Consider the following 113,096-nt stretch of genomic DNA (forward strand, 5'->3'; position numbering starts at 1 on the left):
ATTTACTCTTGATCAGCCTTGATATGGTTTGCAAAGCTGTACTGAATTATTAACAATACTCCTTGAGAACAAGGACTACAACAGAGAAATGCCAAGGGGACAAAAATCTTGAATTTAACGGTGCCAAATGCTGAGAAGGAAATAGTTCCACCAGGGCCTCATCCCAAGGTTATACACAAAGATAAGAGGGTTCAGGCAAACACAGAAGCAAAAGGCCTAGCTGTTCCCAGAACACAGATAAACATTTGTGGAACTAATATATTTTATTATAACATTTAACATAAAATAATTATAACAAGAAGGAAAATAATAAACACTGTAATTAAAAAACAATTCAGTAGACTATAAGTCTACACAATGCAGATGAAATTTTATATTCTACTACCTCCTCTGGCCTTTATCCAAGAACATTTTAAAAAAGGAGAGAAGAAAGAAGGAAATGCAGTAAAATGGCGTGATGGGCTTTTAAGTGAAAATAAAATAGCCGTTTCTTAGTCTATGAGGATGCAGGGCTATACTCTCAGTTAAACTGCTTTCTGGGATAGCTACCACGGCCTCTTTCATTCTGGGCCTCACGATTCTCTCCGGAACCAGAAATATAAGAAGGTTTGGGTTTTCTTGTCACTACAGCACCGAGTACTGCCTTCCCCAATTACTCACACTTTGGACCCCATGGAAGAGCCAGGAGGACTGGGGAACAGGAATTGGTTGGCCACACTTTACTCCTAATTGATAACAGGTCTAGCTTGAGGCTTGGTTTTATATGGGGTGGGTTTGGGGTTTTTTGTTGTTGTTTGATTTGGTTTGCTTTGGTTTTTGTTGTTTGGTTTGGCTTGGTTTGGTTTTTTGTTTGTTCGTTTGTTTTTGACCGTCTCGCTGTTTAGTTCAGGCAGGCCTGGAACAAACGAGCCTCCTGCTTCTGCTTTGCGAGTAGTCGGGACCTTAGATTCGCTCCACCGCGGTAGGCTAGAAATGTATTTAAGTCAAGTCTAGCAGGGTTCCGGCAACTGGAACTTCACTTTTACTGAAACAGAGAGCCTTTTGCCTCGACTTGGTGTCCCAATGGACTCTTCCACCAGGAGGCACCTGTAGTGTCTCCTCGCCGCGCTGAACCTTAGGCACTGAGAGAACATAGTTCAGGTTTTGGGCAGAAGATGGCAGTATATACTGCTCGATTTCAAACGCCTGGGGTTCATGAATGAAGAGAATGAAGGGGGCGGGGGTGGGGGTGCGTTGTAAGGGAGTTGGACTGAATAGAAATTTGAGTTTTAGACAAAAACTGAATAATGTGGATTTTTTAAAAAAAATTCCCAAGAATCAATAATTGCTCAGTCTTCCACGATCAACATATTCTAAGTTCCCAGTCACCCTAAAAGCCGTCCTGCTTGATCAGCTCGCGCGTCCCTGAAGCTCACGTCGACAGCAGGGGCTTGAACCCAGGGCACCAGAGTGACCCCTATATGTGCCCTCTTGCTATACCTCCGCTCGAGGTTTATTCTCCCAGATCCCTCCGCCGCCATTACGGGACGCATCACTCCTCTCTGACTGTGCGTGCGGGCGGCTGTGCAGAAGTCTCTGCGAGAGCGAAGGCGACAGATCACCTGAAGCAGCAGGTAGGGGGGCTCGGAAAAGCGGGAGAACAAGTTTGGGGGGTTAAAAATCCCAGGAAAGATGAGTGAGGAGAAAGAGGGAGTGCTGACATGGGGGGCGAAGAGGGGGGAGACGTGGAAATAAAATGAAGGAAATAAGAGGGGAGGGGGGTCGAAGCAGGATCAGAGGAAAAGAGAGGGGCAGCCAGAAATAAGAGGGGCGAAAAGAAATACGAGAAAGGGGAAGGGGAAATGGGGAGAGAAATGGAAGAATCGGGTAAAGAAACTTGAGGAGACGTTAAATGACAGACATAGCGGAAAGAGCGGGAGAAGAAACGGGCGAGTTGAGCGGCAGCGGCGGCGGTGAGGGAGCAGGGAAGGCCCCGGGGAAGCCCGCGGCCGGCGCGACAGCGGGACCTAGGGGAGATGGCGTCGAGTGGGGCGCGGGCGGCGGGACGGAGCACCGGAGGGGGTGCCGAGTGAGGTGAGACGGGCACCGAGAGCCCGGGCGTGTTTTTGGCGAGTTTGGAGTCGGGGCATTTGCTTAGGCACTCGTGCTGTTTTTCTGGAACTTTCCGGAGTCGCTCGCCGAGGAGACCGGGGCTCTTAGCTCTCCCTCAGCACTTCTCCTCAGCCGGGCGGAGCGGCGCAGCGCGGCGGCGGCCGTTTAAAGGCCGTGTCACCTCAGGCCTTGAGCGCCTCTGGCCGTCCTGTCGGGGGAGCCCCGGCCAGCGGCGGGACGGGCACCATTGGCCTTCCCGGCGAGCGGGAGACCTGTGCGGCCGGGGCGGTTCGCTCCCCCCACCCCCCATCTCTCCCTCTCTCGCGGGGGAGAGCGGCGCGCGCGCGCTCCTGGAGGTCTGGACGTTTAAGGCGCTGAGCGCCGAACCACCCAGCGACAAGCGGCTGAGGCAACATTGAAGCGGGCTCCTCCACAGGAGCGCGGGCGGGCGATGGTGCGAGCGACCGCGTGGGCGTTAAGGGGACGGGGGATGGGGAGCGACTCAGTGCGTCGGGGGGATGGGGGTCGGCCCCCTCAAGGCGACGGCGTGGGCAGACTGTCCTCCGCCTGCCCCTCGGGGCTCATTTACGTGCTGTCACGGCCCGGTGCGGACGCCCGGGCTCTGGCGGCTCGCTCGCCCACTCGCACTGGGCTCCTGCCGCCACCGCCGCCGCTCGGTCAGCGGAGCCCGCGAGCCTGAGGCCGGAGGCTGGGAGGGTGCGCCGTGGCTCACCCGTTTTGCCCGCCCTTCCTGCCCGCGGCAGGTCCGCCTAGAGCCATGCTCGCACTTGGGAAACTTAGGACTGCGCCGGGGGGCCCGCCTGTGGCACCTCCGGGGCAGGAGGGTAGAGGTGGCGGCGGGGGGCGGGGTAGGGGGGTAAGAGCTGGGGGAGCGGCCCTGGCTTCCAGACCAAGGGGAGGAGGAGGAGGAGGAGGAAGTGAGCCCAAGGGATCTGCTGGGGAGCTGTTTGTCCAGCTGTTTCTCTTCGCACCCTGAGCGCTCCAGCCAGAAGGGGGCCCGCGCCGAAGGTGGCCCGGCTTTTTTTAGGCGCTAATTTCCAACTCTCCTCTCAGCTTGTCATTCCCAGGCACCCTGGAGTCCCAAAAGGCCAGCTCGGCGGGCGCGCACCTGCCAGCCGCCCCTGACCTCGCCGCCGAGCAGGCAACCCCCAAGCCTGAGAAGAAGATGGCCCAGTCCAAGCTCGACTGCCGCTCACCTGTCGGTCTCGACTGCTGCAACTGCTGCCTGGACCTGGCCAACCGGAGCGATGTCCAGAGCGGCAACCTCGGGGACAAGAACCCGGGCAGCCCCACCGTGAGCAACTTTCGGCAGCTGCAGGAGAAGCTGATCTTCGAGAACCTCAACGCGGACAAGCTCGACAGCATAATGCGGCAGGATTCCCTGGAGCCGGTGCTGCGGGACCCCTGCTACCTGATCAACGAGGGCATCTGCAACCGCAACATCGACCAGACCATGCTCTCCATTCTGCTCTTCTTCCACAGGTGGGTAGCCGGCCTGAACGCCTGGAAACACGATCCTGCTGACACCGGCCAACCAGGAAGTTCCCGAGGGGCTCTGGGTGGGTTGGGGGAGCGGCAGACTCGTGGGCGACCATGCTGATCCTTTTGGCTAGCTTAGAGTCCCGCGGAGCTCAGGGAATTTTAGCAGGTGCAAGTACATTTTGTTTTATTATTATTATTATTATTATTTTTATTTTTAATTAAAATTTCCACCTGTCCCCGTTTCCCATTTCCCTCCCCCTCCTCCCAAATATTGCCCCCTCCCCCCACTCCCCTTTCCCTTTCCCCAAAGCCAGTTGGACTGGGACTGAATAAGCATGGGTTGAAACTGGACTCTCTGAACATGGCGGACAATGAAGGCTGATGAGAAGCCAAGGACAATGGCACTAGGTTTCGATCCTAATACATGAACTGGCTTTGTGGGAGCTTAGCCTGTTTGGACGCTCACCTTCCTGGACCTAGAGAGAAGTGGGAGGACCTTGGTCTTCCTGCAGGGCAGGGAATTTGTACTGCAAGTACATTTTGAACGGTGCCTGGAAAGGCTTGCAAATTCTAGGGCCCGGAAGATGGGGTGACACCATATGGGTTGGAAGTAGTTGTAGATGCCTCCTCTTGGAATTTCTGTAGTCCTTCAGACAATTCTGCCTTGAGGTTCTCTTGGAATTTGAGTTCCACCCTACTCAATGGAACTGAAACTGGGCGGCATTGACAGTGACGACAAGCGGAACATCATGAACAAATTAGGCTTCTGATGGGGGAAGACCAAGGATGAGGGATGGGAAAAATAGAAACCTGTGAGAACTTTTGAGATTCGGGATGGGGAGTACTGGCCCACTCTGTACTGGCCTTCCATTTTGAATGCAAGTGAAAAGCAACCCCAGAAAAAGTGGTTTAGGATTATTACTTTAAGAACTTCAAGACACCTGTATGGCAGGAGGATGGATGATCCACATCCATGTAGACGTGTTGTCTGAGTGTGTATCAGATTTTTCTAGAAAGCCTGAAGGAAAGAATGGGAGAAGGGAAGAGATAAACACAATGGGAATGCCCAGGGCATCTGCTATGACCAACAACGAGATACTTTGGTATTAATAACTTAAGACTCAGATAATTTAGAGGTGGGAACTTCAGGAAACCCTTCTATAGGTGTAGTGTTCTTAGAGATATTGTGTGTATATGTGTGTGTTTATGTGTGTGTGCATGCACACGTGCATTGTGTGTATGTGTGTCTGTGCACACTGGGGTGGATTTTATTGTTGCTCAATGACACAGGTTATGTAAGAGTGACATTCCCTGCTGGGGGAGACCTAGGTGGTAGTACAAGTTATGCTTCTATCTTTTTGTATGAGCCTGAGCAAGTTCTCTTACCTCCCTGCTCTCTGTATGGCACTTTCTATCTTTGGGCAAATGGTGTGCCCAAAGTGATGAAATGCCCAAAGAAATGCTGAATACTCATGCATTACTTGCAAGGTAGTAAAACTCAAATGGGATATCTTAAAAGCTACCAAGAAATTCAGGAGGCACTCCTGTCGACCGCTAAGAATGTGTTTACCTCCTTTGTCCCAATACACATCCACTCTAGCCACAGTGGTTCCTGGCTGGGATAAGCAAGGCTGCTTGTCTTAATGTTGTTAAATCAAGTTGTTTCTCTGAGGCATTTTCAATAATTTTTTTACTTATTTCACATTTGGCATCACATTATTTCATGGTCTAAAATAAAGCCAAGCTATAGACAGAATAGATTTCAAGAGAATCTTCATTTCTCATGAAATACTACTACAAGTGTATTTAGCCCACAGATACTGAAATCCTGTAGAACACAATGCTTAACTGGCTCGTCATGGTGGTAATGATCTGCTTGCTGGCATAGCTCAGTTAGGGAGTTGGGGAGAAACCTGAAGACAGCACTTGCATTTGCTTCGACTGGCAAAGCAAGGGCTCTTCTAGGTCTTTGGTGAAGTGAGAGGTTGCTTTCTGTTTAGAAAAAAGAGAGGCCTTAGGAGAGTCTGACCTGGGTGAGTGAAGTGTGAGGCTGACATTTGCTGAGATTTGCAGAGTTTTTGTGTCACACTTCTGTAGTGTCCCGATTCCCTGGGTTTCTTGAAAGACCTCCTTTGTCACCCACTAACAACAGTTTTTGGTACTTAGTTCTTGGCAAAACCTGAAAATGCTACTGAAGAGGAATATTAAAGGCACTGTATAAGAGAAAAGAACAAAGTAGGGGGATATGCACCTGACCACAATGCCTTCGGGACCAGAGCAACTCAGTCAGTGTTCTATGCTGCTATCTCAGAAAAAGCCAGAAGGCTACCAGGCCTTTTTGAAGCTCAGTAGTGAGTGACAGAATCCTTTGGTAAGAACCTAATAATTATGGCAGGATAAATCACTCTCTTTCTTTAATGAGTGGTATTGGAGATCCAGATCCTAGATTCAGTCGAGGTTTTGCACAGAATGGCATGTTCTTTGCAAACTAGAAGAACATTGTTGCTGGTTATGGGTCTTCTCCAATGTCTAGGCTGAACAGTCTTCTATATGAATATTTCCTTTCTTGATTCATTTGATTCCCTGGGTTTCTTTTTTTCTTTTTTCTTTTTTTGGTTTTTCGAGACAGGGTTTCTCTATAGCTTTGGAGCCTGTCCTGGAACTAGCTCTGTAGACCAGGCTGGCCTTGAACTCACAGGAGATCCGCCTGCCTCTGCCTCCCAAGTGCTGGGATTAAAGGCGTGCGCCACCACTGCCCGGTTGATTCCCTGGGTTTCTACCTGCATAATCCAGCCACAATTTTTACTCCTGTTCCAGTTCACAATAAGACATTTCAGATCTCTGTTTGAGTGTGTTTTCCACTATCATTTTTCAAGGCAACAACTCCTACCGGAGATTCTGCCTCTTACCTTGTAGCCTATTCTGCTATTTCAAGGCCTCCAACATTCTTCGGAAGAAGACTTGGCACATTTTTGATTTATATCTGGTTTATTGGTATTGGTCTGTCCTAGTTCCCAGTTTAGGACTGGATTTTCTTGGAACAAAGAGTGTAAGCAATTTGAGGGTAGGGCTGCGTTTTACTTGCTTGGTTTCTCCTTATGCAGCCAGTATTCATTAAAGGTGTTTCTGTTTTGTTCTGTTCTGGTGATTATGAATAACTACTTAATTGTTGGTGTACTCTGAGGTAAAGGTTTCACAACTTTAACCTTTTTAAAAGAAGGTTTTTAAAATTTTTATTGATGATGTGTTTGTGTGTGTGTGCAGGTACCCATGGAAGCCAAAAGAGAGTATCAGAATCCCTGAAGCTGGAGTTACAGGTGGTTGTGAACTACCTAATGTGGGTGTTAGGAACCAAACTCATTTCCTCTGCAAGAGCACCAAGCACTCCTAACCACTGAACTATCTCTCCAGCCCCACAACTAATCTTGTGCTAGAAAATCCTTATTAGTGTTTAAATGTGGATTTTTCTTTTTTAGTTTTAATCACATGTGATAGCTAATAGTTTGGTAGAAGTTCTGCTGGAGTGTTTGTACTTACAGAAATCAGTTCGGATGTGTATGCAGCCTTTTGGTATATAAATGGTGCCTCTAGACTATTAGGGAGAAGAAATGTATTTTAAACACCACCACCCCTTAAATATTTTGTAATGTAATTAATAACTAGAAAGGATTAATAGCTAACAATTATTGTTCATTTATAATACATACCAAGAATAGCATCTGCATAATCTCATTTAGTACTTATACCAACCCAACAAAACTGATATTATTAGCACTGATTTTCACTTTTATAAGAAGGAAACTGATGCTTGGAAATTTTAAGTTGCTCTGTCTCACAATGAAGAGCAATACCAAAACTCCAACTGATATCATGGATTCTGGAGTCTACTGAATGTCTAAAAAATCTAACTAGCTAACTAACACGAAAGAGGTGCTTACAACACTTAAATTGTTTCTATGAAGCAAAGAAAAAATGTTATTCCAGAAATTTTCTAAGTGATCAAAATGTCCAACTATTCTACTCCTACATGGGACACAGGACTCTGATGATCAAACTTGGACAGCCTCAGGGAAAGTGTGATGGTTGGTCACTATTATTAGACTTCATTTTATCATTTGTCTATACTTCTGAATACTAGAAAGTTATGCAAAAAACAGCGTACACTGGACAATTAGCTGAATTTTCCAGTTTATATGCAGTATTTAAAACAAACAGACAGACATAAACCTTCTTAAATGAAAATTTTGAATGAATTTAATTACCAAACTTGCAAGGTAACTGACATGGTAACTGGGAATATTCTGTTCTATGGTTGCTGTTTTTATAACCACAGATTTATTTCTAAGATTTTTTTTTTTTTTTTTGGTTTTTCGAGACAGGGTTTCTCTGTAGCTTTGGAGCCTGTCCTGGAACTAGCTCTTGTAGACCAGGCTGGCCTCGAACTCCCAGAGATCCACCTGCCTCTGCCTCCCGAGTGCTGGGATTAAAGGCATGCGCCGCCACCACCTGGCTAAGATTTTTTTTTTGACATAGAGTCTCACACTACAGCCCAAGATGGCTTGGAATTCATAATGATCTTGGCTGTCCTGGAACTCAGCATAGCCCAGGTTTGTCTTGAACTCAATACAATCCTTCTGACTTTGCCTCTCAAGTGCTGGGATTATAGGTATGAGCCACCACACCCATCCAAAATCAACCATATATTGCCCTTGGTCCCAGAGCATACCTGCTCTGTGTCATCCCAAATACCTAAATCTTAATTCCCTTCAGCTCCAAAATTTTTAGGATTCTATCTATAAGCTGACCTGCTACCAACGGGTTCTAATACACAAATCTCAGGAAATAATATTAAATATTTCTGATTGCTTGATGTATGCTAATTCATTTAATATTCTTTGTTGAGCTGTTTGTTAGGTACTAGCATGAAGGAAGAGTTAGATATAGACATCAGTTTTTTTTTTCAAGAAATATTTCATACTATTTAAGATTCAAGTCTGTCCTTGAATCTGAACCATCTGTAACTCCTCTTCTATAGCATCAGTGGTATGTAGACCACACCGTGAGAAATCCTGAACTAGAGATTGCAACCCTTTGTCAATTAATTTACCATTTGATTTCAAGGACGGGATTCTTTGTCATAGAGAGGTTTTCAGTTTCTATGTGGTTAAGCCTGTCATTCTTTGCTTTTGTGATTTTTGCTTTTGGTATCAGGCTTCGAAAGTCCTTCCTTGGCCTAAAGTAATTTAACATAACTATTTCCCAAGTGTCTAGTAGTCTGACACAAAATAGGCACTCTAGGATTAAGGGACATCCTCCATTAAAAACACAAATGCATTTGCAAACTTAACATTAAGGGTTTGGATACCTTATGAGAACCCTACCATATAAGAAATTGTCATTTTGCCAAGGCACAGATGTGAATTGCATGTACTGGCAGGCTGGTACATGGAAGCTAGTCCATATGCTGAGAAAGCTCAGTGCCCTACTACCACCATTACATGAGTATCTCTGTGCCATATATATTGTGTGCATACACATATATTTTATGTGTTTAGTGCTCCAATATTTGCAATGTAAATTTTGCCATTTTCACCACTTTACTCACTAAGTAGTAACATATTCAGTCTCTCCTCTCCCCCATCCCCAATAACCTGGCACTTTCTGTTTCTATAGATTTGCTTGTTTTTCTTATTCCATATAAGTGGAAGTGTGCAGTTTATGATCCTTTGTGTATGGCTTCTTTCACTCTCATGGTGTTTTCAAGATTTATCCATGTTGTAACATGTAACAGTACTTCACTTCTTTTCATGACTGAATAATATACCATTTTATTACTATAACACATTTTGTTTATGCATTCATCTGTCAACAGACATGAATTGTTTCTACTTTGTGTGGCCATTATAAGTAATTTTGCTATTAATACTATACAAGTACATGCTACAGTATTTGCAGTTGTTGGGGATATATACCTGGGAATGTCATTGTTCACTGATTTTCATTAAAAATTTTGACCATGCCGGGCGGTGGTGGCGCACGCCTTTAATCCCAGCACTCGGGAGGCAGAGGCAGGCGGATCTCTGTGAGTTCGAGGCCACCCTGGTCTACAAGAGCTAGTTCCGGAACAGGAACCAAAAACTACGGAGAAGCCCTGTCTCGAAAAATCAAAAAAAAAAAAATTTTTTTTTTTGACTATGTATTCATAGTCATTACCTGTCGTTTACTTCTTTGCATCATGATGGAGAAAGGTCATTGGCTAATAAAGAAACTGCCTTGGCCCATTTGATTGGCCAGCCTTTAGGTGGGTGGAGTAAACAGAATAGAATGCTGGGAGGAAGAGGAAGTGAGCTCAGATGCAGGGCAGCTCCTCTGAGAGACAGATGCCATGCTCCCCTCTCCCTGGCAGACGCGATGAAGCTCTGATCCACGATGGACATAGGCTAGAATCTTCCCAGTAAGCGCACCTTGGGGTGCTACACACATGAACAGAAATGGATCAAGCAGTGTTTAAAAGAATACAGTTTCCGTGTAATTATTTCGGGGCATAAGCTAGCTAGGCAGCCATGAGCCGGGCTGTGGGAAGAGGCCCACAGCTCCTACTACAGCATCATCTCTGAGAAAAGGGTGACAGCTCATAGGAAGTAGATTTTAATGTGAATGAGATATGGAAAAGCCAAGTTTAGAAAATAGAAGTGGATAGAGGGTACAGGATTCATGGAAGGCCAGGCTGGGTAGGCTGTTAGTGTGGAGCACTGAGAAACAAGAGAGCACAAGAAGTCTGCCTAGAAGGTTCAGCTCTTAAAGAGGGTCAGAATGAGGCATTAATTTTATCTTCTTGTCAGTTTAGCCCAGAGAGCACCTATGTGAGTCCATACCTTAGGAAATAACTCTTTCCAGGGTGACCTTATTTTCCCTCTCTAAGTGAAGTTATCACCCTTGCTTATATTTGTACTTCCAGATAAACTGACAGGCTCTCAATTCCAGGTAGTGTTGGCTTCTTTCCAGACTCACTCCTGAAGGCCAAGACATCTAGATAAATGGAGGGAGATTTGTCTGGCCAAGGTTTCCGGGGTCTCTGGGCTCCCTTAATGATGGAGCACCACAGAATACTAGCCCCCAGCCATTTCTTGAGAGGAATGAGGTTGGCTGTGTCTGTACATGATGGTAGCCACTGCACTGTGTTTGCTCATCATTAGCCTGCTCCTACCTGAACTTTCTCCTCTTATGTAAGGCATCCCTCAAGATAACTGCAAAGCTGTAATCTGCCATGGCTGACTGAGTTTACATAACAAATTGGTTGGTGTCATGCAATAGTCTTTTGAGCCCTTGAGAAACCAGTGTGCTGAAAGAGGCCAAAGCTTGGGCTCATTTGTAGGGGTACTTTGTGTGCTCAGTGTACTCAAGGGAGAGCATTCCATGGCCACAAGGGTCAGAAAGATGAAATTTCCTTTTCAGATGAAGAGAGTAATGATGACTCAGGACATACTGTGCTGTCCCAATGTCTGCAATAATGGGGCAAGGGTAAGGGCTTCATTTTATGCCAGAACTTTGGCAGACAAGGCCGTCCAGGGAATTGCCTAGGTTAGTGGGGGACCTCTGTAGGACTAAAGGCGAAACCCCACCTTCAGCAAACTTCACCCAGTGAGGGTTCAGCCAGGGAAAAAAATGGCTTCTGGAAGTTACTGTCTTCCATGCTGAAATCCAGCTTAATCGAGGAGTTGGAATAGAGATAAAACTAGGAGCAGAAAGCAAGCTTTTTCAAATGCTGTGCTAGGAAGAAGATGATTTTATCAGCAAGCAAGGTAAGTTCATTTGTACCTTCTGGCTAGGAATCTTCCCCAAAGTAGGTACTGAACTTTTAGAAACATTGTAAGAGGTGTAAGGTCCCAACCAACACAAGAGATGGAATGAGAAGGTTCCCAATGTGCAGACACTAGTCCAAGAGAAAACTAAGACTGCAGGCTGGTTCAGTCAGTGATGACCAAGGCATGTTATTGCCTTCCTTTCTTGAGAGTAACATTTCTTAGATAGACCAAGCCTGAAATCAGTCCCCTGCCTATGGATGTATCACAGTGACCTTTCTCAAAGGAAGAATTTACTCACAAAATAGCCTTGAGTATTCAACCTACTCTCTTGTAAGCAGCTGCTTACAATGCAGGGATCTGATAGGGATTCCTATTTCTCTGAGCTGTGTACTTCTCTGAGTTGTGTCCACCAAAAATTGGCTCCAACTATCCCCAAGGAAAAGAGTGAGAAGTGAGAGGAGAGAAGTGGATCCAGTGGCTGCATTCTAGCTTAGCCGCTTTGCACCTCTCCTACACTACTGTTTAGCCTCACTTTCCAAACTAGGCTGGGCCTCTGCTAGCCTCAGGGCCCTGACTCATATCTCATGCAGTGCCTTATGTAATAGTGCCAGGTTACTGAGCCATCAAGCTTCTGCTTGCTCAGTGGTGGGCTTCCCTCAAGGCTAGTCACTCAGAAGCCTGCTTCAGGTTTAAATGGAGCTCATACTTTCCAAGGAAAAGCTTGCTATTTCCTATGTGAGGCAAACAGCTGTCTCAGAAGTAAATGTCAGACTTCAAGGTGTGAGTCGCTTTAGTCCTACACTTAGAAGTAGATGTAAGCAGACAGGCAAGCTGGAAGGATTTGGTGTGACTGAAGTCATTTGCAGGGGTACCACTACTTTTTCCCAACAGTGCACTACTAAAGGAATGATGTGTGAAGGGGCTTCAGAACAGGTCTCAGAAATTCCCTTTCCTTTTTTATCTGATTATCAGGTCAGGAGCGTTTCTGGATCCCTAATTTGATAGACATTTGGCAGAAAGGTGTACCTGAAGCTAAAAGAACCATGTAAAGAAATGCACTTCACATGCCAATTCCCAGTCCATTTCCCATGAAGTCTCATAGTTCTCAGGTCTCCCTAAATTCACCATGATTTTTCGGTTGGTTCATCTTGTTTTGTTTGGGGGTTTTCTTTTTGCCTATTTAGAAAATTACATTACCAGCTTAGTACAACTGAGCCCTAGTAAAATTAGGGTTGCTAGATTCTGACATTCTTTAATAAACAACTCAATATACAATACACATATTCCCTATCAATCTAATATTCTGTTGACTCCAAGTTTGTGACTAAGTCAGTAGCTCTTCTCCTCCCTTGTGTTTGCCCCAGCCTGTTCCACTATGTTGCCACCAGGTAAATGGCTTGCAGGCTGAGGTTAATTGAGGAGACTGACTGCTCTCTAGTCCAAGAAAAAGAGAGAAAAGCAGGGAAACAAGTTTTTAAAAAGTGACTTGAAAATTACTAACAGGCATAATCTGAGTCCAGAGATCGTACTCATGAGTTCTTGAACAAGCCCATGGCCATTATCTCAGGACTCAAGAGATCTGGGCATTCCAAGTTCTGAAGACACATTACAGCCAGAATCAAGGAAAACTGTAAACCTCTACCATGATATTTGCACTTGTCATTTCTCCCTCTCCCCTGCTTCGTAGTCGTAGAGGAAAAAGAAAAGGGATGAAAAAGAAAAAGGGAAGCATAAGAACTACTCAATTTTAAGAGTACTTAATCTGCCTACTCCAGTGCACAGAGAAATGAATAATGGCAGCATCTCATTCAACCTTATACTGAGCCACCAAACACTTCAATTAATCAATCCATCATTTATTGACCAAAGGTCTGATACTTATTGAGCTCTGACTGTGGATTTATTAAATGCCTACCTTTCCTGCAAGGCCCTGTAAAGGACACAGGGCTGCCAGACTCCAAGGCCAGTGTCTGAAAAGTTGAAGGTGTGGCCCTGGGGAGTAGAGCAGTTGCCACCAAGGACTGGGGACAAAGAAGTGTTGCAGGCTGCGGGCTTTTTAAAAACTGAGTTGAGGTTATGCTCCTTGAGAGAAAGGTCTTACGCTTAGTGGAGCTTGGCTTGTGCCAAAGCAAACTAGGAAGGGAGAGTCTCTTTATGGCGGCAGCTTCCAGCAGAGCCTTAACGAATGGGTTGGCTTTGGCAGGTGTTTAGTAGCTGGCTGGCTGTCTGCAAGACTTTCTGGTTGGGAGAGGAGAGGAGAAGCTTGCCAGCCCCGCAGGGATCCTGGTAGGAAGGGGCTGGCCTGGAGTGACAACACTTTTTATTCTTCCTGGACTGGAACCCAGAGTTACCAAGCTTTAGGAACAGGAGAGAAAGGCTTACTTTAGCACTGTCCCTCGTTGTTCCTTTTTGACTCAGAACAAGCTGGACTCTGATATCCTTTACTAGGGACTTTGGACTCTCCCTCCATAGAGGGAGGCATCTAGAGAATGGGAGCAGGAAGATACCTCTGTCTTATGACTGACTATTGGAACCAAGAAGGTTGAACGTAGCTATACAGTAGAGGGTAAGCCCCTGAAGAACCTGAGGTGTGGCTTCATATCTGGATCTTAGCTTCTATCTCTACAAGGACCCTTTAGAAGAAATAAAAGCAGAAGCAGAGTAGTATCAGGGTGCTACCGTGTGTGTGTGTGTGTGTGTGTGTGTGTGTGTGTAAAATTTGCTCATGTCTTTCTTGGAAAAAGACTGGTAGCCCTCTAGGGTGTCATTTTAGGCTTGTTTACACCACAGAAAACTCTTTCTTAGCCGGGTGGTGGTGGTGACACACGCCTTTAATACCAGTACTCGGGAGGCACAGGCAGGTGGATCTCTGTGAGTTCGAGGCCAGCCTGGTCTACAAGAGCTAGTTCCAGGACAGGCTCCAAAGCTACAGAGAAACCCTGTCTCGAAAAACCAAAAGAAAAAAAAAACATCTTTCTTAGATGCTCTCTAAATGAAGGCCTTTAGGTAGGATTGAGAAAGGTGGGAAGCCTCAAGTTGGCAGGAAGGGAGAGGGAGCTAGAGTAGCAAAAGAACCGGCCTCAGGTCAACTGATCAAGGAAGGTATTGCTCAAGGTCAGTATTCCGTCTTTATTTTCTAGTGCTCTCTACCCCAGTCAATGTCCTGGACACCTGTGCCCACCATCCTTTCTTACAAGTGATCTGAAGAATTCACACTTAAGTTCATGAACTGATTCACTCAACAGGAAGTGTTCAGTACACATTTTTCATATTCTAGGTTCAATGTCACTGAGGGTACAATAAGAAATGCACAAAAGGCATGCATGATCTTATCTCAGAGAGTCAGGCAGAAACCAGATGGTGATGGTAATGAATATATGAATTCTGAACTACCAAGAGAGAAGAACATAGCAAAGAGACTTCCTAAGGAATAGCAGGTGTGCTAAAGAAATGAATATTCAATATTGAAGTTCTAATTATCAGCTGGGCGGTGGTGAGACACACCTTTAATCCCAACAGTCTGGAGGCAGAGGCAGGCAGATCTCTGTGAGTTCAAGGCCAGCCTGGTCTACAGAGCAAGTTCCAAGGACAGACTTCAAAACTACACAGAGAAACCCTGTCTCAAAAAAAGCAAAAAAAAAAAAAAAAAAAAGAGAGAGAGAGAGAAAGAAATTCTAATTATCAGACACAGGTCAAAGGAAGACATGTCCAGAAAAGAAAAAAAAAAGGATTTCTTGGAACCCTTCAAGTAATACCATGAAGATAGTTTTCACACCCCTAGACATATATCTAGGCCATGAGTAGGCAGCAGGTCCAAAGCAGAAGGAATAACAAAATTCTGACAAGTGGAAGAGATAAGTTTGAAGCCCGTAAGGCAACTAGTATTTAATGTCATCCTTTGCTAAAAATAGTCCCTGACAGTATGGAAATGTGTAAAGGCTAGTCCCGGGGACCATGATAAAGTGGGTATAGCCTGTTGAGAGGAAAATTTGGTTTTGTAAATTATTTACTGAACAGCAGCAACAGAAACAAACAAAAAACAGACAAAAACACAATTGATGGGATGCTTTTTGTTTTTCTCCTTTGAGATCCTTCTTCTGAACTATGAATGATTCTTATTTTAGGACACAACTGGGCACAGCATTGCAGGTCTAAACTCCTTTCTAGGGCCCATGGTAATGTCAGATATTTGTCTAGGCTGAAAAAGATAAGCTGGATATAGAAGAGAAGAGTACTATACTACTGAGGTGGGCACGGAAATTGATCAAAGGTCCCCACGTAGCTTTCCTTTGAGAGACATGACTTCATCACAAAGAAAAAGCAGGTGACAGTTGAAAGCTAAATGGGATCAAAGGAAAACTGAATTGTGAAGGGTCAGGATTGGGCTATAAGACTTTTAGAGCCAACAAGAGGTAAACCTAGGACTGGAGGTACCTGATTATCAAAACTAAGGAACTAAGATCACTGGTTTAAAGAGGAGTTTAAGTGTGAGAAAGTGGTAATCAAGAGACAGAAGGTTTTCAAATAAAAGAAAAGTGACAGCTCAGCTATATTGACTAGCTGTTTCCCAACCACATTAGGGACAGAATAAGAGAAAACATGCCTATACTATAGCATAAATAACTGAGATTAGATAGCAAAGATAACTTCCTGGCTATAGGCATCCAAAGAAGCTAGACAGAATTACCAAAAAGTATTATTTATGACTTTAAGGTATGGGACAGGTGTAATGCTATCAATAGCTGGATAAAAGAGTGAGAATGTTGATTTAATAAAGGCCATGGCAGAAGGGGATAAACGGTTGGGGAAAGCAAATAGGTAAGGAACAAGAACATATAAAAAAATGAAAGCACATGATGCAAGATAAAAATGTGTGACAATTTTATAATAAGAATGCTATTGTGGGGCTGGAGTGATGGTTTGGCCATTAAACACTTGTACTACTGCCTGGGGTGGTGCCGCACTCACTCGGGAGGCAGAGGCAGGCGAATCTCTGTGAGTTCGAGGCCAGCCTGGTCTACAAGAGCTAGTTCCAGGACAGGCTCCAAAGCTACAGAGAAACTGTCTCAAAACAACAACAACAACAAAAAAAAAGTTTGTCCTGCTTTTGTTCTCACTCAATTCAGTTCCCAGAACCATGTCCCATGTTGGATAGCTTACAATGTCCTGTATCTCCAGTTTCAGGGGGATATGACACCTCTGGGCTCCACAGGCCCCAGCACTCACACACATAATTAAAAGTAGTAAACATAGATCTTTGAAAGATTATCAATTAAATTTCCATTAGAGGCGAATCATTACAGCTAGCATATGTTCTTGTATGACAGAGTGGTGTGTGGAAATGAACTGTATGAGGAACTGTTAAGACTCCTTCCAGAATCCTCCAACTTTCTTGTCTCTTAGCTAAATTAGAATCAATGGGGTGCTCTCATCCCTTACACTTAACGATTTGGGAGTTCACTCTATTCTGGAGACAGTGGAATAAGATTGCCTATCCCAGGTGCTTATGGAAAGAAGGACTTGGTCCTCATGCACATGACAAAGATTAGATGCAGAGGACAGAGCAAACCATGACAGATTTCCTGCCCCAGGAAGCTTAAAATTTAGTAGTATTGACAGATATAAAATCATAATTACACAAATGAAAATACTGATTCATTTATCACAGAAAAACCAGGAAGCTGGTGAGCACAGCATAAGAGGGGCTTCACTTGGGACTAGAGAGTCTGCAAAAGAAAATCCCTTCTTAAGACCTTAGGAATTGCCAGTGACTCACAGTGAATATATCTTGCCCAAAATCAATAGCAAGAAAATTTTAAAAATGAACCTAATCACCATTAATGCCCTCAAAAGTGGATGTTGAATCTCCTGCAACTCACTGAAGTCTTGTCAAACAAAAGCAACCCACCCCAAGTAAATTTTCTCACTCCCGAGATCACGTAGCCTTAATTAAGGGAGAGTGATTCTCTGTGTGTCACGGTGGTCTATCAATTAAAAAAATCTGTGTCTTGAAGACTTTGAAGAGATCATTACCTGCCAGATGAACAGGATGGACGTCAATGAATTGAATAAAGGACTAATATGAGAAAGTTATACCAAAGAGCTGCTCATGGTGGCACATGCCTATAATCCCAGCACTTGGGAGGTGGAGACCTGAAGATCAGGAGTTCAAGGTCATGCTCCTCTACCTGTGTAGCAAATTCAAGGCCAGCTTGGATTACATGTCTCAAAAAAAAAAAAAAAAAAAAGGAAAGGAAATTTATTTGAAACTACTCTCCAGTACACACACTAGAAATAATCACATCTCCAAAAATGCCCTCATTTTACTCTTTAAATGTGAAAAGATTTGCTAAGATTACCTTGTTTGGGCTACAGGTTAGGTTCAGTGCTGAAGAACAAGTAGCTTGGTTCTGGGAATCTAACGTTACAGAGAGATAATACCCTATTTCACTGTTCCTTTATCTCTTTTCTCGGGAAACTGATTGGTTCTGGCCCTTCTGAGAAATTGGTGGACTACTCAACCTTCAAAAGTGGACTACCAAGTGGCTCAGAGGTCATCAGGCATTGTGTATTCATAAGATAGGGGCTTCCCATTCAATGGACAATCATCTAATGTACTGTGAGTTTGTCAGTTTTTCCAGCAAACCTTGGTGTCATCATTTAGAAATTAGTGACAATACGATTAGAAAAATTGAGAGGGCACTCCAATATTCTTTATTAGTATTAGAGACATTTTATGTGGTACAAAAACAAAACATCTGTCTATCCTTGCCTCCTGTTCTCCCTAAACCCTTCTCTGCCCGAATCCTCCCCATCTGCTGTCAGTCACAAACCTTCTCCTGCCTAGAACCACAACTGAAATCCAATCCAGTAAGCTTTCCCTGTGACAAGGCTAGCTCTCTCTGCCTTCATTCACCTTTAGGTATAAAGAACTAAGAATACTTCTGGTTTCCCTCCTGCTGGTGGTAGTGTGGGGTTGGGGGTAGGTGAGCCATGGCTTTGACATTTAAAGCAGAAATTTAAACATACATAAGCACAGGGCTGCCTTCCTACCATTACTTAGCCAATTTATGAAGTTTGGAGCACTGTGGGGCTTGGGATGGCATCTTTGAGACCCATATTTCCTTCCCAAGATTGACTATTATCTGCTGTACCTTGAACAGAACATAGAGGCTTAGAATTGTAAATACTTTCTCAATAATCTGGTCTGAACCCTCCCAACACCAAGGAGAAATCTGAGGCCCCAAGTGGGGTGGGGTGGGTACCCGTACCCGCCCCAAACTGAACAGCCAATTAGTGAACAGCTGGATAAAGAAATCATGTCTCCTGATTCTCTGATCCAATGATCTTCCAACTTTTCATCTCTAGATGGCTGTACACATACCATCCCAGTAGGTACACAACATCTCCATGCCAGGAGACTAGCTTTAGGCCCACCAAATGCCAAAAACGTGTTTTTAAAATTTGATTTTATTTAATGGAATTGACCAGTGGTTTGGGTGTTAGGGAGCCCCAGCCCTAGAATCCTACTTCTCTTCAGACTGGGGCTGCATGCCACAGCCACAGTCATGTAAAGGGGACAGAAAAGCTTGCTGTTCGGGTTGGAAAAGAAATCAGTTGCTGAAACATTGGTCTTTTTGAAAGTTCCAACCACAGGGACTGGCTGGCAGAGCCTCTGTCTGGGTTTCCCGGGAGGATCCGGCCCTCCCCTTTAGTCTGGGAGTTAGTTTAGGAAGCTGGCCCAACCTCCGCAGAAGATCCTGAGGGCAGCACTTGCCTCAGGAGCTCCAGTCTTCCCTCAGAGCCCAAGAGCCCCCAGAGGCATTCAGGACTCAGGGCAGGGAGCATCTTTTGGCCTCTGCAGCAGAGCCAGCCTAGGCTGGCCCTGAGGCTCCTTGGGCACTTTTACTTTGGAGTCTGTGAAAGAGTTTCCAATTGCTCCCGCCCTAGCAGGAAACTACAGGGAAAGAGAGAGGGGAGAAAGAACAAGAGGAGACACAGAGAAAAAACAACTCCAACCAGGCAACCAAAGTTTCCCTGTGCAACTGGGAAATGAAGGTGGAAAGGCTGGAGGAACCCCAGCTCATTGAGGAGCCCCAGCTCGGGGAGGACCCAGAGCCTGGAGAGGAGGCACAGTTCCTGGATGAGTTACAGCTCGATGTGGTAGAGAGTGGGTCAGATTTGGATCCAGAAGATCTGGGTTCGAGTCCAGACTTTGCCACCAGTCTGATGCTTGAGCTTGAGTAAGTAACTCCCTGCCCTTCTGTGGGCTGCTTTCCCTCATTATACAATGGGGGAGGGAGAAATAAGATAGTCTCTAGGGTCTCTTCCAGTTCAGGTATTTGGGAAGAATATGTCTGTAAATTTGTCTATGTGTAGGTTGGATTGCAGAAAAAGTTGAATCAGTTGTTACATACCTTAATGTCAGAATGATATTTAAGGGGCACAAGAGATTCACATGAGTAAGATGAATAAAAAAGGTGGTGAATGTGGGAGTTATGACCCCCAAAATAAGGCTTACCATAATGTCAGCTTTGATTTAAAAAAAAAAAAACAACAAAGAGATTAGGCTTGGAGCAAGCATATAAGTAATGGGGAAAAGGGCATTTGGGGTCTTGTTGATGTATAGTTGCTAATACATCCCTCAACCAAATGTCTCCCCATGACATCATCTATCCTATAACGCAGATATTGAACCCAAATTGTGTTTATTATGTTTTTCATATGTATCTTTGGAGGAATTCTCAATTGAACAGAAGGGAGGTAACATCAGCTATCTGTTCACATCCAGAATTCCTAGCAAACAATAACTCCCACTAGAGTTACTGCTGCATGACTTAAAGCAGACCCTTTAGCAAATCTGAAGATATAGATAGATAGATAGATAGATAGATAGATAGATCCCCCATTCATAATATGTAGATGAGCTGCCAAACTCTTATCTACTTTATGTCTGCTAGTGTTTGGGACATGGTACTATGTTCAGATTCATTCAATACTGACCATCCTTCCATGGGTTATATGGTAAGTGTGTACAGACCATAGGAGGAGACATTTATCTAGCAACCAAAGAGCTCCTCATCATGACAGGCATGATACCTTGAAGTTTCTCATGTGGCAAATTATTTACATTGTCATCTGCTGTCCTATGCCTATCAGCATCTGTACTGCCGGGGAAACTGTAGTGGAGACAATGAGTAGAAAGGGAGCCTCCCTCAACTTGCGCAGATAATTGCCCACATCCCTAGAACCATTAATCACGCATTCTTTGCCCTCACCCTCACCTTTACACTTGCCCATAATTCTGTCTGCCTCAAATGAATTCATTTCTTCAATTATTTCTTGGCTGATTTCTGGCAACTTGGATTAATCTTAATAGATTTCTAAGATTGAAAAGATCTTCTTATTTTCACAGAACAAAAGTTTTTTTTAAATAATTGAAAAATGTAAAATCCTTTTTGACAATTTAGGGACTGTAAGAAGGAGAGGAAAAGAAAGGGAAGATATTTTACTGAGGAGAGGAGAAATGACTTTAAGGGAGAGAAAGGGGGTAAAGAAAATTGGAACCAAATAGAGGAGGTAAATTGTATTATCACTTTCTCTAAGGAAAGATTATACTTCTAAAGTCACAAATAAGAATCTACATGTGTCTTTAATGCTTGTAGGACTTTGGTTGTCAATTTGACTGTTTTTCTTTGCCAAAAGAATTTCACACTCCTTCCATGGTTGGAGACACCACAAGGGTGGTACATTTAGACAGCTCTGGGAGGTAGGGAACCAGGTGGCCAGAGCTCCCAGCCTCCCATAGAGCAGCTCTTCTTCTCTAAGGACCTTGCATCCAGAGACCTTGAAAGATTTTAGCTTAGAGTAGGGAGTAGGCAAGGGATGGAGGGTGATTATTGTTTAGCAAACACAAAGAGGTTTGTAAACCACTGAAGGACCTTAACTCTCCAACCAAACAAGAATTTCTTACAAATAAATTATCCATAAGAGGTGGAGACACTGCCTGGACTTAGGCAACTAGCACAAGCACAAGTCATTTCTCTTGTTGATCAAACCTGCTTGTGAGACTGCCTAATACAAATCAAATCAGCAGAAACGGAAAAGTTCGGCCTTCCAGTAGCATTCCTGCTGCGGGCCTCCTTTGTTTCTTTACCACCCGGGTAGCAGGCTTGTGGCCAGAGGTGCTTTTGGCTGCAATGTTCAACTAGGGGCATCTTGTGCTTCATGGGACCTCTATAAGTACAAGATATGGCTCATGGGTGGGCAGGCTAGCCACTGATGTGGGCTTGAGGCACTCCAGCCCACACAGCCCCTGGGGCCAAGGTGGAGGAAGTCCACTCCACAGAGTGTACTGGTTTAGTTAAGTGAAGTCTAGTGTGGCATTCTATGCAGGGGAAATAGCTCGAGGGAAGGAACACTTGACCAGGAATAAGGGCCCTGTGTTCTGTAGCAAACTCCAGCTTTGGCCGAGGCTGTCACCTGAAAGGAGAAAAATAATAACTGGCTCTGAGAGGAAGGAGGAAGGGAGCCAGGCTCAGGATGGTATCCTGGCCATTTGGGGCAGTTGAAAGCCCCACCAGCTTTACATTTGGAGAAAGAAATAAAGCAGTGCTTGTTGGCTATGGGAACCATCTGTGTGCATGATACAGAAAGCACTGTTTCTCCAAGTGTGGCAAACATACACTGGTGGTGTGCAAGATGATTTTAGGTGGTATAAGGACTAACTTTGGGTTTTTTTTTACATTTTTATAGCTATTTATTGATTTAACATGTATTAGGGGTAAATCGGTTAGCACAAACACTCTGATTTCAGAACTATTTCTAAGGGTGAGACATTTTTAAAAGGCTAATCTGCTTAAAGTTAATTTTGAGAAAATTTCTTGACAGTAGACAATTAAGTCAAGGACATGGAACTACCACACTATGTCTTTAACAGACACATGGCAAGGAAATCCAGGGGAAAACAGGAGTCATACAGTAAGGCCTGAGATTTTCTTTTTCATGTGAACCTGGTTGGAAATCATCCTTTGAAAACCTTATTCCAAACACAAGATCAACCTGCTATTTTTATATCTTTGGTGTCCTTCTCTGCCCCATGACACTCAGCACTCCTGATTAGCAGTAGGTCTTTCACTCCTAGTGAGCACTGTCTTGACCACACTTTGGTAAACATCGACTAATAAGTGTTAGAGAGCTTGTGGGGCTGTCCCCATCTGCCTCCACTGGTTTCCTCTCAGCACTGTCCATTGCTTCATTGCTTCATTCAAGTCTAAGGTAGGTATCTCCCAGGAAACAAGGCGAGAGATTAGTCTTTCTTTGAATGTTCAAAACGAGAGGAGGACAGGAACTGTCACTGAGATACTTTTGCATGGATTTGTACTGATCTTTAGACAGATTAGAAAAAGATTTTGTGAGAAATGTGTATAAAATCAAACTGAACAACAGACTTCTCACTTCTTCTGGAATTCTATAATGGACTCTATGTACGTAAGTTTAGTTCTCTTCCTCCTTCCATTAACCTGAGACAGATAGCATGATGCTTACAGAACCTGATGTTTAATCCTACTTTCTCCCAGAGTCCTGCCTGGCAGATTATGAGGGTGAGCCCTGAGCAGAAGCAATGAAAGTTGTGAGCTTGGTATATATTTCCTTATGGCTAGGTTGTATTCAGGAGAAATTGTATGTATGTCTTTCCCGTGTGTCTGATCTCTTGAACTAGCTCAAGTATAGTTGACTGATCTTCAATTCAAAGAATTTTCTTTGGTCATTTATTCTAGTGGTTAACTAGCCCTGCTCTGAAATTATTACCCCCGCCCCCATGCTTCCAAATTTTGTCAGGCGATCTTGTCTGCTTCCAATTTCCAGGTGGATCTATATATATTTTTTTTCTTTGGGTTCACCTTACTACTTAGCTTCTCTAGGATCATGAACTATAGGCTCAGTGTCCTTTGTTTATGGCTAGTATCCATTAATGAGTGAGTACATACTATATTCATCTTTTTGAGTCTGGGTTATCTCACTCAGGATAGTGTTTTATAATTCCATCCATTTGCATGCAAAATTCAAGATATCATTGTTTTTTACTGCTGATGTGTAGATGTGCCACACTTTCTTTATCCATTCTTCCATTGATGGGCATCTCTAGTCAGACTGATGATTATCTTAAATATCACCATAGAATCTTCATCTAACAACAGATGGAAACAGAGACAGAGACCCACATCAGAGCACTGGACTGAGCTCCTAAGGTCCAGTTGAACAGTGGAAGGAGTGAGAGTATGAGCAAGGAAGTCAAGACTATGAGGGTTCATCCACTGAGACAATGTGCCTGAGCTAATGGGAGCTCACCAACTCCAACTGGACTGGGAGTGAACAAGCATGGGATCAAACTAGTCCCTGTGAATGTGGATGACAGTTTGGGCAAACTGGGGAGCCAATGACAATGGCACTGGGATTTGTCTCTGCTGCATGTACTAGCTTTTTGGGATCCTATTCTCTTTGAATGTATACCTTGCTCAACCTGAATGTAGTGGGGAGGGCCTTTGACTTCCCACAGGGCAGGGTGCCTTGACCTCTCTTATGATTGGAAGGGGATGGGGGAAGGGTGTGTGGAGGGAGTGGGAGGGAAGTAGGAGGAGGAGAGGAAGTGGGAATTTGGATTGGTATTTTTTAAGTAATAAAATAATAATAATAATAATAATAATAACTCAAACTTATCCACTCTAGTTTGTGCTGCTACCCATATATACTCCCGGGTTGGGGGTCACCTAATGGAGTGTGGTCCACCTACCAGGAGCCACTAACTTAAAAAAGACTGACCCTTCTAATCCCAGAAAACATCAGCTGTTGATAGATACTCAATTAGGAGTAGGAAGTAGGGGCTGGAGAGATGGCTCAGTGGTTTAGAGCACTGTCTGCTCTTCCAAAGGTCCTGAGTTCAATTCCCGGCAACCACATGGTGGCTCACAACCATCTGTAATGAGGTCTGGTGTCCTCTTCTGGCCTGCAGACATACACACAGACAGAATATTGTATACATAATAAATAAATAAATATTTTAAAAAAAAGAAGAACATTTAAAAAAAAAAAAGGAGCCGGGCGGTGGTGGCGCACGCCTTTAATCCCAGCACTCGGGAGGCAGAGGCAGGCGGATCTCTGTGAGTTCGAGGCCAGCCTGGTCTACAAGAGCTAGTTCCAGGACAGGAATCAAAAGCTACAGAGAAACCCTGTCTCGGAAGAAAAAAAAAAAAAAAAAAAAAGGAGTAGGAAGTAATGAACCCCTCCCACTCTATGCTAAAATGTTGACTGACTTGATCTTGTGCAGGCAACCATAGCTGCTGTGTGTGGTGATATTTTGTTTGTGCTATAACAAATAAAGCTTCCCAGAGAAGCAGAGCAGCCAACCACTAGTTCTTACCTCTGCGAAATCCTCAGACCGAATGGGGTATCCTGTCTCTATAAGTCCTCAGACTGAATGCTTTTTGAGCTCTTGTCTCCTCCCACCTTATACTCCTCTCTCCACCTAACCATATATATATCTTCCTGTCTCTACCTCCTTAGTGTTGGGATTAGAGGTGTTCGGCTCCCTAGTGCTGGAATTAAAGGTGTGAGCCACCACTTCCTGGCTCTGTTTTTCTTTGAGACTAGATCAATCTAGTGTAGCCCAGGCTGGCCTTAAACTCAGAATCTGCCTCTGCCTCCTGAGTGTTGGGACTAAAGGTGTGTGCCATCACTGCCTGGCCTCTATAGCTAACTACTGGCTTTCTCCACACTCTGATCTTCAGGCAAGCTTTCTTTCTTAAAGCACAAACAAAATATCACCACAGCTGTGAATTCTTCAATGCGGTAGTCCTGTCATGTTCAGATGACACAGTTTGAGTCTAGTCATCTCTGACCTCTGGCTCTTGCCCACCTCTTCCAACTATGATCCCTAAACCTTATGAAGGAGTATTATATGCATGTCCCATTTGTGGCTGAGCACTCCACTAAATCTTATTTTCTGCACTTTGACCAGTTATGAGTTTCTGTGTTTGCCACCATCCATTGCACAAAGAAACACTGAAGTCTGGGAGCTGCACTAATCTACAGGTAGAGAAAGATTAATTTAGATGGTAGTTTGATATGTCCACTTAGCCATATAATAGTAATGGGTTCTCCCCCTGGAGCCTATGAGCTCCCAAACATGAGTTCTTGGCCAGATTTATAGTATGAAATCTATTTTTAATAAAAAAAAATTTATCTGGGTGATGGTGGCACATGCCTTTAATCTTGACACTCTGGAGGCAGAGACAGGTATGGAGTTCAAGGCCTGCCTAGTCTACAAAGTGGATTCCAGGACAGCCAGGGTTGTTGTATAGATAAACCCTGTCTTGAAAATCCTAAGATAGATAGATAGATAGATAGATAGATAGATAGATAGATAGATAGATAGATTTGAACAAGCTCGTTTTTCTCCACCTTTCATATAGTTTCCAAATTATCCAATAGAGATTTCATTCTATCTTTTAAAAGGGCTTAAGGTTGTAGCATGAATAACTTTACTTTTAGCTAGTCACCCCAATCCAACTTTGATCAATGACTTACATTTATAGGATGCAGGTTTGGAAAGAATCAAAAGTAACTGGACTGTGGAAGGCCAAGTTACCTTCCCTAAGCCCTTTAGCTAGCTGTCCTTCTGGAAACTGGGGTTGTGTCGGATTTTATTGGTTGCTTAATAGTCACAGAATAGAGAAGGAAAATGACCTCAAAAAGTCTACATACTGCTTTCACGTTCAGATCATCCACAATCATATTATTTCCTTTAATAATGCTAAATTATGTAATAGCAATTTATTGTAACCTCTGCCTTTAGCTACTCACTGGTATGGTCCCATTTTGTATATGGGTAGAGCCACATCTGTAATATCCCTGTTTTTTTCATTTTGTGAATTATTCATAGCAATTCCAAAATCTCAGGTGGCCCACTTGCATACTGTCCAGCTAGTTTCTGGGAACTTAGGAGTGCTTTGACACCAGTTCATACAGAGTATAAATTAAGGAGAATTTTGGAAAAACATATTACCTACTCACATTTGGATTCCATACTGAAGCATGGTTGAATTTCCCATGGCAGGATCACTAAGGTAGGATGTGTGGCAAAGGATTAATATGGAAGAAAAGCGTGTATAGCAAACTTTAAAGGTGCACTATAAGTCACATATATTTTAGTAGCTGTGCCATTCTACTTATTTGAGCTGATGTGAAAATGAGTTTGCATCCTTGGAGTGCATAAAAACCAGAAGAACCTGGATGTAAGGAAAAACTAAGCTGAGACCACTATTTGCCACAAAGTAGATAGACCACCAAGAAACACCTGAGAGTTGATTTTCTGGCACACAGAAATAATATCTGTTTGTCTTTGGAATGTGTTATATGACTGTTTACCACATAGATTTTTCCAGAAAGATCTAAGGGAGCTACCCATTGGGACTTAATTTGCCTTGGAGAGATAGGACCAAGCGGTTCTCAGGAAATTGATAGTCGCCTTCACCATCCTCTTCATAGCCCAGTGGCTATATCTCAGTGCCTGACCTGTTCATTTGACCTGTGTGAGTTTGCAAAAGGTAGTGTAATCCATCTGAGGAAAATCACTTCAGAGACAGGAAGGGGCATGGCAGCCTCTTTGGCCAGGGATTTATGTATCTGTCATGGGAGGGAAGTGTGAGCTGAGAAATGACTCCCAGAAGTGCAAGAATTGGCGAGGGAAGCACTGCTACCTTTAGCAGTCAGTGGTGCATTCATTGGGAATTAGTGGTATTTCAGATAGCCAGCATTATTGACTCTTTCTCCCTTTTCTCTCTTCATTCCTGGAGTCCATTCTCCCTGCTCTCTCCTTTACTTCCTGCTTTCTTCCCCTCTTGCTCAGCACACACTGAAGAAAGAAACTGAACTGGCTGAGTGAACCCTGCCAGTGGCCATGCAGTGGGTGAAGAAAGGATAGTAAGGTCTTGGACTGCTTTTTGTATGGCAATTAGAGGATGTGAGGACAGACACAAGATGCTTGGGTCAGTCACAGCAGGCTTGCAGCTGGTGCCATGTCACCATGGCTGGCACTAATGGCAACTAATGGGGTCCTGACAATCCCCACAGCCTACAGAAGCAAGCCAGTCACTCAGTTGGACTCTATCTAGTCTTAATTCTTGCTGTCTTTGTGAATTGGTTTCTGCATTTTCACCAGCCATGCATATCATTGCTTTGGGCTCTCTGCTGAGCCTGGGACTAAGTCTTTGCTTTACATATCTTCCCCTGCTGTGAGCCTGCCAGACTGACTCCCTTGGCAACCTCATTAGGCATTAGTGGTGTCCATGGGAATCTAAGCTGGGCAGCAGAACTCATCTTTAGTGCTCTTATCCTCCCTGATGGCTTGTAACATCCCCAATGCAAAGGAGTCCCAGCTGAAAGGTTGTATTCAGCTGTATTGGGAAACATCCGCTCTGCCCACAGCTCAGCCCAGTACTTGCTAAGACAGACTAGAGAAATCCCAGACCTCTAGGTGCAGCTGTTTAACTCTTCCTTATTCTTTCTTTCCTAATGACTGTTGGCATTTCCTGCTCTCAAGAAGCATGAGGTGAGCCTTGACAAGCCTTGAATCTCAGTAAGGAAAATAGGTACCACTCAGACTCCAGACCTACTTCCTTCTCTGCAGCACATGTTCCCTATACTATGTGGGAAGAGATGACGGAACATGATATGAGGGAAAATTCCTCAGCGTTAAAGCAGATTTTGCCTCTTCGATGCTATATAGAAAACATTTTCACTCTCTTGTAGACGACTGGCCTAGAATTTACAGAGATCTGCCTGCCTCTGCCTCCTGAGTGCTTGGATTAAAAGTGTGAGCCACCACTACCTGGCAGAAAACATTTTCACTCTCAAAAATCAGATGTGGGATTTGGTTCTAACACCCCCCCCCCATTTTTCCTTCTAGCAAATTATTCATCACACAATCAGCAGCTGCTCAGAGTTGTCAACAATAGGATTATATCTTATGTTATAGAACTTCTCTGATCTCCTGGCCTCTTAACCATCCATGGCTTTCAACATCTTGCTGTCTGCCAAAATTCATGTGATATATTGATGCCAGGTAAACTGTAAAGAGCAAACATGCTTTCCTATGCAGGTCCCAGTTCTATTAAGCCTAGCCCTTCAAAGGGAATAAGCCAAGTAAGCAATGCAGGCTCAGTGGGGAGCAGGTAAACTGAGCTTTTGGGGACATTGTCCAATCTATATCCTCTCAAACTATGCAGGAAGTCACCCTCCCCATCTGTGTGTGAGTTCATCCCTGGCCATGGTCTTACCTAGCCATAGTGGTTTGCTATAGCAGAAGAAGCTGGAAAATCTTGACTAGATAAACTCCTCACTTAAGCCTGCAAAATTCTGCTTCAGTCTCTAGTCCATCTTCCCACCAGTCAGGCAGGCACTTATAAGAGATGCAGACAAGAAACTGCAACTCTTCTTCCCAGCGTACTTGTCTTAGTTGACTTTTTAAATATCTGAGAATTCAAGTGTGAGGCAGTTACTTAAAATGACAAACCCATCTTTGTTTGAGGGAGGAGCTCTTACCACTTACTTATAATAAGGGTTATAGTCCTTCAGAAGGGTCTGCTACAAAGCTATTTTTGGCTCATTTGCTCTTCTTTCCTCTTTGAGTTCTGTTCCCTTTTAGGCCCCTCAGGAGAGCCTCTCTCTCTCCACCTCCTTCTCAATGTCTGTGCTCACAGAGCTTACGCAGGGGAAGTAACCCCTAGCCAAGTGAGTCTCTCATCCAACTCATTTTCCGAGATAGTCCCACTGGTTCTTCTAGAAGAGCAGGGACAAAGACTGTCTGGGTCAACATAATGACCTCTTCCCCTCCGCCCAAGCACACCGGAATTCCAAATGTTCTTGTTTCCTTCAAGCTCAAATGGTTTTTGCTGCTGATCCTTTGCTCTGGGTTACCCATTTCCTGCTCAACCCTGGCACAGCAAATGTGTCTCTGTAGCAGCTACCTCAGGGTAATTTGAGAAGCAGCTCTAGGCCACCACATGTGGAAAAGGAATCAGGGGAAGACACATGTGGAATAAGAATCTCCTAGAAAAAGATGTTGGGCCTTTGCAAACAGCTTTAATAATGTAAAAATGCCAGCACCGGATGTTTCTAGAATGCCAGCATAATTTACTCTAAGGTGATTTTTAAATGATTATTATATCCTTTCCTAGGTTTCGTGATTTCACCAAAATCTCTGACACTCTTCCATCTGCCTTGGGGAATCAGCCACTACTGGTCTTCTAACTGTGTGAACATCTTGGGCACACACACATACCCCTATCCTTTTTAGAGCCTCTAACTTGTTCCTGCAGTATCTGATCAGTTTCTGCCTAGTCAGTCAGATATGCCCTGTTGCTGAGCCTGTTTGGGTGGGGAGGGTGGAAAAATGGAGCAAGCATTCTAGGAGGAAGCTGTTCTCGGTTTCCCCACCCCCACTTTCCAGGTCTCTAAATTTGTTCTGTGTCTCCTGTTTCTGGGCCCCCATCCTGTTTTGACCCAAATTCCTTGCCTATAACACTGGGTTTGCAGTTTTGTTCAATATATTACTTTGGTGCTTCTACCACTCCTCTTTGGCTCAGTTCCTAGGGCTGGTTGCAGATATCTGCCTGCCTGACCACTGAGCCCACCTAAAGATATTCTCTTGGTCTTTTCATCCTCACCAAGGCAGGCTTGTTCATTTGTGGTTACACAAGTTGGAAGCTGCTTCTTCAATAGATTTATTAGAAAACAGATATGCAACTCTTATTCACCTGGGCTCTCGCTTTTTTTAAAAAAAATCCATTTGGAGGTCTACATTGTTAATAGACTTTTTGCATGGATTTCCAAAGCAGTAGTTCTGTTCTCTAGAATGATTGAAAATTTATGATTGGGATGTAGAAAAAGCTGCTGACTAAACTCAGCTCTACCTTTCTGTAGCATTCTCTCACCCATCTTCCCCATGTCCTGTCCTCCAACTCCTACAATACTCAGCCTGAAGACCTGGAAGAACCACGTGTTAATCAACGGTTCCTGCTCCACACTGTCAATTGGCAGGAATACTCTTTTGGAACCTGGAGCATAGGGATCCACTGGAGGGTCTAACCACTGAGGCCACTTACCCCTCCCCCTAGCTTCAATCCAAGTAGCCCTGCTTTTGTCTATTTTATAAATAGGGCTTTGCATATGAGTCTATGTTTGAAAGAAGAGGTTCACTTTTTTAAATTACTGCTCTAGGCCTTTCTTCATGTCAAACTTAACCTATGCCTTGCCTTCCCTCTGAGTCTGAACTCTGCTAGCAGATGGTGAAAGGGATGTAGTACTAATCAAATAATGGTCCCTAAGATGTGATCAGTGGCTCAGGCTTGCTAGAAATGTCAGTTCCTTCACCCAGTTAAAGTGCTTCCCACTTCATGTAACTGCCTCCCCACCCATCATTAATAATAATCTCTCATATTTGCATAGTACTTGACAATTTCCAAAGTACTTTCACAGGCTTTATCTTATTTGCTCCTCTAGAAGGCCTGTGAGTGCTGCCAGGGTAGGAGCTATTATTTATATTTTACAGACCGGGAGGCTTGAGATATTTAATCGACTGACCTTACTGAAGAGCTTGCTGAAGAACTAGTCAGGATGAGATGAAGGGCTAGATAAAGGGAACAAGAGTTGGAAAAAGGGTTATGAAAGGAATGGGCAAAGAAGAGAGATGAGGCAAAAGGGATGAAAAATCAACAGTACTCCAGATCCACCATCCTTGCTTGAGAATCAAAAACAGTGTAGAACTTTGGGATTGGCTCACGTTAAGAGGTAGAGACATCCCTTCTTCATGATGGTGGCTCCCAGGGCTAGTGAGCCATTGTCTCACCTTGTCTCAGTTCTGCTCCAAAAAAGCTGATTTTGTCACATGACTTTCTTGAAATTCCTGGAGCCATAGTCAAGTACTGGAAAGGTCCATCCGCTCATTTTTCCAAGAGAGGAAACAGAATCCCAGAGACAAACAAATTTACTCAAAGTCACACAAAGAAGGTGAGCAAAATATGTTGGTGTGTGTGTGTGTGTGTGTGTGTGTGTGTGTGTGTGTAGGAGTATGAAGAAAGACTGTGAACTGTGTTGGGAATACTTGTCTGGTGAATTGCTGTAGCCTGGACCTTGTACACATATGCACTGACTGGGGTTAAAGCCATTTATAGGGCCTGGGGTATGGCAGGGTGTGAGAAAGACAGGGTTCAGGGTTTCTCTCCCAAGGGGATTCACCCATATAAACTGCTCCAGGTAATTAAGATCCCAGGAGAATTGGCAGCTGCTTGCTGAACAAATTAGGCTCTGCCTTTATGGACATGTTCTGTGCTGGAGATCAGAGGGCCCTCCCTGATGTTTGGTTCATTAGTCATTGTTCCCTGTCAGAGCAAGCACTCAGAAAATTGGATGTCTGGCAACAGTCTGTATTCAGAAATTCAATAGCAGGAGCGGCAACAGCAACAGCCGAGTGTCTGGGACAGTGATCCATGCACAGTAGGTGCTTGAAAACTGCTTGTTAGCTAACTAATGAACTAAGTAAGGAAAGCCTTTAGTCTTCTGTGCTATTCAGAATGAAACAGTGTCAATAACATATCTGATTGCTTTTCAGCAGAAGCACAGTTGAACTTTTTAACAGACAGACTGATGGAACTTGGGGAGGAGGGACTCACTGGAGTCTTGATTTCCTATGCTGACTACACTTTATGGATCACAGTGCCCACCACTTAGATGCTGTACTACATTATCTGGGTTGCATAAACTCACTGATCCCTCTAGACTAGCTTGTGATTTTTCTTCTATTTGAATCCAAACGCATTTTTCCTAGTTCTAGGCTTCTTTGGCCAGATCAGACTATGCTTGGCAGAGAACAAAATAAGGCCTGAGTGCATGTATGAGGAGAGAGAAGTGAGCAATCTCCAAGTAACATATAGGGCCAGAGAGATTTAAAATCAGTTCTTCCTTCATCACTGGCTTGCCATAGGCCATGCCTGCCAGGCTAGTTTTGTCAGGCAGTTTGATATTGTTCTTAAATGTCAGGGAAAGATTTCTGTTTTTGTTTTGTTTTGTTTTATACTAAATGTTCCTAGTTCAAAATACCCAAGATTCCTTGCAAAGGTCAGCTAGCATAGCAGGACCAAGAGAATCTTAGAAGCTTTTGGCAGTCTCTAAAGGTTACCACTGGTGTCTTGTCTATAGGCCAAGGGAGTGAACTCTATGAGGGATTTCAAATGTCCTTGATGGACTTTTCCACCATGCTAATAAACTATCAGGAAAAATACTTCTTCATTTCACCTAGCATCAAGTCGTTGTTTTAAATATTCTTCAAAGATGAAAGCACTAAGAATTTAACACAGACTCTTTTAGGCTTCATTGGGGAAGAGGATTTTGTGTGTGTGCACGCGAGCATGCGTGTGTGTGCTTGTGTGTGTATGTGTGATTGTAAGGATTTGAGTTTGTGGGAGTGGCTTTGGTAGTAATTTAGATGTATATAAAGAGTCTGTTTATACCATATGCATAAAAGGTGCAGAATAACAGGTGGTAGGTTTATTTAAGTGTTCAGAGTACTTACGTTTGATAAAAGACAGCTGGAAGGTTAGCACCTAGTAAGATTGATGTTCCTATGTGTGTGATTTCTGTAACTCTACCTGAGTCTCTTTTTTAATATGGGACTCAAGAGTCATGGTGACAAGGGCATATGTGAAAAAGGTATGTGTGTCTTCCTATGTGGGTATATGCATAAGCCGTGTGTGTGTGTGTGTGTGTGCGCACACGCAAGCTCAATGAGGTTGTGTATGTCTGCTGAACAATCATCAAGTCTTCTGCTTTGAGGAGAACTACCTTGGCTCCTCTTCCTTTTTCTATAACACACCCCTAGGCCTCCTTTCTCTACTTCATTTTTCTTAGGGAAATGTTTCCTGTCATGAAGTTTCTCCCTTCCACATTTCTGTTTTTACCCCTAGTCTTCTAACTAAGTGGGGGTGAGTCAACCAGTAAGAAAGACAGCATTCAATGGTTGAGAAACAAGCTCCAAGCCAATGAAATGTCTGCCTAAAGATTGTTCTTGGATCAATTGAAATCCTGTGGGTCACCCTTGGACCGACTAACATTGTCAAGAAATGTAATATAGATATTCAATCCTTGAGTTTTGGTGAATTAGTTAAAACCTTGTTTTTAGTTCTATTGAGAAGGAAAATCATTTATTATCTTTAGTCTGACCCATACTTTCAAGAGAACTCTCCATTCCATGAAAATAAAGGCTGAGGTAGGCAATTCACACATACTTGTGAAATCTAAGCACATTATCTCACCAGTGGCTATAACTGTAATAAACTAGAGTGACCTGGGTTTAAATAAATAAATGTTTGGAGCTGGCAATTGAAGGGCAAACATGACCGTAATTAACGGTTTGGTTAATAGAGAGTAGTTCTGTCTTTAGAGATAGTAAAATAAATCTGTCTTTAGTTATAACATGGGTCTTTAAACTACTCTTAGATTTTTCCTGTTTGAAACTAAAAATGTCTATTCATTTAATCTGTTTTACTCTCCTGCTTCTGAAGCAGGCTATAAGTAAAACTCAGCTCTCCTTTGAAGACTGTTTTAGGAAAAGCATTCCTAAATACTCAAGCTTTTATATGTAGGGTCATCAAAACCAGTCTCATATGTTAATTCAAAAAAGAGTATATTTGTAACTCACTCTACAGCCAATACAGTTACATGGGTAGATTCAAAGGAACTACAACTTCTAGAAAGTAAACCTAAAACTCTGTTGTCCAAGAGATAGATGCAATAGAGTAGAATATGGTAGGGAGTGGAATATCCACCAGCTCCTGCGCTTACAGGCTGCCTGGTGTGAGGTGCTTTACCCTTGTCCCAATTGCTTACTTGTTATTTCATGAAGATGACATGGGGAGGGGCTGGTTAAGTCAACTGAAATGCTGGCTTGCCGTGTCAAGAATAGCTCATTCTTTGCTGCAAGGGATACATCCAGCTGCAGATTTCTGTCATCACTGAACACACTTACAGATGAATTCAGGAATTATACTGGCCTCCCCAGTTGTTGACGAGCTGAACAATCACTATTGAGACCATCCTCTAATCCATGTAACTGTACTGGGTGCCACAAGAAGTGGGGGAGGGGAGAAAACTACAGAAGGTTTGCCTCCCACCTTTCAGGAGCTTTAGATTAGGTTGGGAAGATAAGATCCACAGAGAAACCTCTCAGGAACAATAACAAGAATATATTTGTCCATGGATACAAAATAGTGCAAACCAAAATGATGTCTTTGGCGCCAGGTGAAATTAGGTGACAGTTACTGTCTACAGTCTTGATGAAGATCATCATGTGTGTAAGACTATTCTGGTGCATGTGTACCACTGAACCTCCTATAGGGTATGTTCCATGTATGTGTTTAAGTGTTCAGAGTAGTAGGCATGATTATCTTCCATGCTGAGTTCCTTATTTTTACAGAACTTTTAGGAGATATCTAGATTACCTTACCTCAGAATGCAATGTGTACTATTTTCCACTGGTCACAATGAAGGAATGGCTACTTACAAGAGTAGAAAGTTGGTCATAACATAGAGGACAGGGCAGGGAATGAACTCTGCTTCAGTCCCTGCTCATAGCTTGTGCACAGGCCTGTTTGATTATAATGTTGGTCTAGGCACACTGGAATCAACATTATGAACCTTTCTGTCTGCCTATAATCTGACCACAGAACTTGCTCAAAGTTTAGAAAATTCCCAACAGCTCATCACCCTGGAGCTAGGAGGTAGTTCCACCTACCTTCTTCCTCTTCTAGGCTCCATTTCAGATAGACATACAGGCTTCAACTAGAGTATATGGAAGGTAGGAATGCACAAATTGGGTCTAAATACCCAAAAAAAAAAAAAACACTTAAATGTTACATAACTTGATTTGTTCCACATTGCCCCTACCCAACCAATGAAAAAAACAGGTCTGGCCACCTACCTCCTTCCAGAGCATGAGCCCTGGATAGAACGAATAGTCTAAAAAGGATGAAAAAAAGGAAGTTTGTTATTATTCAGGTTTGATTTTTGAGTCCCAAATATGCTTCTCATCTGACCCAACAGTGTTACCAAGCATGCCAATTGACAAACAAGGGGATCTAGAATACTCCAGCCTCACAATACCATTCTGGCTAGCTTCAGTTCACACTAAGTTGCACTGTCCACTTAAGATTTATAGATGGATCTAGTGCTTCTGGGTCCTAGATTCCTACTTATTCTTGAGTTGGTATATCTCCTTCCAGCTTTTCTGATAACTAGCAGAAATCTCGTTACCACTGTGGACCTCAGTCTCCCCGTATGGAAGATGCAAATGCTGGATCACATTATCCCTAAGGTGGCCTTCTGGCTCTGACGTCTGTCCTGTTTGTTTACATGTTCTTTTGGTTTTCATGAGGTAAACATTTCGGGGAGGGGCAAGGGATATTTGAGAACTTCCAGTTTGGAAGCTGGAACTAAGTTCCCAGGCTGGGTTTATTTTATGTCATGTTTGCTTCTTCCTAACTGGTTTTCCCCATTTCTAAGGGCCACTCTGGATGCAAGTGGGTGAGGTAGGGTAGCAGGTCCACCAGGTCAGTGGTTCAGGGCTACTCTGGGAGCATGGGCTGGTAAAAAAAAAAAATACTATTACCTGTGCTGGGATCAGCTGCCAGAGCAGAGCCCCTTGTCTCATAATCATTGCCACTGACCTGTGAGGTGACCTGAAACCCCTGATGGCCAGGCAGACAGCATTGTGGAGTCAGCTACATTTGGGAACAGGAGCGAGTTTTCAGGGTTCCTGAGAAGTGAGGATTTCTCTAGAAGATATGAAGGTCCCAGAATGATCCCAGGATGGGATCAGATTCATGACAAGAATCTGGGAAAGTTGCATGAAGGCCCTGAGGGAACCAAACTATGGGCCTGGGGAAGAGTGCTGCCAGTAGACTATAAATGAGAGTGGGCAGGGGCTGTGCAACATTATACACTTTGTTTTCTCCAAGGGACCTTGAATTCAGGACTTCCAGCCTGGGTTTTCATTTTGAGGAGCTGAGGAGAAGAAAAAGAAAGGCCTTCATAAAGCTGGACTGGGAGTTGAAGGAAGGGAAGATCATGTAGTGACACTAGGATTGCCCCTATTTCATAGTCCTTTTGAGGGAAGATTAGTAAACTGGAAAGAAACTAGGCAGGGAGAACAGTGATAATGTGCCACACAGAAAGCAGTGTCCTCTACAACAAATAAGCACAACCTCCCAGACAAATACAGTCTTATTTACAAACACTTTCCTACTATATATACACATGCACACACTTAAATACATATGCCAATAAATATATACAGAGGCCTCACTGCATACTCATCCCAGACCCTGAACATGGTTCCATCACACCATTTTTCTGTGAAGATGCCAATGACCCAGGCAACATCAACTGCAGGTAGTTTCACTTTGGACAGGTGTGAGGGAAAGACAAGTTCCTTGGGAGGGAAGGAACATTTTCTAATACTTGGGGGCAAAGTAAGGAAGAAAGAAAAGAAAACAAAGAAAGGCTGAAGTCCTCCCACAGGCAGGCTCGTGCTCCGGGTGTGCTTTCGCAGGCCAGAAACTACAGAACTAGGAGTACTGCCAAGTGCTTTATCAAAGGAAACAGCCTGCCCAACAGCTGGAGATGGGCTTCTGCCAGCTGTGTGTGCCTCTTGGTCTCCTTCTTTCCATTCTTTTCCTATCTCCATCTATCCATCTTTTACAGCCTTGCACTTTGCATTGGGAAAGGCCATATACAAACATCCTTGGACCATAGAGAAATCTTCATGCTAAGTAACTAAGCAGATCACAACCACCTGGAAGAGGCTGTCTTGAGAGGGAATGCGTTACTCAAAAGCTGGTCTCCAGGAATTGAGCAATAGGTGTGCACCATAGGAGCTCTTTACTACACCTAAAGTCTTGGGGAGATACAATCCAGTGCCTCCCTGTCAACTCACAATGGGAGGTAGGTGCCTAGCCAGACGGTGTGCTGGCAGCAACAGGGTGTTTTCCAGCAACCTCAGCAACTTTATCGTCTATATTAATTAATTAGTTAATTACTGGGATTCACTTCTCTGAACTTTAGGCTTCCAATTGAGAAAAGAAACAACAATGTTGGGCAGAGGGAGAGCTCAGAAGAAAGGTGTTCTTTTTATGGAAGTGGCAGAACACCTGTGGCTTTGCTTCTTTTCCCAGCCTGCATCCTCTTCAGATTTCTGATTTTTCAGCTGAAGTGGTCAGCACCAAAATTATACATTACATGCATATGTGGAAACAACTTCATGAAAATGAAATCTACTGGGGCTGCTAAGTTCAAAGTTAGTACTGATCTCTGTGCACTCAAGGCAACAGCCACATCTTCAGGGAGGCCTTGAGTATTCATTCTATTCTCTGATCACACAACAGGCACCTCTTGCCTCAGTTGGCCCTAGAAATGGCTCAAGAAAAACCTGATACCCGCCCTAGAAACTTGGAAACACCTCAAGAGCAATATCCCTGTTATGTATCTCTAGTGTCCCCAGTGGTTGCCTACTTAAGGAACTGATGACCTAAACTCTGGAGAAATTTACTTTAAAGCTTGGATCTAATTCAGTGGGAATCGATAACTTGGTATGTGTATTGCCTGAAGTTACCATGTTGGGCTTCTTTGTTCTTTAGCTGAATTTTACTGAGTACTGATGAACAAAAAATGTAGATGATCTTACCTCTGGCATCCCATAGGTGTTCTGCTGCCCATCATCCCTGTCTTTCACTTAACATTGTAGTTCTTCTACCTGGGCCAAGATCTTGACTCTTGCTTCTCAGTCTTCACTTCCTCCTTCCATGAAGCTTCTTCTACAAATGAGAGCACTCTTATGCTCAATCACAAATGGCTCTAAAGCATGAGCATGCACTTTAGGGCTAGACCTGAATCCTTAGTCTCTTCTTTGAGTTAGTTCTTCACTAGCTCGCTTTTCTGAGCCTCAGCTTTTCCCCGTGTGAAAATGGTACCGATAATACTAATCCCATGACTTTGGGGAAGTCTGTGTATAGTGAGTGTGTATACACAATCTTGGAGTGCCAGTTCCTCTGCATGGTAAACTTTATGACAGCAAGATTTCTTGTCCAAACCCAACTTTAAATTGTTCAACATGCTATTAGCAGTGGTTTCTATAGTGCTGGACAGTCAGAAGGAGACTGACATAGCACAGACATGATTTGTCATCCAGTTCTTCACAAATGGATGTTTGAGGGGCTTGACTCCTTCAATTACCCCAAAGAGTACTTCCAATGGTTGGCACCAGAAAGAAGTGTCTCAGCTGTGGGGAGCAAGTGGCAAGAGGCGAGAGAGTTTAGGTCTGCCTTGGCTACCACTGATTTCTTGTTTCCTCTTCTTTCCTAGTTTGAGAGCATTTGTTGCTGTCTGAAGGGCTGGGCAGTGCCAACACCACAATAAGCAGCTTGTCCAGTACACACAAGCTCTTTGGACCCTGAAATGTCAGCTGGCCAACTGGCTCACAGCTAGACCCTGCTGCGTGCTGTTTGCATCCGGCCCCAACAATGCCACTCAGCACTTGTAGAGCCATGTGTCATAGCAACAAGGCTGGGAGTAGGGTACCCACAGGGACCTGGCCCTGGCTCTGGGAAGCTAAACTCAGGGACCACACTTAGGGCCCCAGATAAAAATAACTTCCTTAAATATCCAGATCTGCCTGTCTTAGATTAGCAATGTTGCTGGTCCTTCTCCATCCTATCCCAGGCATGACTCCATGGCATGGTAGCAACCAGACAAACTCCCTATGCCCCATAGGGCTGGACTGCTGACTGGTGTTGGGCAGAAATATCTCACCCAGTGAAAGCTTATGGGATGTGGGATATGTGCCTCCAGGGGGTGCAGACTGGGCATAAAGGGCAAGAGAGGAAAGAGAGCAACAGTGGGATCTGGTGGCAACAGTGCTAGGCCAGGATCCAGAAAGCCTGGGCTGTGTTCCCAGCCTTTGCCATCAACTCCCTTGGTGTCCTTGAGCAAGATCACCCAGAGGGCAGGGTTGGGGGAATAGGCACAGGGCCAAGGCCTTGCCTAAGAGAAGATGAGCTACAAAATCTTGTTCATACATTTGAGAGGTAGAGATTGGGTATTTAATCAGGAAGTTTTATCCGGCTACCTAATTACCTTTAAGTATCTTGGATGAATTTTGACCACTAACACAGCCGGCTCAGGTGCCAGAGGATATATCAGAAAAGATAGAGTAATTTCTTTCCAATTGCTTGTTCTTAGGTTTTCTTTGGAAATCAGCAGAGATCCATGCTGTCAGAACTTAGGGCAGAGGGGACAGTTGTTCTTCAGCTTTGCAAATCTTTGATATTGTCCTAACTTCTGTACCTCACAACCGCACACAACAGCTTCTCTGGGACAAGAGTTTATATAAAAAGAGTATCTCTGGCCTCACCACTTCAGCTGCCTCTGTCCCAAAACTCAGGGATCCATCCATTAGCAAGGCACATACTTAATCTCAGGGACCATTTTGCATCTCATCTCGAGTTTCCTCTCATGTAACATATGCTATTTGTCAAGTCCTATGGGTGTTCAGCAGTGATGAACTCATGGGGTGCTCTAGTATTCAATTGCACAAAACACAGTTGACAGAAGCTACCAGTGTCTGACACTCAGACAGTGCTCAACACATATTTGTCAAGTAAATACAGTCTAAAATAAATGTATAATACCCTCATATAGAAAAGTTTCATCTATTGCTACACATACCAGGCAGACAGGCTTCTTTCCATGGCAGGAGCAGTTCAGGGGGAAGGTCAGGAAGAAGAATCCTGCCAGAAAATAATATGTAGGTACCCACCCTCTGTATATATAGAGAAAAAAGTAGAATATGCCTATGGTATGGTGGGGAGAATGTCTAGGCAAAGGACCCACTGCAGTTTGAGAGACTGTAACAATTTGCATCACAGGAAGGCTACCATGGTGTCTAACTTGGTTTGGGACTCTCTTAGTGATTCGAAGTCCCAGTGTGACAAAGCTACATCAAAGCTGAGATTTTAGCATCTCTTCTAGTGCTTTTGGGAAACTCATTATTACTATTTCCAACCAGATGCAGTGGCCAGGAAGTACCTTAGAGTTAGGAACCACTTCTTGGGGGGGATAAAAAACGTTTAGATTAAGATCTTAACAGTTCCTAATAACTCATCGTAGCCCTGGTCTTCATTGCTGAAAGAACTCTGAGAGCTGTATTTTGGAATTTTCAGCTTCTTATGCCAGATTTCTGTGCTGTCCATACCTCCACACATGATCAGTGAGAAAGATTGACCCAAAAGGAAAAGAAAAAGAAAAAACAAAACAGAAGAAAGGTCTCCAGTTCCTTTGACGTTAAGTGCTATTGATTTTGCAAGATTTTTCCATTGGGAGGACAGTGAACTGATCTCATTTTGCAGCCAGCTTAGGCCTTGACACCACTGTCTAGGCCATAAACTGAGAATCACAGAGGCTGTGCCTTTATTTCAACACAGTTGATAGTCACCACTCTCTGCAAGGCCAAGCTGGGCCTCCCTTGGTGGGATATAGTATGTGTGTGATTCCAGGCATTCCCTACTCCTTCCTGTTTCCCCAGAGATGTCATATGAACCTAGACCCACATACTCTAAGCTCTTATCAGTGAAAGGAGGCTTTTCTAGGGTGAAGGAACAGGAAAAATGATGTTGAGGCAGCAGAAGGATGTGTGAAAGAGCACAGGGCTTGTTGAATTGGTGACTGGGATTTGTGTCCCTACTGTGCCACACAATTAACCATCTGAATTTAGGCAGATAGCTTCTCCTCTTCTTGTCTGTTTTTTGTTCATTTGTTTGTTTTGTTTGGTTGGTTTTGCTTTTTTGTTTTTTAATCTGTTAATGAATAGGTAAAGAGATTATTCTTATCTCTAAAATCCTATAGGCTTGTGAAAAGAAAATATAGCATCAGGAAAGGAAAAAAGAATGAAAAAAAAAGAAAGGGATTCAGATTGAACAATTCTAGGACAGTACAAAAAGGGGGAAACTGGGGAAGAAAGAGAGGTGTTGTGGTGGAGTGGGAGTGGTCCTGAATGGAAATTCCATGGATTCTGTTCTCAATTATATCACTAATGAGCTATATGACAATAGGCAAGTCATGTCATGGTTTTGTATTTTGTATCTCATGCCTGTGATCCTCTACTACCAAGCCATTTTGTTATTAAGGCAAAAAATAGATATATTCATACAAACATTTAAGAAATAAAATCAGTGCTCAGTGGTGTACATTTAGAGATGGGAGGCACTGTTGATGATGGATGGCAGGCTAACATCTGACACATAGGGCAAGGGAAACAGAAAAGAACTGTGGCTCTAGAATCAGGCAGGCCTGGATAGAGGCTTTTTTTTTTTTTTTTGTATCTAGCTGTGAGACCCTGAGCAAGTCATTTTCTCTACCTAATTTAAATTACTTTACCATTAATGGAGAAAATTGATCTAGTTGATCTTGAAGGCTCCTTTAATATCTCTGAATATGTAAAAAAAGAAGCATAATAAAGAGAAGCCAGAATATTCCAAGTAAGTCAAAGGCAAGCATTGTGCATTTAAGAAAGTGGCCAGCCACTGTGGATCATCATTTATGTCAGGAGTTTTTTTTTTTTTAAAAAATGGCATTTTCAATGCTAAAGTTGGAGGAGGGGGACGACAAGGCAAGGTTATCTCAAAAGAATTGTTGGAAAAGATATTATTACTACATGTTTAGTGAGAGAAGACCTGGTTGGAAGACATTCTGGTAAGGAGCCACCACCTGGCATAGAGATCTGAAATGGGTTTCAGAATAAGATGTTGAAGAGGGTGGTGAGTGCTACAGCAGACTCAACCAAAAAATTAACTTCAAATGGAAAGTAGCAGAGGTGGAACACTTTCAAATTGGCAGGCTTTCTTCCATGGCAGGGTGAGGGAGTGCACAACTTAATTAAGGACTCTTCATCAAGTATTTTACACTCTTGGATTTTATTCTCCTTATTCATTTATTTATTTGGTTGGTTGGTTGGTTTTGGTTTTGGTTTTTTGAGACAGGGTCTCATGTAGCCCATGTTGGCCTTGAAATCAGCTGTGTGGGCTAAAGATGATCCTAAATTTCTTTCTGATTCTTCCACTTCCACATCTCATTTATGCAGTGCTAGTGGTTGAAGCCAGGGCTTCATGCTTGGTAGGCTAGCACTCCACAAGTAAGCTATATCATCAGTCCACTCTTAGATTTTATCCCAATAGAGACAAAGTCTATGTGGATATTGATTCAACCTACCAAGAACCCTGTAACAATTTCATGGCAGAACCAGGAGCAAAAGTTGTTAAGTATTCTTGTTATTCCTATTCCACTATCTGGGTTTTCTTAAACAAACCCCAAGCTGAAATGTTAGCCTATTAGAGAAAAAAAAAAAGCAGTAAAGAAAAACCAATTCCAGATAACTATTCTCTTAAGGCCTTAAAAGGCCAATCTACAAAGGCTGGAACTTGATGGAGTTTTTTGTTTGTTTGTTTGCAAAACCTGAGCCTCGCACAGGAAATAAGGGCTAGATGAGGAGGAAGAATATGAGTCTACAGTTAACTGGATCTTCAAACCTAAGCTGTCTGTGTAATCTTAGGCTAGTTACAGCCTCTCTGGGTTTCTGCTTCCTTATCTATCATCTATAATGTTTTTTCATTGGGTTATTATAAATAAATGAAATAACGCATGAAAATCACTTAGCATAATGGTACATTATAAGCTTTCAATAGTAGTAGCTATAATCATCATTATCATCATCCTTTTATGACTACCACTACTACCATTACTGGCAGTAAATATGACAGTCTAGTACCTACCTCACCAATATCCCACTAATCTCATCCCTTGCTTTCTTTAGAGTTCTGTTCTGTCATACAGGTCCAATAGTCAAGCCCTGTTTTCTCAGGACCACCTTCTTAATTACCTTATAACACCAGCATTCCCAGGCAGCTTCTCCAGAGTGTTCTACCTCCTCCCAACCTGCCTGTCATGTAAGCACCAGAAGAAGTTCGAAGTTGGGAGACAGGTGTCAAGGGACAATCAAATGAGGCCATGCATTACCATTCTGTCATCAGTTTTCTGGCAAGGCCTAGCAAGGTGACCTTTTGCTTCAAATTTCCTCCTTTTGGGGAGAGGAAGGTTGAAATGCAGCCCAAAGAGAGCACAGATAAAAGCAAGGGCTTTGTCCTCACAAGGGAGGAAAAGAGTGGGGGCAACCCTTTCCATTATTTTCCAATCCAATTATTTTCCATTGCAGACCCATCACCTTGGATAGGAGCAGAACTGTCATGTCTCTGTTCTGCTTTGATGAGACTCATTCCCCTACCAACCCCTAGGCCAAAACCCAGGATTTCTTAATGCTAGGTGAGAGGTCCAGGTTGCTTCAGATGAGAAAGATTTGTGAGTATGATCATACAGAGGATCATACAGAGGTAGCTGATTGCTTGTGCTGAAGAAACTGGAGTGTGCTCACACTTTATCAGCCTCTCAGATCCCTGGAGGAAAGGTAAGGTCATCAGAGAAACTCAGCTACACTAGACTAGAGAACTGAAATCACATTGTATCATGCAGGTCCTGGAAATTAAGTAAACTGTTGCATTCTCTGGGCTGAGAAGTGAAGGGGAAGATAAAAACAGACAGGCAGGAATGTAATGGTAAAGAATGTAATTGTCCATGGCTGGCAAGATTTCAGGGGAACCAAAGGAGACTCCCAAAATGTCTCCCCCAGCCTATGTAACCAAACAATGATGTGTTTCTTGAGCACATGCTGGGTGTTCCCCATTGTACTAAGCCTTTGTAGCTAATTTTCCAGACTAATCTAGTCATTACCCCCTAGAGTCCCTTCCTCTTTAATGCTTTGAAGGAGAGAGCCTTAGATCAGTGCTAGAAAAGCAGGGCCACAGACAAAGTAGAGAGGTAGAGAGCATGGAAAGAGGCTCTTGCTTGGTGGAGGAAGGCTTGAAGGAAGATAGGTGGTAAAGTGGATGAGGGTTGGACAGATGATTTTAAATAGGGTCCAGGCCCTGGAAGAAAGAGAAAAGTTAGGAGAGAGGGAAGGAAACAGGCCTAGGATGTGTGTGTATGTTTTTGGTGTTTTGTTTGTTTGTTTGTTTGTTTGTTTGTTTGTTTAAGATACTATCTATCATGGCTCATGGGCAAGAGGAAGCAGCAGCAGAATATCTGATACTCATCCAAAGCCTTGTCCTTTACAGAAAGTCTCTGTGTCACTTGTTTGTTGGCTGATTGGCTGGTATTCTCTCTGTGTGTCTATGTCTCTCTCTTGCTTGAAGATACCTTAATTTCAATCCTTTAGATGCTACTTCTTCTTGGATCTAAACTGTAGCCCATTAGAAATGAAAGAGGCTACTGAAGGCTAGAGTAGGGAAGCCAAGGAGAATGTCTCAGCACCTCAGGATCTGGGAAAGTTCCTAAGAACAGGCTTGAGCCATGGTTCCTGTGGAGTAGGGTAGGGGGTATATTGGGAGGGAAGGAACCCAGTGGTGGCTGGCAAGCCTCCACTCATTTGCATAAGCAGTGGAGGAGGAGTTGTGTCTGAGTAAATGCAGGCAATACGGGAGGGAGCAAACCTGTCCAAAAGTAAGGCTGGTCTCAGATAACTCTAAAGGGGGACTGCACCAACCAGCTATGTCCTTGGAAAGAGGTTTGGGGAAGATGTTCATGTAGCCTTTGTGTGGGGAAGGGAAAAAACCCTTAGCAGTGGCTAGAGAAGGAAGCAGATTGGCCTAAGAAGCTGGAATTATGGAGAGGCCGAGTCGCGGAGCTATTCAGGGAGCTGGCCTGGAGCCACGGGCCAATCCCAAGGGGGTGAGCAGAGGCTTGAGAGCTCTGGGACCCAGTCCAACTCCTGACCTTGAGTCACCATGCTACTCTGCACTTTTCCTACCTCTGCCCAGACACCCAACAGGTCTCTGTTATTTTGGCTTCCCGTTTTACAGAAAACTATATAGAAGTTACTTCCCTGGATTCTCCTCCTAACTGACCCCAACCTTCCTACAACCCTCATACCACCCCTTCCAGCATCCTGTGAACTTCTTGGTCTTCTAGAAGTGCATTCTTCCTTCTTTGATTTCCAGAAACTTTCCCTGCACGGTACAGACTATTCGTGAACCAAATGGTACAGACATAACCTAGTTCTGTAAGCAAGGGCCTGACCATCTCACCTGGTTTGGGGCCTCTTGATTCAAAAGTTTATGCAGAAAAATCACTGCATCTAAGAACATGGCAGAAAGTGTTGAGCTGGTGTCAAATATAAAAGTCACTTTTATTGTTTATTCAATCACTCTGTTTGTTGAGCATATACTCTGTGCCAGGTGCTATTATGGGTACTGAGATATATGAATCTCGGTCTACATAGGCGTGTCATTTATGAAAGAAGCACCAAAACTTTATAAAATTGTAGCCCTGGCCCTCTCATCTTATAGTTTAAAGAAATTTGGACCCAAAATTGTTATAGGACTTTTTTCAAAGTTGTTTTGGTAGCAAGAGACAACCAAGCCCAAACAGCTTTTCCTCACTACTATTCTAGCACTACTTGTACTATGTTCTGGAAAGAATATAATGCAACTGTAGGGAAATAGTTGTATTTATCCCTATACATATACTCATATTTACCTGCTGTGAGAGTATAGCATGGCCCTCTTGGCAATATTGAAAAATAGTTGATTTGCAGTCTCCTTCACCATTGCCACCCTCACCTAAAATTATACTATGGACTTACCTCTCTTGATTAAAGCACCTGTGATCTGACCAGGGAAAACACAAACAAATTTCTTTAATTTGTTCTTTAGGGCTAAATGCTAGGTATACTTGGTCTATGGAAGGTAGACCTGGAGTTTTCCTGAAAGCAGCAGTGCTGTGGAGAGGCCGTGCCCAGCCACCTCTGAAACTCCCAGGCAGTGGGAGGACAAGGACACAGGTCGCCTGAGGATAAAAGCAAGAGGAAGGTACCCAAAAAGGAAACAGGAAGGTTCTAAAACACACTCCTACTTGAGTTTAGCCCGGGGCGGGGGACACCAGTCCTGCAAAGACATTGTGATGGGTGACAGTTTGTTTCAAAGTACATGTTTACCTTTGCTCTTTCCTTATACTGCCTTATACTCAGTCTTTTGTTCCTTCTACCTGGCCTCCTGGGTGGTTTGCACCTGTTTGTCACTGAAATGCAATTATTCCATCCTAGCATCCTAGAGGGCCCACTTGTCCTGGAATTCCCTCCTGATCTTGATAAGGACCCCTTCCCAATTCCCAGGCTGCTGTGATGAGAGGAATTACCCAGGAAGAGACATTGGATGTAAGTTACAGTCACTGTCAAGTATACAACTGTACCTGGAACACTCCTCAAAGGAAAAAAAAAGAAGATACAAAGGTCTGGAGACATAATAACTCAGTGATATAGTGCTTTACTGCAAACAAGTAATGCACAGTTAGAGACAAGCCAGTACTTTGGAATAGAATACCAAAGATTCTTTTCTGGCCTATGCCACTAGTGTGCTGCAGTTCCGGGAAAGTCATTTAATGGTTTAACATTTCTGATTCTCATCCATACAATAGGCCTCATATCATATAGTAACCGAGCTACTAAGACTATTGACAAGATTCAAAATGCTGAGGGGATAAACCAAAACCAAAACCCAAAGTAGATACTGCTCTTAGGATAGGTAATCAGGACTTGAGAGCTGTTACTTTTATAGTTTAGACCAGATGATGCTTTGGAGGTCTCTCATTAGGTCAAGGCCTCACAGATCTTTCTCCCACAGTTTCCTTATATCCATTTTGCTTTAAACAAGGCCCACCTGCAGGGCATCCCTTTGCTGGTGATTCAGGAGGAGAACTATTCCACTCACCTATTTTAAGCTGTTCTACATTTTCTACCCCTGAGGTAGATGTGTTTATACAGGGAAGGACAGTCCTAGTCAAAACAAGATGAAAATACACTGCTGGCTGGGAGCCCCAGGCTAACTGGTTTCAGGTCCTCTCCCAGCTGTCAGCACCTCACAACAGGGCCCTAGGGGCAGGAGGACACCCAAACTACCTCCTTGCCTCCTTCATGAGGTCCATCTGAGTCTGGTGTCTTCTGAGTTATCTCCAAGTTGGCCTCAAAGAGCATAAAGTTTATTGCCTTAACAGGTGCCCATCACACATATTTGATTTCTTGACAGCTAGTCTTGAATATCTTGGCTCACTTCACATGTCCTAGGTTACCAAGTAAGCAGTATTCTTTCCAATTCAGACCAAGCTAAGATCATCACCTTCCTTGAAAAAATAAAAAACCTAAAGGGTTTTCTCTGAAAGGCTTTTCATTTTTAAGAGAATGCATGGAGATTTCAAAAGCAAGGGTGACATTGACAGAGAATTGCCTTTATGTTAGTGGATGTTAGGATATTTTTATCTAGATGGGTTTTGTCTCTCCCTCCCATGCCATCATTCAAGTTATACCACTGTCACTCAGGCCTGCTAGCCCTAAATCCCTCTTTGATATTAGTGCCAGTTGAGATTTGGCTGCCCTGCTCCTGGACTTTTATCACCCTCTACTGCTCCCTGTGGATGACCTGTTCCCAACCAACTCAGCCCCTTTAGCTAAAGATGGAAACTGACCAGAGAACCAAGAGTACATACTCAGGCAAACTGTCCCTTTTTATTTAAGTGGTTGGACTTTGCTTACAAGTTATCAGTGGCCACTTGCTCAGTTAAACTGTATTTCGGTTTGTAAGGAATGTTTGATTTTCAAGGGCCTTTCATGTATTAACTGTAGAGTTACTCTCAGACAATGAGTATTCCAAAGCTTAAGTGTTAACAAAAGGCCAATACATTAATTTGCCAATAGTTCTTTCTCGCTGAAACTATTAGCAAAATTCTAATTTTGAATTTCTATGCAATTAGAATAGGCATTTGGAACTGAAGCTGTGGGCTTTGCATTACATTTTATACTTTCATTACTAAATATATTTTATGTACTTATACACCAACACAAACAAACAAATCCATGACAGAATTAGAACTAGGAAAACAGCTTTATATCCTCTTTTATGACTTGGATATTGTTAGGTTGGGAGCATAGCTCCCAGTCCCTCGAATCTATCCCAGCCCCCAGGCCTGGTCTGAACTTCAAATCCCAGCAGGCCAGGTTCTGACCCCTCCCTGGGGGTGAGCTCAAGACCACTCCCCAGAGTACTTAAGTGACCCCCCCAAAAAAGAGAAACACGTGGTCTCCCTTTCTACCTCCTGGGGTCGCGTTCCTGCAGCTTCCCGGTTTCCCCCTCGGGGCCACCCAAGAGCACAGATCTCCCATTAAACCTGGATATTTCTTAATTTGGCTTGTTTTGATTTGGCTTGATTGGGAGTTTTTGCATCATCAGGGAGCTCACATTAGGAAATATTCCTAACAGATATCTTTCATAATAAACATTGCCTACATTCAGTCATTCCTCACCTCCTTCCTTTTAGTTTTTCTTGTTCTCTTTTCTTCATGTTACATTGTTCTCACTTATACATTTGTTTACATATATACATATATCATTGTCTAGGTTCAGCATGTGAGAGAGAACATGTGATTTTTTTCTTTCTGAGATTGTAAGACTTGGTTAATATTGTGCATTCTAATTTATGTATTGACGCCATTTTCATATCAATTCCTCAAGTACCCTCTTCCACATAATTGGTGTAAATAACTTCTGAAGTCATTAGAACAAAATTATAAACTGGACAGAAATTTTGAAACAGTACTGGAAGGTTTGCATAATTAGAAAGCCATTTTTTCTAACCATTCTTTAGGATCATGTAGTATATCACATTCACATGTTCCCTTTTCATTCTCCAACAAATTAAGGAATGTGAGTGCCTAAAGCTTGTCAATAAACTCTAGAAATATAATACATACACACATATTATATATGTTTAGCATTTTTGTTCTGCTAAAAATAAAGTGAAATTATTCATTTTCAGACCTTAAGGTATCCATAATATATACACCTTGTGAGGCATTATATGAGAGGAAGAACATAGTTCCATTTTTATGGATGAGGATCTAATAACATAGGGTGTTTAGAAGTCATCTATGGTGTCTTCCAGCTGACCAGTAGGCAATGTGGGAAAAATACTCTGGTCTCCTGACATAATTTTCTTCTTGCTGGGCGGTGGTGGCGCACGCCTTTAATCCCAGCACTCAGGAGGCAGAGGCAGGCGGATCTCTGTGAGTTCGAGACCAGCCTGGTCTACAAGAGTTAGTTCCAGGACAGGCTCCAAAACCACAGAGAAACCCTGTCTCGAAAAACCGAAAAAAAATTTCTTCTTGCTTGACAAGGTTTATTTAGGATAGATGTTAGAGTATCTCTCAAGAAAAGTACATTAGGAAATACCTCTTCACTCTTTTGTCATTACCATCTGTCTGAGGGACCTGTATCTGCATGTGGGCCAAATCCTTATTATAACTGCCTAGAGAGGACTCACTGGTAACATAACAGAAGTCAAAGGAGTATCTTTAAAAAAAATCCCTTCTTAGGGGCTGGAGAGATGGCTCAGTGGTTAAGAGCACTGCCTGCTCTTCCAAAGGTCCTGAGTTCAATTCCCAGCAACCACATGGTGGCTCACAACCATCTGTAATGAGGCCTAGTGCCCTCTTCTGGCCTACATACAGACAGAATATTGTATACATAATAAATAAATATTTAAAAAAAAATCCCTTCTTAGCCTATAAGTAATCTTAGGTAATAACTGCCTATACTTGGCTATTCCTCAGTTTTTTTTTCCATATTTACTTTAGTTCTCTTGCAACTCTGTCAACAAACCCCACAGTATTATTAGTTTCAACAAATAACAGGATTACAGAACTATTGACCAGGATTCATTAGGTTGCTGTTAGAGCTCTATCCCAGGATAGTGGAGCTAGTGTTCATCTTATTTTCAAGGTGTATGAGCTTTGACAAGAAGCTTTTCCTGGTCAGGCCCACAAACTCTCTTGTCTCTAGGTCTTAAAGGCTTCTTATGTTCATAAAACCTTCACCCATCATGATCCAGGCACTTCTGTCTTTGATTATTGACACAAAGGTAGCTATAAGTTGTTGGGTTTTTTTTAAAATCTATGCTGGCACTTTGAACTTTTCATTTCTGTGCTTTATCTTTACAGTATTCTTGTGGCCTTTAAAAGAAGTCTGTACTTGTTAAGGTGACTTCACTATTTCACATGCCTGCTTTCAGGAAGGACTGAGAGCTGTGTACCTAAGTGAAGGACTGAGAGCTGTGTACCTCAGAGAACAGCTACAAGTTCATTGTCTTTGGTTTAATTGATTCTGTCAGAACAGCATGGTGGCAGGAGCATGTGGCAAAGGCTACTCACCTAATGGTGGACAGAGAACAGTGAAAGAAAGGGATGGGGAATGGGTATAATCTTCCAAGAATAGTCTAACATTAAACTTCTTCTTTCCAGGTAGACCCCAACTCCTGAAATAGTGCCACCAATTTGGGACCAAACATTCAACACATGACTCTATTGGGGGTAATTTCATATTCAAACCATAATAACTGGTGTTTTAGGCTGGCACTAAAATTTTCCAGGTTTTTGACCCAAAGTATCTCTCTTTTAAAGTCTCACCTATAACACTGTCTCAAGGAACAACAGAAACGAAAAAGGTTAAAAGGATCATTCTGTTCCTGACAGGAAATCAGGAAGTCCAGGTCTTGGGGAAAAGCATAGCCTTTGCTTATTTCTAAACCCCTGAATATAGCAGTATAAAATAAAGATGAAAATGAAATACAATGCCCAACTACAGGTCACAGATCAGACGCATATTACAGAAAGCAGTGAATTCCCCTCCTGTTATCCCTTGAGAGAGGGGAATTGGTAAGCAGTAGAGGCAGCCTCCTGACCAAGGACATAATCATAGCATAGGGTGATAGAGATGGTAGAAGTAGTTAAGTTTCAGCCTTGGATCAGGGTAGGCATGTGTGCAGCAAATAGTCCCCAATTAGGCATTTGTAGTCAGCCCTAGCAAGTTACTCATGGGGAATGAGTTACATCCCTCTGGCAAACATAGGAAACAACCCAACCCACATTTGACTAGTTAGATGACAAGTGTGGACCTTCAGTAAAGCTAACTTCTGTAAATGGAGGTAGTCTGTTCATTGACTACCATGTTCAGAAAAGTCAGACCCTTCCTATTCTCTGGCCTGAGTTCTCTCTTCCCTGTTGTGATATCCCATTTCCAAACCTCCCGAGCTTCACAGACAGAATTCTCAAAACAGCTGTGAAGTGCCTTAGAAATAATCTATTTCTCATAACAGAGGCAAAGTTTTCCAGTGTTTATATATAAATCAAAGTATTTCAGAAAGGCTGGCCATGGCGGCACACGCCTGTAATCCCAACGCTGAGGAGGCTGAAGCAGGACGATTTCTGCAAGTTCAAGGTTAACATGGACTACAAAGCAGGATCCAAGCCAGTCAAGACTGTATAGCAAGAAGCTGTCTCAACACCTCTCCTCCCCAACCCCAAAAAAAGACATAAAACAAAAACAGAGTAGGTTTGAAATTATCCCCCTAATAATAGCTCTCTTGTGGTCTTATCAAGTTTCTAAGAGTGAGAAACATGGAAAATTAGGTAATTGGCCTAGAATATGTTGAACTACATCATACAAAGTAGAACTCAGTATCTATCTATGGTACCACAGGAGCTATTTGGATAGGCCTTTTCTTGGCTCACACCTTTAAGCCATGATTCGAGCTCTGATTTGATTTAAAGTGCCCTGTCTTGCTATATTGCCATATACTCTGGCCCTATTACCTTACTGAGAGTGATAGGGAAGCTGGCAACCAAGGAGAAAGGGAGATGAGACCTCTCTTTGCCTGCCTATCTCTAGGAATCAGACTTTGTGAAAGGCTAGAGAAGGAGGTGTTTGCATAATGTGTGTGTATGGGTGCATGCGTGCTTTGTGCATCTCTTTCTTTCTGATAAGATGTGTGAATTCGGGCTGGAGAGATGGCTCAGCGGTTAAGAGCAGTGACTGTTCTTCCGGAGGACCTGAGTTCAATTCCAAGCAACCACATGGTGGCTCACAACCATCTGTAATGAGATCTGGCGCCCTCTGGCATTCTGCAGGCATCCATGGAGGCAGAATGTTGTATACATAATAAATAAATAAAATCTTTAAAAAAAAAAAAGATGTGTGAATTCTTTGTCAGCAGCCATTAAAAGCAGTTCCTTGGACTAGTGTAGAAGAGATGCATCCAAATGACCTAAAAACTAACCTTCCCTTCTCCTGACAAGTCTCACTAGCTAGAGCTAAACCCTGAGAAGCTCACTGGAGTGTCCCATCACTATCCCTCCATGACCACTATCAAGATTTATTTTCTGTGAGTCTAAATTGTGTTCTAACTTAGATTGGCCGCTGACTACAGAAAGTGCTTCGATAATTTACTTCATACTGAAGCACTTTAACTATTAATGGCTGCCACTGGCACCTCTTTAGGGTTGCTTTCCATTGACAATAAAACTTTTCTAGTTCCTCAAAGTATAACTCCAGAAGATGTCACTGGAACCCAGAATCATGATGGTGATGGTGGTCTTAATAGGCACCACAGCTGAAGGTCTGGAAAACAATTAGGATGAAGTTCTTCTCCTCTGTCCTAAAAATAACATTCAGAGGTAGCCAGTCACAAAAATCTATGCCAGGATTGGCCCTAATTAGAACTGTCCTCAGGAAGAACATGTGGGAGTCATTTCTTAGGCGTCTCATATTGTGTACAAATGTCACCTGTATTTATTTCTCCTTTATTTAAAAGACTCCATTATAATGAATGTATGATTGACAACTTTGAAAATATAGTCCTGGCAGTGACAAGGATTTCCTCTTCCCAGCGTGCAGTTAAATGTTTAAAGCTGGTTTCTCTAGTGACCATCTGAATGTCATTCCAAGTTTCTTCTAGGATCCTGTCACCTGTGACTTCTATACAACACATAGCCAGCTCAGAATGACAGAATAGAGGCCGTGACTTTTGACACTGACATAAACTCTGGAGTTTACATTGTCTTGTCATATCTTATTATCTTACTATCCCTTTGAGGACGTAAGGAAGCTGGAAAAAGCAAAGGAAGAGCAGAAGGATGGAGGGAGAAGGAATGAACTTCTTTCCCTGACTATCTTTAGGAATTAGACTGTGTTAAAGGTTGAGGAAGGTGTTTGCATTGGGAGGGATTCTGAGTGTGTGTGTGTTTTCTCTTTCTTCCTGAGAAGGTGTGTGTATCCCTTGTCAGCATTTCTTAAACCTGTTGAAAGGCCTTCCTTAACCACTCCCATCACTCCTTTAAGTGTTCTCTGGCACTATTCCCATGGTTGGGGGGCCCTGCCCAAGGAATAATTCCACCTATTTTTCTGCTTTCTGTTTTAAGAGAAGTATTTCTCAGCCAATTTCTATATCCCCACTGTGGCCTCCCACTCTATCTAAACTGCCTTCTCACCATCCAGGAAACCCCAGGGTAGGGTGTGGACAGACCAGACCCTTTGAAATCTGTAGCGCCTCTCTCCGCAAGTTATAGAGTCCCACAAAAGAGACCCAAGGATCCACCTCAAGTGACTGTTTGGTGAATAGCTCTGCTGTGATGTAAAGGGACTTTACTAAGCACAATGTAAGACCCATTGTAGATTCAGGAACCAAAATCCCTGAAGAAGCTGGCATTATTAGCTATTCTTATATTCCTTAGAGAACTTATATCACTTCAAAGGTCACCTATTTTATTGTGGGTCACCCAGTGAAGCCAGGTGTTCCACCTTAGAGCCTATGCCTTCTTCACATACCCCTTGCTTGCTAGCTCTGCCTCCCTGACAAGGTCCTCTGCCTTATTAGCAAGCCCCTTGTCTGTTGTCTCTGCCACCCTAACAGAGTTCTCTTGGTTTTTGTTTCCTAAGCATTTCTAGTAGCCTTAAGTCCTTGATGTACCAATCAAAGTAACCTTGGCAACTGCCAGAAAAAAAAAAAGACTTGGAATTTTGGCTCTCAAGATGGCTTCACAGGGGCTGGAGAGATGGCTCAGAGGTTAAGAGCATTGCCGGCTCTTCCAAAGGTCCTGAGTTCAATTCCCGGCAACCACATGGTGGCTCACAACCATCTGTAATGAGGTCTGGTGCCCTCTTCTGGCCTGCAGACATACACACAGACAGAATATTGTATGCATAATAAATAAATATTTAAAAAGAAAGAAAAGATGGCTTCACAGAGCAAAGTGGGTAAGAAGACCCTGCCAGTGTGTCCTTGGTCATATTATACTCTTATTTTCCCAGCCCCTGTAAGGCTATAGTGCACCAAGATTTTCAGAGAGAAGTTATTTGCCTTCATTAATATGTCTCTTGGCTTGGGGATGGGTGTGCAAACAACCCCAGTATCTGCTTCATAAAGGATATGGAATGAGATTAAGATTGAGTTGGCCAAGGGAGAAAGGTCAAGAACGTGTAAGGGAGAAGTGAACCCCCCCCATGGTGGCTTTGCATTACAAACCCTTCTTGGCACTGTCAGTCACAGTGTTAGAGAAAACAGATCCTACAAATCACCATATGGTGGCTATATTATCAGCTTCAGGTAGGCAGTAACCAAAGAGAGGAGAGGATGGGAATAAGAAAACTTTACTCTTCACTTTGAAATTATGCCCAGAGGTAGAAATGGTATGGTCCCCATGAACTTCAAGCTACACTCCTGTGCCAAACCCTGGTTTTTTGTTGTTTTGTTTTCTTTTTTTTTGGTTGTGAGCCTAGCCTTTAACGGCTGAGCCATCCCTCCAGGCCTGTTTTGTTTTCTTTACATAAACTTTTCACCAAGGTCTAACAGTAGGGAGAAATTCTAAACTTGCCAAAAACTTAAGATATTCTAGAAGGAATCATAATTGATATCTTATATTACCAGTTTGCTCTTTAACTAAGTTAATTTTACAAACCTCTTTTTCATGAAATTTATAGTTATTGGTAAGGGTGAAAATGTGAAGAAGGCTTGGAAAAATTATGGAGATTGATTGTGCCAGCCACAAGGTATAAAGGGAAAAGAGACAGGCATAAATACTGACACAAGGTTCGTGCAATTTGAGATCCACTGGGGTTAAACTACATTCCTGAAAAGTCATCAATAGTTCTAGTCCTGTTGAGACTCCAATATAAGACCTCCCCACAGCTAGCCATCAAAGTCGGGATAATGAAGGTGGTTTGAGGAGAGCAATGTTTACTCATGTTAATGAGGGCGGGGGTGGGGGGTGAGGGCAGAATGCCTATTGAAATTCTGCCTCCTTTCCCTAGTATCACTCAGATATTGTTTGTGAAGCTCACACGGGACCCTGTCCAGGAGGGAGCTGAAAGGCACAATTCATTGTTCTTGCCATCATCCAGTGCCAGGGTGTGCTCCAAATCATTTGCTAGAGCTGCTTCTCCAAGACAGTATCCATCTTTCTACCAGGATTCTACTTGTCCCCCCACACCCGCAATACCATTGCCTTCTGCATTTGCATCTACATCCTCCCCACTTTCCCGCCCAACAATTAAGGCTCTGGGTCCTGGCTATGCAAGGCAATTCACATGATCTACAGAGAACAAGACACTTTCACTGTCACCGTCTTTTCTTCTTGCTTCTCTCCTTCTGAACATTGGGGATTTTCCATGAAGTCAAAATAACTATGTAAGTGGCAGTGGCCTTCCTGTCTATAGTCTCCCACATTGGAGTGGAACCAGAGGGGAAGAGAGAAGATAAGAAAGAAACAAGGACAGATTATACCATGGCATTTCATCCTCCTTATTCCCCCAGCCTCTTCAGAAAATGGGACAAGTAAGTAACCAGAACTAGACAGAGCCTAGATAGAAGGGGGCTCTGGTGGAGGAGTAACTGGGGAGGGATTTTTTTGACCTATCCCCATTAGCACTGTACTAATGCTCAGGCATTCAATATCCTTTTTGTATTTCCCTTTCTAGCTCCTAACCCAATGTTTGTTTTGTGGCTGGTCCCACACCTCTCGCATCATGTCCTTTTCCGCTTCTCCTGACATAGGACCCTGTTTTGCTGGCAATATTGCTGAATCCTTGGGTGGAACATTCCCTGTAGAAAATACGGAAGACTTGCCTATAAATAGTTTCCTTCTGGCTGTGTGGTACACAATGCTTCAAGTGTGACAAAAAGGGAAGTAAGATGTTCCCCCTTGCTGCCTCCTCCAACCTACCACACCCACCCAAGCCTGATCTCCACTCTTTCACACCATGCTGAGATCCAATGTGAGGTTTATGCTGCTAGGATTTTTCCCAGTTACCTATCTACTGTCCTGTGGGAACCCCAAGTAGCAGGAGCTCTTGTCCGGATGACTTTGGCTTTTAAAGTAGAACAGACCAATGGGAATGTGAACATATACTTCCAGCTCAAACAATAAACTACCTCCCATGGCCTCCTGAAATGAGGAAAATTGATCCATCCTCATTACCTTTAGGAGGTCACCCCTGAGGGATGTAGGGCCAGCTATGTCTGCTTCCTTGCAAAAAGTACTGTGGCATTAGGGCTAAAAGTGAAGCCAGTGAAGGGCCTAGCTCATCAGCAGGTACTGCTGGCGTGCTGGCTTCAGATCTAGGCTATATTTATAAGTTGTGGGGTAGAAGAAGAGGCTTAGAAATATTTCTGAATGTTGATGTTGTTGGGCTGTTGAAGCCTTGAGTTGTTCGTTCCTGTGTGGAATCCACTTGTGCAGGACAGAAGGATAAGATCAGTACTTTACTCAGAAGTATTAGACTAGATAATGGATATAATGTACTGTGCAATCTTTCACCCACTCCAAGGGTTGGTGCAACTGTTTTAAACAGAAGAGTTTTCTAGTATGCTGAGGGTTAACCATAAAACTAACCATTTAGGTTCAACCCCCTTCCCCAATCTCCCTTGTCCTTATTAGAAAATCTTTGTATAGAGACATTTACAGAAGTTCTTTGTTTTTCTTTATATAACCCTGGGATCCAGTAATTCTCTGGAAACTGAGATAAAGCTTACTTTTCACATACAGAACTATGGACGTATAGCAGAAGAGAGAGATTGGTCTAAGTGTGGGCTGAATCCGCAGGATAGTGGGTCAGTCAGAAAAACAAAACCACTAAGTTCGTGGTATAAATTTGCCCCTCCCCTTCCCTTCCCTTTCCTTTCCTTTCACAAGGGTTCACTCACTCCATAGCCCTGACTAACCTGGAACTCACTACATATACCAGACTGACCTTGAACTCACAGAAATCTGCCTGCCTCTGTCTCTGCCTCTTGGTATTAAAAGCATGCCACAATGCCCAACTAAGCTTGTTTACTTACAGACCTCATTCTAAAGACAGTACAGCAAGAATAAGAAAAAATGGAGAGATTTAACTAAGGATATCAGTAAGTGTGGGGGGGGGCAAATATTTGAGGTTTGAATAGATTGTGATTGTTATTCTAAAACCACACACTTTATTTGGAATAGTGTGTGCTCTGGAACTATATATTCATTCCTTTATGGAACCACCAGTAGCTCCTATTTCTTAGACTGACATGACTTTGAAGACTTCTCAATTGTGTTTTGAACTGATCTAAATGAACATGGCCCTTTTCTTTTTTTTTCAGTTTAATCAGTTTTATTTTATTTTTTTTTATTTGCAATACTTTTGGCCAATAACTTAAATGTATTTTTGCCTAACTCTTATATCCTAAACTAATCCATCTCCATTAATCTGTGTATCGCCATGTGGCTGTGGCTTACTGGATAAAGTTCCATCCGGCGAGCGTCTGTCTCTGGAGGGGCTACACGGCTTCTCCCTGACTCTGCCTACTCTCTCTTTAGATCTCTTTCAACCTCGCTTTACTCTGTTAAGCCATTGGCCGAAAGCAGTTTCTTTATTCATTAACCAGTAAAAGCAACATGGCCCTTTTCTAAAGCTCTTAGGGACAGTTTGATTATTTTTTTCGAGATAGGGTTTCTCTGTGGTTTTGGATCCTGTCCTGGAACTAGCTCTTGTAGACCAGGCTGGTCTCGAACTCACAGAGATCCACCTGCCTCTGCCTCCCGAGTGCTGGGATTAAAGGCATGCGCCACTACCGCCCGGCGACAGTTTGATTATTTTTCCCATCTCCAAGTGTCAGAAAAGCTGACTATGCTTAAAACTCAAAGTTGGCCTTAGAGCCTCTTGTATGTCACCAAAGTTGCTAACATCCTACAGGCATTTTCTCTTTACCCTTTCTTTCCTCCTTACCCTTCTCTGACTTCTCCAATTCATCCCTCCAACTTCAGTAATCTCTGCTCTTTCAGTAAACCTATTTCTTGACCAACAATTATCCATTAGCTGGTATAGTCAAACAAACAAACTTAGTTTCTTGGTCAGTAGATTTGTGCTAGAGTCCTAGCTCTGCAATGTATTCACCATGTTGGGCAAGGTACCAGACCCTCAGGGTTTTTTTTAATTAATTAATTTATTTATTTATTAAAGATTTCTGCCTCCTCCCTGCCACCGCCTCCCACCCTCAGTTTTTTTTATCTGTAAATGGTAGTGATATTGCCTAAAATGCAGGGTTTATGGTATAGCCAGCACAGTGTCAGCTCATAGCTAGTGCTATGGTAGCTATTATAGTCAGTGAATCTCAAACTCAGGTTGTTTTTTATTCGAAGTATAATTAGTGAGCAATTCAATTCAACCTTGTGAGCGACCTCTGTTTCCTCTTTTCTTTCCTCAAAGTACCTGAAATTCTCTGTCACTGTTTCCAAATGAAGAAATCTTCATCAAAATGGTTGTTTTACTTCTCTTGTATATCATTTTCCTGGTGGTATTTTGCCCCTGCCAACCTGTCTTATCCCTACCTCCCACTGTCTTCTTGGGGTGGGTGAGTAGCAGTAGTTCAGGAAAAATTTACATAGCAATAAAAAAAATCAACTCAGAAGTTTTTTTTCAGACCAAGAAAGCTCTAGGTGGCAGAGGGAAGATTAATAAATCAGGAAACTCCAAGAGCAGCTAAGCTGCTAATTTAAAAGTTTTTTTTTCTCCTCTGATAATGTTCTTAATGACCTATAAATACTACCTATACTTTGTTCTGTCTGCTGCACACCACTTGGTGCAAACACCACATTCAGGGAGTCTGAAGTTAACAATGTCTTGAGGTTGGCATTTTCTCCCACCTAAATGGTATGAAATGGGCTATGCAAAAGATTTGCTTGGAGAGTTTATTGGTCAGCTCTTTGCTTTTTTTGTTGTTGTTGTTTTTTGGTTTTTGGTTTTTGTTTTGTTTTGTTTTTCAAGACAGGGTCTCTCTGTAGCTTTTGAGCCTGTCCTGGAACTAGCTCTTATAGACCAGACCAGGCTGGCCTCAAAATCACAGAGTTCCACCCACCTCTGCCTCCCGAGTGCTGGGATTAAAGGCGGGCACCACCACTGCCGGGCGCTTGGTCAGCTCTTTGCAACTTCAGTGGACACTGAATATTTTACCATTGAAATCTACCAGTGGAGCCCCATTTCATAGTTGAAAACAGTGACTGTTAAGTGACATAAATGCACTAAAAGCCAGGAGGAAATCAAGGTCTTCAGATTAGCCTTGGCTGGGGCCTTAGCCAGGGTGTCAGTACCAGGTACCTGTCTAAGAAATATTCTGAAGCAAATAATTACCTCCTTTGCTGATAAGAGGTCCCAGTACTTTTCCAATAGAACGATTGCCCTGGGTTGTTTCATTGAACCATAGCTTGTGGAGCACTGATTTATGTGTACTTGCCTTAACATCATGCAAACTATTGTATATGTTGGTGGAACCTAATGTTCCTCTAGTCCTAGGTTGGTGTAAACAGTATTGGTGATTGCATCACTTGTTCCTTTCTCTGCCCACGTTGTTTCTTATCCTTGCAGTTCTAATTTTATCCACCAGGTGGCCTCTCTTAGGCAGGAGTAGGAAGAACCTCAAGGCTTTAGATGCCACCTCCTTTTTCAGTCTTTTTCTTTCTTTCCTTCCTTCCTTTCTTTTTAATGCCCAAAAGAATGAAAATACATTTTGATGCAAACATGTGTAATTTTATTAGACAACATAAACCTCTTTCCTTATGGCATCATTAAGTACTCTTCAATGGTGTGTATATATATAGTTGGATTCATTACTACTAGACACTTAGGTTCACAATGTACCAGCTTAGTTTCCTGTATTCTGAAGTAAACAGAAGTGGGCAAATAAAAGTGAATTTATTTATAGTTTGGCCAAATTTCCCCCAGGGGTGGTGTTTCTCTTTGGATTCCCTGTATCATTCATTATTTCATATTTTATAGGAATGATAAAACAAAAGTTAAAAAACAGGAAATATGCACATGTAGATGGAACTGTTATCAGGACTTTGAGATTTCTGGAGGAGGCAAGTTCCCCTTGGTGTCAGTGCTTCAGGGTTCTCAGCTTGGGAGCACCTGGAGAAATTCTAAATCTTCCTTTCCTCAGGGCTCTGTTGACACTGAGCTATTTTTCCTGAGGCAATTTATGTGTAGCTTTGGTTTGTAGTTTTCTTCTTCAGCTTACTGTTTATAAGAAAGTTTTTAGAAATACTTTTGGTTGTGAGCCTAACCTTTAATGGATGAGCCATCCCTCCATCCCTTAAAAATGTTTTAAAAAATAGTTAGCCAAGTCATGTTGGTGCAGTCTACAATCACAGCATGTAAGAGAATTATGATTGGAGGTCAGCTTGAGCTACATAGATAGACCCTGCCTGTAAGTAAGTAAAAAAATAAAAATAGGGCTGGAGAGATGACTCAGCAGCAAGAGCGCTGGCTACTCTTCCAGAGGACCCAGTTGATTGCCAGCACCACATGGTTGTTCACAATCTTCTGTAACTCCAGTCCCAGAGGATCCAATGCCCTCTTCTGGCCTCCTCAGACGGACACCAGGCACTCATGTGGTGCACAGACATACATACCAGCAAAACACTCATACACATAAAATAAAATAAATAGGGACATGAGCTCTCAAGTAATAGTGGTGAATATATTTTCTTTGCAGAGTAGGGTGTAGAGACCAAAGAGAAAAGGACTGGCATCTGTGGTCACTCCATTGCCAACTCCACTGCTCTGTCTTCTTTCCACAACCTCTGTCACCCACCTACTGCTCCCTAGTATGTGTCTATCTCATCAGCTCTTGAACCCTCTTTCCCCCATACACATGCACACCTGTGAGTGTATTACATGCAAACCACCCATTATTCCCATACTTGTACTTCTCAAGGAAGGAAGAGATGAGTTGAGCGGGTCCTGGAGTTTGGACCAGGCTGGGTAAGCATCTGGCTGATGCTTTGCTAGACAGCTGCATTGCTGAGTGAGTGAACATACAGATGGAAAGTCTGTGTCCAAGGAAAGACGCAGTCAGCTGGAGAAAGTGAGACTCCTAATGGTGGGGGTAGGCATTCAGAGAGTGACAGGAGAGCACTGCAAAGTCAGAGCACATGGATTGGCACCCGGAAAGCTTTTAAATGCAGTACCGCCCTCTACTGAATGCTTTCTACCTGCTGTTCATTTCTCTAGAAATGAACTCCAGTTTGGTTTTTACCAGCCTCCAAAGTCCTCTTTGGAGATGCCAATTGGCACAAGAAAGTGCTGAACTGTTTACACTCCCTGACTAAGGTTCACCAAGGGGGATGTGGTTTAAATGGGCCACAAAGCCCAGTACAGGACTCATTTGCATGGCCCTGACGCCATGTGACGCAGCGGGCTCCTCCTATATAAAGAAGCAGGAGCCGAAATTATCTCTGAGTCTGGGTTGGGCTGGCAGCTGTGGAGTTGTGACACACTTGGTGACTTCCCTCGAGCCACTTCCCTTCAACTCCTGCTTGAAGTGCCTGACTTGCTCAGGTTCTGCCCGGCGGCCTTCCTTCTAAGCTCCAGGGCCGAACTGCGGCGCCAGAGCCTATCCCATAGCAGCGCGCCAGCAGCCACCCAAACCAGCCCCAGCTCCCCTCGGCAACTCGAATCATGAACACCGAAATGTATCAGACCCCCATGGAGGTGGCGGTCTATCAGCTGCACAATTTCTCCATCTCCTTCTTCTCTTCTCTGCTTGGAGGGGATGTGGTTTCCGTTAAGCTGGATAACAGGTAACCACTTGCCCTAGCTCGCGCGCTGAATCGAGCCGCGGAGCCCACGGGGCTGGGCTCCGAGGTGGATCACAGAGCTAGCTAGCCTTGCTCTGGTCCCTGTTTCCCCGCGGTGTAGCATCCTGGGAAGGGGCGGGGGTAGGGGACGCAGGAGGGGGGGTCACCTCCTCGCTGGGATCCGCCGGCGGAGCGTCCCTGCGGCTGCCGCGCGGCAGTGAGAACTAGCAGCTGCTGCTGCTGAGGCAGAGGGGCGGCGAGCTAGGCAGAGCTGGGGCAGGCTGTGCACCGTCTGGGGAAAGGTCTGAAGCTTCTAAATCGAGAAGGAATTCCTAGCTAGGTCCGGAGATTGGTAGGTTTGCCCGGGACTTTTGGGGCCCCGCCGCGGGGGGCTTTCCTTGGATGCGCGCTCTATTGTTTGCAAATAGCCTGAAAGCAGGCCGCTCAGGCCCGGGCGCCTCAGAACCGCGCAGAGCTCCAATCCTTTGGAACTCAGGGCGGCGCCCAAGCGAGGTTAGCAGGGTTAGAGAAGTGCAGTTTCCTGCAGGGGCTGGAGAGAGACCTTAAGTGCCTGGAATTAAGGCCAAGGAGGCAGGAGAGAAGAAGACCCTAGGCAGGTAAAGGACTTCAGCCACAACTGCCTTGGACTTAGAGTGAGTAATGGGTGGCTTTGCTTTTTGTCTTGGCAGTGCCTCCGGAGCCAGCGTGGTGGCCCTAGACAACAAGATTGAACAGGCCATGGTGAGTGCATCACTGCGTCCTTACCGTCCCCTGACTTATTTGTAGCTTATGTAACTCTGGACAGTTTGAGGGGGTGGATGCAAAAGCGTTTAGCCAGGACCCTAAGGAAAATAACTGCTAGCTTCCTATTCTCATCGGAGACCTTAGGGAACAATTAGCGGGATGCCTTTTAGGACATTCCCAGTCTGCCCTTGGTACACTACCTCCCTTTTGACTCCTCCTCCATCCCAGGGTTTTGCAGCAGCCTCTGACTCCCTCCTGAATGGTGCAAGGTGAGAATTGCAACTCTTGGATTTGTCTGTTTTCTGCAGTTGGCAGGGGCCAGAGCTCATTGGATGCAGTTGCACTGCAGTGCCTCTGCAGATCCTGGGCTGGGGTCAGGAGTTGGGAGGAAACAGAAAGCAAAGCACCCCACCCTTTTGCTGGCCTGCTTCTTAATAGGTAGAGGTCACACTCCACCAAACAGCCAAAATGCTGCAGAGACTTGGGACTTCTTCCAGTGATAAGCTCCTCAACTGTGCTGTGAGGCTTAATGGCACAGTTCCCTATCCCTCAGTAAATTTAAAGGGTACGGAAAGCTCTGCCTCTCCCCAGAGTAAGGTTCATGTGTCCTATTTGAGTTTTCAAGACAAGGGTGACTTGATGTGCTGGGTTATGTGTAGGGGAGAAAATGCCAAAATAGATGGCATTTTTAGGAGATAAAAGTTTCATATTATTGGCAAATTTTTATAAAACAGACCAAGAATATGGGGTGTACTGTAGGCTTCCCCCAGATTTGTGCCATCAGCAGGATAAACTGAGAGGTCTTAACCTAGTCAGACTTGAAAATCATTAGTAATTTGGAGTCTGGAACAAAGTTGGGCTCCCAACCCTGACATGGCCCAAATCCTGCAACTGTCCTAAACAAGAGTCTTAAGTGTGTAAGAGAATAGGGCAAAGAAGTGAGCTCTAGGCACGATGCGCTGGGTGAGAGTTGCATGATGGTGGCATAAAGACCAGTACAGCGGATTGATAGCAGGATGACAGTGCTGCGGAGGGGCCATGGTGGCTAACAAATAGCTTTGTTCCATGGCAGGATCTAGTGAAGAATCATCTGATGTATGCTGTGAGAGAGGAGGTGGAGATCCTAAAGGAGCAGATCCGTGAGCTGGTGGAGAAGAACTCCCAGCTGGAGCGTGAGAACACCCTCCTGAAGACCCTGGCAAGCCCAGAGCAGCTGGAAAAGTTTCAGTCCAGGCTGAGCCCTGAAGAGCCAGCACCCGAAGCCCCAGAAACCCCAGAAGCCCCTGGTGGTTCTGCGGTGTAAGTGGCTCTGTCCTCAGGGTGGGCAGAGCCACAACTTGTTCTACCTAGTTCTTTCCAGTTTGTTTTTTGGCTCCCCAAGCGTCATCTCATGTGGAGAACTTTACACCTAACATAGCTGGTGCCAAGAGATGTCCCAAGGACATGGCCATCTGGGTCCACTCCAGTGACAGACCCCTGACAAAGAGCAGGTCCCTGGAGACTGAGTTGCATGGGGCCTAGTAACCCCAAGCCAGTGAGCCTCTCATGCTACCGGGCCCAGGGGCTTCCAGGGCCTGGGCAACTTAGTTACAGCTGGCAAAGGAGAAAGTAGTTTGAGATGTAATGCCAGTGTGCTCCAGAAAGTATCAGGGGTCTGTTTTTCATTTCCATGGACATCTTCCACAGCTTCATCTGACAATGACTGTTCCTATGAAGAAGCCACTTGTGTTTTAAGCAGAGGCAACCTCTCTCTTCTCCTCTGTCTTGCCCAGGCAGGGGCAGAGATGGGAGAGATTGAGCCAAGTCAGCCTTCTGTTGGTTAATATGGTATATTGCATGGCTTTGTGCACAGCCCAGTGTGGGATTACAGCTTTGGGATGACCGCTTACAACGTTCTGTTTGGTTAGTGTTGGCATAGTTTTTCTATATAGCCATAAATGCATATATATACCCATAGGGCTAGATCTATATCTTAGTGTAGTGATGTATACATATACACATACACCTACATGTTGAAGGGCCTAATCAGCTTTGGGAGTACTGACTGGTCCCTTATCTCTTAAAGCTAATTTTTTGACTGTGCTAATTTACCAAATTGATCCACTTTGTCCTTTAGATTAATTAAGACTCAAGATACAAGGGAGGGAGAGGGGGACCAGCCTCACAATGCGGCCACAGATGCCTTGCTGCTGCATCCCTCCCCCATCTGTCCACTGAAGACACTGAAGTCCTCATTTGAATGCCAAACCCACCATTCATTGGTGCTGACTACATAGAATGGGGTTGAGAGAAGATCAGTTTGGACTTCACTTTTTTGTTTGAGGTTTTTTTTTTTTAATTGTTTTTGTTTTTGTTGTTGGTTTTGTTTTGTTGTTGTTGTTGTTGTTTGGGGGGGTTGGGTTTTTTGTTTTTTGTTTTTTTCTTGTAAGAAACTTTGGGATGAATTAAAGGATGGAGTCCTGTGTTGGATAAGAGAAGTAAATGGTTTCGATCCCTTGGGGGCCTGGGAGATGTACCCAGGAAGTTTGTGTAAGGAGGTTCTGTGACAGTGGACACTTTCCACTTTCTGACACCTTATCCTGCTGTATGTCTTCAGGATTTGGATTTGGATTTTTCAGATGTAGCTTGAAATTTCAATAAACTTTGCTCTTTTTTTTCTAAAAATAAACTTGGTGTTTGACTGTATACATAGACTGGGTGGGCATTTGATAGAGGCAAAATGTTTTGCTAGTCTGTCCAATATTTGCTGAACACCTGGGAAGGGCTGCTGCCTCCCTGATGGTGTGTCATTTACATAGTCTCTACATGCTTTTGCTATATTTCTCTGTCCACATAGGGAAGCTGAGACTCAGCAAGTTTAAGTAACTTATCGAAAATCACACAGCCCTTATGAAAATTTGGACACGTCTTAGCCTTCCTACTTGGTCTAAATGACGATTAACACCCAACTTTTAGCTTGAGGGGAAATTTGGAAAAATATCCCCTAAGAATCCCCCCAAAGAAACAAGAAAGGTATGCTTCTGAAGGATCAAGAGAGGAGCCTAGTTAACATAGGTGAGCCTGCCTCTTCCTGCTTCTAATAATCCACTCAGAATCCTTGACCTTGACAAAGTAGAAGCGGGTTGTGGTGAAAAGAAGGAGACTGTGCGAGGGGGCAAAACTACATTCTTTTAGTCTGCTTTCCCCACCCAAAAAAAGATGTGTTCAATTCCTGCTTCTCCACTAGTCCTGAGAGTTCTCTCGCAGCATCAACTAGTGGGGCAGGCCAAGTCTATTTCAACTTCCCTCTGCACCTCTTAGGTGATACTTACTACTGCCCTTCTGTCCACATTTCTCTGCAGTTTGTCTGACTAACTAACGAAGGACATTTCGTTTCTCTTCTGCTGCACCCTCAAATGGACTTAATTCTAGATCAATTCTGAGCCTACTGGGTTCTTAAGAGAGTCACCCTTATGTCAGTTATTTAATCTGTGCTTCCTGTAGAACACACAGCTATTTTTTGGACACATGCATTTAAACAGAATTTCACTTTTTTTTTTTTTGGTTTTTCGAGACAGGGTTTCTCTGTGGTTTTGGGGCCTGTCCTGGAACTAGCTCTTGTAGACCAGGCTGGTCTCGAACTCACAGAGATCCACCTGCCTCTGCCTCCCGAGTGCTGGGATTAAAGGCGTGCGCCACCATCACTCAGCTACTTTTCTTAAGTCATAATAAGCCTCAAGGTGACCAAAATGACTTGGCCCAATTGCTACCCAAATTAACTCAAAATGGCATGCTTCCTTCTCAGATTCATACATATTAGCCTGTTCTTTTCCAATTGTCAAAACTTTCCTAATACCACACATCTCTGCTTGCTGGCCTCTTGAGCCCCAATTTCCATATCTAATCTCAATCTTGCTACTCAGGATGCCAAATTCATTGTGTTCATCTGTCAGTTTGGTCATGCTGTGCAGAATGCACAGCTAATGGCATAGATAAAAACTGAGGGCTATGGCCACATCCACTCTCAAGCAGCCATCCCTCCTCTGACCTAGCTTTCTTCTCATTCCCAAATCCTTTCACCCTTTCCCTGTAAAACAAACTGAGGGGCTTTGGGAACTATTCAGTACACCTGCAAACTCTACACCCCTGTTTTCTAGCTGAAAAGTAACAGATGATGAAAGGAAAGTTTGACCCATGGTGTTAATAAAGATTGGGGGTGGGGGCAGGTGGGTGAAGTGACTGTGGTGCGCGGTTATAATCTCAGCACCTGAGATTTGGAGGCAGGCAGATAAGAAGTTCAAGGACATTTTGGGCTGCAGGAGACTTTGTCTCAAAAAGGGGAGGGGGACACTAGGAGAGGAAGCAGTCTGAGGGGAGGGGGAATGAAGAGGGGCAGAAAGTAGCCTATCAAACCCTCAGGTCAACAAACACTTTCTATACAAGAAATTGGAAAAAAAATCTTGTCCCACAATCACTTAGTGGTAAAGAGAACAACTTTGTTCCCTAGGCAACCCCGCCTAAACAGAGACAAACAACTGCAACCTCTGAGGCCACTGCAGTTAGCAGACCAGATAAGAGGAACTTTAGGTGTTTGTTCTTCACACACTGCAGTAACTCTGTTATTGTTGCTCCACAGAAAACCACCTAGGCTGGAGAAAGGCAGGGAAAAAAACAGTGCTCGTGGCCTTTCACAGCTTTTGAAGTTCTAGGTTCATCAGACCCAGAACAAGAAAAAAGAAAAAGAAAAAAAAAAAAACAAAACAAAACAAGGAGAGCTGAAGCAGTAAACCTTGGGTTCTGGGCATGCCAACTTGTGGGTGACCTCTGATCTACTGTCACATCGATCCTCCTGGCATCTCACAAGAGCACTGCTCTGCCATGATCCTGAAGGCAAAACTGTTCCCTGCCCTTCTAAGGAGGCAGTTATGATTTACTTCCATTAAACAGACCAGAAAATTGACAGACAGAGGGCTCTGTGTGGCTCCCAGAGTTCCCATGGGCCTCAGGAGACAGCAGCTTCCCCTAGACATTTCAAAAAAATACTCTCAGACCACCCTCAAATCCATAGTGGTTGAACTGGGCATCTTTACTGCGAGAAAGAGGAGAAGGAGATGATGAGGGAGAAAGCAAAGAACAAAATGAGTGAGTTCAATGTGACTTTTTTGTTTTTTGTTTTTTCCGAGACGTTTTTCTCTGTGTATCTTTGGCTGTCCTGGAACTTGCTCTGTAGACCAAGCTGGTCTTGAACTCACAGAGATCTGTCTGTCTCTGCCTCCCCAGTGCTGGGATTAAAGGTGTGCCACCATGTCCAGCATCTCAATGTGGCTTTAAAAAGAACTGCTTATATTTATCCGTGAAAGCAGAGACATTCATTTGAACACTAGAACAGTAGTAATGCATTACTATCTAGCTAAGTTTAACTACCCACGAACACCCGTACCCACAGTGGGACTAGATTAACAGAAAGAGGCTGCCTTGGCTACAAAGAGCAAGGCTCCTAGGTTCAGGACAAGCACAGAGGAAAGTACTTGGGAGGGAGGCCTCCTGGAGAGCCAGTGAAGACTGAGTAGGGGAAGAGGCAGGGCTCCTTGCTCCTGGTGTATAGAAAGAAAAATAGGAGAAAGCACCAGGAAAGAAAGTGTAGGGCCCGCTGGCTCTGGAAACGTTTTGAAGTTGTACTAACATCATCGTGTTTATTCTGGAAACCCTTGCTTTCAAATCTTACCTTTTCTCCTCCTAGAAGACCAATTACAGCTTGAGAGACAACCCAGACCCTGGGAGAGGGCTGCAGAGAAACCCAGCCAGATCCAAACAGTGAGCATTTAAATTTCCCCACCCCTGGATCAGTCAAGGCCTTACCAGGGACTCTTATCAGTTCAATATTCCAAGAAGAAATGGTTTCTAGAAAAGAGCAGGCTGGAAGAGGCAAAGATCACAATCATATCATCAGTTACATGACAGTTTATTTCACATACCATTATAATCCATTTTATTGACTTTTTAAGTCGTCTCCACAAGCCTATGAAGTATGTCCTATTAAGATCCCTGTTTAGACAAAGTGTAGTCCAGTGGTAGAGAGCACACCTAGTACAAGTAAGGCCCCGGACTTAATCTCCAGCCAAAAGCCACCAATAATAAACATTCTCATTTTACCAATGAGAAAATGAGAATGCTAAGTAAGGTACAGGGAACTTAGGCCCTTTGGCCAAAGTCATAGAACTAGTGCAAGGCAAACCGTGCATATGGCGGAGGTGAGATGAATGCCTGAACAAATGGGATGAACAACCGCAATAGTTTTCTTGATTTCTCCCGTGTAGTGTCGTGTTTCCCAATCCAGCGATGGATACAAGACAAGTGAGCTGGGGAAGGATGGGAGTGAACCGAGAAGGAAAGTGGAGGGTGGGAAGCCGGCTAGGCTGACCTAGAGCCCATGCCTTTAGATAGCATCTAAGAGCCCTCAGGGAAGCCTCTGAGCAGGGAAAGGATGTGAGGCAAGAATTATTTGTACAGGATGGGTTGTGGCTGCTGGGGAGGCTGGAACAGGCAGGGGCTAATGGGGGGGGCGGGCAGCTGCTGTTCTAATCCAGCTGTGCAGTGATGAGGGCCAGCTCAGGGAAGGGTGAGAACAGAGGTCACCAAAAGGAAAGGACAAAGCCAGTACAAGGCAGTTCTTTTTTCTCAAGTGTGGTCTGCAATCCACTCCATCAATTTGACCCAGAAGTGCAAATTGCAGACTCCAGCTCCACACAGGCTGTAGAGCCTGCATATTTCCCAAGTCCATGTTGCTAGAGAGCCTCCACTATGGGAAACTTTGAGGATCTTCTACCAGGAGAAAAGTCACTATGACCTACTAGCAAAATGAGTCAGGTAGAGAGGCAATAACAAAGTAGTCTAGGTCAAAAAGATGACTTGGATATCAGGATGATTTTATATACAGGGTTTTTCTGTGTAGCCTTGGCCATCCTGGAACTTGCTTTGTAGACCCAGCTGGCCTCCAACTCACAAAGATCCACCTGTCTCTACCTCCACAGTATGGGAATTAAAGGCTTGTGCCACCACCGCCATGGGACTTCAATCATTTTTTTTTTTACTACATAACTCAAGATGACCAAGAAATCAATATGTGTTACCTCCACTTTCTGAATGCTAATGCTAAGATCACAGATAGACAACACCAAACTCAAAGTTAACCAATTAAAAATTATTTATTCAGCCGGGCGGTGGTGGCGCACACCTTTAATCCCAGCACTCAGGAGGCAGAGGCAGGCGGATCTCTGTGAGTTCAAGACCAGCCTGGTCTACAGAACTAGTTCCAGGACAGGCTCCAAAGCCACAGAGAAACCCTGTCTCGAAAAACCAAAAAAAAAAAAATTATTTATTCATTTTATGTGTATGGCTATTGTGCCTGTATGTATGTCTGTGTACCACATGCATCCCTTGTCCCCAGGGAGGCAAAAAGAGGGTGAGGCAGGAGAATACTTGAGCCCAGGAGTATCAGGAAAATCCTCATCTAAAAAGAAAAACGGAGGCAGACAAACAGCGGAAAGCCCCAGGAGGGAGCCAGACTGCCTGGGACACAAGAGCTGGGGAAACCAGTTTGCTGACCGGCTCTCATTTTCCCTCTTTGGTCCATTCTTTCTGACGTTTCTTCTTCAGATGCCACCCCGTAAAATTGAACACAACCCTAAAAGTCACTTTGAGGAAGCCTGAAGCAACTGAGGTATTCCGGGAAGAGGCACCCAGGAGTTCCGAACTGCTGTCCTTCCTTGTCTTTCCACAGCCAACTATATCACGGGTGGTCTGGCACCGGCTTCTCTAGACCTCGGTTTCACAAGGTAAAAACCAAGTGCTTCCGTGGGATCTTTTCTAAACCACTGCCCAGGAAGCCCAAAGACAGAGGAGTGCTCTGACTATAAGATTCCTACGGCTTACCTCTTCCTCGAGGGGACTCAGTTTCCCCTCCAGCCTCTACTTTGTACTTTTCATCATATCAAGCTCTTATCAAGTTACTCAGTTAAAATATCTTTAGAGCTCTATGCAACCTTCCTGATACTATGTGTCATCTTTTCTTTTCTCTCTCTCTCTCTCTCTCTCTCTCTCTCTCTCTCTCTCTCGTTTTTTGTTTTTTTTTAAACCTAGGGTTATATAACAGAGGACAATCTTGAAATCCAGATTCCCCTGTCTCTACCTTGAGAATGCTGGAATTATAGGTGTGGTTCATCATGCCTGGGTTTTGTTGTACTGGGGATCAAACCCAAGGTTCCATGCGTGCTAGGGCTACTTCCCTAGCTCCTCACTGTATTTTTCTAACAGCAGACATGACAACCCTTTGAGCAATTGTTAATGCCCAGAGATGCCTCGGCACAGTGGTTAGATTAACTTTGTACTCGAATTGACTAAGTCCTAAACTACAAGGGTCAATAAAGACAATTTGGGAGAAAGTTCAGGATTAAATATATTTTAAAGAGCTACACATTACCACACAGGGTGGTGCACATGAGTAATCCTAGGGCTTGGGGGACTGAGAAGGGAGGACAGTCTATGAAAATCAAGCAAGGGTTACAAAAGAGGCTCTAGCCGGGCGGTGGTGGCCCACGCCTTTAATCTCAGCACTTGGGAGGCAGAGGCAGGCCGATCTCTGTGAGTTCGAGACCAGCCTGGTCTACAGAGCTAGTTCCAGGACAGGCTCCAAAGCTATAGAGAAACCCTGTCTCGAAAAACCAAAAAAAAAAAAAAAAAAAAAAAAAAGAGGCTCTAAACTAGCCTGGGTTATACGACCCGCCTCTGTCTCAAACCCAAACAACCAGTAACAAAAAGACTCTGTTACTTTGGCTCAGCCTCTGCCTCCTGAGTGCTAGGATTAAAGGCGTGTGCCACCACACCCAGCTATTCTCAGGGTCTTAAGTACCATTACCTTGTCTTGTGGCTCCAAAAATCTCTTTGTCTAGTTTAAAGATTTGCCCTGAGCTTTTGGGCACAGGTTTCCAGAATATTCCTTCTCAGTGGCTTCCCTGTGTTTCATACAGACATTGCTATCTCTAAGATCAAAGTCTTGACTCACCTCCACCGCTGTGGATGCCCAACTACACAGCTGTCCAAGTCTCCATCCTAGCTCCAATACTCATGTAAATGCATATATGGAGTCGGGGAGGAGGGAGGCGGGAGAGACATCCCTTTTCTCTAGCACCATAGCCTAAGCTACCCTCACACTGCTTCACACAGCCTCACACAGTGGGGATCCCTGCTTCCATGTTCGACCGTCCACAGTTGTACTGAGCAGCTACAGTGAGCAGCCTTAATGCCAAACCAAACCATGGAGTCCCTTGTCTTAAGCCTATCAAATGGCTTATCATCATACTTAGACTAAAGTCCAAACTCCTTCCCAGGGCACACAGTCGCTGCATGATCTAGCCTCCACTGACCTCTCTAGCCTCTCCACGTGCCACTTGGCTGCTCTGGCCAAACTCCATCTGCACAGAACTCCCTCCTTCCCTACTCCTCACCCCGCACTTTGGGTATGTGCTTCTCTGTGAAGAATCAGGAGCCACCCAGCTGCCCAGCAGCTCACTCTGCTAATCACAAACTTACTAGGTCCTGTCTCTTGGCTCTCTCTCTCTCTCTCTCTCTCTCTCTCTCTGATGTTTGTTCACTACTCTCTCCAAAGAAATATCCCCCAAGGGCACTTATCCCGATTGCATGATTTACAGTTTTGTTTGTGCCTCATGACTCTGGATGCTTCCCAAGATCAGGGTAACATCTTCAGAGCACAACACAGTATCTGACACATGCCTATCAATACATTTTGGATGCTGTAGCCAGTTGATGGAAGGTTGGGCCAGAAGCTTTTTGATGAAGGTGGGATGGGGAAATTACATCCCAAAGCCTTTCAAATGGCACAAGCAAACTGGTTTGCTGGTCACGTCAGTTATGAAAACAATGACCTGCTTGTTCTGTCAACAGCATTTTTATTGATATTTATTGAGCTCTACACTTTTCTCTGCTCCCCTCCCTGCCTCTCCCCTCCCCTTCTACCCTCCCCCAAGGTCCCCATGCTCCCAATTTACTCAGGAGATCTTGTCTTTTTCTACTTCCCATGTAGATTAGATCTATGTAAGTCTCTCTTAGTGTCTGTATTGTTGTCTGAGTTCTCTGGGATTGTGGTTTGTGGGATGGTTTTCGTTGCTTTAAGTTGAAAAACCACCTATGAGTGAGTACATGTGATTAATTGTCTTTCTGCGTCTGGGTTACATCACTCAAAATAATGTTTTCTAGCTCCATCCATTTTCCTGCAAAATTCAAGATGTCGTTATTTTTTTCTGCTGTGTAGTACTCCATTGTGTAAATGTGTCACATTTTCCTTATCCATTCTTTGGTCAAGGGCATTTAGGTTGTTTCCAGGTTCTGACTATGACAAACAAAGCTGCTATGAACATAGTTGAGCACATGTCCTTGTGGCACGATTGAGCATCCTTTGGATATATACCCAAAAGTGGTATTACTGGGTCTTGAGGAAGGTTGTTTCTCTGTCAACAACTTTTCATTGAGCTGGTTCTGTGTGTCTGTCAGGCAGCAGACTCAGCACTGGGAATATGATGTTGTAAACCTAGGAGATAAGATACTGGCTTCTAAATGGGTTACTGCAAAGGGAGACTGTAGAGGTCCCCCCTGTTATCCTTTAAGATACTCTAAAGGTCTGCTTTTTCCCCCCGTCTCCAGGTTTTTTTTTTTTTTTTTTTTTTTTTTTTGGTTTTTCGAGACAGGGTTTCTCTGTGGCTTTGGAGCCTGTCCTGGAACTAGGTCTTGTAGACCAGGCTGGTCTCGAACTCACAGAGATTCACCTGTCTCTGCCTCCCAACCGTCTCCAGGTTTTAACCTAGAGAACTTCTGCTAACTGTCTGAAGGTGTTGGTCAAGCCTTGTCTCTCTTCAAGAGAGGGCCGTAGTTACTAGGGTTGGTTCTGCCTGTTGACAAAAACACCAACAGCAATTGCTTTTAAATGATAGCTAACTTATCTCTCATAAGAAGTCTGAAGATAGGCAGCCTAGGTGGGTGAATACAACATTTCTATAAAGTTACCAGTGACTCAAAGTCCTCCCAAGTTGCTACTCACCACAGATAGCTAATTGTTTCATTGTCCAGACGGGCTATTCATGCGCTAGCAAATCTATCCACACCAAAGGCCTCAGAAAGGGCAAGGAGAACCACTCCTGGCTTCTGAGAACTCTTCCTAGAAATAACGCACGCCTTTGCTTACATTTCACTGGCCAGAATGTGACCTGCTCATTTATAAGTGGGTGTTCCAGGAAAAAAGAAGTCTCTTCATTTTAAGACTGGGAAAGGCATGGAGAGCTGCCACACCCTTCTCTTCCCATCCCTCACACTTTACCACTGCAACCTCCTGCGGGACACATGGGTCGTGCAGAGATGTTTATTTCTGGGCAAAGTTTTCCCTAGGAATGTAGCCCCTGTATATTGTTTTTTCTTTTTCTTTTTTTTTTCCTTTTGGTTTTTTGTTTTTTCTTTTTCTTTCTTTTGGTTTTTTTTAAATATTTATTTATTTACTTATTATGTATACAATATTCTGTTTGTGTGTATGCCTGCAGGCCAGAAGAGGGCACCAGACCTCATTACAGATGGTTGTGAGCCACCATGTGGTTGCTGGGAATTGAACTCAGGACCTTTAGAAGAGCAGGCAATGCTCTTAACCACTGAGCCATCTCTCCAGCCCCCTTCTTTTGGTTTTTTGAGACAGGGTTTCTCTGTAGCTTTGGAGCCTGTCCTGGAACTAGCTCTTGTAGCTTAGGCTGGTCTCGAGCTCACAGAGATCCGCCTGCCTCTGCCCAAGTGCTGGGATTAAAGGTGTGTGCCACCACCACAGCCTGGCTCGTGCATTGATTTTTGAGATGGGATCTTGCTATGGAGCCCAGGCTGTCTTGGAACTTGACCTTCTCTTTCCCCACTGTCTCAACTGTTGAGAGTAGAGGCAAAGGCCACCACCCCAGACATATGCCCTCAAGAATGTAGCATTCTTTCAGGTCTTAAGGATTTCCTTTGTGTGCAGATGGAATAATTGTGCAATAACACCCAGTTCCCCAAACCTAGGAGTACAGATTCATGTCAACAATCTTCAGCCTTCCTGAAGAGCCATCACTACCACACAGGAGAGGACACAAACGACGAACGGTTATGGAAGGCCTGATTGTCCCCTATAATTTGCTTGTGTCGCTCCCTGCCTCAGAAGCTTCAAGACTGAAAGAGAGGTAGAGCCATGTGTCCCTTTGGCCTTCAGAAAAAGGCAAGGGGTGTGGGTGATGGCACACAGCTGTCATCTCAGTCCCTGGAAAGCGGAGGCAGGGGAATTACTGTAACCCTGAGCTGGGGTTACCTGGTGAGTTCTAGGCCTGCTTGGCCTACTTGATGAGACCTGGGCCCAAAAAAGAAGAGGGAGGAGGGAGAGAAGAAAGAAGTAGGAAAAGGCAAGGGTCAAGCATGGTGAGGAAAGCCTGGACTATCAGTACTGTAGAATGTGAAGCAGGTAGATGGTGGATCGCAGGCCAACCTGGGCCATACTAACTCAGAGGCAGTTGTGTGTGTGTGTGTGTGTGTGTGTGTGTGTAGTGTGAGCAGGCCAGAGGCTCTTCAGTACTTCCTCTAAAGGGCTCCTCCTTCTCTACCTCATCTACCTCCAATTTCCCCTGCAGGGTCTACAGCTTCGACCTGTCTAACCTTCTGGTGCACGTAGGAAATAGGAGACCAGGGCAATGTTACAAAGGGCTGGAGACACTGGGATTTCAAGAAGGCATTTGCCCTGCCCCTGGCCAGGGCCCTTTCTGGTGCCAGGCCTAGCTATGGAAGTTTGTCACCTGACCCTGTCTTTCCAGTGAGCAAGAATTACTCAGGCAGAACCCAACCCCCGCCCCTCCCTTGAATGCTGAACATTCTGTTTTTTTGCCCTTAGGAAGAAACTGGTAAATAACTACATTCTCTTCTGCCAGTTGCACTCCCCTCCCCCGCCTTCTTTACAAAATCAAGGAACTGGGTCACGTTACATAAGTCTGTGTGGTTTTGACGGGCTGAACATCAAGCTTCAAATTGTTGTCCCACACACATGTTGGAGCAGAGCCCCTGTTCCCCTGGATAGCATGAAGGGAAGCTGCTGAGTTCCAAAGTCTGGGGAGTTGTTTTTCCATACGCTTCAGGCCAGTTTAACCCATGTGACCGACTTGCGGCTCTTCTCCTAGAAAGGCATTAAGCCCTTCAGAGAAGTTACAACTCGCCTAGATAGGCACCCTGTGGTGGGATGGGCAGGGGAACTTCCCAGAATCTGCCCTCAAAGCATCAAGGCCAAAGTCCTCCTCCTGTAGAGTCAGCCATTCCGTCAAGCATTTGTTCTGCGGACAAAGCCTTAGAATCTTGCCTAGGTGGTTCATGGACACCTGAGAACTCCTGAACTTGTGTGGCTTCTCCCTAGTGGAGAGAGGCGGGCAGACAAAAACAGAAACCAGTAAGCACAGCAGCAAGTGTTAAGTGAAGCAAGGCTGGGAGGGAGGAAGCAGCCTCCCCTAGATCACACAGCCTAGGTCTTGTGATGGCCAATGTCTTTTTCTTTGGTCACTGAACATGTTCTATGGATTGAACCTTTAGCATCAGGCCCTGAAGCCAGTGAGTAACAGTCAAAGAACAAGGTATGGTGGTACACAGCTGTAGTCAGAGCACAGAAAAAGCAGAGGCAGGAACATTGGGGTTTCCAGGCTACATAGTTAGACCCTGATTTTCTTTCTTTTTTTCTTTCTTTCTTTCTTTCTTTCTTTCTTTCTTTCTTTCTTTCTTTCTTTCCTTCCTTCCTTCCTTCCTTCCTTCCTTCCTTCCTTTCCTTTTTAGTTTTTTTTTTTTTTTTTCGAGACAGGTTTCTCTGTAGCTTTGGAGCTTGTCCTGGAACTCCCTCTGTAGACCAGTCTGGCCTGGAACTCACAGAGATCTGCCTGTCTCCGCCTCCCAACTGCTGGGATTAAAGTTGTGTGCCACCACCACTTGGCGAGACCCTGTTTGTCAGAAAGATAAATATTTCTGTTCTTGCAAAACTATAATATAATCAAGGAGGAAAACTGTATAAAGACACACATACACACAGAGAGGTGGAGTCCTGGTCCGGCATGTAAGGAAGCTACGTGGCTCAGTGGGTAAGTGTACTTGCTGCTCATGCATGAGGACCTGAGTTCGGGTCCCCAGAGCTCATATAAAAAAGGCCATGTCCATGTGCTGTCCTATAAGCCCAGCCCTGTGGGGTGCCGAGACAGGAGAATCACACGCTAGTGCTTGCTGGCCAGCCAGTCTCCTGAAAACAAAACAAAACAGTAAGGTTTGGTGAGAAAGCCTGTCTCCAGGGAGTCAGTCAGAGGGTTCTAGAGCAAGACATCGGAGTTTCTCTTCTGGTTTCTCTAGGCGCATGCCTGTGTGCATGCCCACGTGTGCTCACCCCTCCCCCAATATGGACACGCAAAGCCTCCGTACAGTCCTAACAAATGAAAGCCTATACAAACTACAACTTTAACAGGCACACATCCCCTCCTCCTCTTCTTTCTCCTTCTCCTCCTCCTATTCTTTTGTGCTTTGAGACAGGGTCCTGCACACCCCCAGGCCAGACTCTGATTGCAGCAGAAGATAACCTTAAAGTCCTGATCCCTCTGTGATAGGCAGTCTTACAAATAACTGTCACCAACCTACTTAGTCAACAATACTCTTAAAATTCACAGGGAAGACGACCTTCCAAGCTTTAAAGAATGACAACTTTCCCAGAACAACAACAAAAAACCCTTTTCAGAGACCAGTGCCAGGTCAGAAAACCCTGGGCTGGAATTGACAAATTGCCGGAGGCTGTGGACAAGCTCAAGAGTTCGACATATCCCCCCCCCCCCCCCCCCCCCCCCCCCGCCAACCCTGCCTGGAGCAGCAGCAGGCGTTTGTTTTACCTCCAGGAGCTCCACCAGCTCCCAGCCAACATCAGAAACGCCCTAGCCTGGCTTCTGGAAGGGGGGTGGAGAAAAGAAAACATTCTGAAATACGCCAGAGCATTCCGTTCTTCTTTTAAAGGCCTTAGGAAAAACAATTCTACTAGAACTTAACCTGCTGACGCGACATCAGAGCCTGAGCAACCTTGGGGAAAGACACACTCAGCTCCAGCTCTCTGGAGCCTCCCACATAGATGAGGGGATACAATGTGTGAAGGATGTTGGGGGTGGGAAGAATGGAGGTGGGAGAGATAGCCAGCTCCCCGACTCCTCCAGACATTCTGCCCTGCCAGATGGGCACAGGGATTGAGAGACACTGGGAAAAGTCACAGTTGGAGAGCCCAGGACAATGCCTGCCCCGAAGGTCAAGGAACATTGCAGGAGAGAGCAGAAAGACTGTAAGAGCCAGAGGATCAGGGAGTTTGCTACAAGAGTGTGTCACTTCCTAAAGTCAGAAGCCGCATCCATGAAGTCTCTTTCAACGTGGCTGCCTAACGTGAGCTGAAGAAGAGTGGTACCAAGGTTGGGCTGCCTCTGTAGCCAGCGCTGTGCACACAGATTGGCTGCGGTGATGACTTGTCAGATGGAACCGCAGACACAAAATCTGTGGACGAAATCATTGACACATTAAACTCCATTCAAATTCAAACATTCCAGGCATGATGATGCATGTCTACCTCCTCGGAACTGGAGAGGCTGAGGCAGAAGGGTCACAAGTTCAAGGCCAGCCTAGGATACAGAGTGAGTTCCAGCCAATTTCATTTGCACGGTGAAAACTAGTCTTGAACATGGACAGAGATGTGGGGTGAGGTCAGGAAGGAAAAGGAGGGAGAGGTGTGGAGGGATACTGAGGGAGAGAGAGAGAGAGAGAGAGAGAGAGAGAGAGAGAATGAATATCAGCACAAGGAAAGATACAGAACAACACCCTCCCCCAAAGGTACAGAACACCATGCATTCTTAGGGAATTTCAAATTAAAAAAAGAGTGAGACACCTAGTATTATGGCCATAACCTAAACTTTATAAACATCGGGAGCTGGGAAAGATGTGGAGGTAAAGGAAGTTTGATTCTTCACTGACTGGGAATGCAAAATGATACAATGACATTGAAAGAGTTGTGAAATCGAGTTTATCACAGGATCTAACAATAATACTCTTTAGTATTTACCTAGATGATTTGTAAACGTAGACCCATACAAAAAGACCTTGTATGTATTTATAACAGTTTCATTCATCAATGCCCAAACCTGGAAGCAACCATGATGGCCTTGGGTAGATGCATGGACAAATAAGTGGTGAGGAATTCTGTTAGTGGATTCTTTTTCAGGTCTAAGAAGCTGTTGAGACCATGAGAAGACATAGCAGCAAGCAGCTCTTGACCTCTTTGAGAATGGAATGACCTTTTCACAGGAGTCACATATCCGATATCTTGCATATCAAATATTTACATTACAATCCATAACAGTAGCAAAATGACATTTATGAAGTAATAATAAAAATAATTTTATAGCCAGGCGGTGGTGGCGCACACCTTTAATCCCAGCACTTGGGAGGCAGAGGCAGGCGGATCTCTGTGAGTTCGAGACCAGCCTGGTCTACAAGAGCTAGTTCCAGGACAGGCTCCAAAACCACAGAGAAACCCTGTCTCAAGAAAAACCAAAAATAATAATAATAATAATAATAATTTTATAGTTGTGGGGGGTCACCGCAACATGAGGAACGGTATTAAAGGGTCACAGCATCAGGAAGGATGAGGCTTTAGGAAGGCTGAGAACCACTGACCTAGAGGAGCTTTAAGTGCGCTATGTGGAAGAAGCCAAAGTACAAAGGTCACAAACTGAATTATCCTAGTTATGGGACACTATGGTTTCCTCCGAACTTCAGAGCTTGTGACAATCTGCAGGATTTCTAGGAGCTGATGGAAAGGAGAGCGACTAGGTACGATACAGAGGATCTGAGGGACAATGAAGCCCTTCAGGGTTGTATTGTCATGGAACACACACAGCTCGGCATTGACTCATACCCACAGCATACACACACCAAGTTTGAGCCCCACGACAAGCTGTGGCCTTTGGGTTATGAGAGTGTCTCAGTGCAGGCTCGTCAGTGTTGATGCATGTTCCCCTCCGGTAGGGAGTGTCAACAGGCAGTCATGGAGAGAGGCTACAAAAGCGTGACAACGGAATAAAAGACAACTTTCTCTACTCTTAGTCAACTTTGCTGTGAGCTTAACACTGCTATAAAATGTAATAGAAGTTCGTTAACCTTTTCAGAAAAGTATAAAGTTGGAGTTTTCAGGTACCTACAGGCCATCTGCCTACTACACTTAGTAGGCAGCGAGAGCAGCCAAGTCAGTAAGTGGAAGGAGCTCGCCCAGAACAAATACAGCAAGTTCAATGAAGAGGCAGGGTTCGAGTCACACACCATGGAGCCTCTCTGTTCTATAGTCATCAGACTGACACAGACCAAGAGTCAGCGCATTGTTTTCTGGTAGACAGTGATTAGTGTATACTCTTATGAAGTCAAAAGCCAGAACAAACAATGCCAGGCTTGGCAGCACACACCTGTAATCCCAGCACTTGAAAGGTTGGGGCGGGATGATCTAGAGTTCAAGGTGAGCCTGGGCTATAAAACGGGACTATCTCGGAAGCAAATCCACAAGCGAGCCACAGCAACCCACAAACTCCAAGTTGTTGGGAATGCGAGGCCTAATTTATGACTCAAGTTCTTCTAACCCTTCAGGGCTGGAGGTGGCCTCAGAGAGCAGAATCAGGAAAGGAGCCCAAGGCCTTTCTTTCCCGGAGGCCTGTTGTTGGCCCTGCTGCTCTCACCTGAAGGCCAGAGCAGGACACACATTAAGTAAACTCTTCATAAGGTTGTAGTTATTCACTGCAAGATTCAGGGTTTTTTGTGTGTGTGTGTGTGTTTGGGGGGGGGGGTTGTTGTTGTTGTTGTTGTTGCTATCATTGTTTGTTTCTTTGGCAGACGCTTTTGGTATACAACCAAGACTAGTCTGACCTTTCAGCTCCTCCTGTTCCCACCTTCCAAACGCTGTGGTTATAGCTATAAGCCAATATACTCTCTGGGTTTCTAAAAAAATAGTTTAATTAACATATCATTCTACACATAAGTGGAAGGCAGTATAACATCACAATAAATGTTAGTGTATGCATAAATTATCAGATATTGGTCTTAGCATTTTTCTGTGATGAAAATGTGCAAAATCGCCGGCGGTGGTGGCGCATGCCTTTAATCCCAGCACTCGGGAGGCAGAGGCAGGCGGATCTCTGTGAGTTCGAGACCAGCCTGGTCTACAAGAGCTAGTTCCAGGACAGGCTCCAAAACCACAGAGAAACCCTGTCTCGAAAAACCAAAAAAAAAAAAAAAAAGAAAAAAAAAAAGAAAATGTGCAAAATCTTCTCTAGGGCCAGGCCTGATAGCACACAAAGGGGTCAACAGCTCAAGACCTGTTGGACTACAGAGGAAATTTAAGACCAGTCTAGGCAATTTATTGGCATTCTTTCTCAACTTTGAACAATGAAATCTTCTCTTCATTCTGAAATCTACAATGACCCAGAACACTTTTACTTATTATGTTCAAGATGCAAGCCACCAGGCTCTCCTGTCTGACCACAGTGGTCACAGGAGCCCCCTCCTGAACTTCTCGGCTGTCCCCTCACCCGGTGCAATCCACACCACACACTTCCAGTCAGAGGAAGTGCTGCCACGTGACCTGGCTTGGATCTCCCCTACGGCTTCTCATCTGCAGTGAACCTCATACTCTGGATCATTGCCTTACAGAATGTCCAGGCCTCAGTCATGTCTGTCCCCTCCGGTGACTCTTCCCACAAAAACCCCCTCCCACGCAATGCCCGGGTCACCTTACATGCCAAGATGTTCCACTTCTGGGCTTTTGCTCATAACTATTCCACCTGCCAGTAAGAAGCTCTCCATTAAGGTCAGCCAACCTGGTGATAGCATACTCATCTTTCAAGACAGCAATAGAAAACTTTCCCAACTCCTCAGCTGAATCAGCTACTCCCTTCAGCAGACCGTAGAAATCAACACCAGGAATGCCTCTGCAGTGCCTATTATGTCTGGTTTTCTGTCTTTGTGTAGGTGACCAAGTCTATTAATTTCTGGGTTTATTCTTCTGTTTCTTTCTGCATAAATGAATGGATGTAAATATATATGTGTGTATATATACTGTATATATATATATACATACATACATACACATAATTTTTACTTCTTCTTAGGCAAGAACGAACATTGCATCGACACACTTTCTGCACTTGTCTTTGCTTTTGCGATGTTAGCTCTAGAACCCTGGGCCTTCTGCACATGCTAAACAAGTACTCTACCACTGTGCTATACCCCGGCCCCATACTTCTTATTTTATTAACTATATATCCTAGCTGGATGGGGTGGTTCACACATAAAACAAGCACGTGAGAAACTTGAGACAGGAGGGCTGCGGGTTCTAGGCTTGGACTACCTAGCAAGAACCTATCTCAACATTAACTAAATAAACAAAGAACAAGTCAAGAAGTCACTCCCTACCCATTCACGGGGAGGATCTGCATTATTTTCACAGCTGCACAGGACTCCGCCATGGGCGTGTTGTGGTCTGTACTGTAATAACTGTTTTGTCTGTAGACATTAAGACGTTTTTATAGTGTTGGGAATGGAAGCCAGGGCCTTAGGAATTCAAGGCAAATACCACCTGAAACTACCTCTCCAGCCCGTTTCTAATATTTTGCCACCACAAGCAGCACTGCAATAAATACATTTGCACACATGCATTTCCAGACTATTGGAGAGAGATTGCACAGATGATATTGTGAGCTAGTGTCAAATCCCCCTCTGAAGGGCTGAATCAATTTTCTTTCCCCCCAGCACTATGGGAGAATCACCTCAGATCTTTTGAGAAGAGGTTTTCTTAGAATATCAGCCACCTCCACTTCCCAGGCTGCCCCGTCTGTACAGCTGGTCTACAGGAGTGGCCCAGAAAGCCTCTATGTGCGCAGCCCTGCCCCGCCAAGCACTTATCTCTAGCGTTTCACAAGAGCCTCGGACAAAATCAAGTTCCTAAATTTCTAGGAGCACATTTGCATATTTTGTCTTTTGCATTCCTTGTTTGGGAAAAACAAAGAAAAAACAAATTATAGTGCCTTGAAGTGAGCAAGATAATCCTCCGAAGTCCATTAGCTTGGGAAACATGGAAAGAAGTACAAGGGAAATATACTGCCGTTCCACATTCAACAAGTACCAATTTGGTTGCTTCAAAGGCCCTCATAAGATCGAGCACCCATCTTATAAATAAATAAACCATTCTATTGAGAAATATAATAAAGTCATTTACTGTGCTTCAAGGATTACACAGCGCTTTCACACACATATTATCTCATTTGATCCCTACAGTGGAAACATCTACATAGGACCAATTGCACTGCTGACCAATCTTTGATGTATATTAAATGGTTTGTGAGTTTTAAGTATGATATGTCTACCCAGACTTCAAAGGGTTAACTAACGCTGAACTGGAAACAACCCGGACTTATTAAAGGCACACTGTTGGAGGAGCTTGGGAGCAGGAAGTGGTCAGGAAGCCAAGTGGGCCCCAGGCTCAAATTTCCCTGACCAGGAGCCTCAGACGAATGCAGGTGGAAAGCCCCCAACTGCACTGGCTCCTTCCCCATTAATTGAGGCATTTCATAAACAGATTGCATCGTTCTCCAGAAACGAGGCAAGTTAATAATTTCCCTGGATTGAGAGTTCCAAGAGGCCCTTGTGGCTTTATGTGGACCTTCAAAAGAACTTCATGTAGACAGAGTCTGTGAAACTTTTTATATGTGTCTATTAAATATTCACTAGGCTCCCCTGCTCTCATTAATCTCTATAGAGAAGAGAACCAAGAACCCATCCAAGATGTGTCAGGCATTGAAGAACCCAAGGAGGCATCGCAGGCCACCTTTCTGCCAACTTCCCAGCTGTCCCTGTTTCTCTTTAGATGCCTACAACCTCCCCCATCCTCCACCTCCACCAGCCTGGCAGCAGATCGCCACCACCAGGAGAGAGCTTTGAAAGAAGCCTTCTCCCGACAACCCAGCTCGTGGCCTTGATGTGTCACCTGTTTCTACTAACATGCAACTCCAGCACTCCAAAGTCTGAGACAGGCAGACACGGGGTCATTTTTCTCCAGTAGGTCCAGCTTGTCAAGATATCAAGAATAATGTGGACAACATAAAATCTCTAAAGACACCACTTAGGGAAGAAACTAACGGTAGGAGGTGCTGGGATAGACATAATTGGGTCCAGATCCTGCTTCTGTCTTTTATAAGCTATGTGTCCACGGGTAAATCACAGTTACCTTGCCATACAGTATTGCTTTGGGCAATTACCTCTGTAATCCCAGAACTTGGGAGGCAGAGATGGAAGGATTGTAGTGACTGTGTTGGAGGCCTGGTCTGAGCTACATGGTTACAGGCCAGTCTGGTCTACAAAGTGAGACCCTGTCCCCAAAAATAAGTTCTTGCCAGTGGGTCATCAACGGTATGCAACTCAAAATAGTTGCTGTGGAGAATAAATACGCCCTTTAAATGTTTTTGTTTTTTAAGTAAAATGTGGAATGAGGATGTAGGTCAGGGGTGGAGAAGATGTTTGATTCCCTACCACCACAAAAACAAACAAAAATCTGCAAAAATGGTTAGCCTGATATTGGTGTACAGACTATTGGTATGTCACACCTAAAAGTGGCTTCAGAAAGCATTTACTCACATTTTTTTTTGTTTGTTTTTGTTTTTGTTTTTCGAGACAGGGTTTCTCTGTGGTTTTGGAGCCTGTCCTGGAACTAGCTCTTGTAGACCAGGCTGGTCTCGAACTCACAGAGATCCGCCTGCCTCTGCCTCCTGAGTGCTGGGATTAAAGGCATGTGCCACCACCGCCCGGCTCACAATTTTTATTTAGAGAATAGTAAAAAGATTTTCCCACTATCTGCAATCCACCTTGTTTCTCCCTCAAACCAAAGAACTGTTCTGGAAAAGCAGGTGGGTGGGTGGTGAGGCAAGAAAGGCCTGAATGCTGGCGCCTAGGTTTGAGAGGTACCACTAGCCTGTTTGGCTGGCGCAGCCTAAGTGGGTAGTAACGTTCACTTGAAAGTGAAGCCCCGAGCCTCGTGGGAGAAACGCTTCTAAGGTCATTTTGAGGCTCAGGCACAACCAAGATGATTTCAGGTAAACCTTGGCTGAAAATCATTTGATGTCTATCTCTCCCTAATTGCTCCTCGGCCTGATCTCCATCCCCTCCCCCGCCAAAGAACACTCCTCCCAAGCGTCTGGAGAGGCAGTGTTCATCCTCTTTGGGGTGCTAGTGGAGTTCCAGTGGTATCCGTCCACATCTCTACAAAGTGAGCTGGTGAAGGGAAGAAACTTCTGAGCTCACAAAGCAGAGGGAAGTTCTGAGGCGACCCCCCCCAACCACCACCGCTAGCCCCCTCCAAGGAGGGTGACAAGTGAGGGAGGGGCCAGGAAGAAGCAACCAGGGTGCTGCGTCTCCTGTGGCTGGCGGGCTCCTGAAGTGGTGTGTCAAAGAACAGCCAATCGTATTGCAGCTCGGGTTTCCGGGGCCCCGCCCCACCTGACCTCACGTGGCCCTACATGAGGTTTCTGTTTGCTTGCTTTGGGACCCAGAGAGCACTGGGAGTTCTGCCCAGCTCAGCTCTTCGTTAGACTCCACAGGCAGGAAGGAACTGGCCCGCCCTTAAGAACGGAGCTCCTGTCTGAGCAACCGCCAGACTAAACAGGGCTGGGATATAACTGAGGGCTGATGCTGGCTAACTTCATGGCACCCATTTGCCCATATGCCGTGAAGGACAAAGCACTTGGAAGAATGGATACCAGAGTCCCTTTTCCTCCCTGTCTGGGCATCTCTGCTTCCAGAACTCTCTGCGTGTCCCACAATGCACTAGTGAATTTCATCCTACCACAACCCACTTGGCTTTCTTTGCTTAGTTCTCTGTTAACTTCTCTCTTAATGGGAGACTAGAACCAGAAGTGGGATGACCTTGGGCCAGTCACTCCCAATTTCTGAGCTTCAATTTCCTTCTCTGCAAAATATGTGGGCTGAACCGTGTCTGCTTCCATTCTTGGCTCCCGTCAACCCAGTACCAACCAACACAGCAGTCAGGCTATATTGCCCCACCCTCCTCCCAAGTAAAAACTCTCTCAGTCTGCAATTTGAAAAAAAGTCTCCCAGGACTGATCCACACAGTTCTGGCCCCTGGCTGGCTACCTACTGTCACCTCCTACCTCTCATTCCCTTGCAGTCAGGAAAGCTTAGGAGGGCATATCAAGCTTTGAAAGCACTCGGAGGGAACACGAGTCATTCTCAAGCCAAGGGTAAAAGACTTTGACCCCATCTTTTCTTCCAGAGAGATGGAGTGCATACTGTTCAGCAGCGCCTTATCTCTTCGACAAGGGTCAAGCTAGCAACTGCCTAAGGTCCTGATGGCTAGCAACTGCCTAAGGTCCTGATGGTTCTTCTCTCCTGAGGCTGACTGGCCTATTTAACCCCTGGTCACCCCTGTGGTCTCAGCTCTAATCACTTCCTTAGATTCTTGATAAACCCTTCTTGTGGCCCCTCTTTAATGCCCCAGGCAAAGGCCTCCTGTCAATTTATACTTTCCCTGGACATTGCCCTTCTTCTCACAGCTGCAATTGTTTAATATCTATCTGTCTCTCTTGCTAAGCTGTAAGCAGTGTTAGTGTGAGTACATGAGTCACGTGTGTCTTGTCCATGTGTTTTGTTGAGGCACGTGGGGGGGGGGAAGCAGAGGCAGATATGGCCCTGAACAGGTCTATATTCCAGGCTGGCCTCAGATCTTATCTACAACTAAAATTGGCCTTGGGTGCTTGATCCCTCTGCCTCCACCGCCCACAAGCTGGGAGTCCTGGCACGTGTCACCGAGCCTAGCTTGTGTTTCAGTATTTATCTTTGGTACTTCGTGGAGTGCCTAAAATAAATGGAACGGTGTAGTAAATAAATTAGTAAATGATGAACCTTGCCAACTCAGGTAGCCTACTGTGCCAGCCCCACAGTGCCTGCTTTGGTTTTTTGCAGGTCACTGTGTTCCCACGTCTCTGGGCCTATGATGTGGTGTCAGGCAAGCCAGAAGGACATATCTGGTCTTGCAAGAAACTCTAAAAACCAAGTGTAAAGGTCTATGGTTTATGTTAGTCCCACATTATGCTAATTTTCATGATTTCATGAGTCCATTCATTCAATAGCTACTGGCTACCTATGGTGGACCTGGCTCTGTCTTAGATACTGTTAGTCTGACAGCTTTAGTCTTCCCAGACTTCTGAGCATCTCAAACACTGACATATAAATGAACAATTCCTAAATGAGACAGATTGTGAGAAGTGTCCAGGACAGAGGAAAGAGAAGTTGAGAACTGACTGTCCTATGGAAATTTAATGAGGGAAAGAGGAGGGGCAGAAAATTGTGCAAGAGGGTAATCTGATTAGTGGCAGGGCAGGGGTGCATTTCCTGACAGAAAAATCAGCAAGAGGGGAAGATGCCTGTGTCGGGGATCATTTCAGGACAAGCTATCTGCCCACCAGTGTCCAGCAGGACTTGCACGCTGGCGTGTCAAACCACAAGCACCCTTAATGCACCAGAACAGAACCTGCATTACTGGACACCAGAATCACCCAGAGAGCCTTCGCCTTTCCCAGATTCTTACTCAGAAGTTCAGATGTGGGGCTCACTGCATGTGTTATCTATCTGCATTCCTTGGGGTTCAGAGACAGATGGTCTAAAGGGAACACTTGGAGGTCCACTGGTGTTGTGGGTTGGCTGATCTATGTGGGAACCAGTGGAAGCCCAGGACTTTAGTGGGTTCAGAAAACTTCCATTGCATCACTGATCGATACCGTGTGTGGCTGAGTCTAAGGAGAGGGTGGGATTGGGGTGAGTGCAGAGTCTGTGAGAAGGTGAAGGTTAAATGGGCCCAAGGCAGCAATCTTCTAGATTCTGGTGACGATTCATTCTCAGGTGGTCTCCTCCATACCTAGGCATGTATGGGATGCCAGAATTACCTGCTCTCTCATTTGACCTTCTACCTATCTGTGGACTCCCGCTCCTTCCGTCCTGCCCTCTGCTTTAGTGCTGACTTTCTTATTATTTTTTAAAATTTAATAATTAAGTAGATTTTAGGTGTATAGAAGTTTTGCCTGTTTGTATCCTTAGCATACCTGGTACCCACAGAAGCCAGAAGATCCCCTGGGACTAGAGTTACAGACAGTTGTGTGTGAACCTTCTTGTGGGTACAGGGAATTGAACCCCAGGTCTTCTGGAAAAGCAGCTACTACTGTTACACACTGAGCCATCACTCTGACCCCTCGCTCTCCCAATCTTAATGCAGAATTTGTTCAGTTAAAACCCTTGGACAGCCTCTTTTTCCATCCAAACACCTGTTCAAGACCCTTCATCCTCAGCTATGCTCTTGAACGTTCCATGACTCCTTCACATCCATCGTGTGCCCCTTCTTGCCCACAGGCTGGTGCCCCTCACTGGAATACCTGTCTCCTCTCCGCAGTCAGGCATTCGCTCTGCTGTATTCTCAACATCCAGTTCCTCAGCATTCAGCTGCCCACCACTTCCATTCTCTACAGGTCCTTTGTCCCCTGCGCGTGCTCTCCTCCACATCCAGTGCACACTACATTGTGACTTGTCACTTTAATGTCCTAACTGGCCTCAGACTCAGAAGACTCAGTCTAGAAACTTCCCGAAAAGAAGTTCACAGTCTTATGAGAGAGAAAATGCGCTATCGAGCAAGCTACATTTACTGAAGTTCTGTTATGTAATGCCAGGAGTGGAGAATAAAAGGGAGGAAGCGTGGTTCCTATACTCTTTGAACTTGCAATCTAGCCAAGAAGACACAGACACACAGGTTGAAATGCAAAACGTTGCATGATCAAATAAAGTCAGGTGTCAATATTCCAGGAAAGGAGGAGAATGAGTAGCTGTCACTCAGATGTCTACAGAAAGCATCATGCAGGAGTAACTGGAGGGTGGAGAGAGACAGGGAGAGTGTGCACAAGATTGGGAAATATACCGTCCAAAACTGGCCTAAGTAGCATCTCAGGACAGAGGGGAGGATGCTACGTGTGTGATGGTTAATCTTCGTTGTCAATTTGACTAGATTTAGAATCACTATGGAAACACACCTCTGGGTATGTCTGTGAGAGGATCTCCAAGAAAGTTTAGTTGAGAAGGAAGACCTACCTTAACTGTGTGGAGCATCATTCCCTGGACCAGAGTCCTGGAATGAATGAAAAGGAGAAAGCAATCATCTTTCTTTGTTTCCTGGCTGAGGACACAAAGTGACTAGTCCCCTCATGTTACCACCACCATGCCTTCCCTGCCACGATGGTCTATAGGCTCTCAAACCATGATGCAAACTGAATCCTCCCTCCATTAACTTGCTTCTTGTCAGGTATTTGGGCCATGCGACAAGAACATGTGACGAAACCGTGACAAAAGTAACTAATACAGATGGTTTGGAAGAAGCGGAGCTTAGGGGCTCCAGAGTCACTTTGGATGCTAATGATGTCATCCAATAGAGGGATTGGATGCTAAGCTTTAACTGAGGTTCTATCAGCAGAAAAGCTATGATGCATGGCAGAAATATAGTGAGGAACAACATGGGATACAATGCCAGTGGTACATTTACACTAAAGAAACCTTTCTTTTCTTTTTTTTTTTTTTTAACCTGGTATCTTTACAGTGGTTGATAGAAAGCAAGGTGAGCTGTGAACATTCTGAGCCTTACACCCCAATGTCTACCTTGTGTCCTGGGGTGATGAGAAGCCACTGAAAGGTTTTCACTGTGAGACTGCCAGGCTCACACATACCTTGCAAGCAGATGGCTCAGGTAGTGTGGAGAGGTCTATAAAGTTTTGGGGAGCAAAGCTGGAGGCTGTGAGGCTAGGCAAGAGGATGGGAAATAGAATTATGGTAGAGGCAGAAATGCATTCCAAATCGGCTGAGGCTACCTTCAAGGGGATTTCATGTTAGGAGTCGAAGGAATAGAGGAGCTACCTGCTGGAAAACAGCCCCCAAGAAGAGCTGAGGAAGCACCCGGTGATGGTGCCATGGCCTCCCGCTACCCAAAGGAAGAAGGCCAGGCTTAGGTGGAAGTGTTTGAGCAGCTGCCATAGCAGAAGCCCGCCCAGGCTTTCCCTCGGCCTGTGGGTTCTGCACACTTCCCTTTTCCCTTGGGCTCCGGCACCAGTCCAGAGCACACAGTGTTCTCCTGAGCAGATGTCAATGTTCTGGTTGGGGTGAATCACTGTCCCTGGCTAGAAGGGCCAAGCCAGATCCAAGGCAATCTCAAAGAACACTCCAAAGGCCTCCTGTGGGAATCTGAAGAGAAAGGTTTGCACGGGAGAAAACAGCAGGTGTCAAAACAGTGCTGGCCTTTTATAGAGAGCCCTCCAGCACAGTCCATGGACTGGCGCCCTCCCTGTCTCAGGCCTGGCTGTCATGAGTCCCTAGCACACCCTTCTAGCTCAAACATCATCCTAGGGGCTATGGAAGTCAAGAAGGCAGGAACCTCTTCTGTGCGCTGATTTCCTGAGCTCTAGCACGGCTGTTCCAACTAGCCTCAAGCCCCATCACTAGCCCATGACCCTCTATGTTGCACAGGGCTGGGGCTACACATGGATTTGACAGAGACAGGAGGCTGAGAACGGCAAAGGCTTCTCATCATAGGTTGCATTGGTGAGACACGATCCTTCCCAAAACTGTTTCTGCATTTCTCCAGGATCTCTTGCACCCAGTGGTCTTTCTCAAGACCTATAATGGAGTTTCTAGCACCTTCCTTGGTACCTCTGAAGCTATGCAGTGAAAAAGCTACCTAAAATTATGCTTCAAACTTATGTGAGTTCTAGGCCTCAGTCTTCCTTCATTGGCTGTGGACCTCAGACAAGCTACCCAACATCTCTGAGCCAGAATTTCCACTACCCAAGAATAACGCGGTGCTAATAAAGATATTTAAGAGAGTTAAATGAGATCACTCGTGTTAAGCACCTGGCCTTGCATCTGACACTTAGTAAGCCTTTAATAAGTGTCAGCTATTAAAATTATCTCCACTTTAATCCTTCATTGATTCTTTTTCCCAAGGTCCCAACTCAGACCAACCTCATTTGGCCATTGTTGCCAGGCTACAACCCCCCCCCCCAAATTCTTTTATGAGGCTCCCAGTTCTTGCTTGACAGATGGTGGCTCTCCTGGGGTCTTTCACCCTAACCCAGAGCCACTGGCCCGGCACACTTTGCCTTTCCTCTCTGGTGCCACTGTCTTAGAGGAAGCCAGAGCCAGAAGGCAAAGGGCAGAGGCCAAGAGCAAGCTGGCAAGGCTGGGTGGGGCAGCAGGGGTGCTGCCTTTGTCCTGTCAGCGAGTTTTCCTTGTGGGAAGGCAGCCACAGAAGGACTAGAACTTTCTGCGAACGTTCAACTCTGACCCAGTTCAAAGTTGGACTGCTCCGAGGTCACAGGTCCTCTCTCCACCGGGCTCTTTGGCCCCTTGTGTGAAAGGAACAAGAAACTCAAAGATCACCATCTTCATAGACCTCCGCATAGACTGTCACCCTGCAGAGGTTCCTGCAGGCACACATGTGGCCCAATTTGCACCAAACCCCTAAGAGACAAGAGACAAAGACAGTCTTGCAAGGGCAAAGGGTCTTGGGTGGAGGCATTTGTTTGCTTTCCAAACTTAACACTAGGTTCTGGCACTTGCCACTGAACTTCAGAGGAATTATCAAAAGCGAGTGTGAAAATATCCCTGGTGTTAAATCCATTAGGACACCTTCGGTTTAACTGGAGCTTCCTTCCTCGGCTGTTACTGCATCTTTGAGGCAGACTCTCATTAGCTGCTTTCGAAGCTCAAGGAAAAGGGAGAAGCCAAAAGAGCAAAGGGAAAGACACAAATAACTGCGTCCAAGGCGTCTTCAACAGAGAAAACAGTCGACCGAGAAAATGAGAGAGACCCTATGTTTACAAAAACATCTGGGCGACGACAGCACTTTCAAAGCCAGGCTGGGCGGGGGCCTTTCCATTGGCCCTGCCCAGCTGTCTCGCTCCCACTCGGTACTAAATGTTCTTTCTTTTTGTGGTTATAACCTCTTTTCCCTTGGAATGACTTGCCCACGTCTGGACCTCAGTCAGGGCTGCTTGCTCCCAGACACTCTCACACGCAATAATACATTACCCAGGTGTCCTTGCTGCAAGCTCTCCTCCCATGCCCTGCCCACTTTCTTCCCCTCCCGCGGGCCTCTGAAAAGTGACTGCTGCGGTTGGTTCTTGGTTCTTGGTGACTTCCTAGCTGAGCGCTGCCCCTCCCTGATGACCAGCAGCACATGGCTCCCCACGAGGTTCAGTGGCTAGCAGGGAGGCCGAAGGCATGTGGCTCTCCACGCGGTTGCCAGACAGGGCGGGCCGGGCAAGCTCTGGGTGGCCCGCCCAGCCTGCAGCTCCTGGATAGTTCTAGATGACTGGATTGGGGAAGAGAGGCAGCAGGGAGGACTGAAGTGCCCAAGATTTGTCCAAATGTGTCTAACATGCCCCCACTCAAAGATGCCCAAGGAAACAAAACAAGCTCCATTAATAAAGACTTGGGGGACAGGGGAGGAAGGACCTAAACTCAGAATGTCAGAAATAGGATGTATGGAGGCATTGAGCAGGGAGCCTCACAGGGGCAGCCAGGGTTGTGGGAGCCAAGCTGAGAGGCTTGAAGCCTTCCTGGATCAAATACCTTGTCGCCCAGGCTGGGGCTGGGGAGGTGGGGAGCAGAAAGTAGGTAGTCCCGTAACTTTGCTACAAAATAAGCTCATCCCGTCGCTCTGCAGGCAACAGTGTGCAGAACCTCCAGCATGCCAGTGAGAGTTCTTTAGGTCAGAGTCTGGGCCCTCAGCTCCCAAACAAGCCTGGCTCAAGACTCTCCCATCCCCAATACGTCAACTAAAAAGACAAGTAATAGCGAAAATCAGACGGTGAAGATATTTTTCACTGACCACACTGGGAACAGGAGCAAATAAAGACGACCTCTCAAACGTGTGGCGTTCTGCGTGCAATAGATATATACACAGCTAAGTAGTCGGCAAAGGCGTGTGCTGTAAGGCCATTACTGACCCATTAATGTCTGGGCTCCAGTTTCTCCCGAGAAAGGAAGTCTCCCAAGTTGTCAGAACAGTGTGAAATCTCTTCCTAGGAGGCAAGTTCCTCCTCGGGCCGGCTGCCATCAGGGCTTCAGCACGTCTCTTCCCCTAGCAGGACTTCCTGGGGAAACTATAATTCTTTGGGGCTCAATATTTCAGTAGCCTGGTAGCCAGAGAAAGGAACAGTGTCTGTTTTTTAAACTGTCTTCTGCCAGAATGCAAGAGCCTTGAACGCAAACAGACGTGAGTGATTGATGGGAGCGCGGGGTGGGGGGATGGGGGGTGGGGTGGTGGTGTAGTTAGACAAAGGATTTATTTTTAAGGTGCCCAGGTGGTTTGAATGTGCAGCAAAAGTAGAAACCAGCCCTGCCTACACACCAGCGCCCTGCACCACACCTGAGAGCTCATGAGAAACGCAGGGTCTTGCCTGAATACTTTCATTCGCTAACACGGGGGGGAAAGGCAAGGCTCCTGCGCCTGGTCAGATCTGCTGAATCAGCACCTGCCTTTAAAACCAACAAGACACAAAAACAGTTTTATTAAGATATAACGCCACATACCTTAAGTTTCATCTTTGAGAATTACATTTCCACAGTGTTTAGACTATCTACAGTGTGTGCAGCCAGTACTTCCAGCATTTTCCATTTTACCCCTCTAGAAAAAAAAAAAGTCTCATTAGCAGTTGCTCCCCATTTCCGCCCACCCCTCAGCCAGGCACTCACTATCATACTTCCTGTTCCAACGGGTTTGTCTCCTTGGCTCATTTGCATCTACATGCAAGGCAGTTCGGCAACACAGACCCACCTCAGTCTCTTCCTCTACCCAATGTCCAGTGGACATGAGAGTCTGGCATTACTAGATTTTCTGGTTTTTTTTCAGGAGAAGTTTTAAACATGGATTTTTGTGCAAAACTCTTACAGATGGCTAGATAGTGTAAAGGTCTCAACGGGACACATCAGGCTGGCCTCAGATAGACAAAGCTCCTGTTTCAGTCTTCCTAATGCTGGGACTTCAGGCATGTACCACAAGAGACTTTAGGAGGAAAGCCCAGGCCCTGGCAGGACCAACAAGCTGGGCATCCTCCTCCTCCTGAAAGGCCCACTAAAGAGACAAGTAATGGCGAAGATCAGAGACAGGAGATTTATTTAATGTAGGCAAAACAGGAAGAGAAACAAATAAAGTGGTCCATCTGGTGACTCCGCGCGAGTCTGTCTAAAGGGTCATGACAAGATGTTTAGGTTTCCAGTAGAGGGCAAAAGGGATGAATCGCCAAAGAGTCCCCAGCCAGGCGTGGTCCTGCCCACCCCTGACCCATAGCTATCTAGGCTCCAGTGTCTCTTGCAAGATGGTCTGACAAGGTGTAGCTACTCTGTGAACTCTCTTCTTTCCTCCTCTGGCTGCCACCAGGCCCCAAACTTTCCTGTCTCTAGAATGTCTCCTCTTGTGCCAGGGCGGTTACAAAATCTTCCACCTTTTAAAAGGTAGCCAACTAGTTCAAATTTTGGGGACATGCTGTTCAAGCCAAACAAACCTGCCTGAGGGCTAGTTTCGGCCTCTTCAGTGGCAGTTGGCAAGTTCTGATGGTCACTGGGTTCCCTCCAGTGCCCACAGTACACAGCCATAGTCTGTGGCCTTCTTCTGGCTGCCACAGACGTGGGGAAAGGACCACTTGGCAACCTCCTTCCTAAAATCCTCTCTTGTCTTATTTCTCTCTCCTCCCCAAAAACATTCATTTGTTGAGGACCTACTATGAACTTGGTGCTTTATGTTTTTGGAATCATGCAAATGTTAATAAGAATAATTATGGGTCCAGGCATGGTGGCACACAGCTTTAAAAATGCCAGCACTAAGGAGGCTGGGGATGGGGGAGGTCTCTGAGGATGGGGATGGTCCAAGGCCAGCCTGATCTATAGTGAGTTCTAGATGAGTCAGAGTTACATAGTGAGACCCTGTCTTAAGAAACCAACACCTAACCGGGTGGTGATGGCGCATGCCTTTAATCCCAGCATTCGGGAGGCAGAGGCAGGCAGATCTCTGTGAGTTGGAGTCCAGCCTGGTCTACAGAGCGAGTTCCAGGACAGGCTCCAAACCCTGTCTCGAAAGAAAGAAAGAAAGAAAGAAAGAAAGAAAGAAAGGAAGGAAGGAAGGAAGGAAGGAAGGAAGGAAGGAAGGAAGGAAAGAAAGAAAGAAAGAAAGAAAGAAAGAAAGAAAGAAAGAAAGAAAGAAAGAAAGAAAGATCTAGCCGGGCGGTGGTGGCGCACGCCTTTAATCTCAGCACTTGGGAGGCAGAGGCAGGCGGATCTCTGTGAGTTCGAGACCAGCCTGGTCTACAAGAGCTAGTTCCAGGACAGGCTCCAAAACCACAGAGAAACCCTGTCTCGAAAAACCAAAAAAAAAAAAAAAAAGATCTAGCTGGGCAGTAGTGGTGGACGCCTTTAATCCCAGCACTTGGGAGGCAGAGGCAGGCGGATCTCAGTGAGTTTGAGGCCAGCCTGGTCTACAAAGTGAGTTCCAGGACAGCCAGGACTGTTACACAGAGAAACTCTGTCTCGAAAAAAAACAAAAACAACAACAAAACATTTATCTGGGCAGAAATGGTAGAGGTAGGTAGATCTGTGAGTTTAAGGCCAGCATGGTCTAAACAGTAAGTTCCAGGACAACCAGGGCTACACAGAGAAACCCCATCTCAAGAAACCAAACCAAACCAAAACCAACATCAATATCACAGTAAGATCCATTATGATTTTGTTTTGCTTTTTGAAGACAGGGTTCTCTTTGTAGCCCTGGCTGTCCTGGAACTAGCTCTGCAGATCAGGCTGACCTTGAACTCACAGAGATCCTCCTGCCACTGCTCCCTGAGTGCTGGGATGAAAGGCCTGCCTTCCCACTGTCCAAGCCTCATCCCAGTTTTAAAGACAAAGAAACTAAAGCTCAGAGTAGTTAATATTCCTGACATTGCTCCATCACTAAGTAACAGAGACCCAACTCTTTTTGCCTTTCCACATTGCCTCCTTCAGTCTTTAGGGGGGCCATGTCTTTCCACCTCTTCCTAATCTTAACCTTGTCTGTTTTCCCCAGAGTCTGCACACAGCTTTCTCATCAAGACTAAACGGTCACCAAGCACAGTCTCCTCAAATCTGGGCCTGACGGTGGCTCTCAAACCCCAGGCTTGTTTCCCCACAAGTACACTCAAGCTTGTCAAATATGTGGCCTGATACTTGGTGTGCAAAATGTGGTCCGCATCAGTGAACTGTGCCCTGTTTTGAAGCCGCTTCCTATCCAGTTGTGGCGGGCGCTCTAGCTATGTGGTGTTTCCCCTGTTTGTGTTGAGCCAGCTTATGTTGTTAGGGTCTGTCACTAACAAATCCTTTGCATTTGTCCCCACTGAATTTCATTCTGGTTTCACAGGACCTCCCTCTGACCCATCCAACTGGAAGTTTCTCCTATCTCTTGTGGGTTTGGCCCCCTCCCAGCCTTCTCTCATCTCCAAGTCACATTGGGATTAGAGAAACTGTTTCCACCCTCCCCTAAGGTCCCAGCTGGTGCCCTGTCTTCACTGCTCTGGAAATCCCTCTTACGCCTCCTGGGAGATGATTTGGGTGAGGAAAGAGAGGCAGACTCTATTCCCCTACTTTGGGATTATTGGCAAACCTGGCTGTACCTCGGGGTGTCCCCTACACAATGGCTTAGGCTGGAAGCTCTCCTAAGCCAGCCCCAGAGCCAATCTGGTCCCAGGAGGGTGTCAGAGGACCATGAACCTCTTCCCCAATCAGAGGCATCTCTGGTCCCAGCCGACCATTTGGCAGACTGTCCTTTGGCTAAGTCCTAGCCCTTTGGGATATCCCATTGTTTGAATACTAAGGAATCCCAAGCCGGTTGCTAGGCAAGGCTCTCAAACAATGCAGTGTGACAGTTCCCCAGTCGGCCCCAGGGCCTCCCCAAGCCACAAGGGTGTGGTTTGTAGTCTGGGTACATTCTGTACCCTAGTCCGGGGGGCGGGGGCGGGTTTGTGGTTGGGTTGCTGGTGCTGTGCAGTGCAGCCCCGCCCATGCTTTTCCTCGCCAGCCACAAAAACAAGCTTAGACACTGTGCTGGGAGGAATTGAAACAGAACGTGTTACTGTACAGCTGGTAGCTGAGGCTCCAAGGAGGAGCCACACCTTCCCCTCCCCTCCCCCGAGGTGTGCCATGAGTCAAAGGTCAAGTGTACCAAAAGCTCCCCGGTGCTGGCTCTTTCCCTGCTTTCCCTTGCCTTCCTGCATGGCTACCTGAAGCCACAGGATGTGGCTCAAGGGTGAGGGTGCCTGGCGGTCAATCCACCCCCCCCCCCCCCCCGCACACACACACACACGTTCCGAATATGGTTTTCCTTTTTGTTCCAGTATTCAGTGTCTTCTCTGCTAGTTTTTCTTGCCTTAGTGCTTTCATAGTTCCTGCCTCACTAGGACCAACTAGTACCTAACTGAGGGCCCAGAGGGTACTGGGTACTTGGAGCTTTTAGTCATCACGACAACTTTATCACTTTATGGGAGGGGGCATTCCTAGCTGACACATTTCATACTCCTACGTGCAGGCACTGAGGTTGGCACTTTGTATATCTTTTTAAAACCGCACAATTCTTAGATAAAAAAAAAGGATTTATTCATTGTATGTGTATGAGTGTTTTGCCTGCATGAATGTATGTATACCATGTGTGTGCCTGGTACCTACGGAGAACAGAAGAGGGTCCCATGGATCCAGGGGTCCTTGAATCCCCTAGAACTGGAGTTACATTTGATGGGTTGTAAACTACCTTGTAGATGCTGGGATTGAACCAAGATCCTCTGAAAGAGTAACAAATGCTCTTAACTGCTGAGCCATCTGCCCAGCCCTTAGATGTTTTTTTTTTTTTGGAGACAGGATCTTACATAGCCTGGGCTAGCTGCACACTCCCTATGTAGTTAAGAATAACCCAGCCTGCCGGGCACTCGGGAGGCAGAGGCAGGCGGATCTCTGTGAGTTCGAGACCAGCCTGGTCTACAAGAGCTAGTTCCAGGACAGGCTCCAAAACCACAGAGAAACCCTGTCTCGAAAAACCAAAAAAAAAAAAAAAAAAAGAGTAACCCAGCCTGATTCTCCCCCCAAGTCCTGGAATTGCAGGCATGCACACAACACATGCACCCCCACCCGGCCCAGTCTGTGTGGTAGGATTGAATGCAGAACTTGTACGCTAGGCAGACACTCTACCAACTGGGCTGCATTCAAAGCTCCCAGTATTTTGGTTTTGTTTTTCTTGAGATGGGGTCTCAAGTATCCCAGGCTAGCCTTGAACTCACTATGTAGCTCAAGATGACTTTGACATTCTGATCCTCCTGCCTCTACCTACCCAGTGCTGAGATTCCTTCTGTGCACCACCAGATCCAGCTTAGGCTACACGGGGGCTGAAGCCATACACGTACTTTGTACATGCTAAGGAAACGACCAACTGGGTTACATCCACAAACCCTGCTTTTAGGTTCGTGAGGCAGAATTTTGCTGTGTGGCCTTGGTTGGCCTCAAACTCCTGGCAACTCTCATATCTCGTCTCCTGAGCACTGTGACTATGAGCTGGGCCTGTTTAACAGCTCTTAAAACAATTTTTTTTTTGAGATGGCCCTCTCTTCTGCTGGAACGGTTATTAACCCTACTTTTAAGACAAGGAAACTGAGAGAGCTAGAGACACATTAAATACTGTACACAAGGCCATTGGCTATCATATTGGAGAATCAGAATTTGAACATGTCTGTTGCTCACGTACAGGACCTTTCCTTCAGTTCGGAACCACCTCTTTATCCCTTAGGCCACAGGTAAGGGCACAATAGCTCCTCTCTGCAAAGTTCTCTGAACAACACAGAGTATTGAGCCCCAGAGAGGAGCGTACTCACTGGAGGAGCTAGGAGTAAATTTGCTCTTTTGCAGGGATTCCCCCAGGACTCCCTGGGAGCTCGGCCACACCCAACAGCTTAAGCTAAACTGGTTGACTGTACTTTGAGTCAGGCTAGGTTGTGGGCTCACGCAGGGACCAGGCGGCCGCCAGGAGAGTGGGGAGAGGTGGATGAAGGGAGGGGGAGGAAATTCACTGTCCCAGAGCTCTCTTGCGCCCTCTTCAGGCAAGATCTGATTACTGCCATTTTTGTCCAAGTCAAAATTTCTGCTGTGGCAGGCTGAGTCTCTGGACTTAAAAGCACACCTGTTCTGTGAACCAGGCTGCTGTTGAACGATTTTGTTTGTTTTTGTTTTAGTCAGTTGTTAGGCTATGTTAAGTGCATAACTCAGGGGCACTGAGTAGTGTACCGTCTGCATCCATGCATTCAATCAGTATCTGAAAATACCCAGAAAACTACATCTGTACAGACTTTCTGCATTATTCCCTAAAAAGTACAGTAGAATGTCTATGTAGATGTCAGTGACATTGTAATAGGTATCATACATAATCTATGGAAGGTTTTTAAAGCCCACAAAAGAATGGACATAGATTTGTTTGCTTGCTTGCTTTAGAGACAGGAACTCTCTACATAGCCCTGGATGTCCTGGAACTTGATATATAGACCAGGCTGGCCTCAAATGCACAGACTCACAGAGATCCTCCTGCTTCTGCCTCCTGAGAGCTAAGATTAAAGACATGCACCCCTATAGCTAGATTTATATGCAAGTGCCATGCAAGTGTATAAGAATTGAGCATCCTCAAGTGCTTGACATTCTGGAACAATTTCAAGTAGAAATCCTGAGTGATTAAGACATGCTCCCATAGTCAACACCACTATTACAACAATCCATCATTAGAACTTTTCTTGCAAACCTATAACTATGATACTAAATGCTATTTTCCACAGCCCCTCCCCATCCCTTATAATTGCTACTCTATTTTCTGTCCCTGTGGTTCTGACAACTGTAGATATGATGTGTTACTGGAATCATGCAATATTTCCCTTGGTGTCTGGTTTATGTTATGTCTTCAATGGCTCATCCATGTTGCTCGGTGTATGAAAACTGCATTCCTTTCAAAGGCTGAGCAATATGCCATGCATAGTTATACTGCATGTCCTGCATGGTCATACTACATGTCCTTCCATCTGTCAGTGAACTTTTGGGCTGTTTCCATTTGGGGCTATTGCGAGAAGAACTGGTGTATAAGCCTATGGCTAAGTATCTGATTTCAATTCTTTCAGACAGAGCCCTAGGGATGCATGGTGGAGTTACTCACTTATTCCCTGAAGCAGCCTAGCAGCTCGACTCTCACCGTTTTCTACTGAGAGCTGGCCTTGTTTTCACTCCCACGGTACCGCTGTTACACAGAGGGCATAGATGGTGTACGTAGGTAGCTTTGCCCTTTCCTTCACTCCCCATTGCCAGTGATCCCCAGAATCATCCGACCAGTAAGCATCTCTGGGCTACATTATTTATGCTTCTGCCTTGTGCTTTCTGGTCATATCCTCTCCCTTAAAGATCCTGGCATACCTGGTTGCTGTCATTGCTGGCTCTTTAATGGATCAGGGTAAATGGGAGAGAGTGTGCAGCCATGCTGGTAGTCATGGACTCTGGAGCTAGACTGTCGGGACCTGGATCCTGGCTCTCTTCTCGTGCAAGACCAGGCAAGTTCACTTGATTTGGTCAGGCCTCAGGGTCCCCACTGGTAAAATGAGAATGATAATCACGATACCTACCCTAAGCAGTTATGAGGACTAAGTGACAAGCACAGTGACATGAATTAAGGGGCGGGTGCAGGGTAAACTCTAAAGAAATGGGAATGGGCATCTGAAGCTCTCCTTCAGCTCATAAGCCCCATGGCGGTGATCTGAGGAGCTGTCTCAGAAGAATTCCAGGGAGGGCTAGTGTTCAATACATGGGATCATTTCTCTACTGGTTACCCCAGTACTGATGGTCTTCCTAGGATAACATCTCTCCCATAGGAGAGTGAAAAGCTCTGGTTAAGCTAGTGTAAATAGCACAAAGAGCATAGGGCACAGGCTCGTCCCTCACACAGTCTACAGCGCACTGCACTACAGTGCGCTCAATAACCTGGTGGTCTTGTTGGGCTCCCATTAAGGGACCTAACTTGATTCCAGAAAGTTGCTAATAGTAGCTGGCTCTAAGAAACCTCCCTTTCCGCTCAGGAACCTGTCACAGAGGGGATACATTGTTTGTGCTAGGAAACAAGCAACCGGGCACAGTATATTTCACGCTTATCTTTGCAGATAGCCGTATCTAGTGCGTGTGTCCTGTTGGTTAAAATACCATATTAATAGGGTCTATTAATAGTGTCAAGACCATCTTGCTGCAGTCTTACTGGGCTATTCTCCAAGCATTGATTGGGCACCTGTTACAAACCAGGCTCTGTGGTACACAGAGATAAGCAAAATAAAATGGCTGCCCTTGAGGCATCGGGACCAAGATAATGAATGAGATATTCTGCAGGCTCTGAGAGTTTGAAGAAGTTCCCTACTCCATTCCCCACCCTCAGCCCCCTCCCCCAAACCCACCAATCCTCCTGGACAAGGCAAGGAAGACTTTCAATGCTGTTTTGACTTTTATGGTCATGATCTGGGACTGAGGTGTGACAGGGAGGAAACAGAAAGTTTATGGATTAATGGCTAAAGCTGGTGTCCAGGATTTGAGGGAGATGCCACTGGACCGCTACAGCTGAAGCTTCAGGAGCTGAGTGAGGTGGCTTAGCAGACACCATGCAGTCAAGAAGGGAGGCCCAGAGCACGAGAAAAGCCCCTCGGCAGCAGTGGTGCTTGCTCTGTTTTCTAAGCGTCTGAAATGGATCTTGCAGTTTTTCAGCTGCGCACCCCTCCCCCCACCAAAGCACTCAAGTTTGACAGACAGAGCTGCCTCTGTGGAAGTTGTCCTGCAGCAGCCAGCAGTAAGAGCCAGGGAGGAGGCAAGCAGGGGCCAAGGAGCTGAGCAGACAAGGCTGCCGGAGCTGTACCTCTCTCCAAGTAGAAACGCTTCAGCTTTTGTCTGTGTCTATAAATTTGACTTGGTGTTTGGAAACGCTAAAAATTCAGCCAGGTGGTGGTGGTGCACACCTTTAATCCCAGTACTCAAAAGGCAGAGGCAGGCCGATCTCTGTGAGTTCCAGACCAGCCTGGTCTACAGAGTGAGTTCCAGGACAGCCAGGGCTGTTACACACTTTGTCTTGAAAACAAAAAACAAAACACAAAACACACACACACACACACCACTACACCTAAAAAAATCTATTATTTAAAACACCCTACCCTCAAATAGGTTTGAAAATGGATATTTTGTTGGGGATATAGTTAAATAGTAGAGCACATGGCCTGCATTCCTGAGGCCCTGGGTTCAATCTGCAAAATAAAATAAAATAAACAGAAAATGGCTGTGTTTGGGGAGGGGGAAGAACTGACATTATTATGGGGTATATGACCAATAGATGAAGATTAAAGAGGGACTGAAGTGTTGTTGCAGCATTTAAGAATATTATTGCTCGTTCAGAGACCCTGGGTTTGATTCCCAGGACCCACGGGACAGCTCACAATGGTCTGGAACTCTGCAGTTCCAGGCATCTGACACTTTCTTCTGACCACTGCCGACACCAAGCACACAGATGGTGCCCGTGTATCCATGTAGGCAATGTTTAGAAATCAGAAACATTTAGAGACAGAGCAGGAACAGACAATAAGGTAGGAACACTAGGATCCTGCCTAAATTTGGTGGCGCAGATCCGTAATCTCAGCTACTTGTAAAGCTGACCCAGAAGAACCACAAGTTCAAGGTCAGGCTGAACTACACAGTAAGACTGTATTTTACAATTTTACTTTACTTTTTTAACCTTTGATTTCATTAGCCAACATTTAAACATTTTATTTTGTTTCTTACATTTATTTTGTCCATGCGTGGACACATGTATGGAGTGCAAGAGCATGACGGCATCTGGGAGTTGGTTCTGTCCTTCCACCATATCAGGTGTGGTTTAGCAGGTTGGTCCCAGGACCTGTGTGTGCCTGGCAAGTACCCTTTACGCTGCGCTATACCCCAGCCCCATCAAAATATTTTCAAAGCTAGTGTGGTCTTGTGGGCCTATAGTTTAATAGCTTTGTAGTGACTAGGGCTGCTGCTTGCTCCCCCCCCCACCCTTTCCTTCACCTTCTTTTGAGCTGGTGTTTCACATAGTCTAGGCTGGGGAGCTGGGGGAGAGTTCTGGCTTGGATTAACTCTGCATTGTGGATGATCTTTCGTCCTAGTTTCTGAGTATGCAAAATGAAGTGGCTGGCGTCTGTAGCCTTTGACATGGATGTCTGTAATCCTAAATAGCTTCACTGGGTGGGGGCAAGGGCAAGGGTTAAAGTTATTTGGAGACAGAGGCAGCTGGGTGAGAAATGAGACACCAAGCCCAGAGCTGTCCTTCCTCTCCCATCGGTGACCTTTTCCCATCCACACCACGGGGAGATATTTCCCATCTCATACCCGAACCTAATCCCTGCCCTGGACCAGTGACATCACTCACAAGACGTACTTCTCCTGTTTCTGCACTTTGCTGTGCGAATATAGAGTTAGTTCTTAAAATCGTAATCATGTTTATTGTATAAAACAGTAGGGGTTTTGTTGATTTGTTTTTGTTTTTCAAAACAGTGTTTCCTCTGTGTAGCCCTCCCTGAGTGTCCTCAAACTCACTCTGTAGACCATATTGGTTTTGAACACAAAGATTCTATGGCTGCCTCTGCCTCCTGAGTTCTGGGATTAAAGATGTGCACCACCACTGCCCAGCTTGCTTTAAAGAAAAAAAACCCTTGGGTTTGGGGAACTGAACTCAGGTCCTTGAGCTTGCAAAGCCAGTGCTTTACTGACTGAGCTATCTTTTCAGCCTGCTTTCCTGATGATAGTCATTCTGATCACAGTACGGCAGGACCTCAATGTAGTTCTGGTTTACATTTCCCTGATGAAAAAGGATGTTGAGTATTTTCTGGTTTCATGTACATACTAAATTCTGTATGTCTGAAAGGTGTTTGCATTCAAAAATTGATGGAGATGGGTCTTGTATTAATCTGTTGCTTTCATTGGTTAATTAATAAAGAAACTGCCTAGGTCCATTTATAGGCCAGCCCTTAGGTGGGTGGAGTAAACAGAGAGAATGTTGGGAGAAAGAAGCTGAGTCAGGGGTCGCCATGATTCTCCCACTCCAGACAGACGCAGGTTAAGATCTTCCCTGGTAAGCCAACTCGTTGTGCTACCCAGAATATTAGAAATGGGTTAGATCAATATGTAAGAGCTAGCCAATAAGAGGCTGGAACTAATGGGCCAGGCAGTGATTAAAAGAATACAGTTTCCGTGCAATTATTTCGGGGCATAAGCTAGCCATGCGGGCGGCCGGGTGCCGGGGACGCAGCCCCGCCGCTCCATATTACAACAAAAAATAGATTTTTTGTTGTTTGTTTTTTTAAGACAGGGTTTCACTGTTTAGATCTGGCTGTCCTGGAACTCACACTGTAGACCAGTCTGGCCTCAAACTCACAGAGATCCACCTGCCTCTGACTCCTAAGTGTTGGGATTAAAGGCGTGCACCACCACCGCCCAGCCATTTTTTTTTTTTTGAACCAGATAGAATATCCCATGTAGCCTAGGTTTGGCTTGAACTTGTTATTTAGCCCAGGGTTATCTTGAACTCCTGATCCTCCTTGCTTCACCTCCTGAGTGCTGGGATTACAGGTGCATGCTACCAGGCCCAGCAAAACATATCAATTTAAAATCAAAATTCAGGTTCGTGAAATGGCACGTGTGCCTGATGATATGAGTTTGATCCCCAGAACCCCACATGGTGGAAGGAGAGAACCAATCCTATAAATTCTCTTCTAATCTCCACATGCATGATTTGGTATACTCTCTCTCTCTCTCTCTCTCTCTCTCTCTCTCTCTCTCTCTCTCTATTCCTACCATGTCAGCATTAAGGAGACCGAGGCAGGAGGATTATGGGGAGTTTTGAGGGCAGCCTCAGCTACAGAGCAGGTACAAAGCCAACCAGAGCTGAGTAGCAAGATCTTGTCTCAAACAAAAAAGCCATTCTGAGGAAAAGGCAAGTGCTGTCCTCTAACTGCTGAGCATGGTCATCTCTAATGAGGCTGGTGGCCGGCAATTAATGGTAAACCAGTGAAAAGGCTTCATTGTGAGCTGTACCACCTGCTGTCACTGCTGCCGTTGGCACCTCGGAAGGACAGAGCAAACAGCTAAGTAGCAGGCCTATCAGAACCTCTGGCTGGGCTTTCCTTAAACTTCTTACAAAGGTCAACTTGGATTTGTATCCAAGAACATTGCTACCAGCTTGGAAATTTCTAACTGTGCAATGCTCCCTTCTATGGTCAAGAAGCAGAATCGTCCAACTGCTTGGTCTTGCAAGCGAATGGGGCTAAGGGGCTCACTCTCTCACACCAGGGCCCAGGCAGGAATGGCTAGAGGCCATAAAGGAACGGGAGGGAATACTGGACTTGGCCTGGCATGCTGCAGTCCCAGCACATGGCAGGGAGAATCAAGAGGATCAGGTGGTCGTCTTTGATTACACAGAGAGTTCAAGAGCAGCCTGGCTAGACGAGACCCTGTCTCAAAACCAAAAATAATTATGTAGAGTACCTGTTCATAAACTGTCAAAAGCAGAGGGCCCATAGAGGTCCTCTTGCTTTTATTTTCATTTTTTGTTGATTTTTTTTTCAAGACAGGGTCTCTCTGAGTAGCCTGGCTATCCCGAACCACGCTCTGTAGACCAGGCTGGTGTTTTCGTTTGTTTGTTTAACGAGGCCTAGGAACAGAAAGGAATTAATGGATATTGCCTTGCTGCTTAGTGTCAGGTTAGGATAGACAGAAATCCCAATTTTCCCATAGGATCTTCATGCTCTTTCCTTTGCCTTTTTTGTCTTTCTAACTTTAAGGGACGGTTTCCCTGGTACACAGCTCTGTTCAGTCATTCATCACCATTTGGGTGCTGTTTTGGGGAGATTCTTGTTGTGAAATTCAGACTGACCTGGAACTTGGGATCCTCCTGCCTCAATCTTTTGAGAGCTGGCATATTTAAATGCACATGCATTAGAAATCGAATATAAAAAAGAATTCATCTCATCAGCATCCGTGGAGGCCTGGCCCAGATTGACATGCCCTGCGTGCCTGGCTGCGAGCTGCAACCTTCAATCCTGGGCGGATGGTAAATGATCCTAATGGGACGGGGGCTGGAGTTACGGCTCAGCAGTCAAGAGCACTAGCTGTTCTTCCAGCAGACCTTGGTTCAATGCCCAGCACCCACATGGTAACTCATAACCATCCATAACTCCACTTCCAGGGCATCTGACACTCTCTTCTGACCTCTGTGGGTACCAGGCTCGCACATGATACATAGACACACATGCACCCAAACACCTCATATACATAAAAGAAATAAAATCTTTAAACAAATTCTTTAAAAGGGTTATCCTAATATAGATCCAAGTCCCAGAATTTCTGTTCTAGAATGATGACAGCAAGCACAATTGTGCACAGTGAGTGTGAAAGTGAGTACAGGGGCGGGGAGGGGACAGTGACAAACCTGATTTTCCCCCCTAAGTCGCAAAGCAGTGAAGGACAACGGAGATAAAATTTGGAGGGGGGATGTCCTAGCTAAGCAAGCAAGAGGGGCGTGTGGAGAAACTGCTAGAAAGGGACAGTGGGGGTTAAGGGAGGGGAGCAGGGATGCTGGAGGCAGTGAGTGAACAGCCAGGCAGTCATTTCGGTATCCCAACCTCGTCGCCTTCCATAAAGGAGCTCAGATACCTTATAAGGACACACAAGATATGTTAAGACGGCATAAATTCAAGGTCGACAAAACAGGAGGTGGACTGGGAGCACGGACAAGCACAAGGCTCCGAAGGCATACCATGCTGCCACAAAGGGTGGGCCCAAAAGGTGGCTTTAAGCTCTGCAGCAGCCAACAGGAAAGGGGAAACCTTGCCGTTACACAATTCACAATGTCCAGGAGATAAAAAACAAGCTAATTGCTCAGAAGGGCAACTGTTCTCAGTCCTAAGATCAGACAGGAATTCCTCCCAGGGGCCTCTGAGAGGATGCTGTGGGATACAATGCACAACATCCTTGACGACATCCTTCCAATAGCGGTAGCAACAAGTTTCAAAGGGCTGTTTTTCCTACGGACCCCAGGATCAACTGCTGGTCAGTAGCCCAGTAAAACCAGGCCGTTAGAAGCTAAAAATAGCATATGAAGGTACGGAACAAGGAATCTAGTGCTCACAGGGGTGGGGAGAAGGTTATATATAGGCATATGCATGCATGGAAGGTCCCTGCAAGAATAAATTAGAGGGAGAGGAAGTGGATAACTGTGGCCTGGGACAGGAGAGAGAGAAACTTCCTTTTTATCCCATCATACCAGTTCCCACTGCCTGGATTTTCATTAACCATGGTTTATTTGTTTTAATGAAAACATTGATTAATTGTTAAAATAATAATGGCATTGAGGTTTCGGAGGGTCAGAGACTTTCATTCCTGGGCTGAAGGCACGGTGAGCGTGTCCAAACATTAGCTTTAATCTTCAAGTAAGGAAAGGGAAGTGACATGGTTGTCCTGCACGCTTCTGGTCTCAACACTCAGGACGCCGAGCACGATGAGATGACTGTGTATTCAAAGAGTCGGGACTGCATGAGGAGATTTTTGTTGAGTAAGGGGAGGCGAGGAGAAAGGGAGAGGGAGGAAGAGAGAGGGGGGAGAGAGAGAGAGAGAGAGAGAGAGAGAGAGAGAGAGAGAGAGAGAGAGAGACTCGGTGTCCCAGTGCCGTGGCCCACATCTGCGATATCTGTGATCCCACACTCAGAAGTTCCAAGGAAAGATCTGGGTAGAGAGAGGCAGGAGAGGAAATTGAGATTAGAATATAGTGTATGAATTTTCAATAAAAACGATGTTTCAGGTAAGCCTGGGCTCCAATAAGAAAGAAGAAAAATAACACTTATTGAGCAACTCCTGGGTATCAAGGGCCTTTTTTTTCATGTTTTATTTCATTTACTCCACATAATAATCCTGCCAGAGACATCTTCCTTGGAGAAGACACATGAGTTTGGACTGCCTTTTTTGTTCCCATAATTGATTTTTAGGATAGATGAGCAAGAGGTAGCAAAACTCGCACGGGAAGAAAATTTTCAAAAGCAGCCATCAGGGTGAGGGTGAGGGGTGCCCAGGACCTACCCACTTGATGCTGCCTCCAGAAAACGTCTTACAGTTTCCTTGCCCAGGCTTGGGGTGGTGACAATTTGCTAGACTTCAATCACAGGATCCAGATTAACTTAAAATTAGGAGAACCCAGTGAAAACCGGGATATTGGGTTAAAGGCATCTCAGGAAAACAAACAAACAGCAAAGAAAATGTTAGTATCGGTGTTGCCTGGCCTTGCTTCTTAAAAGCCACCTCCATACAAGGCAATTTTTCTGGAACCTGGTGCGGGTGAGAGACCGTATCCTCATATCCTGGCCAGGATGGAAACAGGTTTGACACTCAGTCCTCGCTGGCCTGGGTGAGTTGGGGCGGTTTTTCTTTGTGGTATTTGGCTGCAGTAGAGCAGTGGTGTTAAGAAGCATTCTGTCTTGCCAGGCTGCCTCTCTCCTGGTCCCTTGCCTAGAGAAGCTGGATTCTGTTTGGCGTTCTTCTTCTGTGCCCACTGGCATATCTGGCAACCTGTCTGGCACCCGGGCCAGGACATATGAGGCAGAAAGAAAAGCTGGGGTGCCCACGTACTGAGGTCCTGTAGTCCCTTGTCAGCTTTCCTTTTTTCCCTTTAAGACAATAACATTTAAAAATATAGTGTTCAGTGTCGTTCTTTGTAAGTCCTGTGCCTTTATTTTCCGAACCTAGCAACGCTAACCAGGATCCCGATTACTAGCTGAGGTAGGGAAAACAACTTAGGGATTTTAGATGAATCTTCAACCACAAAGAGGGGAACAATAAGAACGTTCTGTCCAACCCCCATTGTCCTTTTTTTCCCTAAACAGAATTAAGCTGACCAGTCAATTTTCTTGCCCAGTTCTGTTAAAGTTTTACTGCGCTTCTAGAGCCTTGGCTAACTTCCCTTTTCGAGTGTTTGCCAGGGACATTGAGTTTGTGCTAATGAGGCCCTCTGCTGTCTGCAGAGAGTAGGGCAACTCCATAAAAGCCTGGGCTGGAAGATTCTTCTCTGCAGGGGAACAAGTTAATGAATTATGTCCAATTATTAGAGTAGATGACTCCTAAAGTCAGGTGACTTCTAATGTCCTACTGCTGCGCAACTTCCAAACACTATTGCCATTCTCCTCACAGAAGTGTCGAGTGACACAGTTTGAAAATAAACACAGCAACATAGCCAGATGGCGGTGGTGCACGCCTTTAATCCCAGCACTTGGGAGGCAGAGGCAGATCCGCCAGCCTAGTTTACAAGAGCTAGTTTCAGGACAGGCTCCAAAATTACAGAGAAACCCTGTCTCGAAAAACAATCAAACAAACAAAAAACAAAATAAAACAAAAAAACCAGAAAACCGCGGTGGTGACTCACGCCTTTAATCCCTGCACTTGGGAGGCAGAGGCAGGTGGATCTCTGTGAGTTCGAGACCAACCTGGTCTACAAGAGCTAGTTCTAGGACAGGCTCCAAAACCACAGAGAAACCCTGTCTCGAAAAACCAAAAAAAAAAAAAAAAAAAAAAAAAAGAAAAGAAAATATTATTTCAAATTGCAATTTGGATATTAAGTGACAAGCTCTCCCTTTAACACCCAAATTGGGATACTGAGGGCCACGTTGAGACCTCACTGAAACGTGACTGGGCATGGTAGCCGATACTGTTTAAACCGGAGGAAGGCAGTGGTAGCTGCTACTGTCAAATCTCAGAAGGCCCTGGTAAGGACACCAAGATTCAGCTGCCCTTCCATCCACGTTACATTTACAACAGTCCTAAGAACGGCACGAATGGCAAAATCTTTCATCAGCTCAGAGTCAGCTTCCATAGCGGGTGCTGTCCCAAGTGATTCACCTCGGCGGTTGCATCTTATCCTTACAACCTTGGAAAGGTCCCCCTCCCCCCACCTCGGGTTTCCAGTATCAGCCTTGGGCTTGCGTAGGAAATGCTTTTACCTGCTGAGCTATCCTGCTTGCCTGCCGCTGTAGTTTTAGTGTGTGTGTGTCTACTCATGTTTAATACGCCTGTGCGCACTTACTCAGCCTTCTTATATCCTTTTACTGAAGCTTCTTTGTGGGGAGCTCTTATCTAAGTCTTGACATTTAGCTGGCTTTCTCTGTTTCAGTACTAGGAGACGGAGCACCTCCGTATTGCCCTTTGGGGATAGAAGTGTAGACTCCCACCTACCCTCCACTGCCAGTGACATTGGAAGCCTCCTCCTTACTGCTAGAGGGGATAAGAACTCCATGACTAGGCTTCCCTTGACACCTCCAGAGGGGAGGGAGGAGGAGTTGTTCATTGTCCCCCACAAGGCCTCCATTGGCATACCAGGGTGGGGAGGGTACTGGCCTTATTCCTGGTGGGTGATAGCAAAAGCCAGAATGCTTCACTTGACCATTTGGTGTTATCCCAGTGAGGTTAGGAAAGAGTCACCTTATTACTGATGGATGGAGCTGGAATTCTACAATTTCTAATTTTCATTGTAAAGCTGGAGAGAGACCCTCATCATTATAGCCTGGAAAAGGCTGAACTCTCTCCCGTTAGCCTCTACTGGTAGAGTAAGGCTATAGCTTTTTCCTGTTCACCTACAGTGGAATAAGCAACATCTAAAATTCTTCACACGAATACGGTGGCACTTGTGTATACACATATCATTTACATAACAATTGAAAAATGTTTAGGATCAGGAATGATGCCTTAGCTCCCTGCTCTTCCGGAGGACCCATGTTTGGTGTCTAGTACCTCTTTTGGGTAGCACACAACCAGCTAAAATTCTAACTCCACTGGATCTGATGCCCTCTTCTGGTCTCAGAGGATACCTGCACACATCAGACACATACGTCTACAATAGACAAAGATAATAAGAATATATATATTTTTTGTTTGTGTGTATGTCTGTGTGAATGTATGGGTCTCCTGAAACTGAGGTTACAAACAGTTGTGAGCTGCCATGTGGGTGCTGGGAACTGAGCCTAGGTCCTCTGAAAGAGCAGCCAGTGCTCTTAACTGCTGAGCCATCTCTCCAGCCCTCAACAACTATTTTTTAAAATAAGAGAGAGAAAAAAACAAGAGTTGAAAAGTATCTTGTTGACTTTGGCAGTTAGATTAAAAGAAATGAATAGGAAATAAATAAAAGTCTGAAACCAGATGAGCTGAGGATGTAGCTCGCTCAGTAAACTGCTTGCATAGCATACATAAAGGTCCTAGGTTGGAGCCCCAGTACCATGTAAATTGGTCAAGGTAGTGCCCACCTGCAATACCAGAACATGAAAATCAAAGGCAGGAGAATCAGAAAAAGAACACACACTGACCCCAGGCATGGTGAGACGCGTCTGTAATCACAACACTCAGCCAGTGGAGGCAGGGGGATCAGAAATGCAAAATAATCCTCTGCTACTTGACAAGTTCAAGGTCACCCTGGGCTACGAAACACCTTGTTTCAGAATACAAAATAAAGTCAAACAACCTAAATTACAATGAAATAAGACTACACTGTTGTCAGAATAGTTGCAACAAACACCAGGCAGTGGTGGTGCACGCCTTTAGTCCCAGCACTCAGGAGGCAGAGATCTCATGAGTTAGAGGCCAGCCTGGTCTACAAACCGAGTTCCAGGACAGGTTCCATAGCTACACAGAGAAACCCTTTCTTAAAAAATAAATACAATTAGTGACCACACCAAACAGACAATCAGGCTGAGTGACAAGGCCAGTCCAGAGCTGGGGATGTAGCACAGTTGCATGAGCAAATCCCTGAATTCAGTCCCTACCATTAATAAAAGACGAAAAATAAATCCATCTCCCAAAGGCTTTGTGCTGCGTGATTCAATTCCAATGACAATATCTAGAAATCAAGACTCGCTATTGCTAGGAGCTAAAGAAGGGGCGGGGGTGGCTCTAAAGAGCAAGACTGGAGTCCTTGTTCTGTATCTTTTTGTTACTGTTTTGTTATCTGTTTTTTTTAGACAGGGATTCTGTGTGTAACAGTCTGGCTGTCCTGGAATTCACTCTGTAGACCAGGCTGGCCTCAAACTCACAGAGATCTACCTGCCACTGCCTCCCAAGTGCCAGGATCAAAGATGTGTGCCACCACTGCCCTGCTCTGCATGTCTTTTTTCTTTAATATTTTTTTTGTTTGTATTTCAAAACAGGGTTTCTTTGTATAATAGTCTTGGCTGTCCTGGAACTTGATCTGTAGACCAGGCTCCTGGCCTTAAACTGCCTGACTCTGCCTTCAAAGTAGTGGGATTAAAGGTGTGTGCCACCACCACCCAACTTAAATAATTATTTTATATCTGTTTTCCTGCATGTACATACATGTACATACACGTGTGCCACATGTATGCCTGGTGCCCACAGAGGCTAGAAGAGGGTGCTGGATCCCCTGGAACTGGAGTCAGAAATGGTTGTGAGTCACTTAATGT

The 113,096-nt window shown here is 45.0% G+C and overlaps 1 protein-coding gene across 6 annotated transcripts; it reads left to right on the forward strand.

Annotated features, from left to right (window-relative positions):
- Positions 1 to 1,549: 1,549 nt before the first annotated feature.
- On the forward strand, positions 1,550 to 65,986 carry Tsc22d3 (TSC22 domain family member 3). 6 transcript variants are annotated; one of them, XM_057760109.1, is made up of 4 exons: positions 1,550 to 1,613; positions 3,166 to 3,594; positions 63,270 to 63,321; positions 64,397 to 65,986. In XM_057760109.1, the coding sequence occupies exons 2-4, from the start codon at positions 3,278 to 3,280 to the stop codon at positions 64,625 to 64,627; spliced, it is 600 nt and encodes a 199-aa protein (XP_057616092.1). In that variant the 5' UTR covers positions 1,550 to 1,613; positions 3,166 to 3,277; the 3' UTR covers positions 64,628 to 65,986. The 6 variants fall into 6 exon arrangements, with proteins under 6 accessions (XP_057616092.1, XP_057616094.1, XP_057616093.1 ...); XM_057760111.1 differs by lacking the exon at positions 1,550 to 1,613 and adding an exon at positions 2,056 to 2,073; XM_057760110.1 differs by lacking the exon at positions 1,550 to 1,613 and adding an exon at positions 2,447 to 2,545.
- The last annotated feature ends 47,110 nt before the right edge of the window (positions 65,987 to 113,096 follow it).

This window comes from Chionomys nivalis, chromosome X, assembly GCF_950005125.1.
Source record: "Chionomys nivalis chromosome X, mChiNiv1.1, whole genome shotgun sequence".
Lineage (NCBI taxonomy): Eukaryota > Metazoa > Chordata > Mammalia > Rodentia > Cricetidae > Chionomys > Chionomys nivalis.

Bases quoted from the DNA above. Each gene is read 5' to 3' on its own strand.
- Tsc22d3 (XM_057760109.1), top strand. From the start codon at position 3,278: ATGGCCCAGTCCAAGCTCGACTGCCGCTCACCTGTCGGTCTCGACTGC. The intron at 3,595-63,269 runs GTGGGTAGCCGG...TTGTCTTGGCAG, and splicing joins ATTCTGCTCTTCTTCCACAG to TGCCTCCGGAGCCAGCGTGG. The intron at 63,322-64,396 runs GTGAGTGCATCA...GTTCCATGGCAG, and splicing joins ACAAGATTGAACAGGCCATG to GATCTAGTGAAGAATCATCT.